The following is a 144,179-nucleotide window of genomic DNA, read 5'->3' as shown; positions in this document are numbered from 1 at the left end:
AACAATCCTTAAAATCGGAGGTTAAAATGATCAGGAAGCAGTCTTAAAGCACTAACAAATCCGGTGCCTATTTTCTGTATGCGTCTCACCTGCTTAACCCGTATGGGCTTAGCAGCAGGCAAGACGCTCTCTGCAGCTGCCCTCCTACATCACACGCTCGAGACTGGAGACCTCCCGATCCCTGGCTCCGGTATGGCACTCATCCCAGTCCCGGAGAACTTGGTTTCCCACAACGGCCAGGTCGCTCACGTTGGGAATTCCTACCACCAAGTCTCCCGACTTCCGCTGCCTTTCTATGGCCTTCATGCGGCCAGTCGCCTTCCCTGGTCACTCCCGCTACCTGCTCGCCAGGGGAGCGACATCAACACAAACACGTGGGTGTCGGCCTAACACCCAGCTTCTACGCAGCTGCCCACGAGCGCTCATTCGCTCGCCCGTCCGCTCGCTCTTCGCGGCTCTCTCTCTCTCTCACCGACCTGCTTCCTCTACTGCTCCCGATAACCTCCGTCCTCTCCTTTCCTTTTTCTCTCCGATCGTTTCCTCCTTTTCTCTGAACGTTTCTTTCTCCCCATAAAACCAACTCGCGCTTCTTTTAAAACGTGAGGGGCCATCACAGCTGTAGCATTAGCCACGGGAGCAATCACGAATGTGGGCAGTTCCTCACCTGTGCACACGGTGAGAAACGCCACATCGACGACTGCCCCGCTGCTCGCAACGCCGCCTCACGGCCCTGGGTGCGGTGGTTATCTATTTAAAATGAATGGCCTTTTGCTCAACGAGCTGTGGACCCATAACACCACAGGCCCCCACAGTCTAATTATGCCCAGGGCCCCCAACATTCTAAGAATGGCCCTGCTTAGGCCTTCCTCTTTTCCTCTTCCCTGGCAGCTCTATCCTTAGCATCCTTCTCCCAATATACCCAGCATCTCTCCTTTGCACATGTCCAAACCAACGCAATCTCGCCTCTCTGACTTTGTCTCCCAACCGTCCAACTTGAGGTGACCCTCTAATGTACTCATTTCTAATCCCATCCATCCTTGTCACAACCAATGCAAATCTTAGCATCTTTAACTCTGCCACCTCCAGCTCTGTCTCCTGCTTTCTGGTCAGTGCCTCCGTCTCCAAACCGTGTAACTTAACTGGTCTCACTACCATCTTGTAGACCTGCCCTTACACTCTTGTATTAACCCGTCTCACATATCACCATGGCTTTTAAAAATGTTCAGAGTTGTTGAGGGGAAAGACGAGACAGACATGGAGAAAACTTCACATATAAGCTTGTGGTCCAGGATTTTAACACAGAAGTTGTGAGGTCAGACAGGAGGCTCCATGGATTATGATGTTCGCGGATGACATTGTGATCTGTAGTGAGAATAGACAATAGGTTGAGATGAACATGGAGAGGCGAAGGTACGCACTGGACCAAAGTGGAATGAAAGTCAGTAGGAGTAAGACGTGCACAAATGAGAGGGAAGGTGGGGGATTTATGCGAGGTGGTGAAGGTAGACAAACTTCAATACGTGGGTTCAACAGTGAAGCAACGGACAGTGCGGCAGATATCAAGAAGTGGGTGCAGGCAAGGTGGACTGGGAAAAGAACAGTGTCAGGAGTGTGGCACAAGAGCGCCTGCAAGAGTGAAATGGAAATGTTTCCTGGCAAGGTGGACTGGGAAGAGAACAGTGGCAGGAGTGTGGCAGAAGAGTGAAATGGAAGGTCTGTAAAACGGTAGCGGGACAAGCTATGTTGTATCGTCTGTAGATAGTAGCACTAACGATAAGACAGGAGGCAAAGCTGGAAGAGACATAGTTGATGATGCCATGGTTTTCGCTCGGAGTAGAGTGGGTAGACAGGATTAGGAATGAGTAGAGGGACAACACAGGTACAACAATTTGGTGAGCAAAGTGACAGAGGCTAGATTGGGATGGTTCGTGCTCGTGCAGAGGAGAGATGAGGGGCACATTGGGAAAACAGGAAGGCCAAAGAGGAGGTCTATGGATGTGGTGAGGGAGGACATGAAGGTTGTTGGTGTGGCAGAAAATGATGTAAAAGACAGGGATAGATGCAAACGGACGATCCACTGTGGGTTAGAGCAGCCGAAAAAAAAGAAGTTGTGAGGGAAGCTGCACTAATCACTGTGCCACCCAAAGAAAAATGAAATCTCTTATGAAGAAGCTCCAGAAATGTTACTATGAAAACATGCTGCATGTGAGCAACACTGATGGCACCTGGAAAATGCTGATGATGAGGACATTTCAATCAGACAGCTCATGTGATTTGATTTTTTTCATTAGGATTAAAAAACTTGATGTGGGTGTGTCAATTTTATAATGTTCAATGAGTTTTTTTATATTTGAAACTTTAAAAGAAGAATAAAACTTTCAGAAGTACACTTTAAAGGAATACTCCACCAACTGTGGTTTGTAGTGATGGCTGATAAAAAATGTTAATCTAATTTTTTCATGGAAAACACGTTTCTAATCAAATGGGCATCTATTGTGGGCAACAGCAAACTTAATTTAAAAAATCACTGAAATCTCGTGTTGCATAAACCACATGTCAAGTCATCCAGTCTATGTTTTTATTTATTTTTGCTAAAATATTGTTAAATAAATACCTCTGCAAAATTAAAGTAGTCCACAAGCTGGAAGGCCATTTACTCAGGATCACGCTTCTGAACTGAGGACCGGAGTCTTTTGACCAGGGAATGAGAGGGAGAGACGCATGTGGTAAGTAACTTAACAAATAACAGTACACCACGTTTGGATTGAGACTTCTTTTAATGATTGCAGGAGGTGGCACAGTGCTTAGCGCAGTGGTGTCACAGGTCCAGAGTGCTGTCTGTGTCAAGAGACTTGTCCCAAAGCCACTCCAGTGTTGCTTTGGCTGGATGCTTCAGGTCATTGTCATGTTACAAAAGTGAACCGTCCGCCCAGGCTGAGGTGGCGAGCTCTCTGGAGGAGGTTCTCTCTTTAAAGAGCTCTCTGTATTCGTCCTTTCTTTACTTTTGTCCAGTCATCAGTGGCATGATGTCACCATCTTGTTTTTGTGTAAGGATGGTAATAGGCAGGTGATAAGTGGCGCCTGGTCTTAGCTAGACATAGTGCTCGGAGTTCTGTCCAAAGAGTTCAGTTTTTGTCTCATCAGACCAGAGAATCGCTTTCCTCATGCTCTGTCAGTACTGTTCGGCAAACTCCACACTGGCTGTCATCTGCCTTTTACTCAGAAGGCTCTTGTCTAGCCACTCAACCGTAAACGTCTGATTAATGGCGTGCTGTTTAGATGTTCGCCCTTCTGATGGGTTCTTTCTTCTTAGCAGAGGACATCTGAAGCTCTATTAGAGTTACCTTTGGGTTTTGAACAAAGGTTTTTTTTGGCTGGTTACTCAGTGTGACTGGACAGAAACCTGGTGGAAACCGAACGTCTTCCATTTCACAATTACTGAGGCCGCTGTGCAACTGGGACCACTTCAAGCTTAAGAAACAGTTTTATATCCTTGCCCTGATCTGTGCCTCAGCACAATTTGATCACAGAGGTCTACAGAGAGTTCCTTGGACTTTACGGCTTGGCCTTTGTCCTAACTGTGAATTGTGGAACCTCATATATACAGATGTGTGCCTTTCTAAACGATGTCCGATCAATTCAGTTTTCCACAGTTGGACTCCAATTAAGTTCTAAAAACACTTTAATGAGAACTGAAGCAAACGGGAGGCACCTGACCACCATCTGGAGTGTCACCTCAAAGGGTCTGAATACATAAATGAATGAGAAATTTATGAGTTTTAATAAATTTGCAAATCTTTCTAAAAGCATGTCATTTTAGGTTATTAAGTCTACAGTAGATTGATGAGCAAAAATGGGAAACGTGTCCATTTAAAATGAATATACAGCATCATAAGGTGTGCAGAAAGTGATGGGGTCTTAATATTTTGTGAATTCACAGTATGAGAGAGGCAGCCTGGATGGAAGCAGGCATCTCAAGAACACCAAGGGCCCTGAGACTAAAAAGCAAGAGAGAGACAGCATTACCCTGAAGGTCACTTCCTTCAACCTGACAGTTTCCCTCACCTCTGCAGTCTACCATTAGATCCTAGGGTGGCTGCTACGATAAGCATTGACTGCCTTTACAGCACAGTGTCCATCACTGCTCGAAACATGGAAGAAGTTCTGTAGGATCTGAACAAGAATGGAGAGTTGTAATGGATTTTCTGTGCTAGTCATGGATTGCCCATAACAAACACCATTGTCACACTGAAGGAGAGTCATAAGTGAACCTAGTACCAGAGCACCTTGGACCAAAGGTCAATGATTGACTTTGTAGTTGTTCATCTGACCTGAGGCCATATGTTTTGGACACTTAGGTGAAAAGAGGGGCAGAACTGTCAACTGACCACCACTTGGGGAATAGGCTGAGCGAGGAAAGTAGGCCAAACCCAGGCAAACAGTTAGGGACTCGTAAGAAGTTCTAGGTGAGGCTTACGTTTGTGATGAACATCTCCCATGTGTAGAGTGAAGCTGGGGCTAACACGATATAACATCCTAAAACCTGCTTAATTCAATGAACAGTCATGGAGTTGCAATCAGTCATGGAGTCAATCCTAGCAGCATCAGGTAGAAGACACAAGCCAGACATGGATGGGGCCCTCAGTCCATCTCTGTGAAGGGAGTTGGGAGCTTTCCATAAAATTAAATACAGAATGATATTTATTTATTGAGTGAAAGTGATTTATGTTACAAAATATAGTCAGGCTCTGACAAGATCAATCTATCAGCGGTCCAATGATCGCTTGTCAGGTTTAGGGAAGACACTAAATTTGAAGTCAATACCACTAAAAGAGTGCTCTTCACAAGATCATTCCTTTAGTTTATGACAAAGTTCGGACTTGATTTTAACGCGACTGTGATGATATTGTGTGTGTTAAGTAGTGCTTGCATCACATGTCAGACCACATGAAGCATCCTAGCAACGTGAATCTCCAAAATAGTGCTGCCTATGAAAAATAAACTCACAGAACAATCATGAGATTCCCTAACAGTAAAATAATAAAAAATAAAACAAAAACAGGCAATTATTTGCATAATCTGGATAATCACTGGGCCCACTTACACACATGTTTAAGAATCCCAGTTCAACAAACATGAATACTATTAAGAAAACCAGAGCATCCCAAAAACCAGCCACGCAAGCACTGGGAGAATGTGCATCCAGCGTGGGATATGAACTCCAGCAGCACAGTAAGGTGTAGTGTTTTGCTTAACGGACAACATGGTGGCTCAATGGTTAGTACTGCTGATGTTAGGGACCTGCCATTATTGTTGTATATCTTTAATTCACATAACTACATTCTTCTTTATCTTCTTCTTTACCCCATATTGTCCTATGGACAGTCAGGGTGGGAGCCTTCCATCTTGACTGGGATCCGTTCTTCCCTTGATCCAAGTGTACTGCACTTTAGCTATTCATTGTTGTCCACCCCTGGATTTCACCCACCCAAGTTCTTTTCTGTCCATTTTCAGCTCTTCTAAGCATTACTGCCTTCACTCAAACTTGTGCCTTTATTTTTCGTTTAATTCTCACTGCTGCACCACCCCTGCCCTTTCACTGTCCCAGCATTAGTCTAACTGACATTCAACACCCCTTCACCTGGTAGACTTCTTTGGTGTTATTCTAAAAGCCATTCTAATGTTAGCGCCTGCTCTGTTGTATTCTTAAAGACGCTGTTTTGTTTTTATTAGTTCGTCCCGAGGGAGCTCAGCTTACAAAAGCTTACTTGTTAAGCAACAGATTCTATAATGCAACCCATAGTGTGCTCAATGACATCTGTTTTTCATGTGCTATCACATTCAGTTCAAAATGGCCACAAATAAAAGAGAGAAAATGCTGTGGGAATTTATCCTGTACAAATGAAAGAGAAGACTGAAAAGCACACAAAACATTTCTGTCATGTTTTATTTTACATGGAAGCTTTACTGGTAAGTCCGACTGTATTGCAGTCAAGTGCAAAAGCAGTAAAGCAATGAACTGAGTTGAGTATTGACGACGTGATTCTGACCCCTTTGAGTTAAATTATTTGTCAGTTTCTCGTAAATTAGTTAAGTTGGTAGTTGGTGCCATGGATGTTGTTGCTGCTGTCTTATTGTTCACATGCCATCCTGGACACTGTCTGGTATGGGTACATGTGCCCTGTAATGGAGTGGACGTCCTGCCTTGAGCCCAATGCTGCTGGAAAGAACCCTGGCCAAGGTGCCGCTGAGCTGGATTAAGCAGATTTAGTAACTGATAAATACAAAATTGCTCAATTGATGTGTCATCATTTACATATCTATGGAAGAATGCATGGCTGTTCTAGTGATGCCTTCCCAAAAATGTATTAAAAAAAAACCAATTTCTACCCATGATGCCTCCTTTGGGACTGTCCTAGCTACTGTAGGCCTTCATTTTGGCTGCACCCTGCTCACCAATAATTCTGAATAAATGCAGAATATCTCTGACTGCACACGTCCTCAGCAGTTGGCAGCATGTCCTAAGGTAGCTCTTCCTTCAAATGTTAGTTGACGTGTTGGTCAGGCAGTTACTACATTAAGCAGGGCACCCACTGGCACTCATACGGCTCAAGTGGCACACAGCAGATTGACGGTAGTCAGGCTTTTTTCATATCGAGCTGGTAGTCTCACAACTATTTAATATGAAAGATAATTACAACAATTTAAAAGTCATAATCAAGCCGAATTACATCTTAATCCAAGGTTTTACTGGGATTAAGAGAGAAAGTCCAATGAACGCTTACAGACGTAATAAATCTAAACATTACACTGAAGGCAGATGCGGTTTAATCCAACATGCTGAAATTTCTTTTGACTGATATTATCTGCAGCCCTGTGTCAAAAAATATGTCTTCCATTTTGGATATTTGCAGCATTATGCACAGATCTACATGTAACCAGCAAGAAGGTTATAGGTGCTGGCATGTCTACAATTAATAATGTGGGGTCTACACTAGGCTCTGAGGCTAGGGATTTGCACTGGCAATCGGAAGGTTGCTGGATCAAATCCCGTAAACACCAAAAGTGACTGTACTTCGTTGGGCCCTTGAGCAAGGCCCTTAACCTGCAGGGAAAAACCAAGGGGTTGGTGGCAGAATTGCCACTCCAGCCACCATAAAACACCTCACACTGTTCCATTCCATCTGAACTAGTGTGGTGCTGAGGTGTCACCCGTTGCATGGCTGCATTTGGGTCCTAATCTGGCATCCTGAGTAGGTTTGTCAGGTGGTGGGTGCGGCAATGCACTGTATCAGTGTGTGCTCCTAACCTCCTCCTACATTAGAATGGAGTCTAATTTCTATTTTTTGCACAAATTAAATGAGTAATTTATTGTAGAAAAGCATGTGATCTGCATTCATGTGTTTACCAAGTAAAAGATAACAAATAAACTGAATAAAAGAACAGCCTTTGCTCAAATGGCATTCTTCTAACCTGCTTATTCTGTTCAGGTTTGCGGGGAGACAATCCACCACAGACATCCACAACTGCTCACACCAAACCAGAATAGCTGGAAGCTGATGGTTCTTGTGAGTTTACCCTGGATTTTCAGTTCTTATTCATATTATGCCATCTCTAATTCATCCAGTATTTGTAAGATTGCCATTGCTGCACTTGCTGTCACAAGTCTTCATCAATAACATTTGAGCATCACCTTCATTTTGTTTCTGAATCGATGTGTCAGTGTTAAGAGTATAAAGGTGGATACAAGCAGGTAAAGCCATGAGGTTGGCAATTAACAGTATTTGGACAAAGAAGGCAAGACTGGCAACTGGGGAGTTTCAGCAAGTACCAATATGAATAAGAGAAGGTAACCAGGAGGCGCTCTGGCCTATTTATCTAAATGGTGCCCGAGGCCAAGAGAAGGTTCTTTATGTTTCGAAAGTTTGCTTTAAATGTAATTACTCCAAAGGCACCAAAATGAGTCATGGAAGGCCAGGAGAACTCAGCCTAAGAAATGGTATAAATCTACCCTCATGGTATAAGTGGAATCCTGCTGCATTCTACAGATGGTAGTCAATCTGAGAGATGCTGCAGTAGCCATGTGTACAATTGGCAGCTTAGGAGTGCAACAACATTTGGGACTATTTGGGGGGAGAACCCGGGTTCACTTCCCGGGTCCTCCCTGCGTGGAGCTTGCATGTTCTCCCTGTGTCTGTGTGGGTTTCCTTCTGGTGCTCCGGTTTCCTCCCACAGTCCAAAGACATGCAGGTTAGGTGCACTGGCGATTCTAAATTGTCCCTAGTGTGTGTGCGTGCCCTGCGGTGGGCTGGCACACTGCCCGGGGTTTGTTTCCTGCCTTGCGCCCTGTGTTGGCTGGGATTGGCTCCAGCAGACCCCTGTGACCCTGTAATTAGGATATAGCGGGTTGGATAATAGATGGAAGGAACTGGAGGGTAGAGAGAGAGAGAGGAAAGAAGAAGTCCAGCATTACGGATCAAGAACCTTTGAAGGGCATTTTCACCCTGGAAAGAGGTTCCAGAAATTATTTTTGATGGGACTGAATGGTGACTTCCTGCCAAAGGTCTACAGAGCTTCGAGTTGGGGCAAGGACCCAACTGGCAGGAAGGCAGTGCAGAGGGAGGGAGAGCTGAGTGGAAAATGTTTAAGTGCTTGATGCACAATGTGTTCAGACTTCAGTCCTTGTGTTGGTTTCTAGCTGGTTTTGTTAGTTTTCCCCTGGCTATTTGGTCGTGATTTGTTTTCATTTGATTTTCTATTTTTAATTTATCCTTAATCTTTGCCTACAATTATGTATTTAAGGACAAGCTCTCCTAATTATAAATTGTACTCAGGTGCTGCGGTATCTGGTGCTGCAATCCCCTGAGTGGACTGCTAGCTGCAATGTGTGTTAGCTTCCATTCTGCGTGTGTACCTGCTCCTTCATTTTAAATTTTTTTTTTTTTTTAAACAAAAGGGTTTTTATGCCTTCAGGTATTGAGATCTATTTGGTATTGTTTTGTTTTTTTTGAATCTTTCATTTTTCTGGATTTGGAATTTTAGCCTCTCTTGGCATTTTATTATTTAATTTCCCCTAAAGAATTAGAAGTTATGATTGTGTTGTTTTCGATTATTAGTAAATTTTCTTGTATTTTCTGGTTTTGTTTATTTAAGATATATTTTTAGATTTTTTTCTTATTGGCGCATGTTTTGCATTTCTTCTCTTTGTTTACTGACTTGTTTTGTTGGCATTTTTGTATTTTTGAAAGCTTTATTTAATGAAATAATTTGAGTTTTTCAGTTGTACAACGTGTTTGGGTGGTTTTGGCCTTCCTTTCTGGGATGAAGCATAACAGTGTTCTGGATGATAGGCAAGTGGGCACACAACCCACTGTGTCATTTTGTTTGGTAGTTTGTAGCCTCCCTTTGGTCATCCCACCCTTGAGTCTGTTTGGTTTAATACGCCTTATTTGTGATGTATCATGACTATTTTGTACTTTTAGGTTTAGTCCCCATTATAATACCAAGGACATTAATAATCACGTGGAATGTTAGAAAAATAGATTTAAAACAGGAAAATGACAGTTTAGGAATGGACAAAGACTTGATCACAGTGAACGACTTTCATATAAAAAATAATACATGAAGAGCACAAATAATTCATCTAAATTCTTGTCATTAAACAAATCCAACTTTCTACTTCATGATCTTGGGTGTTGTGGTCTCTAATTTTCATAAATTTATTATGTCTTTTCTGATTGCATTCCAGGAAATCTATGTATGGGATCTGGGAATTTCATATGGAAGGATTTTGAATATTTGATCAGAAATCGTGTACATTTTGTTATCTTGGTAGGCACCACTTCATTAGAGCCTTTTGTATTTGTCATTTAATTGACAACGTTTTCCAGAATACAATGCAACGTGCTAATCTAGGAGGTCATCAGAGTAACGGATGTAAAGGTCGTCATCAGCAGTGCCAGGGTCTCCGAGTTTGACTGACAAACCTTTGTTTCACTGTGATAAAGAATATTCAGTTTTTGCTCTTGCATTTTTGGTCCTCGTTTTTTGGTTTTGACATACGGTTGTGTTGACTCCTAGTTTTGACTTTTTGCCCATTGCCTGACTTCGATTGTCCAGGTCATTTTTTCTTCTGTCAGTACACTGCGTCTCTTAGAAGGACTGAGTACAAAGCGTGAACCAACCCTGCACAAGTACAAGCCTACTGTATTTAGAAATATCTGCAATAACCACATAACGCTATCAAGTAAACAGGAATCCATGTTTTGAAGAATTTCGGCTGCAGTGGAGAAACAGGGGTGTCCTACCCAGTACTAGAAAGGTATACCTATTAAACTTGACATCAAGAGTATAAAATGTTCACTCATATCAGAGTTTATGTTTAACTCCTTTATAAATTTCTCTTCAAAACTGTTCTTTCCCCAATTTAATTTAATTTACATTGCCATACTCATCTTCATTTCTTATGTTAAAACATTGAATTCTGAATGAAGTCAAAGTCATGATCTGCATTACAGGGCCCTAAAAGTGGAATGACATTACTGACTATCACCTACCGGTGACCTCATGTCTGCATGAGAGTCGTTTATTGTGCTCGATCAATAGAGCGAATAGAAAGGCGTCGCATTTCTAGTTCAGATATCTACTCAGCCGTGTATGGAGTAACACCGCATGGTCTGTAGTGGCCCGTGCTATACACTAGGTGTTTTGACTGTGCTACACAACACACTGGAACATGGAAGAGCTAACCCAGACTTTATGGCAACACTTCCACCTCTAGCAGGTTGACATACTGACTCACACCCAAGGTGCCATTTAGCTTTCTTTATCTTTCCTACCAACTGCAGTTTATAAGGTGAACTTGCCAAGAATGTTAATATCCGTTAGTGTTCAACCACTTCACTTCTAGTGTGTGTGAATCATGACTGGTCTCATGGGAAAAAAAGAAGAAAATCCCCTAATTGCTTTGATGGTTAAACAAAGAAAACAATGGTGGTTTCATACAACTGGTATGGAGGGATTAATCCATGTCCTTATTGTTGAAACAAGTTTTATAAGCTTACTGTAACAACCACGCCCTTCAGTTAAAACCAAATGCATTTTATAAAGAGATATTCCAAGAATTAAAGCAATCATAAAAAACAATATTTTTATATATTATATGCTACCGTGGCTGTTCATTTGTCTGTCCAGGATTTTAAATCACCTGTAGCTCGCAAACCATTTGACCTGTTAACCTGAAATTTGGTACACATATACTACATGACGTCTACTATCCACTTTCGGGGTGATGAATGACCTCCAAAGATATTCCTCTTTTTATTTTTATTTTATTGTAGAATCAACTCTCGGCAGCGGCCAGCAGGGCGGCCATGCGGCACATGTGTACGGGCACCGTTCTCATCCCTACCACCTTCGCCATCACTTCCCCTACCTCTTCATATCTTAAATCATTCGTCAGACAGACTGAAGACTTAAGTGCCAGCTTAAGTGAAAAACTGAAGTACTAAGTAATTGAACACAAACACTGACTTAAATCAGTTTTAACGTGAAAAGATGCTGACGAAAGAAGAGAAGAAGCGGGCCGTTAGGGTGGAGAAAAGAAGGAAGCATCAACCTCTGAGCATGAATGCTAAACGTACAGAGAAAGAGGATGAAAACTAGGAATGCTCAAGTCAAGTGTATTCACTGCACGTTATCGTGCAGTGTGCCATTACTGGTTTTATATATTTAACAAGCCTATAAGTAATTTCAGCTCAACTGTCAGGCTAGTTTATTATTCTTTTGATTAAACAGCACAACAGACATTCAAGATGACGCTCTGATGAGCACCACAAGGAATGCCAATAGACAGGCTCAGTCTTTGAGGGGAACCTGAACATTTTTTTTTCTGCTGCCATGTTGAAGGACGCCATGAACAAAAATGAAGTGCATCAGGAAATAATGAGAAAAGCCCAAGTCAAAAATGTGAGTTCAAAATACAAAAGTTTTAAAATAAACCCAATCACCAAACTTCAAAATCTATCCATTCATCCTCAGTCAAGAGAACAAGTGCACTGTCATGATTTGGAGTTGTTAGAACTAAAGCAAGAGAGGTTGTGAGGCCTTCTAAAGGCTCCACAGGCCAGGCCGGCTACCTGTGCCTGCCAGGAAAAGGCCTTTAGAAGCCCCAGTCTGTTAGAGTTTAAGCCTGAAAAGTAACCTTAAATGTACTAAAATATCTAAATATATTGCAAGGGAAAATCTTTGACTTGCAAAGACCAATCCACAAAGGAATCTTTATAAATGAGATATTTATTCCAAAAATATTGAAAAATACACTAAAAGACTCAATAAAAGCAAAAAAAGGATTTCAATCACTATCAGGAACTAGAATCCAGAGCAGAAAATAGTCAGAAAACAGGAACATTCATAAGCACAAAACCAATACTCACTGTAACTCCAAGCAATTGCCATGCGCCACAGCTAAACTCTCTCGTCTCTGACCCAAACAGCTCAAGGGAGGCTCAGGAGTGGTGATGTCAGCATGGCCCCGCCTCTTGGGGTACCGCCCACAAAATACAAGAACATAATTTTACGCATTTTTTTTTTTAGCAACATCCATAATCTTCAATAGCTGCAACAATGTAATGTTGGCCGAAATATAGTCGCAGCGATGACATCATGCACCACAACTTGTATTTGACACATGCTTGGTAACAAAGAGGCCAAAAATAGAAGCGCCCAAGAAAAACAATAGAAAATAATAATTCAAAAATGGTAACAAGTGTAGATGCCACACGGGCTGTACGGACATCCCGGCTACGAAAGGAAGCAGACCCGGAAGGAAGAAATGGACAGACAACCCCTATAGAAGCAGAGAGATCGCTATAGAACTGTTATTCCCCCAGCATGCTAGATGGCAGCAGTCTCCGATATCTCCACCCAGTGGGAAGCCAGCAGGGCATGCTGGGAAATGTAGGGAGCTTGTTTCCCCGAAACGCCCTCATGTGGAACCCCGTGACTCCAGCAGGGCTGCCCTGCCAGACTACATTTCCCAGCATGCCCTGCTGGCTTCCCACTGGGTGGAGATATCAGAGACTGCTGCCATCTAGCGTGCTGGAGGAATAACAGTTCTCTAGCGATCTCTCTGCTTCTATAGGGCTGTCCGTCCATTTCTTCCTTCTGGGTCTGCTTTCTTTTGTGGCTGGGATGTACGTCCAGTCCGTGTGGCATCTACAGAAGTCTAAAAAGACAACAAACGTATAGTGAAATTTATTTCAGCAATGTTCAGAAACTTATCAATGAATACTGTTGTTTAGTTACAAATTTTATTTGCTCTCATTTATTTTATTGCATTTTCCAGAACTTTGTTTTTATTTTTAAATTTCTAGTGCTTGTGTTTGCTTTTGGACAACAAAGACCAATCTGTTTTCAATTACTTCTGTTGTTGTTGGTGCTGAAATGTTTGCTGTTGTCGTTGTGTATACCGTGAGAAAGAAGATCGACTGATCGGATGAGTTTCTACTGAAGGATGAAAGTTAGAAGTTTTGTGGGATGTTGGCCTTCAAGAGGCACCTAAATATCAGCAGACTGCTTATTGGTAACAAATTCCATGGCTCTGTAGTTTTCGCACACAGTATACAAGCTACCAAGCAAAAGATCCTAGTTGTGCTTCAGCCAGGGGATTGTCCATGGCTACTGTTCACTTGTTGTTTTGGTTATTCTTAAATCATTATTTTACACATTTTATGTCATTTCTGTGGTTTCTTTATAAATTAACATTCCGGTACTGCCACTTTAAATGTACTAACATTCCATGAGCTTTGTGGTTGGCTCCTCAAGAGATGGGACCACCCTGGCATCACTGCCACTGAGAAACTCCCCTCTGGCTTTATTTTCTGCTGGAGCGGCCTCATTAGCGTTTCACAGAATTTATCTTGGGCTTCTTTGTGAGTATTGCCTTTTCTTCATTATTGGTGCTTTAGGTCTCTTTGATTCTGTTTTTGCATTTTGAATTCTGGTTAGTGTTTTGGGACTTTAGGATTTCCTTTTAGGCAACTCGTTTTTGCTCTTTAGAGCACCCTTTTGTTATAAGTAAACATTACTCATTCATAAATGGTCTTCATTGCCTTTTTTGCTTACAAGCAAGAGTCTTTTTTTCTCCAATTGCTTTCCCCATTTTAAAGCATTTTGGAATATTTAGTCTTATTTTGAACTTTTAAAACCAGTTTCCCTGTGTTTGAGCCTAGTCAGGTCAAAGCCCGCTGATAATAGTTGGGAGGACGCTGGACTGATCAGTGTAGCTTCTGACCTGCTTTCATGTTTGTTTTTGACCCTCCAAACCCCCTTTCACGATGTCTGCGACTCCAGACTATAACACCAGGGTTTTGGGAGTGAATAAAGATTGATGAGCTATGTTGAGCTGAGTGGCCTGTCCCTGTCAGAACTTTTATTTTGATCTTATGTAATTAAAATCGAGATTCAGCCAGACATGTCCTCCTACTGTACTTATTGCATCAACGATTCCTACCCTCAGTGATTCCTACCTATAGCCTAAAATAAAAACAGCTACTGTACTGACTGGACATTTGTTTGTTTTTTTGGAGAAAAGATCAGAAGAAAAGACATTGTTCAAGAAACAATGTGTATATCAAAACTGGAAGTCAGAAACACAATCAACAAGAGCCTAAAATGCCAAATCAAAGTCAACAAGGAATACACAAGAAATCAGGTACTAAAAGAAACACGAAGGTTGCATGCGTAAAGTAGAAGTTTTTATCCAATCTCGGATATCGAGGAGCAGCTTGGGTGACCTTCTATACTGGCTGTTATCACTCTCTGTCCCAATGCATTATGGAACTGAAACAGGTGGCGAGAAAACCCTAACATAGCGGTACCCATTGGCAAAAGAAAACAGATTCGAGGCTGATGTTTAAAAAGGACAAACTTTTCAATCTTCTCTGAAGAAGGGGCCTGAGTTGCCTCAAAAGCTTGTATATTGTAATCTTTTTAGTAATCGAGAAACTAATGTCAGAAAAAGATTTGCTTTGAATGAAACCCACAAATAACAAAACAACATTTACAAACACACAGATTGCTGGAATATCCTTTCTCAGCTCTATTCCAATCTATCTTCGTGTTTGATTTTGCTTTTTTGGTATTGAATATTTTCTTTGTAATATTTATATTCCCGATTAGTTCCTTTGCCTATTTTTAGTTATTTGCTTAGTTTTAAGGTCACTGCTCTTGTTAGATTAGTTTAATTTGGAGACCTCCTCAAGTTTATTCTGTTTACCCTTTTTATTGTATTTGCCTCATATTCTTTTATTTTTTCCATTATTTTTGGTAATTTAATCACTGTTTAATAAATCTGTTTCATAGAAATATTGTTTATTTGCTTTCTAAAGTTTTTTTTTTTTTACTGGTTTTCTCTTTTGGGAAATCACTGACAGCGTCTTAATTCCGGACTTTAGTATCATCTGCGCACTACTGCACAGCCCATTATCATTAACTATTGTAAACAGATGCTTTTCTCCAAATTATATTTACTGTTTAATCTTGTTATAAATAAACGACTTGGTAAACATGGCTAATGTTGTTTGCTGGAAAAGGCACGGTCTGTTTCTGAGGGTGTGAAGAGACTGGCAGGGCCTACCAGCCAGCATTCTTATAGCTCTCAGGGGCGTCATTGTGTTGTTTCTTAGTGTATTTTGCTGTTAAGATGGCCTCAATGAGAAACCATCACAAACTTGGGCAGCAGGAACACTTCATGTTCAGAGAAATGATACTCTTACCATGAGGTTAAGGAATATCAACTGACCAATCACACTGCATTTATGACTACATTTCCATATTAGAAGTAAGAGCAAGCTGTATAAATACATTCAAGGTAACAATTTTAGCCATGAAGAAGGAATAGTGGGGCAGTTCTTGGTTCCAGAGCCTTGAGTTTGAATCTCACTCTCTCCACTGTTATTCTCTGACTCCATGAGTGCTCTGATGTTTCACTCGAGTTCCAAAGACGTCTGGGTTAGGCTACCTGTGTGACGATGCGGGTTCAACTCCATGCTCCCATTGCTGTTTGGGAGCCCTTGAACCCAACACCGTCGATAATGTCACCGAGATGAGCTAGACAGTGGAGGCAATAACTGAGCAAGGAGATGGTTCAGAAAGTGCAAAAGTGCTTTTATTAAAATCCAGCAAAAACAAAGTGTTCAATAAAGTGCAGTGATTCAAAGTCTTCATCATTAAATAAATAATCCCATAAGAAAACGTGGAGGTTAAAACAATAGAAAAAACAATCCTTTAAAACGAGGTTAAAACGTTCTTTAGGAAGCAATTTTTTTTTAAACAAATGACAATTCCAAGCTCGGTGCTTCTTTTCGGTTAGCGTCTCACCTGCTTATCCCGCTTGGGCTTAGCAGCAGGCAAGACGCTCTCTGCAGGTTCCCTTTTCTACTCAAACACAGGTCTGGAGACCTCCCAATCCTGGCTTCGGTCTGGCAGTCATCCCAGGCCTGAGACTTGGAATCCTTGATCTCTAGGACGCCCACACCAAGGACTGCAACTCCAAGCCTCGCAACTCCCGCTGCCTTTCCGGTATTCTGCAGCCAGTCGCCCTCTTCTGGTCACTCCTGCTACTTGATCGCTCAGCGGGAGCGACTACAACTCCAACTCCTGGGTGTTGGCCTAACACCCAGACTTCTCGCAGCTGCCCACGCGCGCTCGTTCGCTCCTTATCTCTGTCTCTCTTGCATCGACTTGCTCCCTCGCTCCCTGTAACCTCCGTCCTTTTCTTTTTACTCATTTCTGGTCTTTCTGTTCCCCTTCCAACCGACTCGCGCTTCTTTTATACAGCGAGGGGCCATAGCAGCTGCAGCACCTTAGCCACGGGAACAATCACGGATGTGGGCAGTTCCTCACCTGTGCACTCGGTGAGAAACGCCCACACTGCAGATCACCCCGTGGCTTACTATGCCCACCACGCCCCCTCACTAAGCCGCCACGAGTGCGGTGATTTTTTATTTAAAAAAACGGCCTTTGCTGAGCGAGCTGTGGACCCATAACACCACAACCTGGTGACGATAGTTTGGTCCACTAGGAGCGTATCCAGGGAAGGCTGCCCACCTGCTTCTCCCTGCTTTGTGTTTAATTCTTTGGACTGACTTCATCCTCTATGACTCTGAGCTGGATTAACTTTGTCTGTAAATGGATGGGCTCATGATTATTAGTGTTAATAGGAAGAATTCCAATGTGCTGGCCACTTGAAATATGAACGTGCTATCCTGTGTCAGTGACCAGATTCACACAGTTACGCCCACACGCAGTCTGGCAAAAGCTGTCCTGGCACATCTCCTCTGAATCATCAGTTTCATAGCCCAATGTCTAAACTGCATTCACAGCAAGCATGTGTTTGGATGTCTTGCCATCACACCGAGGACTGTTTGTATTGTTGTAAAGAGCAGCCAACCTGCCTTCCTGTCACACACAGCAGCTACACATATTTAAGGCATTCTGAGTGGCCGGTGACTTTCCACTTCATTCTACTTAAGATCCTTTCAAAGCATTTTTTCTTACTCTGACTTTGAAGAGCCAACCACTCATTTTCTTCTCTGTTTTCCTCTCTTAGTATATTAGTAGGGCAAATGTCATCTTATGCAGTTTAAGGGAAATGTCTCAAAAATAGAAAACAGCTGTGGTGACTGTATTGTGGGCCCCCAGACAAGCACAGCATTGACAAGTCAAACATATGAAGCATCGTGAATCCCTTCACCTAAATAAGGTTTAAGTGTTTAAGCTCGACTATTAGATTGCATTCTGTAAATATAGCAGGGGACAAAAACAAACTTGTTCCTATACCATATATGACAAACATCATCAAATGACATCATTCAGATTTAAATGGAGATTATGATAGTAGTGCTACTTCAAAAAAAGAATCCAGGGCTTCAGAAGAGCGTGATGTCCTACCTGTTATGCCAAGCCAAGGGACAACAAATGGAAGGTTGCTTAAGGATCAAGAAAAGGTTGAGCCAAAATCTGTAGTGAGAAGCATGCATGGTTGAAATCAAAATTATCAGAGTAAACCACACACCAAAACCAGAGTGTTAGCCGAAGGGGCACAAGCTAAATTTGTAAACCAAATCAAAGATCAAAAAACATGCAATGATTTTTATTTCCAAACATCTCTACGCACACTCAGATGTAGAGGAGACTAAAATGCCGTTTTAAATAGTGTTGCAGCAATGACATCATGCTGTATGATCTCTGAACACACACACACACACACACACACACCCAGCTGCCCACTATTCTGCCCAGAGGGCAAGAGAAAATGAGACCAACCGGAAGAACAGACATAGAGAAAAACCATAAACGAAGCAAGGGTCTGAAGCAGGAGAACAAAAACCACCAATTACCAAACCCAAAAACTGATTCAAAAAGGACTGTAGAGCTCAAAATCAGTAAAGAATCAAACATGAAAAGACAACATTAAAACGCAAGAAGGGTCTTGGAATCTGAGTAATCCAATAAGGAAGTGAACCTCGAATGGCTCTTTTATCCTGTTGAGTAATGACTCACAGGGTCATGCCCCCTGAAGCCACGCCCCTGTGGGCAAAACCTGGCAATTTAGCACAGCTGAACCAAAAAAAATGGTGGCGGAAAAAAAGCCCAATCCAAAAATGAAACATTGAATCGAATAACAAACAATTTCATCAGACTCCTTGGTGTCAAAAACCCCAACAAAGCCATGCAGCGCAATACTAGAGCCGAAAAATAACCTGTCAATAATTTACAAAGAGTCCCAGGATCCTGATACCCACATGGCAAGAGCTGCTCAAAGTGACAGCATAAACAACAAGACAAAAAGTAGTCAGGACAACTTTCCAAATAAAATGTTCAAAAAAATTAATTATTCATGATTTAATAATTCAAACAAAAGCCTTACTTAAAGCACAGAAAAGTGTACTGAAGAAAAAATGATATGGTTAATGGATTCCACCCCTTACACTCCGTACTTTTCTTACTTGTTCAGTTATCTATTTCAATAGTACAGTCCGTGAGTGAGTCCTGCAAAGGACTGATGTCTGGTCCGAGGTTAATGATTACCTTACATCCAGCACTGGTAACAGAGCCTCTGGCCGAAGTGCCCCACCGCCGCCAGGACCTGCATTTAAAAAAGGCAGACTGCCATGTTGTACTTTCAAGACTTTTTTTTTAACCTATGCACTCCATTTAAACCTTAAAACTCTAGTCAAGGCACTAATGTAAGACATTTTCTGGTGTCTGTGGCTGCTGTACTTAATCACTCAACAAATATGGAAACTTAAAGTGGCAGTAGTCTCAGCTGAGCAGGAACAGCCAAGAAAAGTTAGAGGTTCCAAATGGCAAATGTTTTGTATTACTGAAAGTACGGCCCCCTTCTGACTGTTATGTATGTATCAGTGTGAAAATATGTGTGTTTCATGTTTGTATTACTATTTTTGTATTATACATATTGTTATAGGCGGCACGGTGGCACAGTGGTAGCGCTGCTGCCTCGCAGTTAGGAGACCCGGGTTCGCTTCCCGGGTCCTCCCTGTGTGGAGTTTGCATGTTCTCCCCGTGTCTGCGTGGGTTTCCTCCCACAATCCAAAGACATGTATGTTAGGTGGACTGGCGATTCTAAATTGGCCCTAGTGGGTGTGTTTGTGTGTGTCCTGCGGTGGATTGGTTCCTGCCTTGTGCCCTGTGTTGGCTGGGATTGGCTCCAGCAGACCCCTGTGTTTGGATTCAGCGGGTTAGAAAATGGATGGATATTGTTATACTAGGGAGTTCCCCACTGCACACTTTGCTCGCTAACCCCACCCTTGCCTGCGCTATGTGCCAGCCACTTTACGTCTCTGCCGCTCGCATCGTGAAGAGAGGAGTTAAACGCACCTCAAGGAGATGCGGTCTCTCCTTCGAAACCCCCTCTTAAATGGTGATACAAGAGGAAACAAATAGTTTTTTTTTTTTTACCTCCTCTTTGCTCGATCAGCTGCTGGCTTGGTTCCGTGCCGTGCCGTCTGCATCTCACACAGCACTTCAAACATTTAAAAAGCCTGTACAGCAGCTGTCCTACTCTTTGTCTTTTATTTCCGGCCCCGGGCATGGTTAAATCTCTTGGCACAAACTCTCGTCTCACGGGATGTGAGTTCTTGATATTTTTTAATGTATAATTTAAAAATAGAATAAGACCCTGAAAATCTAAGAACATCACATTAAAGTTCAATAAATTCTGAAAAGAATGATACCAAACATATATATGATAAAAAAACGCCACATAAAATCGGTGCACTTTTAGGTTTATATATATATATTTTTTTTTTTTCTTATGTTATTTACGTTGATCTTATTATTCATAATTATGTATGATGTCATTAAATGTACATGCACTATGTTCCCTATTCACATAGGGTGGCGGGGCCACCCTGGCATCACCACTCCCGAGTCCTCTCCCTGGCAATTTAAGTCAACAGGAAAGGTTCATGAGTTGGAGAACATTCATTTTTGGTAGAGCACTGTGAGCTTTGTTTACTGTTTGGATTTACTGGATTTCTGATTTTTTTACTGCAATTTTTTTAAGGATTCTGAATACTGAATTTTACTGACAGGTAAAACCTTTTGTATATTTAAGGACATTCCTGTATTTTTTGATTTTTGATAAATAAAACTTTAACTTATAAACACTCTTTGTTTGGCCTTTGTAATACAAGACAAGGGTTTATGGTTATTCCTCCTCTGGGTGTGACTTTTATTTTGTAATATTTTGCTTTTTTTTTTTACCAGCTCTCCATTCTTGGGATCTGCTTTGGCTGAAACCAGCAATTAGTATTTGAGGCCTGGTAGGATTAAGGCATACCTCTTCTGTGCAGGGTGATGAAGATCCTGGCCTGCCTTTTGCAGAGCTTTTAAAGGCCTCAGATCCATTTTGCCTTTGTAGAAGACTCCAAGTTATGGCACTGACATTAGGTTGTACTTCAGTAAATCTCATTCTTGTAGTCACTATCCAGATATTGCAAGTCTAAATACAATACAATGCAATACAGTTTATTTTTGTATAGTTCAAAATCACACAGGAAGTGCCACAATGGGCTTTAACAGGCCCTGCCTCTTGACAGCCCCCCAGCCTTGACTCTCTGAGAAGACAAGGAAAAACTCCCAAAAACCTTGTAGGAAAATGGAAGAAACCTTGGGAAAGGCAGTTCAAAGAGAGACCCCTTTCCAGGTAGGTTGGGCGTACAGTGGGTGTCAAAAGAAGGGGGTCAATACAATACACAGAACTGTACAAATCCTCAATACAGCATAAAAATGAAAATTTTAGAAGTACGGAGCAGAATTTAACAGTAGATGATATCAGATAATAAGATTTGGATATTTTTAGAGTCCTGGAGACCTCATCCATCAAGCTGCCTCCCCCATTTGGCCATTCCACGGCTGAAACAGTGCTGGGCCAGCCAATCCAATGAAAGGACCCCTCTTTTCCATGATTCCTGCGATCCTCCATCAGGGATGACTTTACCATAGGCAGGTAAAACAACTTGGCAGGTGGGCCGTGGCACTAAGTGCCACATTTGAGTACCGAGAAGAGAAACAGAATAGGTGAGGGTTAGTATCAAATTATATCTATCATGTAACTTGTGTTTTAGTGCTAAAGACTAACAACAGAGATGCAGTCTGTACAGTTAATCAGCAGCTCTAGTCAGGATATGCTAAACTGAAGTAGTGAGTCTTCAGCCGGGATTTAAAAGCTGAGACCGAAGGGGCATCTCTTATAGAAGCAGGCAGACCATTCCACAGTTTAGGGGCCCTGTAACTAAAAGCTCGACCTCCCACTGTTATTTTATTAATCCTTGGAATCATAAGCAGACCGGCATCTTGAGATCTTAATGTGCGCTCAGGTTTGTAAATCATGATAAGTTCAGACAAGTAACATTATGTTTCCTAATGAGAAATCCCAGTGGAAGCATGTAAAGTGAAAAAAGTAAAGGTCCCAGTACTGAGCCCTGCAGGACACCATATTGAACTTCTGTGTATAATGATGGAGTCCTGTCAGCACATTTCTGTATATATTGGAATCGATTTGATAAATAAGAACTAAACCAAGTGAGCATGGGGCCTGTAAGCCCAACATCATTTTCTAGCCTGTGCAGTAAAATAGAATGGTCAGTGGTGTCAAATGCTGCACTTAAGTCCAACAACATAATTACAGTGGAGTTTCCTTCATCAGAGGATATCAGAATGTCAGAAATGTGAATGGGGGTGTAGACTCACCCAGCTTTACCTTCACAGTCCAGTATACTATTTACAAAACTGGTTCTACTGCGCCAATGGAATGGTCAAAGTTACAATCACCTCTAGCCTTACTCATGAATAAGATCTGAAATTATTTTAATTGCTCCCATTTAGGCAGCTGCTTACACGTTATTTGAGGTGAACAAGCCACATATTACCAGGAGAGGACCATGACTTTAAATTTCATGGTCCTAATTCTAACCTCAACCATATCACATTCAGCTGCAAACCATTCCAGTGTGCACCGGAGATCACAGTCTGATTAGCAAAAGCAAACAAAATCATTTAGAGAAAAGCAAAGATGCGATCTTTAGGCACACAGACTGGATAATCTCCAAATTTTGATTATGCCTTACAATTCCGTCCAAAAAAATTGTAGAGAGTAAACAAGATGCATCCTGCACTGATAGTGAACTGTGTCGACTTAATTCCAAGTATGTATGCAAACATATGTTACACCACAAATTAGATATCACAGCATATACAGCCATAAGATATTTTCAAAGTTCACAGAATAAATGTGGACAATATAGCCCCCAAATTTATACCCAGGTCCCATCCATCCGTACAGTCCTGCCACTAAGGACAGTTTAAATTGCCATATTGTCCCCTACAACAGAAATGGACCCAACTATTGCAACAATGCTGTTAAAACTACTACTTCTGCTACTAACCAGAGCCAATTTTTCTAACACACTTTGAAGAGCGTGTATGCATGGGGTTTAGTCAGTCCACAAAGTGCTGCTTCCACTTCTCAATGACATCACTATTTCTCTGACCTTGCTGTGAACTCCACGACTGACATTTCCTATTCCCATAACCCCTCAAGTGTCATGTGAAGATTTGTTTCACTCTTCCATAGGCAAGAAAGACCTTGAATTTGAAGTTTAACCATTAGAAGAGTAACCTCTCCAATACTCCAGAAAAGTCTTTTCCAGGATGGCTGACCACAAGACCAGAATTCTGAAGGCTCCTTTAAATACTTTCTTGCAAATTTGTAATCTCACCATCCTGTTTTTGTGACTAAGTAGTGGTATGCAACTCCAAATAGTGGTATGCAACTCCCAGTGTGGCCTCTGTATTTCTAGCCATGAAGTCTTGTGTGGATAGAAGTCTCTTGATACATCACACCTGAAGGAATTTTGTTTCTCATGGTCTGAGAGTCCTTCAGGTGTCTTTTAGCAAACTCCAGGCGGGCTGTCATGTTGCTTCCGTCTGGCCACTCTAGCATACAGGCCTGATTGGTGGATTGCTGCAGAGATGGTTGTCCTTCTGGAAGGTTCTCCTCTCTCCACAGAGGACCTCTGGAGCTCTGACAGAGTGACCATCGGGTTCTTGGTCACCTCCCTGACTAAGGCCCTTCTCCCCCAATTGCTCAGTTTAGATGGCCGGCCAGCTCTAGGAAGAGTCCTGGTGGTTTCGAACTTCTTCCACTTACGGATGATGGAGGCCACTGTGCTCATTGGGACCTTCAAAGCAGCAGAAAGTTTTCTGTAACCTTCCCCAGATTTGTGCCTCGAGACAATCCTGTCTCGGAGGTCTACAGACAATTCCTTTGACTTCATGCTTGGTTTGTGCACTGACATGAACTGTTAACTGTGGGACCTATATAGACAGGTGTGTGCCTTTTCAAATCATGTCCAATCAGCTGAATTTACCAAAGGTGGACTCCAATTAAGCTGCAGAAACATCTCAAGGATGATCATGGGAAACAGGATGCACCTGAGCTCAATTTTGAGCTTCATGGCAAAGGCTGTGAATACTTATGTACATGTGCTTTCTCATTTTTTTTTTATTTTTAATAAATTTGTAAAAACCTCAAGTAAACTTTTTTCACGTTGTCATTATGGGGTGTTGTGTGTAGAATTCTGAGGAAAAAAATGAATTTAATCCATTTTGGAATAAGGCTGTAGCATAAAAAAATGTGGAAAATGTGATACACTGTGAATACTTTCCGGATGCACTGTATACAGTATAAATAAAAAATGTGACGGATGGCAGGGGGACATAACCTGGCCGGGACGCCTCAACAATTGAAGGACTGGGGGAGATAGCTTATCCAGGACGTTATCTCTCCTGGGACGATAGAGGGTAGACCCCATGGCTTGCAGCGGAGCAACAGGTTTGCAGAATGGAAGCACAACCCTGCTAAGGCTCGTGACCACTGCGAGAGGGTGCCTAGATGCTTGCAGAGCCCTTATTTGCAGCACTTCTGCCACACCCGCAAGTGCTGCTGGAAGAACATTGACGAGCACCTGGAACACTTCTGGGTACCTTATAAAAGAAGCCAGCAGCCACTACTCCGAGAGCCAGAGTCGGGTGGAAGAGGATGTAGCGTGCTGGAGGAAGAGTGGTGGTAAGAGAAAGGAAGAGAAAGACAGAAGAAGACTATACTTTGTGCTTGGTGCTTTGTATCGTGCTGTGCCCTGGAGAGTGAGGAAAAATTGCTTCTTAGCATTGAAATGTGTGCTGAACTTGTGTCCCTCTGTTTGTCTGTGTGTGTCGGAGTTGGGGCTGGTCCACAATATATATATATATATTATATAAAAAATCTTGGGTTGAGACGTGATAATCTCGGAGAGACACTTTGAAATCCCGCGAGACTACTTGTACGTCACGCCCTACTTACAAACAATTTCTCGGAGACACTTTAATGTCCCACGAGACCAAGAAGTGAGACTAAAGGACAGCTGCTATACAGGTTTTTAAATGATCGACGTGCAGCGTGACATGCGTAACACGTAGTTTGCCAGCAGCAGCAGCTAGCCAGCAGCTGATCTGTCTGCATCTCCTTAGCGTGTGTTCAGCATCTTCCCCCCCTTCAGAACGTGAGCGGCAGAGACATGAGAGGTGAGCGAAGTGAGTAGGGAGCAAAGTCCCCTAGTCTATATATATATATATATATATATATATATATATATATATATATATATGTATATATATATATATACACACACACACACACACACAAACAGCTTCAGAATGTGGTAAAGAAATGATAAGAGTGAGGATCTGAAAATTCTACAAGAAACAAAGGAACTGACACAAGGGCAGCCCCAAGTGTAGACATTAAGTAGCTGAGTGTGTGTTGCTCAGGCCATGACAAAGATTTTAACTGTGTGTGCCTGACAGAGTCGGTAAAGACACCCCCTGAGGAGGAAAGCTTTAACTTGCATGAAGATGTAACTTGGTTAAAAATAGACGAGCTGTTGTCTCCTTCTAGAGTCAAAACTAGCAGTGAATCTTCCTGTTTACAATCCCCAAAATATGAAACATGCTTATCAAGAGGCCCGACCATCTGTGCAATGTAAATGCCTGGCATTCCAGGAATCTGATGGTACTCACCCCTGACTGGCGCTGGCCCAGCCTTGCTCTGGATTGGAAACTGACAAAAATGCCTACCTCCTTTGAAGATTTATCTGCAAAGATAAGACAAATGTTGTGATAAATTCCACAATCTTGTATCATGACATGGTACCTGAAAGGCATCTATTAGTAATACAAAGGCTTTATTGTAAGCGTTTAAAAAAATGTCTTACGAGAAAGCCTTGTAGGTGGGCCTCCTTTAAACTGGGGGGTTTTCTGTGTTGGTCTTGTTAGCTTCCAATGTCTTTATTTCTTCGGGTATAGTAAAGACTGGCAGGTCTTTGTGTACAGACTGGTGTCTCTTGACAACGTGCTTTCTTTACATGTAAAGACAATGGTAGCACCGTAGCATCCTCAGCTTGTGTCCGAGTACCCAAGTAGATCAGAATTGCTCCCAAAGGTGCTTACAAGTGCTTGTTGTACAATTTATTGCTCACTTGACCAATTATTGAGTGCTGATCAGTGTACAGCATCTCCATATATCTACTATCAAACCATCTTAATCCAGCTTAGGGTCAGCAGGTCACAGCCCATTTTTTTCTTGCTTTACAGTCATTCTGTTGTGTGTTCAGAATGAAGTATGTGTGTGTGTGCATGCGTGTGTGTGTTTTAAACAACTGCGGTAAAAAGTGAAATATACCCCAGGGGACAAATAAAATTCTATCTATCTATTGTGATTGACAGCCGGGTCCCATGCCCGGCCAGGACGCCCCTGCTGTAAATGTTTCGAGGGAGCCACCATGGACAGCTCAATACCTCTCCCGAGGAGCTTGGTGGTAGCCTCCCTGACCGATGTTGATTTCCCAGTTTCCCACGTGGCTCCATGGGACATGGAGTCTTCCACCGCCTGGTTGGGAGCTAGGGTGGCCGCTAGGGGGTGCTGCCGAGAGCCAACAACCCAGTTGGACGAGTTATCAGCCCCACCCGGAGGTGCAATCAGGGCCAGCTGGCCAAGCACCTGGAACACTTCCGGGTGGGCTATAAAACGGGCCAGCCTCCCTTCATTCGAGGCCAGAATCGGGAGGGAGAGGACGAGGTTGCCTGGGAGGAGTGGTGGTGCAAGGTGGAGAGTTGTTGTGGCTATTGTGTGTAAGTGCTTTGGGACTGTGTTGGGCCTGTGGGACACGGGGAAGATGTGCCCCACAGCTGAAGAGAGAATAAAAGCCTGTGTGATTTGTACACGTGCCTCTGCGTCAGTCTGTGCCGGGTCAGGCACTATATAGCGCCTTTATCACACTATCTATCTATCTATCTATCTATCAAAAAAGGAGGAAATTACTTGACAAAAATGATATTACAGCAATTTGACAATAATGGCAGTTCCATCCCAGGGAGTCTAATGGAATTCATTTCTACTGGATCTTAATCATTGGATGATATCCGATGTAATTCAACAACACAAAATGGCATTTTCCAATCTGTTTAATACAACTGAAGCTTGTGGGCAGATGGCACCTGTCTCAGCAGAATTGGACAGCCCAGGATGGGGTACAAGTCTATTCAGGGCCCACCTATCCAGGGGACAAACTGGAATCCCAACCTGTACATCTCTGGGGATGTGGGAGACATGGGAGAATGATCAGACAAAGGATTCAAACTCAGAATTTGTTTTAAACTGTCTTCTTTAAATTTATGATAGGGTGCAGTGCCACGCCAGGTAGGTCTATATGTCAGATTGAACAAGCATGTGAAGAATGGGAAAGATGTTTCATTTCTTTGCTTTCTGATCTCCTAAGAGAATGAAACAGAATGTGGCATCACAGTCATGGTGCAGAATGTTGAACGTATACAGCAGTGGAGGGTGTTCATCTTTTCTTATTCATTTTAAATCATTGCTTTCAAATAAAGTCCTTGTCTTCATGCATTATGCAGTAGTTGCTAGACATAAGGAATGATAAACTAGAGCAGGTAGAAAGAAAAATGAGCAAATAAAGTGATGCCTTCCTAAAAGAATGTGCAGCCTTAATCCATGCAGCTTTTGGTGCCAGTCAGAGCTGCCAAACTTCACCTTCAAGTGGGGTGCGTCTCGTATGAGGCATGTAAAGGCCATCCAGATAATCTGGCGATCCTGTTTGAATTAAAGAAAAGACTGAAACAGTAACAATCTAAAATGGGGGTTTGCTGTACATTTTTATTGTTAGGTTGTTAAATGCTAAAGTAGTGAGTCATGTCAGTCATGTTTACTAGAACGATGTAAGTTATGCAGATGGTGAGGAGTCTTTTTGAAGTATCAGATGCTTTTCAGTATTTATCTTTTGCATATGGTAGTCTGGTAACTGTCTAGCGTTAACACATAGGACTAAACGCTTACATTGTGTTAAAAGATATACAGTTATTCATTATGTTTAAATATTTCATTGTAATCAATTTCTATTAATCATGTTCATTTGAATTATTTAGTGTCATGCCTCAGAATTAAATTTTAAAGCATGTGATCTAGAAATTGAAATAGTGACTCACTCATTTTCCTTCACAGATTCCTTAATTGGAAATAATTGAAATATAACATTTTGAAGCTCATGTAATCTAGTTCATGGTAATAATTATTTAAAAACGTAAATGTCGTAATGCTTAAGTGAATAATGGAAAAAGCACCTATTGTCGTAATCGAGTCTATCTGTCCAACTATCTGTCTGTCTGCATAAAACATCTTGGCTAATAGGAGATCGATTTTGTTTCAGTTTATTACACTTATTCTTCTAGATTTGTGGTGAAACATCAGTTTTCAGTGAGTTAACTCAAATACAGCACGCTGAACACATTTTTAAACCTCAAAAGCATTGGAAAATTTTCAAACTCATCAGTTTTGAAACAGAGCGTAATAAAAAGACAGAGAAAGCATAAAGATTTACAACACCCACAGGCAAACCCCATATAATCAATGAACAAAATAACAAACCGATTAATGCTTGTTTGGAAGAAATGTCTTTCCAGACGTGAGTCTAGCAATCGATTGACCACCGATGGAGGTGGAGCCGATTAAGAGGCCTGTGGAAAGGAAGACGTGGGTCCAGGTAATCGGAGACTGGAAGTGATGTCATGACTCATCTCGCTATCAATCACTGAATCTGCAGATGAAAAAAAGAGGAGAGGCATTAGGCGACAGTGCCAACCCTCGCTCAGGGGTGAAATTACAGTCAAATGAGCCTTCAGGTTGTTTCACCAACTGTACATGTGTGACAAGAGAAATGCTTTGTATAAATTAAATTATAGATTAAATTTACTGTTTTAAATGTTTCTTTAGAAAAGTTGCTTCAATTTTTATAATTCCCTCTTTTACTCATCCAAGACTTGGTTCTGATGGCAAACCAGTGACACGCCTGCAGTGCTGCGTGCATGCGAACCTCAGTCACGCCAGCTCACTTCACCAGTAATTTACTCGTTTCTGTATGATCTTTGTAACATTAAAAGTAAACAAGTGCAGGCTACGTATCTTAGGTAGAGGAGAATGGAAGAGGAAACAAGCTGGCTGAGTTACTTATTATTAAGTGACTTAGTAAGCAATTAGTATTTACACTGTACCAAAAAAACTCATTGCTTCATATAATAATCGAGTATTTCTCTGACACTATAATTTCTTGGCAAAGCATCACAATAGCCTCCATCACGGTCCATTGCAACAAACAATTTTAGCATGAATCTCTTCATTGGGTACTTCTGTTTAAGATATTTGAAATGTAATAAGCCAAAGACCATCTACAACCAAATAACTAATTAAAACTAACAGCAGCACATCCGTCAATGCAATTTTTAATTATAATCATTTGTTTATGAGAGCTATTTTGACCACCTCATACCTTTGAGGGCTTTGTTGTTAACTATCCATCCATCCATTTTCTAACCCGCTGAATCCGAATACAGGGTCACGGGGGTCTGCTGGAGCCAATCCCAGCCAACACAGGGCACAAGGCAGGAACCAATCCTGAGTAGGGTGCCAACCCACCGCAGGACACACACAAACACACCCACACACCAAGCACACACTAGGGCCAATTTAGAATCGCCAATCCACCTAACCTGCATGTCTTTGGATTGTGGGAGGAAACCGGAGCGCCCGGAGGAAACCCACGCAGACACGGGGAGAACATGCAAACTCCACACAGGGAGGACCCGGGAAGCAAACCCGGGTCTCCTAACTGCTGAGGCAGCAGCGCTACCACTGCGCCACCGTGCTGCCCTGTCGTTAACTAATATACATTAAATCATAAAATGCTATTAAAACACGCATATGTTATGTACTCTTCTAACCAATGTAATTATTTTTGTTATCATTTTTAAATATTACTGACTACTATAAAAACATTTAATAAACAAAAATGGGATAACTGACTCTTTGAAGTACTAAAAAAATAAGCGATGCTCCAACGTTCAAAACAGTTATATCAGTCCCCAGACGCACCTGAATGTCACATCGTGCCTACATTTCCTAACTTGTTTAATTATTTAAGACCTTGAGTTCGGTACTTTTTTTTTACCTTGTTTTCCATTAATTCTTTCAATACTGTCTCTAGAAATATCAAGTCAGTTGAAAAACGGTGATGTTCACTCCATTGGAGGTCAGATTTAGGATGGAATGAAGGTCAGGACTCCTTCTGAACCATTCAAAGCAGCTCTGTTCTTCATTTTAGGTTGCTTAGGTTATGTTGTTCTGGCTGCACTCTTTGGATCATCTTCCTGAAAGACAGATATCTTCTCTTGTCTCAGATTTAAGACAGAAGGTCACAGCTATTTATCGAATATGCTTTTTTCCAGTGCAGTGGTGCTCACTCTCGTTCATGGGGACTGCCTGTGGCTGCAGGTTTTTGTTGCCACCAACCTCTGATTTTAACTGGGCTCCTTGTCTAATTAAACAAGCTGTTATTTCCCAGTTTCTATGTTTTGGAGTTATGGCCTTTAGGGGGCATAACGCAGCCCCAAATCCTAGATACCACTTCATCCACACATGTCCCAGTTCAAATAAAAAAATGTATTAAACAGAAAGACCTTCTTACAGATATATTCTTAGTTGTCTTGTAGTTATTCAATTGTCTTCTTTCTTTTCCCTTCTCCTCTGCTTCTCCCCAGGTGAGATTTGTCCTCCTATACTGCCAAGTCAAACTCATTTAGGTGAGACGGAGCAGCTTCTTTTATGCCAGACCCACAAGTACTTCCAGTACCGCAACTCTGCATCCAGGAAACACTTCTGGGTCAGGTGGAACCTCCTTAAATTGGAGACGTCCTCTCTTGGCAGCTCTCGCTGATGGCACCCAAGGAACTGAGCAGGTGCTGCTATCAGAACTATAGGCAGCCCTGCAGCTGTTCACATAGAAGTCCCAGCAGAGGGATGCTGTCAGCGGCCTCTCCATACTGGGGGAGCAAATGGCCTCATAAGGTAGTCTCTCTCTGTCCTTCCATGATGTCTTCCCAACTGGGAATTGAAACACCAACCATTCCAGCCAGGACACCCATCTACCGATATTCTCTATACATTATGAGGTCTTCTCAGTCGGGTAATCAATCATCCATCCCAGCCCATCCTTGACTTCATACATCGTATGGACAATATAGAAATTACAAAACTACTGTACATCTTGTAAATTTGTGTTTTAATTTACCTAACATTTATGTATGCTACATGGGAGATAATTTTGTAGTTCTTAACTTGGTTTTGAGATTTCATCATCGTCATCATCATTTTCTTTCCACATTTCCAAGTGTGCTGGTTACGTAATCCATTATATAGTAATGGGCATGTTAGAGGAGCTGACACTGAAGGAGTTGCATCTTTTCAGGGTTCAGTGCCATTGGACAGGGGGACTGCCTTTCTTGTTGTTAACAATCATTAGGATACAATTAACAGAGTATATACTACAGAAAATAAATACATGCAAATTAATAAGAACACAACAAAAGACAGAGTTAAGCATGTAGAACGATAGAATAAAAAATTTATAAATGTCTTACAAATGTAAAAATCACAGATTTTTCTGTGCATTTCCAAATCCAGAATATGACAGGAAAAAAATAAAACACACCAGCTAATTGAGATCAATGAGTGTGAATCTTGGGGGGGCGGTTGTTACGACAAAAACCTGTAAAGACAGTGGAGCCAAGGACTGAGCATGAGGACCACTGGGCTGGTGTCTGCGATCAAACAGTATACTCACTCAGCATTCAGGCTACAAGGCTGACATTTCAGGCTCATCAGACTGTCCTCCATTGTCACAAACGTGCACATGGGAGACAACTTCTGGGCTCGTCTAATGGTAATTAGCAGGGGTTGCCATTGTCACTTAACGCCTCTTATCTTCCTCCCTCTGCAGAATGGATGATTGATGGACAGAACACCAATGACGTCACTTCCGATTTCTGGACTCCTGAACCTGCCTCTTCCACCTTTCATCCCCGACTTCCACAATTCTTGCACCTTCAGGTGCTCCAACCCTTTACAATCTCTCTCCCTTTACAATCACCATATATCTATGGTGTCCCTGCTTCTCTTTTCACTTATATCCAGTGATACTTTCCATTAGACACATGCAGAGAAGCAATCAGAGTGCCCACCAAGAAAAGAAACACAAAAAAGCATTTTATCTTAAAAGCAAATATGTATGGGTTTCTTACATTTGTCAATATTGGCTATAGCTCCACAAGGTAAACGTATTAATTTATATCCTTTCATGGACGATGAGCACTGGTGTCCCAGCCACAATAAACCCTGTTCCCTTTCCTAGCTGTGAGGATTGTATAATGGATGGACACGGGGAGACATCTAGTTATTACATGCTCCCTCGACTCACTGGAAAGCAGCATTCTCGGGCTGGTATGCCATTCATGCACCCACAGGGCATGCTGGGAGTTGCAGTCCCTTGAGTGGCACCAGAGGGAGCTGCAAGTAAGAGCTCTCCCTACTTTTAGGGGTTCCTGCCTGACTATCTTGCTTCCTCCTTGTGCTATCTGGACACCAGAAGTACTCCTGGGATTGGCATAAAGGAGCCGCCTTTATCTCATTCAGGCAGCCAGAGTCGGGAGGAGGAGGTTGACATTTGCCTGGTAAGTTTGGAGAAAAAAAGGAAAAGAAAAGGAATAGAAATAAATAATAATAAGAGACAGTGGAGAGTTAAGAGTCTGTGTAAAGGTATTCTGTGAATAAGATTTCTCTTGTTTGCACCCACATCTGTTTGGGGCTCAGTGACGCCCCCTGTGGCCACATTCCACATAAAAGCACAATTATTACATACTATCATTACTATTATTTTATCACTAGTGCATAGTGCTGATGCAACACAGTCACTCTGAGAGTGTGATTCCTTTTTTTCTTGACCAATACTTCATATTTGAAAATCAAAACTTAAAAACACCCACGATTAAAAGACATGTTGTTAATGTAGGACTTTATTTTTGTAAGGTTATGCATTTATATCATTTTTTATTAGTCTCTTTAGAATGCAGTTTAGTCTCGGGAGTTAGACGGCATTTTAAACATAGCCTTTCTTCATACAGTTAATGTGGCATATTTGAATTGGGAACCTGCCAACCTAGGGAATGACTGTTAAAGTAGAAAATAACCCACCAAAGTGAGAAATAGGGAGAGATTTATCAAAAAAATCTGGTCCAGAAAATTGATGTACTTAATGATCAACAGTTCAACTAAAGCTAAGCCATTCTTTTATTTCTAGACATTGGTTGCCTCTCACAATGCCTTTTACTTTTATCAGAGGATGGTTTTTTAATGTCATATCTAATCTTTATTTTGTCACCTGATTACTTCCTTGCGGTAATCCACTTTGATCTGTGCATTCTTGAATCCACAGCAGCATTAGGCTTCAGTCATTAAACAGATTGAAATGATTATCAGTTAAGTGCCCCTTTTAAAATCATGTCACTGCTCCATAAACTCTGCATGTAGACTACCCAACAATATCCAGATAGGCAATTAGGTACTAGATGTCTTTGTACAGTTGAAGACCATTACTGCCCAATTAGCAGACCATTACAACATTGTGTCATTAGCACATACTCCTCGAGGTTTCCTGGTAATGAGATATTTTCTTAGTAAGACTTAAATAAGGCACCATTACACATAGTAATGCTCTCAGTAGCTGCATGGTCTGTATGCCCAGAGTGCAACAGGTCCTTCGAGATACAAGACTAAGGGGGATCATCTTACAATACCCATATTGTCAGCAAATTCAAACGGCAGGCTGCAGGCCATATGCAATACAATACAATTTATTTTTGTTTAGCCAAAATCACACAAGTACCACCGCAATGGGCTTTAACAGGCCCTGCCTCTTGACAGCCCCCCAAAGCCTTGACTCTCTAAGAAGACAAGGAAAAACTCCCCCCAAAAAAACCCTAGTTGGGAATAAAATGGAAGAAACCTTGGGAAAGGCAGTTCAAAGAGAGACCCCTTACCAGTAGGTTGGGTGTGCAGTGGGTGTCAAAAAGAAGGGGGTCAAAACAATACAATACACAGAACAGAACACAAGTAATCCTCAATACAGTATACCATTAAAATAAAAATATTGCAAGTACCAAGCAGAATTTAACAGTACCTGATATCACATAATATGATTTGGATTTTATGCAGCCCAGAAACAATCTCTGAATGGCCCAGCCCGTGGTCCTGCCATAAATGTAGAGAAAACCAAGAATAACACATTTCGCGAGTCTTTGGAAATTCCTACATGAACTCCTACAGTACTACAGACCAGGAATGCAACATTCAACCCACAATGCAGCGTGTTGTTGTGTATCTACAAGTGCTGGTAGAAGTCTATAATACAGTGATTTTTTTTTGTGATGATACGTGCAGGGGCCGAAACAGCTGGTTGTGGCATCAACTACATATTAAATGATTCTATAATCAATTGTGTGCCAAGTTTCATAAAGTGAGTGCGAATGTGGGTTTTCAGAAATAATTGTTACTCCAATGAGAGCCTTGTTACTGATGGGCACTGTCTCCACACTTCTCTTCATACAGTTGGTTGGCCCTCCACTCAAATTCTTCGATCCTGCAGATTCATGGCTGTTATACTGAAAGCAAAGAACAAATTAAGACTGTATTTGATGAAAACATGCAAAAATTTTGGAAATTTCTTTAAAACTCAATCAAATTAATTACTGATTGTTTTGCGGCACAACATAACAAATTATTTGTAGAATGTAGAGCTCGTTATTACTCTTCAGTTGATATTCTTAGATTTTTGGAAATTCTGAAATTTATAATTTAAAAATGTAATAATTTATCATTTATTTATAATTTTAAACTATGAAGCACAATAAAGATATTATGTTGTACTGTAAACCTACTCAGGTCGTGCAGTGGTGGCGCTGCTGCCTTGCAGTAAGGAGATCATGGGTTCATGTCCCGGGCCCTCCCTTCACGGAGTTTGCAAAGCGTTTTGAGTAGGGAGTAAAGCGCCATATAAAGGTACAGAATTGTTATTATTATTATAGGTGATGATCGTCAATTTCAAATTTTAAACATTATGTTTTTTCACCAAACAAACAAAACATGTAGCGCTAGGACTCTCATTCTCTATATACCTTCACAGGACTTCGAACTCGATCCAAACACAATGTATGTGAATCGCCACCATTATGTTTACAAAGAAGGCATTGCTAATGACATGTGGTGATTTAAATCCAAGCTGTGTTCCCTCAGTGTGCTGTAGACGGATAGCTTTGTTAGCATTGATCATTCTTTTTTATTCTATTAAATGCACTTTGTAATGTGCCTGGGTCATATAAGACCAAACTATTTATTTTATTTCAAATAGGAAACAAATGTTATTGCTAATTCTGTGCACTATTTTGTTTTTATCCATTTTGAGATGTGCCTGGGTCAGATATGACCAAAATGTTTATTTTTTTTTATTTCAAAAGTAGAAAAAAGTATTGCTACTACCTCATATTCTGTTCAGTTATAGTTTTTGTATTCTTTTTTTATGCATTTTTTGATGTGCTGGTGTCAGATGTGACCAGATTTAAAAAGGAAACAATAAATAAGCATCACTTGTTTTTCAATGCATTCATTTGTGCAGGTTTAAAAATCATCGTTACCTCCAGCTCAAAACGCCTGGCCCAGCTAAATTTCTTGGTTTGAAAATCTGGCCTAACAGAGTGTAACTGAATAGCCCTGCCACATTGCCTTAATTCAGAATAAGAGTGTAAACAGAGAAAGACAAAATGCAGGTTTATATATGTAGGAAATGTGGAAAGGCGAGCTTACTATTTTTCAACTAGCTGGCATTTATTTATTAAGTTACAGGATTTTTGTTGACGATTAGGATCTGGTTACCTTCCAGTTGCTGCACTCCAAGTCCTCAGTTGTTCCCTCGTCTCTGTTCTATTACCTTCAGTTAGGGTCAGTGCTTAACACAAGTGGAGTTCTGCTCTTTTCTCTCTACAGTAGGATGTTTCCTTATTAATCTATGTGATATGAAATAGTTGCAATTATTCATTTCCTGTATTTACTTGATTCAATAAAAACGATTACAATGACAAAGCAGAGCAGCCTTTCTGTCAATGCTGGCCTGTGTTGTTCAACAGAGAAGGGCTTGAAAGCCTAGGAGATGCAAGGTAATGTCTGCCTGGTCGTACACCTGTCTTCAAGAACTGAAAGTATTAAACAGCCTTAAAAATCCCCACCAGGCTTGCTCTAATTATTACTCCACGTTAACAATTTTGATGAGAACGGTAGTTTCGGCCCAACATAACCCATCAACCCCTCTATTCTCTCTAACTTCTGCAAAATATCATCTGCTCAAGTTTTGAAGACCCCTTAAGTACTACACTCTACAGGTGAATAGGTTACTTATTCTGTGTGTCTATGGTTCTGTATGCGAAGAAAACCTTTCTAAATGATAAACCCCTTATCAAGTTTTCATCCATGCTCCTGTGTTCTTGTTAAATAACTCATTTTAAATTAGCAGCTGGGAACCACCATAATAATCCCTTCATAAATTCAAATACTTCAACAATGTCACATATTACTTCTTGCTTGTAAAAACTAAAAAGGTTCAACTTTTCAACCCCTCCTCATTGCTCAGTCCTCTGGAATCAGCCTAATTGCTTTTCTCCGGACTTTCTCTAGTGCTGCTATGTTTTTTTGTAACAAGGAGAAGAAAACTGTACAAAGTACTCCAGATGTGGCCTCACTAGTGAATTATAAAGCTTTGGACTTGTACCATAACAACAACAACAACATTTATTTAAATAGCACATTTTCATACAAAAAATGTAGCTCAAAGTGCTTTACATAATGAAGAATAGAAGAATAAAAGACACAGATAGAAAATAAAATAATCCATCCATCCATCCATCCATCCATCCATCCTCTTCCACTTATCTGAGGTCGGGTCGCGGGGGCAGCAGCTTAAGCAGAGAGGCCCAGACTTCCCTCTCCCGCCACTTCTTCCAGCTCTTCGGGAGAATCCCAAAGGCGTTCCCAGGCCAGCCGGAGACATAGTCCCTCCAGCGTGTCCTGGGTCTTCCTCGGGGCCTCCTCCCGGTTGGGCGTGCCCGGAACACCTCACCAGGGAGGCGTCCAGGATGCATCCTGATCAGATGCCCGAGCCACCTCATCTGACTCCTCTCGATGCGGAGGAGCAGCGGCTCTACTCTGAGCCCCTCCCGGATGACAGAGCCTCTCACCTTATCTTTAAGGGAAAGCCCAGACACCCTGTGGAGAAAACTCATTTCAGCCGCTTGTATTCGCGATCTCGTTCTTTCGGTCACTACCCATAGCTCATGACCATAGGTGAGGGTAGGAGCGTAGATCGACTGGTAAATTGAGAGGTTTGCCTTACGGCTCAGCTCCTTTTTCACCACGACAGACCGATGCAGAGCCCGCATCACTGCGGATGCCGCACCAATCCGCCTGTCGATCTCACGCTCCATTCTTCCCTCACTCGTGAACAAGACCCCGAGATACTTGAACTCCTCCACTTGGGGCAGGATCTCTCCCCCAAACCCTGAGAGGGCACTCCACCCTTTTCCGCTGAGGACCATGCTCTCGGATTTGGAGGTGCTGATTCTCATCCCAGCCGCTTCACACTCAGCTGCGAACCGATCCAGAGTTAGCTGAAGATCACGGCCTGATGAAGCAAACAGGACAACATCATCTGCAAAAGCAGTGACCCAATCCTGAGTCCACCAAACCGGACCCCTTCAACACCCTGGCTGCGCCTAGAAATTCTGTCCATAAAAGTTATGAACAGAATCGGTGACAAAGGGCAGCCCTGGCGGAGTCCAACTCTCACTGGAAGCGGGCTCGACTTACTGCGGCAATGCGGACCAAGCTCTGACACGGTTGTACAGAGACCGAACAGCTCTTATCAGGGGTCCGGTACCCCATACTCCCGAGCACCCCACAGGATTCCCGAGGGACACGGTCGAATGCCTTTTCCAAGTCCACAAAACACATGTAGACCGGTCGGGCAAACTCCCATGCACCCTCCAGGACTCTGCTAAGGGTGAAGAGCTGGTCCACTGTTCGCGACCAGGGCCGAAAACCACACTGTTCCTCCTGAATCCGAGGTTCGACTATCCGGCGGACCCTCCTCTCCAGAACCCCGAATAGACTTTTCCAGGGAGGCTGAGGAGTGTGATCCCTCTATAGTTGGAACACACCCTCCGGTCCCCTTTTAAAGAGGGGACCACCACCCGGTCTGCCAATCCAGAGGCACTGTCCCGATGTCCATGCGATGTTTCAGAGACGTGTCAACCAAGACAGTCCTACAACATCCAGAGCCTTAAGGAACGTATCTCATCCACCCCCCAGAGCCCTGCCACCAAGGAGTTTTTTGACCACCTCGGTGACTTCAGTCCCAGAGATGGGAGAGCCCACCTCAGAGTCCCCAGGCTCTGCTTCCTCATGGAAGGCATGTTAGTGGGATTGAGGAGGTCTTGAAGTACTCCCCCACCGACCCAGCGTCGAGTGAGGTCAGCAGCGCACCATCCCACCATATACGGTGTTGACACTGCACTGCTTCCCTCCTGAGGCGCGGACGGTGGACCAGAATCTCCTCGAAGCCGTCCAAAGTGTTCTCCATGGCCTCTCCAAACTCCTCCCATGCCCGAGTTTTGCCTCAGCAACAACCGAGCCGCTTCCACTTGGCCTGCGGTACCTATCAGCTGCCTCCAGAGACCCACAGGACAAAAAGTCCTATAGGACTCCTTCTTCAGCTTGACGGCATCCCTCACGCGGTGTCCACCAGCGGGTTCGGGATTGCCGCCACGACAGGCACCGACCACCTTGCGGCCACAGCTCCGGTCAGCCGCCTCAACAATAGAGGCACGGAACATGGCCCATTCGGACTCAATGTCCCCACCTCCCTCGGGGCGTGGTTGAAGTTCTGCGGAGGTGGGAGTTGAAGCTACTTCTGACAGGGGACTCTGCCAGCCGTTCCCAGCAGACCCTCACAACACGTTTGGGCCTACCAGGTCTGACCGGCATCTTCCCCACCATCAAGCCAACTCACCACCAGGTGGTGATCAGTTGACAGCTCCGCCCCTCTCTTCACCCGAGTGTCCAAGACATATGGCGCAAGTCCGGCGACACGACCACAAAGTCGATCATCGACCTGAAGCCTAGGGTGTCCTGGTGCCAAGTGCACATATGAACACCCTTATGCTTGAACATGGTGTTCGTTATGGACAATCCGTGACGAGCACAGAAGTCCAATAACAAAACACCGCTCGGGTTCAGATCGGGGGGGCCATTCCTCCCAGTCACGCTCTTCCAGGTCTCACTGTCATTGCCCACGAGCATTGAAGTCTCCCAGCAAAGCGAGGGAATCCCAGAAGGTATGCCCTCTAGCACCCCTCCAGAGACTCCAAAAGGGTGGATACTCCAAACTGCTGTTGGCATACGCACAAACAACAGTCAGGACCCTTCCCCACCCGAAGGCGGAGGGAGGCCACCCTCTCGTCCACTGGGGTAAACCCCAATGCACAGGCTCCGAGTCGGGGGGCAATAAGTATGCCCACACCTGCTCGGCCTCTCACCGGGGCAACTCCAGAGTGGTAGAGAGTCCAGCCCCTCTCAAGGAGATTGGTTCCAGAGTCCAAGCTGTGCGTCGAGGTGAGTCCGACTATATCTAGCTGGAACCTCTCGACCTCGCGCACTAGCTCAGGCTCCTTCCCCTTCAGAGAGGTGACATTCCACGTCCCAAGAGCCAGTTTCTGTAGCCAGGATCAGACCGCCAAGGTCCCCGCCTTCGGCCACCACCCAACTCACACTGCACCCAACCTCCTTGGCCCCTCCCATAGGTGGCGAGTTTTTTTTTTTTTCCTGTCCACCCTGGCCATCGGACCTTACTCTTATTCTATGTTAATTAATGTTGACTTAAAAAACAAAAAAAACTCTAGACGGCTGGAGAAAAAAATAAAATCTGCAGGGGTTCCAGGCCATGAGACCACCCAGTCCCCTCTGGGCAACACCAGGCTGCTATATATCCTGACATTCTGCTAGCCTTCTTAAGAGCAACCACCCCGACTCGGAAACTCAACATTCTACTACATAAATTATCATTATATTAGTCTTCTTAATATCTTCTGCACATTTTCTGGAAGTAGAAAGTAAAGAGTAGACTATAACAAATAGATCCCTCCCATAAGATGTATTTCCCAGTTTCAGACCTCCACTGCATATTTAAATCTAACCTTTATACGTTCTACATGTAATACTTTCACATTTATTTACATTAAATGTCATCTGCCACAAATCTACCCAAGCCTGTATTTTGTCCAGGGCCATCTGTAATAACTCATCTGATTCTAGATTAGCTGCCATTCTGCCTAGTTTAATATAACCAGAATACTTAACCAGCTTTGAATTCTTATCAACATGATGTACCGTATGTATATTAAAAAGAGCAGCGGGCCAGCACTGACCCCGAAGGGAAGCAACGTTCAGCATCGCATACAGTAATTCTGAAGATGTTCCTCATACCAAAGTCATTTGCATCAAGTACTTAAGCCAATTTCACTCCCATCTAAACATTGCACCTTGAATTCCAAAGTTAATTTAATTTGATTACAAGCCTCTCATGTGAGACATTATCAAAATCATTCTGAAAATCAACATGAATAATATTAGGAGCAACTCTCTGGTCAAATGCTTCCATAATGCCTAATAGATAAAATTATAAATAACATTTTTTTCATTTAACCTAGAATAGCCTCTAACCAGACAATAGTGGCACAATCCCACCTAATTAATAAAAATATGATATGATAAAAATATACTTTTAAAATTCTTTAATAATAATCGGTCACCTTTCAGATCCAATCCATGTACCGGATCATCAGATGTCATCCCTATTATATATAGCACTTTATTTGAGATTTTCAACTAAATTGTAAAATGAAACCTACCATCAGGCCTAAAACTCAAACCCTGGAGGGCTGTAGGTTTCATTCCTACCACTATCTTAATTAGTTAAGAATTAACACTCCTGCTTGGCCATTAGCTAACTTACTTGTTAAGGTTTTCAAACCATAATTGTTTCCAGCAATAAGGAAGTGCAAACAGATCACCAGCTAACTTGAGCCCATGTTCACCAATATGTCCAACATACAACAGCTGTCTCAATGAAATATTTGAAAAAGAAAAAAAGTGTAGGCTTGAGAATTACTGATCTGCCCTGGTCTAAAAACACATCTGGACGGTGAGGTCAGAAAAACAAAAATCAACAACTTTGGAAATGCCTGGGGTGCTAAAATGAGAGAACAAACAAGCCATAAACTTTCATTAACAGCAAGACTTAATTTTTAATCAAGGAACTGGTTAGAGCAAAAATGGCACCTCTTTTGGAAATAGAAAGATGGACAGACAGACAGATATAAGTTTATTGGGTGCTGGTTAAAGAAAAAAGAAACAATTAAGAGTCATGAATCTTTAAAAGCAAGTGAGGTAAAATAAGACAAAAGCAATTTTTTCTATTAGCAGTAATTGCTTACTGATTATGATGGTGTTATGAACTAAAAGCAGAAGCCATCCTGGCCCGCCAAGTCTGACAAGCCCTGCTAGGCCCAATTCAAGTCCAGTCCAGTCCAGTGGCTTTATTGTCATACCATCCATACACCGTGCTGCTCCACACAGCGGGGCAAAGTGACTCGCCCCAGGACCGCGGTGCAACATACACATAAACACATTAAGAAGTGCACGACAGGAAAAAAAAAACTATATTATATTGTAATGAATGGAAATAATGAAAAATAAATAATAGGTAAATTAATAGATAGTAATAATATGAAATAGACAGTAATAAATATATAATTAAGGTATAATAACAGTAAAGCAATAATAAAAAATAAAGAGTAGTGACAAGTGTAACAAATGTAGTGCATATAAATCCAATACTAGGGGCAGATCTGGGTAAGGTTTATGGATGTGGTGAGAGAGGACATGCAGGTGATGGGTGTAACAAAACAAGATGCAGAGGACAGGAAGATGATCCGCTGTGGCGACCCCTAACGGGAGCAGCTGAAAGAAGAAGACTAGGGGCAGATCTGGGGGCAGAAGGCTAGCACAGAGTTCACAGTCCAGAGGAGTAAAAGTTGTTGCAGAACTGGTTCAGATGCCACAGTACCTTGTGACAGACAGAAGTGGGACAAAGAGACCATGGGAGGGGTGGGAGTGGCCCTTCACAACACTGTAAGCTCTGCAGATACAACACTCTACAAAGATGTCTCCAAAGGATTCCATTTGGCTTGCTGGATAACTGAATCAATGTGGGCGCTCAGTCCATACTGAACAACAACAACATTTATTTATATAGCACATTTTCATACAAAAAGTAGCTCAAAGTGCTTTACATAATGAAGAATAGAAAAGTAAAAGACACAGTAAGAAATTAAAATAAGTCAACATTAATTAACATAGAATAAGAGTAAGGTCCAATGGCCAGGGTGGACAGAAAAAACAAAAAAAAACTCCAGATGGCTGGAGAAAAAAATAAAATCTGTAGGGATTCCAGACCATGAGACCGCCCTGTCCCCTCTGGGCATTCTACCTAACATAAATGAAACAGTCCTCTTTGGATTTAGGGTTCTCACGGAAGGACTTGATGATAATGGTCACGTAGACTTCTGGCTTTTAATCCATCCCTCATTGTTGGAGCATCATGATGCTTTGAGTAGGTGGTGGTGGCGCAGGCCACCACCACAAAGAAACCGGAAAAAGAAACAGAAAAGAGAGTAGGGGTCAGTACGGATTTTAGAGCCACCATGAATAGTTACAGTGCATCCGGAAAGTATTCACAATGCATCACTTTTTGCACATTTTGTTATGTTACAGCCTTATTCCAAAATGGATTAAATTAATTTTTTTCCTCAGAATTCTACAAACAACACCCCATAATGACAACGTGAAAAATGTTTACTTGAGATTTTTGCAAATTTATTAAAAATAAAAAAATTGAGAAAGCACATGTACACAAGTATTCACAGCCTTTGCCATGAAGCTCCAAATTGAGCTCAGGTGCATCCCGTTTTTCCCTGATCATCCTTGAGATGTTTCTGCAGCTTAATTGGAGTCCACCTGTGGTAAATTCAGTTGATTGGACATGATTTGGAAAGGCACACACCTGTCTATATAAGGTCCCACAGTTGACAGTTCATGTCAGAGCACAAACCAAGCATAAAGTCAAAGGAATTGTCTGTAGACCTCCGAGACAGGATTGTCTCGACGAACAAATCTGGGGAAGGTTACAGAAAAATTTCTGCTCCTTTGAAGGTCCCAATGAGCACAGTGGCCTCCATCATCCATAAGTGGAAGAAGTTTGAAACCACCAGGACTCTTCCTAGAGCTGGCCGGCCATCTAAACTGAGCGATCGGGGGAGAAGGGCCTTAGTCAGGGAGGTGACAAAGAACCCAACGGTCACTCTGTCAGAGCTCCAGAGGTCCTCTGTGGAGAGGGGAGAATCTTCCAGAAGGACAACCATCTCTGCAGCAATCCACCAATCAAGCCTGTATGGTAGAGTAGCAAGACGGAAGCCACTCCTTAGTAAAAGGCACATGGCAGCCCGCCTGGAGTTTGCCAAAATGCACCTGAAGGACTCTCAGACCAAGAGAAACAAAATTCTCTGGTCTGATGAGACAAAGATTGAACTCTTTGATGTGAATGCCAGGCGTCACGTTTGGAGGAAACCAGGCACCACTCATCAGCAGGCCAATACCATCCCTACAGTGAAGCATGGTGGTGGCAGCATCATGCTGTGGGGATGTTTTTCAGTGGCAGGATCTGGGAGACTAGTCAGGATAAAGGGAAAGATGACCACAAGCAATGTACAGAGACATCCTGGATGAAAACCTGCTCCAGAGCACTCTTGACCTCAGACTGGGGCGAATGTTCATCTTTCAGCAGGACAACGACCCTAAGCACAGAGCCAAGATATCAAAGGAGTGGCTTCAGGACAACTCTGTGAATGTCCTTGAGTGGCCCAGCCAGAGCCCAGACTTGAATCTGATTAAACATCTCTGGAGAGATCTTAAAATGGCTGTGCACTGACGCTTCCCATCCAACCAGATGGAGCTTGAGAGGTGCTGCAAAGAGGAATGGGCGAAAGTGGCCAAGGATAGGTGTGCCAAGCTTGTGGCATCATATTCAAAAAGACTTGAGGCTGTAATTTCTGCCAAAGGTGCATCGACAAAGTATTGAGCAAAGGCTGTGAATACTTATGTACATGTGATTTCTCAGTTTTTTCTATTTTTAATAAATTTGCAAAAACCTCAAGTAAACTTTTTTCACATTGTCATTATGGGGTGTTGTGTGTAGAATTCTGAGGAAAAAATGAATTGATTTTGGAATAAGGCTGTAACATAACAAAATGTGGAAAAGGTGATGCACTGTGAATACTTTCCGGATCCACTGTATTATGATGAATTGAACATACAGAGTATCAGTATTAAGTTAAAATGAAGTTATAAAAAGGCCATGTTAAAGTAATATGTATTCAGCAGTGTTTTAAAGTGCTCTACTGTATCAGCCTGGTGAATTCCTATCGGCAGGCTATTCCAGATTTTAGGTGCATAACAGCAGAAGGCCGCCTCACCACTTCTTTTAAGTTTTGTTCTTGGAATTCTAAGGAGACACTCATTTGAGGATCTGAGGTAACGATTTGGAATATAACGTGTCAGACATTACGATATATAAGATGGAGTGAGATTATTTAAGGCTTAATAAACCATAAGCAGAATTTTAAAGTCAATCCTGAATGACACAGGTAACCAGTGTAGTGACATCAAAACTGGAGAAATGTGTTCGGATTTTCTTTTCCTAGTTAGGATTCTAGCAGCTGCATTCTGCACTCGTTGCAAGTGATTTATGTCTTTTTTGAACATCACCTACGCAACATTTTGCTTTGCGCCCTCCCCCACCATAACCTATCGTCTATGGAAGAGGAGAGAAAGCTTTAGATTCGTCAATTTGTCTCTGGTGTTTGGCAGATCTCAACATTTTAGGGTCCCCTGATATCGAAAACATTGATATTTCGATGATGTGTGTATGTCACTTTCTTGAAGATGGTCTAGAGCTAAAACGTCTGGATGGAAAAATACCAAACTTGAAACTTAAGCCTGTTATGAGTTGACGATGTGCTGATTAGTTTATGAGCCAAGTTGTGCAAGAGACTCTAAAGAAACCATAATTCTGCAATTAATTATGAATTCTTCTCATCATTTGTCATCGTAATGACCTATTTTATGATCAGAAAGATTAGCATCAGAGCGTTAAAGAATTACTGAAATGTTATAGAGTGGTTCGGGTAACTTGGTTCCTAGGGTGCAAAGCCTACTGACGCACATGTCCGAATTTTTTCCAGTTAAAATGGCAATATCATAGGATCTCTAAAAATGATAATTAAAGAATCCTTACTAAAGAAACCAGACCTCCATCCATCCATCATCTAACCCGCTATATCCTAAGTACAGGGTCACGGGGGTCCGCTGGAGCCAATCCCAGCCAACACAGGGGGCAAGGCAGGAAACAAACCCCAGGCAGGGCACCAGCCTACTGCAGAGAAACCAAACCTGAATGTTCTTAATGCATATTTATGCAGTTTTATAACACAATTGTAATTTTACAACTTCAATTTTACTTAAGAAGCCCAAAAGCTTTATGCAAGAACTTCACTTTGACTTTTACCTCAAATTTTAACACAGACCTCTAAAGCAGAATTAAAAAAAAAAATAAAAACAGAAAAAGAATCAACAATGAGGCTGCAACAAAGCATAAACAACTTTTCTATTATAAAAACAGTAAATGGAATTTAGGACAAATCATGGATAATGGGGAAAAAAAGCTAAACAATTACTTCAGTCATTTGTTTATGAAAGAAGAAATAAATGTAATGCCTCAGGCAAAAGTAAAAGTGAGACTCGGCATTAAAATAAGAGCCAGCTGTGTTGTGGGCCCTTGTTGTGTTCAATCCTAAAAAAAGCCCCTGGCCTGATGGGGTCTTAGCAGTGTGGCTGACAGAAATTCAAGACTTTATTTAGGACCCTTTACTAAGCATAATGCAGCAAACATGTCAAATGGGAGAAATGGAAAACTGTGAATGTGACACCAAACGCAATCAAAAGGATTCCAGGAACGACCAACCAATAAGCCTTATCTCTGATATTTGTAAAAGTTTAGAAAATAAAAAATAAATGACAAGAGAATTTGCATAAAAATAATATGATAAATAACAGCCAGCATGGGTTTATTATGGAAAGGTCCTGCCAATCCAATCCTTTAGACTTCTTTTTTGAACAGGCAAGTAACAGAAGTAACAGAAAAAAGAGTATATGGGATAAGACTTTTAAAAAGCCTCTAGTACACAAAAGATCTTTTAAATACTAGAAGGTACGAGAAGTAAACTTACCAAACTGGATTTCAGGTTGGTTAACAGGCAGGAGTTGAAGAGTACAGGTATGAAGTAAATGCTCCAGGTGGGGTAAGGCTAGTAGTGGAGTCCCTCGGAGGTCTGCCCTTCATCTACAACTAATTTAGACTTGGATTATACTTCACTTGTCCCCAAAGGGAAATTCAAATTTTACATAAGCTCACAAAAATTATTTTAAAAAATAAATACATATAATAAAAACAAACAACAACCTCCCCCTCAAACATCCATAAGAACTTCGGCTGTGGATAACAGAGAGCTGCTGCTGTCAATACTGTAGCAGGCTTTAGATGAGTTCACACCTGCTCTTATCACAGGATTAAACTTAAATTCTTTAATATTTGGATAGAGCACATCCGGCTTGTGCTGTCCACAAACACACACTTGATTCCTTGTTTGAAGGGTTCTACAAGAACACCATGAATCAATTAAAGGAAATTCTAGGTGAGGAAAAAGGTTTTTGAAATGTACCCATCACAAAAGGATTATTTCTAAGGCTCTGTGACTCTAGTACACCACAGTGAGAGCCAAATACCTCAAAAATGGGGAACGCTTAGAACATCTGGGAAATGTCCCAGGAAAGGCCAGCCGGCCAAAATTATCCCAAGGCATAATGATGACTCACCCAAGAGGTAACAAAAGATCAATGAAGACCACCTGAAAAAACTACAGGCCACTCTAGCCTCAGCTGAGATCTGTGTTCATGACTCTGTAATAAATAACAATAGGATTCATGGGGGAGTACCAAGGCAGAAGTTAGTGTTATCCAAAAGTTACATCAATGTTCATCTTGTATTGGGAAGGAAACGCCTGGAGGATTCTGAAGCCTTTTGAAATAAAGCTCTATGGAGTCAAAAGTAGAACTCTGTGGACACAGAAGGCCCTCTATGTCTGGCTTTCAGCAGTAACAACACTGGACTGGTAGTGTGATGGCGTGGGGATGCTTTGCCGGAAGATTTGCTTTTACTGAAGGAGTTATGAATTCTACATTTTACCAGACTATTCTCAAGAAGAATATCTGGTCATAAGTTCTGAAGATGAAGTACTTACTAAGTTATGCACCAGGACAATGCCCCAAAATACAGAAGAAAGTCTACTACTAAATGTCTCAGATGAACAAAAAAAAAAAAAATCAATAATCATGTACTAACCTGAACCCAACAGAGACATAATGGCAGGACCCAAAATAAGCAGTTCACGCTTGTAAACCTGAAAATGTGCTGAAATTAAAGCCGCGGGTAGAGAAGACAGGGCTACAATTCCTCAACAGAGATGTAAAAGAATGACATTAAATTATAGGAAGCATTTAGTTATGCTTAATGCTGCAAACAAATACTGGAACTTATGAGGACAATTACTTTTCACATGGATAATTTTGTTGCTTAAATAAAGAAATGAATGATTTAAAAACTGTATTGTGTGTTCACTTAGGGCCCCTTTGTCTGATGGGTCTATTCAAGGTGTACAATATGCAAAAAACAGGATATTAGGATGGGGCAAATATCTTTTCACAGCACTTTACCTGCTGTATTTATGACTGCTAAGAGCAAAAAAGCACTTGAACGAAACCCCCTCACTGAGATACTTAATATCGCCGTTCAGATCAAGGAATCACCACGAATTTTAATTTTCTTCATTATGTCATTCAAGTGGAAAAAAAAACATACTGTAATTAAAAAACAGCGTTAAACCACCTACAAGAAACGCCTAAATCAAAAAGGTTTCAACTTATTAAAATTAGAAATGACATCCTCTTTGCTTAGAATTTAGTCCCAGATGAAAAGATTTACATTCATATAGATTTCAATTAATTTGCAAAATGGATTACATGAGGTGCACATATTAAATATTTATTCGCATAAAACCTTCGGAGTTATTCCACAAACTTAAGACACTTAAACATGCCAAGGACTAAGCAGGGGACATACAGGCAGCTCCTGGTGCCCACATAAGGTGAGGTCAGTCCATGACCAGCAGCCACTTGGTCAGAGAGCAAGCGGGTCACCTCTGAGACACACAGCCCTGATGTGAAATGTGGCACTGGGCTGTCAACCCGACTTTTATTGCAGGATGGGGTGACCATCTACCACCAGCTTTGCTCGGTCGCTGTATTGCCTTTATAACTGCTTCATTGTTGCATTTCAGTTAAAGGATGCAAATGAAAATGCACAACTTTGACTGGTAAGCCTCTTATACAGTAATGCAGGGGTCTCCAGCTCCAGTCTTGGACAGCTACTGTGGTTGAATGTTTTCATTCTAACCCTTTTCTTAATTAGTGACCAGTTTCTGCTGCTAATTAACCATTTCACTTTATTTCAATTGACTTTTCTTGAGACTCTGACCGCTGAATTGACTCTTTTTTTCCTTAAACGGTACCTAAACTTAAATTTGATATGAAGTGAGCTAACAGATGACTCCAACCAACTTCACTTCATTCAGTTTCTTAATTTAAAGCCAATTCTCGTTGCTATTTAAACCCGTTATTTAATCCCATGGCGCTCATTCTGCCATGGCAGACATTTCCAAAACTGTTGATTTTCTTTTTTAAGTGCGCTGTCAAAATGTTTTGTGGACCTGAGCAGATCGACATTACTGAGGCCTTCACCTTTCTTTATTTTCAGTTATTGTGTGATGGACACAGGTTGTTGTTTATGTGTTGGTTCATTTTGTCTCTTAATATTGTTTGGTTGCTAATTATGGAAAAAAAAAATAATTAAGGGGCCTGAGTCTTAAGACGTGCATCAATTAAAATTAAGGCAAAGAGTTAATTAGCAGCAAAAGCTGGTCACTACTTAAGAAAACGGTTAGAATGAAAACCTGCAGCCACAGTAGCTCTCCAAGACTGGAGTCGGAGTCCCCTGCAGTAAAGACTACTAGAATGGCATATACACTGGTTAGCTTTCATGTTTGTTACTTTCACTCATTTCTCTCTTCTGTCAAAGTCAGAGGAAAAAAAAAATCTGAGATCTGAAGTAAAGAGCTACGTGGAGAGACATGATGGTCGTCCAATTGTCATGCAGGAATCCTACACTCAGTACCTGAGAATTCTGACAAATGAGAAAAAGGGGAAATCTGTAGGCATCAAGGATCCTGGGAGCACACAAGTCAGGGCTGTGGTCAGTGAAAAAGCACGTAGGAATGTTGAGAGAAACTGGAGTCTGATGGCCACCTTAATAACAGGGTAATTATACGGAACTGGCAGCAGTCATTCCAAACAGCTGAAAGAAAATTACAGACTTGCACTGTGAGTTGCAATCAAGTCAGACCTCCATCTTGACTTGCAGATTACCTTTGAATACCAATGACTAATCGGCCCAAATCATTCAAGATCAACAATGAAATGCAAAAGAGAGAACATAATAAATACTTGTATAACTTCTCTAACTTGCTTAATTCAGTTCAGGGTTGAAGGGGGCTGGAGCTGTGGACAGGTTGCCCATTCATCATAAGGCCCACTCCCACACTTTATGCACAGTTTATTGTACTGTAGATTTAATTTTAAATGAATAAATTTAAGATATATAAAAGCCAAATAGCACTGACTCACTCATCACGAAATCTCCCGAACCATGAGGACTTGATATTTGGAATGTTGGTTACCCTTGACCCATATGTGCTTGCTAAGAAACAGCTTTAAAAATTTCATGGCCCAAGTGCGAAATTTCTTATAGTTTTTTTGACCTGTTTTGCATGTCTGTCCACTTTTCATGAGAGAACTACTTAACGGATTTAGATTGGGTTTTTTTCTAAAATTTGCTTGAACATTCCGTTGATTTTGAGAATTTCTCATCGCACTATGCATCATAGTTTGCTTGCGGTACCGATTTATTAGAGCGAATCCGAGAGAGACTCATCGGGCTGTGGGACACTCCTCACTCACACGTCTGCCTCGGGGCGTAACCTTAACTCCGCTGAGTTAGTAAACGAGAGAATGACTTAATGAATTTAGATCTTTTTGTTTCTATAGTTTGCTTGAACACTCTGGTTGATTTTGCAGGGAGGGGGAAGAGTGACATCAGGAGTAGAGAGCCAGACGGGGCCCTCTTCACTGTCCTGTTTCACTACTACGCGGGCAAAGCCACGGGGGATGGCTAGTAACCTATAATGTCAAGGTGAAAACATTTACAAAAAGGTTTTGCAAATTTTTAAAAATCAAAAACTGCAAGTATTCAGACCCTTTTAAGAACCCCCTTTGGCAGAAAACACAGCTTGGAGTCTTTGTGGATAAGCCTCTATAAGCTTTGTACACATGGATTTAGGCAGATCCTCTCAAACTTTATTAGACTGGATAGGAAGTGTTTGTAAATTTACATCTTCATGCCTCTCCACACATGTTCTGTGTGTCTTGGTAAACTCAAGGAGAGCCAGACTTGTCCTAAAGCCACTCCAGCGTCGTCTTGGCTGTATGCTTCAGGTCATTGTCATTTTGAAAACTGAACCGTTGCCCCAGTATGAGGTTGTGTGCACCTTGGAGGAGGTTTTCTTCTCTCTGTATTTGGCTGCATTCGTCTTTACCTCAATTCTGACCAGTCTCCCTGTTCTTGTTGCTGAGAAGCATCCCATTGTGTGATGCTGCCACCGCCATGCTTCACTGTAGGAATGGCATTAGGCAGGTGATGAGCAGTTTTTGTCTCCTCAGACTAGATAATCTTTTTCCTAGTGCTCTTTAAATCTATCATATGCCTTTTTCTCAAGGGTGCTTTCAGCCACGCTACCATAAATACTTGATTGATGTGGCCCTGTTGAGATGGTTGTCCTCCCAACTATCTGTGTAGACGATTTTTGAAGCTCTGTTAGAGTGCCCATTGAGTTCTTGGTCACCTCCCTGATCAAGTCACTTCTTGCCCAGTTATTGAGTTTGGCCAGACTGTCAACTCTGGGCAAAATTCTAGTAGTTCCAAGCTTTACTGAGGCCACTGTCATTCTGGGAATACTCAAAAAGCTTTAGGAATTGTTTTATCCTCTTGCTCTGATCTGTGCCTAACCACAATTTGATCACAGATGTCTACAGGGAGTTCCCTGGACTTCATGCAGTGAGAATTATAGGTCCTTTCTAAACAATGTCCAATGTGTACAGCTTGCCAAAGGTGGACTCCGACCAAGTTCCAGACACAATTCAAGGATAATTAAACCAAACGGGATGTACCTAAACACAATTTGGATACCACAGCAAAGGGTCTGAATACTTTATTGACATAAATGAGAAATTTCAGTTTTTGATTTTTAATAAATTTGCATGTCTTTAACATAATGGGCTGTTTAGTGTAGACCGAAGGGCAAAAATGGCAAATGTATCAATTTAAAATTCAATCTACAACACAGTTTATTTGGCAGAAAGTGAAAGGGTCTGAATACTTTCTGAATCCACGGTTTATACACCTTCAATGGCACTCGGACCAATTTGGAATCTAATCTGCCCATTTCTGAGGATAAGGAAGGAACAGCCACACAGATATGAAGAAAACAAAGGACAAAAAGAACAAAGTCTGGCTGCCCATAATGCTGGATTCAAGGGGAGGCAGTGCTGCCCACTGCACCACAATTCTGCCCTCATCTAATAAATAGTTAAACCATTTTTATATGTGTTATGGTAATCATTCCCACATCCTCTTTGAACACAGTCTCAGCCTCACAAGACTAAAACTAAAGTCTGACCTAGCCAATGTGACCAAAACTGGCAGCAAACCAATAATCAGTGGTTACTGTCCTTCAGTTCAATTTCAGTCTTGAAAAAAATCTTCTCAAAGAGTCCCCTCGTGGCCCAATAAAATTAAAATCACTTACCATTGAGTTAAACAGGACAATTCTGAATAATAATAATTTCTTCACATTTATATATCACTTTTCTCACTACTCAAAATGCTTTTCTCAGTGAGAGGGTAGCCACTTCAACCATCAAGTGGATGAGGTGATGGCAGCCATTTCTGCACCAGTACGCTCACCATGCATTAGCTATTAGGGGGTGACGTGATGAGAGAGAGATAGCCAATTAGAGATAGGGGATGATTAGGGGGCCAGAATGACCAGACCATGGAGGGCAATTTATTGGAATTGGGAGACATGCTATTATCTATGAAGAATTTCTCTTATTAGCACAGAGAGTCAGGACATCGGTTTTACGTCTCATCTGAAGGATTGTGCCATTTTTACAGCACGGTGCACCAGTCACTGCACTGGAGCATTGGGATCCACACAGGCCAAAGTGTAGGAGCGCACCCTGCTGGCTTCATCAACACCTCTGCCAGAACCAACCCAAGCTTTTCCTAGATAGTCTCTCACACAAGTAGTGGCCAGGTCCAAACATGCTTCACTTCATGTGGATGACCTCTTCTGAAGTGCATGTGGGATGGTAGCTACAAGGCAGGGAACTTCAGTTTCATTAAGCAGTGATAAGAAAGCATTTTAGGACACACTTGTATGTAGACTGTGATGGACAGCCGGGTCCCATGCCTGGTCGGGATGCCTCTGGTGCATACGTCCCGGGGGAGCCATCATGGACATTGCAGTACCTTCCCCGGGGCGCTTGGGGGCAGTCTCCCTGGCCGTGGATCCCTCCTCAATCTCCCCCGTGGCTCCATGGGACATGAAGTCCACCACAGCAGCCCGGTTGGGAGATGGGGTGGCCGCTAGGGGGTGCTGCAGAGAACCAGCCACCACACTGGACGGTTTATCAGCCCCACCCGGAGGTGCAATTAAGACCAGCTGGTCAGGCACCTGGAACACTTCCGGGTGGGGTATAAAAGGGCCTGCCTCCCAGCAATCAGGGCCAGAATCGGGATGAAGAGGACGAGGTTGCCTGGGAGGAGTGGTGGAGCAGGAAAGTGTTGGTTTGGTGTGGGTTTTGTGCTTGGGACTGTGTTGGGCCGGTGGGACACGGGGAAGACGTGTACCCACGGCTGAAGAGCAAAAAAATAAAAGTCTTGAGTGTGAACACGTGCCTCTGCGTAGTCTGTGCCGGGTCGGGCGCTATATAGCGCCTTTATCACAAGACCCAAACAGATACAAGAAACGGTTAATACAACTCAGCTACTAATGGACCCAGATTGCTCACTCAGTTTCACCTCATGCACTTTTGAGCTCTTCAGCTTGTTTGAAAGTATCAAAAAGTAAGCAAGGTTCAACTTGGCCAAGAGTCAGGGGTTAAACTACAATTGAAACTGTGACAGAACCTGTAATGTTTAAATGTAAAAGTAGATGTGACAAAGCAGGAAAAGTTGCTGACTGAATTCCTGGGAGAAGGGGAGAGGAGTTTGGGCCACATCTTCAATATTACCTGGCACAGAGAGCAGGGTCTTATCTAGCGGGGGCAAGAACACACTTTCCCAAATATAACAGATCAAGCTAGAAAGCACAACTAGCAGCATTATAGGTCTTCAATTAGCAGAGGACCCCACAAGAGCCTAGAGACAACTCTGAGAACACAAACAAGGAGGATTAGCCTGTCCGCTAGGAGACCAAAGCATCAGCCACAGTGCCAGTGACCCATACGGACTTGAAAGGACTTTTGCTGCAACTTGAAAAATCTCATTGACATCCTCTGTGCATTAGCATGTATACTTATAAGTTTGCAGAATAGAAAGCAGAATTAAAATAATAAGACTGGAGGCAAGAATAAAATTAACAGCTATTTTATTAAGAAAACCTTAACTCTGGCTCCTGGGTGCACCATGGCAGCTAGTGTTCCCCTTCTTAGTCAGATGTTAATCATGCTTTTTGCTCATATGACATGAATTGCTCAAGATTACTTCTCTGGAATTACCTCCCTGTAAAGAATTATAGCTTTTCAAGTTACTCTTGCTTTTGTTGGCTTTATTATTGTTTATTGACTGTCACGGTTATAAATCATCTTATGGTTTAACCATTAATAACAGTGCTTGGCTCTATTTTGATGAATTGTGTAGTCTTAAACATGATGAGAGGGGTATATGTGGCCTACAAAAAGTACCACACAACAGACCAGGAACTTCACTGACCTGCCCAGAGTAGCCTCACCCAAAACCAGCAAGCACCAACTACTACAAGCAGGCTTTGGTTGGTCTAGACCCAAAAATGGGGAAAACTGGTAGTTTAAAATTTACTTAGTGTTCCAAGATGTCTCACAAGAGGAAGATACCAAGCAAAACTCCAGCTTGTAATCAAAAAGGGCAACAATGATCCTTTAAAAATGAAAGATAATTATGTATCGAAAAAATGAGTGCTCAAAAAAGCAATATGGAGTTGCCTAAAAGGCAATTCAAAGCAGAAAACTCTGCAAACATCATTCAATACTCAAAATCCAGAGAATAACCGAAATAAACCGAAAAACCCAAGCAAAAACAGTAATATTTACGAAAATCCCAAAACACTACTTCAGGCTTCTTCCCAGACAGAACAAATAGCCAGGGCGGTAGGGTCCACAGGAGTGACATCAGGGTGGCCTACCTCTGGAGGAACTCCCAAAAAGAAAATGGAATGGAGATTTTTTTGTCATGGTGGAGTCCAAAGATGTAGCCCATGACTGAATACCCCACACTCTTATTATACTGTCAGGATTGACTGCTGTTGTACTTCAAAACTTTCGTTTCCTTTACATCTGTAACCCCAGGCAACTAGACAGAGTGCCAGAAGCGGCAGGACAGAAAGTCACACATTTATTCGTGTATTATAGATAATTTGCCCACAATAGCAGAGTACCATGAGTGTTGGCAACAAATAGGCTACCAGGTGGCTCTCTTCTGCCTTATTATGTTGATTGATCTCTGGTTCTGTGTGGTCTGGCATGGCCTTTGGATGGAATGTCAGAAAAAGACAGCATTAGCCTGACTGAAAATGGCTGCCGGGAGAGATGGTCTCCTCAGGTTGAAAACTTTGCAAATAGACCAGCCTGCCTTGGCAGGCTTCATTTATACAATTGTAAGGTTTCTTGACATGCCTCTTACACTAGTGGAAGTGTGCGCTTCCCAGTGTCTCAGCTCAAGCAGATTCAGCCTCCATTCCATTCCAGTCCAGTTCAGTTCATGTCCTTTCATCTTAGCCATGTGTATTCCCCCAGGCTAGCTAGCTAGTCAGTTTGAATCAGTTCAAAGCAAAGGCTTCAATCCACCAGTTCAGCTCCTTACAAAAGTGTTTATCAGATCTAGCAGAGTCACAAATGTGTCTGAACAACAACAGGCTTACCAGCTTCCCTAAATTTTAAAATTAGATATTGTTAGACATTAAGGAAGCAGGACCTCAGGAGTGGGGAGCCGGACGGGGCCATCCTCCCTCACACACCAGCCTTTTTTTTCAGTCGGTCTACCTCTCACCACATGTTGGAGTGTACCTTGCTTCTGCTTAGCTAGAGATAGCTGTTCGTTCAGCAGTCATTACCATCTAGAGAACGTTAAGGACTAACATTTGACGTTTTTGAGAGAGAGATCAGAGCTACATGTGTTTTATAGTGTAGCTGCTGATTGTCAGAGATATCACGGCTACGTGCTTTTCTCCCCACGCGGGGGACGCTCTCCCATTAGAGATGAACACAATCACATACAGTGCCAACGTTTGACATTGACGTGTACCTACCATCCGCCTGGCCAGAGATATCTTGCCAACCTTTTACATTTTTGGCAAAGAGATCACAGCTACATCTATACCTATTGACTTATCAAGAAAAAAAATATGCCCCGACGTCAACTTTTTACAATTGGATGTTCCACTGCTGACGCAAACCTCACAAGAGAGAACTGCTCGCCTCACAACAGATCAACAATGGCATGCACCTTAGTGAAAGTACAAGTCAACTGAAGAGCGTGCATCGAGAGAGGAATGCTTCTCAGAGAGAATGATAAAGAAAATGTACATACATATTTTGCTCATAATAGATATTACCAACTTTTTCTTTCCACTACAAAGGCACATTTAAATACAGACACAATAACAAATATAACAAAAATACACGTTATTATGAAAAAAAAATAATCATTCAAAAAAAAACAAAGACAATAAAATAATAAAATAAATAAACTCAAGCCGAAACACATCTGTACTTGAATGAGGTCACCATCCAGTAGGTGCTTGATTCAAGGAATAGGAGAAAAAAAACCACAAAAAAACTGTATCCTGAGGTTTACAAATGCATCTTAGTTCATCAATATTTTCTTGATATTTTCATACAGGAAGCTTTGACACTGCAGAATGGGAGAGGGCACAAGCTGTCTAAATAAATGACACATTCTATTGAAAGCACAAATGGCACTCTAATAAAGGCCTTACTTGGAAGGAAATCTAGCAGCCAGTCTGCATTCCCAAGATGTTGGTTAAAGACCACTGCCTGACCTGAACAATACAATCCTGACAAAGTCTGGGGTTAAACTTAACAAAGACACAAAACCAAAGATAAAATAAGAACATTATGCACAACAAAGCTCACCAGTCCTATCCACTTAATTTGTCCAAAACAACATCAAGTTGAGCTTTGAAGGTCCTCAAAGTCCTACTGTCTACCACACTACTTGGCAACCTATTCCATGTGTCTATGGTTCTCTGTGTGAAACAAAAAAAAACTTCCTAATGTTTGTGCAAAATTTACCCTTAACAAGTTTCCAACTGTGTCCCTGTGTTCTTGTTGAACTCATTTTAAAGTAGCAGTCTTGATCCACTGTACTAATTCCCTTGAAAACTAAATCAGGTCTCCTCTTAATCTCCTTATACTTATCAGCTCTTTTAATCTTTCTTCATAATTCATCCCCTGTAGCCTCATAATCAGCCTAGTTGCTCTTCTCTGCATTTTGTTTGGCACTGATATGTCCTTTTTGTAGCCTGCAGACCAAACCTGCACACAGTACTCCAGATGAGGCCTCACCAGTGCATTATAAAGTTTGAGCGTGACCTCTTTGGAATTGTACTCTACACATCAGGGTGCTAAATAACCTAACATTCTGTTTGCCTTCTTAATTGCTTCTGAACATTGTCTTGCAGTTAATAGTGATGAGTCCATGGCGACTCCTAAATCTTTCTCATAAGGTGAGATTCAATTTTCAGACCGCCCATTGTGTACATGTAATACTTTGTTTGCTTACATTAAACTTCATCTGCCATAAATTTGCCCAATCCTGTATGCTGTCCAAGTCCCCCTGTAGTGACTCAACAGCTTCCAGATTATCTGCCAATCCACCTGGCTTGGTACCATCTGCAAACTTAACCAGCTTGTTATTTATTTTCCTATCCAAATCATCAGTATATGTGTTAAAAATATCAGCACTGAAATCTGAGAAACACATAAGGCAATTCTGATATGGTTCCTCATACCATTACCCTCTGTTTCCTCTGTCTGAGTCAATTCCACACCCATCCACACACCACATCCTGAACTCCCACTTCTTTGTTTGATGCCCATTCTCTCATGTGGCACCTTATGCTTTTTGAAAGTCAAGATAAAGTTTTGTTGCTTGCTCATAGAATTCCAGCATGTTAGTAAAATACGAATTTCCTCTTCTGAATCCACGCTGACTGTTGAGTAAAACCGCTGTTCTTGCCATGTGTTGCTCAATCTTATCCTTAATAATGCCTTCCATTAATTTACAGGTCAAGTACGTTCAACTTACTGGCTTATAGTTACTTGGATCAGCCTGATCTCCATTTTTATGTAACGGGATAAAATTGACCACTTCCCCGTCTTTCATAATTTCCCCAATGCGCAGTGAATTTCTAAAGGGTTTATAGTCAGGGGTGGTCAACTCCAGTCCAGGAGAGCCACTGTGGTTGCAGGTTTTTGTTCCAAGCCAGTTGCTTAATTAGAAGCCAATCTTCAGCAATAACAGATCTTATTTAATTTCAGGTCTTGTTCGTGTTCTAACTCTACCAATGTCAGTTCATTCTTAAATCATTGATTTATTTTCCTTTCCCATGATACCTGTATCATCCTAATGATTTGTAGCCTAAAACGGAGGAGTAATTTTTTAGTTCTTCACTTTCTCTTCGGGTTTCTTCTAATTACTTAATTAAACCAAAGAGTGCATGATGCATATATATGGGTGAAAATGAGGACAAGCTAGACATAGAACTGCTGGCTCTTTTGTCATTTGCATCTTACTGCTAATAAGAAGCAGTTAAAACAATGAATACAGCTTTTTAAGAGTCCATCCATCCATCCTCTTCCGCTTATCTGGGGTCGGGTCGTGGGGGCAGCAGCTTAAGCAGAGAGGCCCAGAATTCCCTCTCCCGGCCACTTCTTCCAGCTCTTCCGGGAGAATCCCAAGGCATTCCCAGGCCAGCCGGGAGACATAGTCCCTCCAGCGTGTCCTGGGTCTTCCCCGGGGCCTCCTCCCGTTGGGCGTGCCGAACACCTCACCAGGGAGGCGTCCAGGAGGCATCCTGATCAGATGCCCGAGCCACCTCATCTGACTCCTCTCGATGCGGAGGAGCAGCGGCTCTACTCTGAGCCCCTCCTGGATGACTGAGCTTCTCACCTTATCTTTAAGGGAAAGCCCAGACACCCTGCGGAGGAAACTCATTTCAGCCACTTGCATTCGCGATCTTGTTCTTTCGGTCACTACCCATAGCTCATGACCATAGGTGAGGGTAGGAACATAGATCGACTGGTAAATTGAGAGCTTTGCCTTACGGCTCAACTCCTTTTTCACCACGACAGACCGATGCAGAGCCCGCATCACTGCGGATGCCACACCGATCCGCCTGTCGATCTCACGGTCCATTCTTCCCTCACTCGTGAACAAGACCCCGAGATACTTGAACTCCTCCACTTGGGGCAGGATCTCTTCCCTAACCCTGAGAGGGCACTCCACCCTTTTCTGGCTGAGGATCATAGTCTTAGATTTGGAGGTGCTGATTCTCATCCCAGCCGCTTCACACTCAGCTGCGAACCGATCCAGAGAGAGCTGAACATCTCGGCCTGATGAAGCAAACAGGACAACATCATCTGCAAAAAGCTTTTTAAGAGTAAAATGAGCAATTAAGGGTTCAAAATCACAAAAAGAGAGACAACTAAAATAAAGGCGAAAAATGTCACTTGAGCAGTAAGTGCTTTATCAGCAATGAATGATTTCTCGCGAAGCAATTGGGTTGGAACAAAATGCTGAAGTCACTGCAGCCCTCCAGGAATGACATTGATGAGCTCTGATGAAAAGGGTCTGAATCTTAAAATAGTAAATAAATTAAATGAAGTTAATTAGTAGCAAAATGTATTTACTAATTAAGAAAATAGAATGAAATCTTTGAGCCACTGTGGGTCTCCAGGATCAGAGTTGGCCACCCCTGGTTTATATACTGTCTGTACTCACTAACCTCTTTTAAGTACTTGAGAATAAACATTATCTGGTCCTGGTAACTTGTTTGATTTTGGCCTATTTAATCTGAGCAGTAATTCTCCCTCTACAATTTCTAAATCAGTCAACCTTCTTAGTAGTCCTTGTTACCCCTGGTAGGTTATCCACTTCCTCACATGTGAAGAATTGGGAAGTTTAGAGTATCTGCTATCTCACTGTCTGTATTTTTTAATTCCCCTTTACTATACCTAATGTAATTCACCTCTTCCTTGACGGTTCTTTTACTACTAAAATGCTTTGGGCCATCTTTTACCTTATCTGTAATACTCCTCTCTAACTACCTTCTAACTTTTCTAATACCCTTCTGAACTGTTGCCCTAAGGTCCTGTTGTGATGTAAGATTTTGCATATAACTTGATAAAAGTTTTGTATGCCTTTATTTGTAAATTAGGCAATGTAATTTAGTGTTACTTTCGTGAGAGGCATTCATGTTTGCCCCCCCGTTTACGACTACGTTTCTTAGCATATGGTCCTTGGGGTGTTTGTGGCAGGTGTTAAGATGTACTGTTTCCCCCATTGGTCTGAGGTATGGCTGTTTGGAATTGGCTTGTCTCAGAGGCCTTTAAGTACCATGATGTCCTATTGGCTGTAGGGGTTGGACAGAACATCTATAAATGTACGTGCTTAACCTCACATTTAGGGAATCCATTTCGGGACGGGTTTATCCGTCCCGGGAAATCGGGAACCCCGCATTTCATTCCCGGGAAACCCGGGCACCCGGGATGACACAGTGCACGGGCATCTCACATGTGAACGGTTTTAGAACAACACTTATTTTTAAGAAAACTACTGCAATATGTTGACACAAATAACAGACTAACCTTAAAAGCAGTTCATGCTGTCATACAAGTACATGTATCTTTAGTTGCGGTAATAACTGCGTAGAAAGCACAACGTGTCCAGTGTGCGGTCGTCCAAGCGAGAGCGAACCGTCATGCAGAGTATGCCAGCCGCTGAGAAAGCACGCTCTGCCTCCACTGAAGTAGGCGGCACAGTCATCAGATACTGGTAGACTTGTTCTAAACAACGGCCGCGCTTGCCGTTACATTGAAACACCGCCATTTCAGCTTTTACTGATGCATCCAGATTCTTGTCATCATTCTGTGATGGCAAGTTTCTTGGCACAGATAATGCGGATGCAACAGACTGACGCATTGCAAATTCAAGTTGCTGTTCAAAGCTGTTGTCTGATGAAGTGCAAGCTGCAGCAATGGTGCCACCTTCTTCCAGTTTTATGGATGTTGCAGCCGCTGCCGAACTACTGCTGTCAGTTTGTTCAAGTCGTGTTACCAGACGACAAACGAATTTTCAGATGACGTCATTAGATCGTACCGAGAACATGTCTGTAGTAGCCGTCTTTCATGCAGAAGCTGTATGCAGATACTGGAGAACAGCTGCATGTAATCCTCGTCTGTTGTTTATTCTAGACTCAAGAACATCTGCCAGAGTCTTTGCAAGTTCTGAGCTCTGCTTCTGTAGCTGGAAAATGCAAAACTTCAGAGCCGCTTCTGCACTGATCAGATTTGTTTCACGCCTGCACAGTGCATTAACTACAAGCTTTAACGGTTCTAAACAGGACACCATTTCACTGATAACTGTGAAGTTTGCGTCAGTTAAGTGTAAGTGTTGCCCCAGATCAATCAATGCCTTCTTTATTGGACCCCGTAATTGCAGAAATCTGCTCAACATATCAACCAGACTGTTCCACCTTGTCCTGCAGTCTAGCAGATCGATCGATTTCTTTGCCGAATTCACTCTTGACATACGGCTGAAGTATGCTGTCATTCTTAGTTGGTGATCGTCTAAAAATCTTGACGATTTTACGAACCTTGTTAACAACATTGTCATATAATTCATCTGACAATTCCACAAGAACATTGTAGTCTTTAACAACTTCTAGACCTTGTTCACCATCATGACTCTCAAGTATATCATCCTCATCTTCGTCGCTGTTGTCAGTGTTGCAATGAGACGGCTCGGGCCCGGCTGTAGCACTAGTAGCAGGCGCAGCACGACCTCTGCGGCGATACAGCACATCTAGCACTGCCAGCTGGATACAGTGCGCATAACATAATTGATGCTCAATTTCCAGTAGTCTTCCGACCTTTGTCATGACACTGGCACCGTCTGTACAGATGCCTACTATGTCACTGGTAAGACTGAGTTCAATTTCTGCCAGTTTACTCTGCAGTAAGTCAATGCACTTCTTCGCCGGCATCGAGCATCGAGCCATGGACTCTGATTAATCCAAGGTTCCAATACTTTGGACCTTGTTCATGGACATTTACATTCATATATCGTCGATTTCTAGTGGAAGTCCATTCATCAAACGTTATACTAAAGCGCTGACCCTGCTTCTTCTTGTTAGCCATCTCTTCTGTTACCAGCAATCGGATCATTTGACTGTGATCCATTACCAGACGCTTCACTGTTTCAGCAGAATTTGGCAAATTTCCGAAACCAAGTGCGGACAGTGCTTTGCGTAAATCAGCTGATGAAACGAATATTCGAAACGGAAGTCCATCTCGAGCCGTCATTCTTGCTAATACTGCCTGCAATGTACTTTCGTTCTTGTTCTGCAGATATTTCGTCATTGGCCCCACTACTATGCGCTTGGACGTTGTTGGTGTATCATCATCATCATCTGGTTTTCGTTTCATAACAGTTATTTGATGAACTCTTCTCAGATGCTCATGTAATCCCTTTGTTGAGCCACCAGCTGTTTTCAAAATAGTTTTACACAGTTTACACTCAGCCGACTGGCCTAGCTTTTCGTGCAAAAAATGCTGCCAAACTCCATTGTTTTTAAACTCGACAAACTTGGCCATTTCTATGAGGCTTTCAACACAAACAATTGATGTTCCGACTGCCGACTGGACCCGAGTTCTGCTCCAGTTGGAAAGTTGACTCCAGCCTGTACAGTCAACAGCACGTGCCACAGACGGCGATGAAGTCTGCCCCGTAACGGCATTCGTGAGCTGCAGAGTGCGGAGCAGAGTCCTCCCAGTCCACCGTGCTCAGTCAACCGGGAGACTGACTGCTGCTGGTCTGTTGTTGAATGAATTAATGAGCAATACACTACACCGTGGGCCAAAAAACCGTGCCACTTAATTATTTTCAACTATAACTCTGTTATTTCTTGATCGAATTTTACACTTTCACACGCTATATATGCAAGCTTGGCCGTTCCTGTTTTCCCGGGAACGCGGGAATGAAAAATATCCAGGAATCCCGGGCTCCCATTTACCTACTCACATTCTCTCTCTTGCTAACCTGTGATGATGTAGAAGTATCTTTCTCTTGCTAACAACTGAAGAAGACCATCACACCATGAACTGAAGACAACACAATGGAGAGCACAGCTTCAGCCATTTTGAACAGACATGTGGCTAAAAGCTGAGCACCAATGATGCCTTAACTAGAGACATTAAGTAACTACAAATCTGTGTGCCACGTGAATTACACATCATCATTTTATCAGGTTGTATGGTTGCCAATATTCAAATGTACTTTGCATTTTGTTATTATTTATGAATATTATCAGTAATACATTATTTTATGTGTAACTTAACTCCTGCTTGTCTTTTTACTACATCTAATTGCCTGAGGTTATAGATATAGAAGGGAAGGTGGGGTTAAGTTATATACAATAATACCTTATAAACAGTGGTAAGTCTGTGAGATTAGGCATTCTAAGGCTGCATATTAATAATACAATAGGGGACAGTAGAGCAATATATATTACTCTACCAAGATAAAACAGTATGTATGTATGCCATACATTTTGCAATGGAGTTATTAGTCTTATATGCCATATACAGCTGCTTTTTCTTCTCATTATTAATCCATTGCAGAGTTTTTTTTTTAATTTCTACTTATTTCCAATTATGAGATGTGTAAAACTTTTTAAACCTGTTCCACTGCTCTGTGACTGTCTCCACGCTTAAAAAGCTTATCCCTTTAAGACTTTGCAGCATCTGCTCAAAATTTGCCCTACCAAAGTTAAACTTAACAGCTTTAGTCTTTGCATTTACACTTCTTCATGAGAGCTAATTAAAATTATGATCACGTGTGTTCGATTTCAGCCAGAGTTTCTCGCCTGGCTGGGGTCAAATTCTTCTTTCATGTCTATTTTTTGTTCATTTTTGAGTCTTTGATTTATGTTAACGTTACTTTTGTTTACTATTTGCTGCATTCCCGATGTTTGTATTTTATGAGTTGTTTTTACGGGTGGTTCTCCATGAGGTGGGGCCACCTGCTCATCACTGCAAGGGCCTACGGATGCAACTCACAAAACCTTGTGGCTCATTTGAATACGCTTGGAAGTTGGTGAATGTTTGAGATGCTGTCTGGCCTTTTCTGATTTATTGGATTTGTTTGACCATTTTTGTTCTGTTCTTAACCACTCTTTGGATTACATATTGGGACTTTCTCAAGCACTTCATTTTTTCCTTTTGTGCTCCACAGAGCTGCATGTTTTTATGGATTCTGTGCTTGCCCCTTCTCACTAACTAGGTTGGGTGGTTGTTCAATCACCTCCATTTCCAAAATTCTATCTTGGGTATTACAAAATACTAAATCTAGGCAGGCTTACCCCATGTTGGTACTTTAAACATATGGTGTTAACAAAACAGTAATTGATTATGTCTACTGTATAAACCCCTGCTCTTGTACTCCACTATCTTTAAGGGTAGATCAGTTCATGTTCTGGTAGTTCAAGTCCCCCCATGACAATAAAATCCACCTTGCCCTTTTAATATTATTATAAAGATGCACACTGAAATTACTATCTGCATTGGAGAGTCAATAACACAATCCTAAAGCGAGTCATCTGTCCCTAATGCTTTCTAGCTAATCCAAACTGTGACATCTGCGTAGGGGTGAACACTGTATGGTAAAACAGGACTTGGTTATACAAAACCACGTGGGTGAGGCTCTCTGTAAACAGACAAGTGTTACCAAACGCTCTCTCCATTCACTGCAGCCAAACAGAATTGCAGCTTCAGGTGAACCACTGTTTATGATGTTTAATTGATTAGCTTCGGTTTACCAAAATACTTACAGCCGATGACTCAGTCAACACAGTCACTCACTTAATTTCTACTGTTAATATCAGAATGTGGTCAGCAAACACACAAAGGAAATTTCTCTGAATGAAAAGAGGCATCATTTAAGAGTACAAAGTGCAGATTTTCCCAAAGGAGTTTTACAAAGGCCAAAACTTTTCCTGTCATCTGTGTTTTGGACAAAAGAGGAAATGTGCTCTTTGTAGCCTTTCGGATGCTACAGACTTGTAAAAGTCACAGCATACTCAATGGTGTTATCTGTTACTAGGACACAAATACACGGCCGACTCCTTCAACATCAGGGAACAGAACACATAAAAGATAAAACTGTTTTAAATCTCATTCATGTTTACCTTATTCATGTGTCTTTTTACACCTTTAATGCTGCACAAATGTCTTAATGAAGCGGAAAACATGAAAACAATTTCACAAAAGTTAATTAAAAGCATTTTCAAGTTAACCACCATGTAAATCTTATACTACAGCAGTTTGCTGAAATAACACATCTAAAATATAGCGTCAAAAATGTACAACTCACTAATGAAGCATCATATGAAGATGGTGCTGTAAAGGAGCCATCACATTTTTTTAAATCTTGCAAATGCTTTATTTTTGACCCATGGGCAAAGCTACAGGATGACCTGGGGGTTCATTTAGAAGCAAAACCCCTCCATAATGTAATCTTAAGGGGGGATTTAGGGGACTTTACCTTTGATGGTCATGAAATCGATGGACTCAAAACTTCAAAAGGAATGACCAATGAACGGCTTATTGCTTGCCCACTGAACTGTTCCCAGACTTTGCATTTTCTGGATTTGTCACTGATGTGTCCCTTTATGTTACATCTGGCACATGTCAGATCTGTCATGACACGGCAATGGGTACAACTCTCAACCTGCAAAATCAGGGGGGAAAAAACAGTTTGGTGACTACAACTTGTTCATATGAGAGTTACTGAGAAATTATTTTTTTTAAATATTCAGTTCTTTTTGAGTCATTATGTATTACGAATAAAAATATTAATCATTATATCTGAGATAGCAGCATTTAAAAGAAAACGAGTGAGTGCAAAACTAAATTATATTTTAAAATGATCACAATTTGTTCTTAAATAAAAATGTTGCCTACTCAAATCATGAATCCGATCGAATGGAGTCACCACACAATGTGGGCTGACTAATGCACACCAGGAAACCAGTGGCCCGATGACCACTTATGGTGATTTGTTTTCCTACTCACATTACGAAGAAACTGAAAATTTCTGTGTTCACTTATTACACTCTTGTGGCCAAGCTGAGAACTGCAACTCAGACTTTTCTTGTCATCTGTGTTTTGGACAAAAGAGGAAATGTGCTCTTTGTAGCCTTTCGGATGCTACAGACTTGTAAAAGTCACAGCATACTCAATGATGTTATCTGTTACTAGGACACAAATACACAAGCTGCATACCGGTCCCAGAAAGAAAAAGAAGCTTGATATCAAAAGTATAAAGTAGTAAATGTAATATAGTTACTGCAAAAGAAAAGCATATTCTAAAAATGAACGTCCTTTACTTTAATATCCTAAATTTTTGGACAATAATTAATCCTACAGACACACACAAATTTGTTGGTACTTTTACAGCAGTTTTTCAATAAGCTGTCTGCCTCCTGAATAGTTCTTAAATGAAGAGCAATTGTCCCATGTGTACCTACTTGCATTTGACATATTACTGAGTAAAGCAAAGCAAGTGTTGACGGTGGTAAATCATTGTTTATTCTATTAAGATATTCTAAAATGGCCTGGACACATTTGTTGGTACCCCTAGAAAAGATCATAACTGGATTCGATTGATTTTACAAACTAGCCGCTCTCTAATTCACATCACACACGTCTCAGTTGTTCTATCAGCCTATTTAAATGGAGAAAAGTAATCAGTCTGTGGTTCGGTATTATCATGTGTCCCACATTGAACGTGGAAGGAACAGAGAAAGCAAAGCTTAGAGTCATCGGAGGAGAACGGCTAAGAACAAAACATTGGACTATTGTGAAGTGGCCTTCTATGAACCCGGCTTTGATTTCTATCAAACATCTATGGAAAGAACTGAAGCCTGCAGTCTGTAGAAGACCCCCTTCAAACCTGACGCAGCTGGAGCAGTTTGCTTAGGAAGAGTGGACCGTGGGCTGAAGTACCTGTTGACGGGTGCAGAAGTCTCACTGAGAGCTCCAGGAATTGCTTGTTTGTGGTGATGGCCTTTCTAAAGATTGTGCAACAAAACATTAAGGGTCCCATCATTTTTGCCCATGTCATTTTCATTTGTGTTGTCATTCTGTGAAATATTCTGTTGAATCAAAACTCTAAAGCAAGGTCTGAGTTAAATATCGAACAAAAAAGGGTGCCAGTATCATGTTATTTGAGAGACATTTCTAGGTTTTTCTTTTTTTGTGGAGGTGTACTAAGAAGTTTGTGAACATCTGATACAGCGACTCAAATTACTTCGACCCCTTCACTTTACTGTGTCGTAGACTTCATTTTAATGGATACATTTGTGATCTGTGCCCATCAAATTACATACACATAATGGCAAAGTCAAAACAATTTTTCAGAAATGCTAGCGATTTCTCATTCATTGAAGTATTCAGACCCTTAATTCAGTATTTTGAAAAAGCCACTTTGGCAGCAACTACAGCTTCAAGTCCTCTTGGGTAAGACTCTTCAAGCTTTCTACTCCTGGATTTCAGCGGTTTATTACATTCTTTATAGAAGTCATCAGACCATTTGCACTCCAAATTGTGGTCAGGTTGCATTCGGTTTGCCTTAAATTTTTCTTGAGATGAGTCTATAGCTTGACTGGCATCCACCTGATTGGACATTGTTGAGAAAGGCACAAACCTGTGTATGTACAGTCCAGCAATTCTCACTGCAAGTGGGGACAAAACCAAGCCATGAAGTCCAAAGAATTCTCTGTAGCAATGGAGCTTCTTCCTGAATGTGCCATAAACAGATCTGAAACTTCAAACAACAGTGACATCTGGTGGTTTACAGAAATCATAGCAGCCATGAACTTGAGCCCTTGTTGTGGATAGCCTAGTTTCAATTGGACGGGTGTTGTAAAAGCAGTTCATTTTGATCATATGATAATCTTGCTGTTAGTAAAATGCTGCAACAAATGTACGTTAGTACAGACAAAAATTTATAATAAAATGATGTTTAAATGTGTTGCTCTAAAGATGTAATTTGTTGCGATTATGAATATTGTAACACCGCACAAGTGCTCACCTGCACCAAGTGTTAATGGACTCTTCCCTCTTCGCTCTTTTTGGTAGTCCGCTATTCTCAGGACGGCTCACTGTTGCCACACCAGTTGGAATTCATATGCAACTTTGACAGGCTTTCCATTTGTACAGGCAATTGATGCCCAGGCTGATGCAACTTGTCAGTGCCATTACAATAGCGAGTGGCACTCAAAACTGGTGAGACAGTACAATAAACCACCACTGATTTAGAATTATGTCCCATCTTTTTCATGTCAGAAGAATTTTTTGCTGTGAAACAATGTGAAAGATTACTATTTTTCTATTGGTGATTGGGGTAAAGACAATAATAGCGGGGTTTAGGGAATGTGCTTGTAGTGCTGGGTAGAGATGAGGGAGCTTAGAGAACGTTAATACAGTGGGCTAGACAAGAGCGTTAACACCACATTATAGGTTCTGGTACAGATTAACAACATAACATTTTGATTTACTTTATTGTCAGATAAGTTCCACGCTTCTGAACTCTGTATTTAATTACTTTAATATGTTAAAATATGACTGGTAGTTTCACATCCCATTTCATGAGGCAACACAAATCTCTGAAGCTCCATGACATCCAAATGTAAGTCTTGAGGCCAGCGGTATAGCTACTGAGCTTGTGTCGCCCGGGGCGCTCTTTGAGTCTGCGATCCCCTCACTTACAAAATAAACAATAAAAAAAAAAATTGTGCTTTTCATTTTAACTACATTTTTAATTATTAATTAAACTGAGGTATTTACATAACACTCCCATTGTTTTATAATACTTTATCCCAAAAGCAGGACCAGAGTTGTCTTTTGTTCACGTCATCTTGAGATTGAGAGAATAGTAAAATATTAATAATGAGATTGAAAGGCCCCTTTCAGTGGGAATAAGTCAAAAAACAGCATTCAGTCAGAGTAAATTTGTGAGATGGTCAAGACTGGCATTTGTAAAATGCATTTATATTAACGTATGTATTTCAAACAGTTTTTAAACATTAAAAAATATGTAATTTTGACATAGACGACACACATTAGCTGTCAATGCCCTATCAAACAAAACTGTCAAAAAAGTCAAAAAAGTCTAGTACTAAAGTTTATTTAACAAGGGCCAACTGGGGTGAACAACTCACCCTGTGCCCCCAGTGCTTGGAAAAGTTCCAAATTTCATACCCGCGTGTCTTTTTAGTAAAATACAAGTGGTGGTAGTGGTTACAAAGTGTAATTTTTGGCCATCAATAAAATGGAGTTTGATGCCCTTTGCCCTGTTCAAGTTTGTAAGAAAAACAATTTGGAAAATAAAAATCCACTTGCATCGTTTATTTTGTTTAACCCAATTAACACCCAACACTAATAGAATTACTAATAAACACACATTAATCAACCTTCCTAAAAACTTTCTGAAGTCTATTAATCTTTCTAAAAGATTTTTTGAGTAATAGTGCGCACATTAAATAATGTTGTGATATTTTTGGTTCTGTTTTTACCTGTTATTAAAGGATACTTTTGGTATTTCTCAAGTTAAACTTACTTTCTTCACAATCTTGGTACATCTTTAGTTCTACAGTGAATCGCTTTTTTAATATATATTTTTAAATACCTTGTCTGTTTTTGCAGCTTACAATAGGACTTAAGGTAACTTGGGTCCAAACATGAACAGCCTAACTTACCAACAACGTCCAATTTGAAGAAGCAAAGATTTTGATTTAAGAAAGTGTGCCTTCTGTGTTTATGAAGCATCCTTCTAATAAAGAAAAGAAAAATTATTCTATCACTGATTCTTGAAAGTACATTCCCGGAGATAAAAATACAATTCCTGTTCCTTCATGAATTCATTGTGGGTGCAGTTTAGACTTAAATAAGGATGTTGATCAGCACTTGTCTGAAACTGCTTAGAGTAATTTTGCATTTCGTGAAAATATGATAGAAAGAGATTTGCAGAAGATTTGCAAAAATCTCAAACTTTTTTCACGTTGTCATTATGGGGTGTTGTGTGTAGAATTCTGAGGAAAAAAATTAATTTAATCCATTTTGGAATAAGGCTGTAACATAACAAAATGTGGAAAAAGTGATGCGCTGTGAATACTTTCCGGATGCACTGTAATTGTGGAAAGCGAAAAAATGTCTCCAGAACTCCATGATTAATGATAGCTGAAAAGTTTGTTCTTATTCGTGCACATACTGCAGCCTTGTACGTGTAAAAGGTGTACATATTGTGTAACAAAGTGGGCCATCCCCGATACGTCAGAGTTTGACAGCAATGGAAACAGTACATCCCCCTCTTCCCGAGTGGCCATAACTTCACATTTTTTCCACATGTACACCACCAATTGCCACTTTCCTGTTGTAGATTTTGCTCTGTCTCTCCAATTCTGCTCTCTGCTCAAATCTTTCCTCTTCAATATGTTGGATCTCCTGCTCAGTATGTTCTAGCTTATATAAGTACATTTTGGTGATAAAGCTAAATGTATCATCATCTTCAGTGTCAGATATTTGTCTAAATCCTGAAAGAAAACACAAAACTAGTGGATTTCTCAAAATGAAAATGGGAGTGTGCAGCATTCACAACACAGGTTAGAGGAGACCACACTCCTTGGCAGTGAAACGTTATGACAGCGGGAGACAAATGTACCAAGATGAGGTACAAAGCCAGTTTTTCTTTTATTTAAAATGACCAATTCTCACTAATAGTTTGTCTACTTTTTAAATTCCTTTCTAAAGTGTAATTGTGGATACATCATTTAAAATAATCTGTACAATCTCGAGATCAAGATTTATACCTGATAACATTCTTGCCTAAAATGATGAATTTGGTTAAGTGTAAGCCTTTTTTAATGTTTGAAGCCAGGTTACCTGGAGCTCTATTGTAAGCTGCAAGCTTAGACCAGGCACTTTTTAAAATTTATAAAAAATAAATGCTTCACTTTATTACTCCATTTTATGTCGCAATTAAATAAATTGAAAAATACTGAATTTATCCTTTAACATGCATTCTTTTAGCAGGGTATTAATTCAGCGGGATTATATTTACAACTAGCATTAAACAGCATCCCCCATTATCAGCATGTCTCCTTCCCCATGCAAAATTTGAATCCATTCCCACTTGTGTGGTTTACACTTGTGTTCAATGTGCTCAGCTAGGTGTTTTTGACCATCATGGACTTTGGCCCAAGTGATTCAATCATAAGAACATTTGTATACCTAGTTCTGAATGAGGTCAAGTGCTATCCAACCATGATAAGACCTCTGAAAGCACCAGTTAAGGCCAGGTGTACATTCACACACAATAACTGTGCACACAAAAGACACAACAAGCAGGCTGCCAAAGGTAATGCAACAAATCCCTATTGATGTAAAAAGGGAAAAGAATACTCCTAAGCCACAATGGTATCAAAATATTTATTTGTTATGACAATTGTGAAAAAGAGCACAGTCTGTAAAAATTCAGAATACAAACATTGTAATGGACTGTATTATAGGAAAAAATATATATTGTTTGTTCAAAGCCACACCCCATAATCAACATGACATATGCAGTACTTACATCATTCCTTCAAAAAAAAAAAAAACAATCACATTTTAAGCTACACAACAAAACCCAACAGCCCTTTAACTTGTCCTGCATCTTGACACATGCCATTACATTGTACAATGGGGACACAGCTGGGAAGTGAGGTCTATGCATTCATTTCTACATCTTACCAATATTAGACAGGAGTTAAAATTTACAGTGATGAGAATTTAGAAGAACACCATCAAAAGATCAGAAGAGCAGTATTCAAATAAACTATTGGCTATGTGTAGGGTATTTAACTGCTCACAATGCACATTTGTTCCCCCGATTACAAAACATCAGTAAAGATGAAGTGATTTTACCACAGCAATAACTTTAGAAGAATAGAAAAAAAAACATAGTAAACAAAAAAATGGTGATTTATAAAATACGTTTATAGAGTCTGCAACAGTGTAACCTTAGTTATCATTTGGGTACATCTACAGGAAATGAACTTTACAAAGAACACTTATTCTCTATTTACAAGGTCCTAGTAAGTTTTAATTTTTGAACAGAATATATTAATACTCTATGCTCATTTGAGATTATAAAAAGAGACTAATCCTTTGGTAAGTGCTCACCTTTCTGTTATCAGGAGACAGACACTACAAAATCAAAGATGGTTTGCGAAACTGTGGAAAAATAGCTGAATCTTACAGCTTGTGCAAACGCTGTATTGTATAATTGACTACTTTGGTGATCTATTAGAAGGGAAGTGCACGTTCTGCTAATTTGTGTAGGTACTGAGGTAATAGAAATAAAAGTTGGGATTTCATATTAGGAAATAAAATAAACAAGTACCATGCTCAGTGTCGGTTTTGAATTTAAATCTAAATCAGGGTCATGTTTTTTGAATTGGGGGGGATCGCTTGACCCACTCACGTCTACACAAGGCCAATTCAGAGTCACCAGCTAGTCTAGCCTCACCTGAATGACTTTCAAAGCCCACATACAACTACATACACATGGTGAGAACATGCAAACTCCACCCAGGTACAGGATCTAAACCCACGACACCGAACCTTGAGGCAGCAGGGCAATCCACTGTGCCTTCCAATACTTTTCAACATGCATTAACAATTGTGTAGCTAAAAAATTTAATTAAAACACACAGATTCCGTTTCATGCATTAACCAGTCACTCACGCCAGCCCAACAAAAATTTTATTTAAGCAAGCTTTGCTTGAACACTCATAAAACTTTCTTGATGTTACCTGAAAAAGTAGTATTTTCTATAACTCTTCCTCTTTTTATTCTAAGTTAAGCCAAATTTAATTGCATGCTTGCTGACATTATCTTCTATTCCTTTCTGTGCAATATATAACATGCAAAAGGGTGCTCCTAATTCTGACCTACTTATTTAGTATCAGTGAAAACAGTCAAGAGGTAAGTGTCTTCAAGAACCTGTGTGTTGCTTAAATTATGTGCAATGTATATTAGATTGAAATTCAGTTTGACAGTTTCATTACCACATTTTTCTTTTCTATAATTATGAGTGGAGTATTGTTTTCATGCACAGAATTAATACACTAATCCTGTACATTTATAATATATGGCCTGGATTTTATTCCTACATATACATGTAAACTCCACCAGACATGTAATAGTTATTTTTGCACTATCATTTGTACAGACTTTTAGCCATTTTCTCCATACCTCTTCTGAGCAAGACATCATAGTCAATGAGCTTTACTAACTGTGTAGCCATCTAAATATACACACCCCTGTCAGTGAAACAGATCATGAGCATGCCAGCCCAAACGCCATGTCAAACTGTTACAAAGTAACACATTTTCCTCACTGATATCGAAAGAGTTGGTGTGCTAATCAAGTCTGCTCAAGCACTGGCCCTGTAGTTCAACCTACCCTGTGTTACAACTCTGTTTCTTACAGAGCCATAAATGGTGCTCATGTTGAAAGCTTCTAAAGGGACACCATGCATCTTAAATACAAGTGACAAGACAGTCTCCTGCTGCATTGTGCCACCCATGTGCATCTCTCCAGGAAATTCTTTGAACTTTTTTTTAGTTTTATTCACTGCCATTGATTTCCAAGTAACTTTTAGAACACTTCATTAAACTTCAAAACACTTGCTGTAAAGATTTATTATCAGCTAAACTAAAGGAATTAATTTTAAAGTTTATGGTGTGCTTTAATTATAGGTTTAAGAAACTAAACAACTGAAGAATCACACTTCAGGTTATTATTAGCCATGACAGAAATTTAAAAAATGTGTTGGCCTGTTTGGCTGTGGGGTGCGTACCTGACCCATAAAAGAAAACCTTCACATTATTATCATCTTTCAAACTGCACGCACACAACTTTCATCTTGACATTGCGTATTGGACAGGCCATGCAATCAACACCACTATTCTATATGTTTATACCTTATCGAGAAGAGTTAATGTTTTGTGATGCAAACTGTAATAATGATTATTGTGAAAAGTGCCATAAAAAATGTGTTTAATCTTACCAGGATCACACAGATTTAAAAAAGCACAATATAAAATTATTATTAATTGAAATTCAAGTTCTTGTCTAGACTGCAGCAGTTTCCTGTCACTGTACAATGATAAACTGTTGACATGTATACGTGTGGTCTGTGATAAAGTACATTTTCATCATGTCTACAAGCCCCTTGCAGCTAAGGTTCTTCATATGTCCCTGAACTTTGACTTTTGCGGAAACAGATGTGATTTCAGTGATCCACCACCTATCGCGGAAGTTAAGTTCCAGACCGGTCAGCGATACGTGAAAATCTGTGATATAGAAAGACCATACAAATAAACATATTTTTTGGGTTTAAGCGTTTAGATACACGTCGCACACGCTTTATAAACACATGTAAACTTGTAATGGTGAGCGATGTCCGTGTAATGCTTTCCTTCCCGAAGCATATCCAGGAGTTTTACCTTCTCCTGAATAGTCAAGGTCTTCTAGCGCTTAGGCTCACTACTACCAGAAGGCTTAGAAGATGCAGGACACTTGGGAGTCATCGTAGGGCTTAAAACAAAACAAAAAGTTCACAAAAAGTTTGCTCACAGCAATCGGACCACAAGCAAGGTACACGATACGCAGAGAACTGAGATGCGTCGAGGACCCACACTTGCTGTTCTTGCGAGATTATACCACATTAGCAGCAGCCAATCAGAGCCCAAGAGAATGAAAATCCCACTCTGATTGGCTGAGTCTCCTCTTTCAGCCAATAACGGGCCTTGTAAGAAATCATCTGGGTACTCCAATGTGAAACTCTTTGTCTACCGTAGTGTACAATGCACGCATATTTAATGATTTACTGTATTGCTTAATGTTTATTAGTTTATATATTGACTTTTTACTGCATTTTATTCAATATTTACAGTTATGTTATAGTTATTATAAATTATAATAGGTATTGTTCTAACAAACTCTTGTCTAACACGTGTAGTGACAAATGAAAAGTGTATGTACATTTCGTTATGAATTGCAGTTTTATAATTTACTAGTGTATCGCTTAAATGTTACGTATACGCTGGTTAATATAAATTATAATATTGTTCTAACAAACATTTGTCTAGCACAGATAGTGACTGCTGAAAACCGTAAGCTTTGTTATGAATTGGCTGCAAAGTACACTACAGGTTGAATTTTTCCACGCTATAGCGGGGGCGCAATAGCTGAACCGCGATATAACAGGGAATCGCTGTACTCATAGAATTAAAATTGTAAATACAGAGAAGTACTGTATTAAATCAAGAATGAAATAAAACTTGTTAACATAAGCTATAAATCACAAAATGGCTTGTGCTCAAAAATGTCATCCCACTATAACCTGAACAAATTAAATTTTATTATGTCATCAAATATTAGTTATACAAATATGGTTTACATTTCAACATACATACATACACAAGATAGGAGCTTTACAAGTCACACTTGCACTTGAAGTTAAGGGCTTCTTCATTATGTGATACAGTAATTGGAAAAACTGATTAATAAGTACTCTAATTAAGAAGAAAACTGTTAAATCCCTAGCTTTGGAACACAGTATACTAATCTTCACCTCTTATAAATTGACTACTAGTTTTGTAGCCTATGACTGACAGAAGAGATAAAATACTGAAAACACTATTCTATACAACCTTCATCTTAGTAACTGCATAGATTAATTCAATAAAATCAGTTGCAAGTCTGTAATAATCATACTCTTCATCTGTGCTAAGACAACCTCTTCAGAGGATTTCCTTGCATTTCTTCAGTGATGCAGAATGCCAGGTTCTTAAGAAGGATACATTGCCCATGGCGTCTTATTGATAGACTACACATTTGTTTACCTTGGGATACTGAATAACAACTTCCCAAGTAATGACATTTCAAAGTGATCTAAAAATGTTCACATTTATGTGGAGGTACCATGTACATAAAACCAAGCATCCTTTATCACTCAACACATTTGTTTTCCTAATTCAAATAATAAAAACTAAACATTTTATTTACATAGCACCTTTCCCATGCTCAAACTGCATCATAGAAACTCAAAATAAGCAATATAAAAATCAAAAATGTGCATATAAGTGGAAAACATGATATGAACAGAGTCAGTGCTACATTGTATTCATCAAACCTAAAACACAACCTCATTGGCCCAATCCATATGTTAGACATGCCAATCAGGTGCCCTTTTACTGGCAGAGGATTGCTTCAGAAATGGCAACACTGCTACTCTGGGTGAAGCATTTGCTTATCTTACTTGTAATCTAATATCTTACGAATTAAAACAATTAATTAGGCAATCAATAAATTATCAGAGCTTTTCAGAGTAAGAAGCGGCAAAATTGTAACTGTTTTTAAATTGGAGGAAGTGTTTTAAACACTACAATTAAAAGATGAAAGATAAATAGAAAATTCTACACAGACTCGCTGAGCACTGACAATGCACAGCAGTGCAAGACTGTCTTATTAGCTCCAAATTCTTTAAAGCACTGGATTTAAAACGAGTACAGTATCCCTTTAAGGTATGAAATTTAACACATATCGTAGAAGAGAGACAATGATTTTGTTCCTTGTTTGTAAAATGAAATTTTGAAATCTCAGGAATCTTTCTGATGATTATGTGATTTTACAAAACTACATAATGAGATGTAAACAAAACATGAAGTAGACACACATGTAAAAGTAACACATATGTTAATGACAACAAAAAATCTTATAAACAGCAATGGCCTTTCAGAAGTAAATCCCCTTTCCTTCTCGAGGGTAGTAACTGTAATCTACTAGGTCAACATGGGGCATTCCAGGAATTTACTGCTAGTTAAAGGGCATATGACAACATAAGAAATTTGACAAAAGAGAGAAGACGATTCAGCCCACTAGGTTCGTTTGTTTAGCTAATAGCTAAGCTGTCCTAATATCTCATTCAGACACTTCATAATGGTTCTAAGAACATATCTCAACTTACCATGCCGACATGGTATAATTTTCAGAAACTTACCAGCTCTACTTATATGTGAACAAAATATTAAAAATTGCTGGGCAAAGCACTGAAAATTTCAAAATGGACTTACATATGATGCTCTGATGTTGAGACAAGTAAATACACTTATGGATACCAATGACCAAATCTTAAGTAATTGATTTGTTTGCTTTAGTAGTATTTTCAATAAAGAAAAAAAAAAAAAAAGTTAATCAGGCTACTCTCTGTCCACATGGAGAAGAATATGGTTCCATTTTACATTCCCTTCCATTCTATTAAATGAAATAACTTCCTATGACTAACTGGGATGTGGTAGTGAAACATTTGTGAAATCAATGGCAGCATTTCTTCATGCCACCTTGAGAAAAATGTAAAATTGCCATTAATTTCAATAAATGCCAGGATTTACTAAAGCAAAATTATGACTAAATTTGTACTGAAAACATGTGAAATGCTTTAAAGAGGACTTCACCCTTTAAAAAGCATTGCTAAATATCTGGCTTTGTCCTATGTCATATGCCAAGGCAGCACAAGAACAGCTCCATAGATGCTCAGCTACATCTGGTAAACAGTAAACTAAGGGCAAAGCAATTGGTTGTCCACTGCAGAATCGGGCTTACTGCGTAAGGTGCTTATAGCAACATGTTTAGAACATTTAACACCAGACTTTGACCTGCTCTTCCTCAAACTCTCCTTGTCTGCCACAGCAGAGATTCCAAGCTGCTGGTGGTTCTTCTGAAGATGGGAGCAAAAGCAGGAAGGTTGCCCATGTGTCACGGCTATTATGAACTTGACTACTGAAGTAACATCTCCTATTTTGAATGAAGTCTTGAGACTATACCTGCCTTCTCTATATTCCTTGGAAACCTAGACTCCCCTTCCTCTCTCTCGTGCAAGTCAGTGACCCAAAATTGACAATACCTATATAAAAAAAGTGATTCTTAAACAGCGGAAAATATTTTATTTGAAAATGAGATGTTAGATGTAACTTTTTTTAATACAGAAATACAGGTATGAATACAGAATGAAAATGAGACTTTTTTTTCCCAGTGTAAACTGACACTATTTCACGCTTTTTTGTTCATCGCAAAGAAAAGTTGAGAAGCGCTATGAAGCTTGAACAGTACAGTATCCACACGACACAACTATCATGCAGACGCTCAGTGGAGCACTGACTTAGAATTCAACTATACCTGTATGATGTTACGTCTGTCTACACTCACCCCGAGCCTTGCTGATATTGCTTGAGACCGGAAATTTTGCAACAAATTGTCACTTTCGTTTGGTCTAACAAGAAAGACAAGCCTGTTGCAGGGTTTCCCCAAGACTTGGCGAAAGTATAGACACAACATTAAGCATTTTTTGCACTGCATTATTACCTTCTGTGGCAATTTTTAGTCAAAAAAACACCCATTATACTGAATTTACATTTACCTAAAATGAAATCTGTTAAACATGAGGTTGTATGAATGTTTAACCAGGCAAACAAAAAGTATTTGTTATTCTGAAAATATTGTTAAATCGGAATTCGCTTTAACAGGATATACAGTATGTATTATTTGTGAGTAAACATAGCCACGTATAAATCATTAGCTTAGTACTATATTTTGCTTATGTTTAAATGGTGTTTTGTCATTCAAGTACCTTGTACTAAAAATGTAATCTGTATAGAAAGCAAATTCAGTTTTTGACCAATGGTGATCATAGCTAAATTTTGCCTAAATAAACCAACAGTGACGCTGGTTTAATGGAAGCTTCTTTCCGGCTTTCAGGATTCTTTTCTACTTGCACAGGAGTGTCATCCTGGTAAGTGAGATGGACTGTCAGTTCCTTTAGATGGTTAAACTGGAAATTTCCTTAAATACACACATGGAGGAAACTCAGTTTTAGCACAATTGCATTACAGTTTATAGTTTGGTCAAGACAAGGAAAATATGTTAGGATTTATAATCTAAAGAACTACAGTAATTACATCCAAAGTGCAAATAAAGATAGCCACATCTAAAACCAATGTCACATACATGACTTCTAGTTGGTGGGTTAGTCAGAGTAGACTTGCCTGCACAGTCGTGCTCATGCCTTTTACTGATAACCAATAGCATGCTAGCTGATGGAGCCGGTGCTGTATGAATATTTTTTATTTTTTCCTATTTTGTTATGGTATGTAAAACATGAGACATAAAACATACTAGCTTGCTACTCTTTTGTTTCTGAGGTTGAAAACACCAGTATTCCTTATTCCCCATTGCTGTATTATATACATGATATTTCACTGGTTGTCAGCACACATGCACTCAGATCCTGACCTTATGATTACTATGACTAAACACAAAATCAAACCTGTTTGATTATGTTGGGGCAAGTCACGGACTTTATGTCAAACTATATGACACGGGAGTGGGCCACTTATTGCCTCAGACTCACTAACATTATATATATCAAGGCTAAAGCTGAAATAAAATCACAAGAAAATTCACCTAATGTGACATGGGCCTTAAGACAAAGCCTGTTAATTAAAAGGGTTTATGGTTCTAAAAAGTAAACAAATCATTTTAACTCACTTTTTCAGGAGAAGAAAAGTAAGTTGAAGAAATTACTGTAGAAGAAATGATTTCAAAATAACTTTGTGAACACAGTTATAGCTGCCTATATGCAGCGCATTCTGTATTGTCCGAAGCTTTTGTTGGCATTCTCATGACTCATTTTTGCTTTAGTATTTAGTAATCACTTACTGATTTTTTCATATTGTTTTCTCCCTAGTGAGCATTTATGAAAAGAAATTCAGTTATGTCAGATGCAGAGTCTGAACCCAATGAAATCATCTTATTATGTATTAGTCATGTTAAAACTTGCTTCCTTATTTTTGATAAATATTTTATATCTAAAATAAATGGTCAATAGTCCTTCAAAGAAAAATACCCTTCTTATGAATATCTAACAAAGTACATTTGATTTCCAGTTACAAGAAAAATATTCAATTAAAAATGCCTTTAATTCTTGTGATGCACCATTGTTTGAGCTTTATAAGCATAATACAGTTCATATTTAGCAATGTAATTTTTTCACAGTTTGAATGCAAATCGTCATTTATCACTACAATACAATTTATTGCTTTCATTAAATAAATGTCAAAAAGATGATCCAATTCCTTACTATGGAAAATACTAATTTATGTGTGCTAATTTTCTTAAGCAGAGAAGACATTTTCTACTGTCCTCAAACAGAAAAATCAGAGAAACCATAGTGGTTAATTGTTAACACATTAAAATTAACATTTAGCTGGTTTTGACATTTTCAAACTTAAACTAATATATGCTACCTTAGGAAGACTTAAAACAACATCCAAGTATAATTAAAATTTATTTTCTTCAACAGATATTTAATAAATGCACATTAGGACTGAGCGGTGTGGCCAAAAACCTGAATCACAGTTCAATAAAAAACTGACTGTTTCAGTAGGTACCAGTGTAATGTATTTGTTTATACTTTTAGATTGAAACATATATTTTGAACAATTAGTGTACTACAGTAATTGTACAAACTAATCAGGTATAATGTATATGTACACACCAAAATGTATTTTTAATAAATCTATTATTGTAACTATGCATGTTTGTATGACAACTCTTACCAATCGAAACTCTTAGTACCACTCTGCTACTCAAACTGAGAACAGTACTGACTCCCCTCTCTCTGCCAAATATGGTACAAGAAAGAAAAGGCTTCTTCCTTCCTGTTTGCATTGACTTACCAATCAAGTGGAGCTGCACAGAACTCTGGGTTATATTCTTTAAGGGGTTGGCACATAGTTCACATAAAAGTAATTTATCTTCACAACATTTATACACCAACATAAAATCATATTTCCCTGTTCCTGCTTAAATGTGTTTAAAGGTTTTTCAGTAATTTTTAGCATACTGGTAAAACAGCTGTTATGAAATTTATACCAGAAGAAAAATTTAATCTAATATACCAGATCAACCAAAATCGATACAGTAAAACCTTGGATCGCGACTGTTTTGCAAGACGAGCAAAAATTCGTAATAAATTTTAACTTGATAATGAGCGAGGTCTTGCAATACGAGTAGTACCTATACGCTTTGACTGCCGAGAGTCATGTGATCACAGCTGAGCTGATGGCAGTTCTCTTTCTACGGGATTGTGGGTAATTGTTTCCTATGTTGGGTCTCAGTCGGCGTGCCTTACTCATAGTCAACATTCGTACAAGCAGATACTGTTTACTATAGTATTGTGGCCGTGTGTGTGCGTAAAGAATTTTTTTATTTTGTGTGCGAGCGATGAATCTGTTTAACGACAATGCAATGTCACATTTCCATGAAATCCTCAAAAGGAGGCAAAAGCAACTGTCACTGGATAGCCAAAGAAGAAAAAGATTCCAGTGAGTCAATAGACAGCAGTGATTTTGTTAGTTATAGTGAAAGTTGTCCTACACAATAACCCTCCTCCTCTTCTCTCTCATCTCCTTCACATTAACCACAATTCTTTTCAAAGGTAAAGTGCCCGTTAATTTGTTTTATGTACTTTTACTTTATATTTTGTATTAATCATTTGTATATGAATATTTTTGGGTTGTGGAACGGATCATCTGAGTTTCCATTATTTCTTAGAGGGAAATTCGCTATGATATACGACTGCTTTGGAATACAAGCACGTTTCCGGAAGTAATTATGCTTGCAAACCAAGGCACCACTATATAATTCTTTAAAATGAGATGCCACTGCAAAATTTAATCATTTGAACAAAATTCAATAAATTAAAAAATTGCAGCAAAGGTTAATCCTGTTAGTATTAAGTGAATATTTATTTCTAATTTTACATTATTTAAACATTTTTACCTTAATAATGTAAAAAAGTTATCCTTTTAACAATTTATTTACAAGGCAACAATTTTTTTATTCTTTAGACCTCATGTTGGCAGTCATAGAGGCAAGATCTAAAAATGGGTTAAATGCCAACATAATTAAAGATTCACAAACAACTACTCACAGGGCACCTTTCGTACAATATAACTCAAAATTCACTGTAAACATTCAGCTTTTTTAAAATCAAAAAGGACAGTCACCCACCTTTAATAAAAAAAATAGCATGCCAGAAAATATATTATGCACCATTTCTTAGTCAGAGAGTTAGTATAATCAAAAAGCATCTGCTGCTCCATCCATCACTTCCTTTTTCTTTGTTTTTCTGAGAGATTCCTGGATATCTGTAAATGTAGAGTCCTCCTGTTTTGGTGTCTTCTTCACTTGAAATGCACCACCGTCCACAAACATGTCCGGGATGTTGTTTCCAAAATAGATTTTACTATTAGCAGCAATTGATTGAAATTTAATCAGTTCTAGGTATTCAGGAGTTAATTTCATCTGGGGGGAAAAAAAATTATGATGCTTTATAACCTGTATATTTTAAGATGCTCAACAGTATTGCTATATGTTTATTAATGGATGAAAAACTAATTGATTACTGAAACATATATTTTGTCAATCATATTGAAAATGTTTGGGAATTAAGGAGTTCAAGTATCTAATTAGACATTCATATTAGATACCAAATTATTTCTACGAAATTACTAGCAGTAATGCTTTAGACTGTGATTTTGTAAACTCTTTGTAAATTTTTTTTAATTAATCAAACTGGCTTAATCTAATTAGGAAACATTGGTATCAGAGCCTATTGCAGCAGCATCAAACACAAGGCAGCATCCAAAATTGGAGCCATGAATCAGCACTGTTAACCACTGTACCAAAATATCACAACAGCTGAAATAAAAAAATCAAATTATGGGTAATTTAAGTAATTTAGTTAACAATTGCTGCTTTCTGATAATGACGGTTATCAAAGACAGTAACTAGTCATGAAAAGAAAGCCATCCACCCACAGCTCCATTAGCAAATGAGTTTCTGAAGTAAAAATTTATGAACATGAAATAAAACATGTATAAAATGCAATTCTGAACACTGTAATACTATTTTCTATCATCTTATGGTCCATTATAGCACAGAGTGATTGACTCAGTCTTGGCTGCTGATTAGTTACAATCATTAAAAAGTCCATGCGCACCTGCTGGAATTCCAGAATAAGGTACACTTGAGAAACTTACACTAAACAAAATGACCCTATGAGCAAAACTTGCATGTAATGCATGGCAAATTGTATTTTCCAAACAGAAAAAGTTTAGACCACCACTTTAATCTGTTTAGTGCTGTTCCATTTCAGAATAAGAAGTGCATTAGAAATGAATTACCTACTCACTTTCAACACTTTCGATCACTGCTAACATGTCACAGCATACTGCCATAAAATATCACTTCATAATAAACACATTTTCAAATCTGTCTTTGAACATCCCATAATAACTTCTTCTTTTAATTATTCAACTTCCATTTTATGAAAACAAAAAAATATATATTTCTCCTGTAAAATAGAATTAACTTTTGACTTGTAAATTTAGTTACTCAAAGAAAAAGGCTGCGCTGCAACCAAAATTTCAGGCTAGCAATAACAAAATTTCAGTAAGACAGATTTGCATAATGTAACACATCACATCAGGTTAAAATAATATATTATGCCTCTTATTTGTGTAAACTATTCAAGATTATGTCAAGACAAGGCTACAGACGCTTCCTGCTCCACCTGACTAAAAGACTGGGGGTGCAGACTGGGAGCAGTCAAGAAACTTGCTTCTGCTCTTCACGGGTAGGACAAGAGGTGGCTTCAATTATTCTTGATCACAATATATACTAGTGATAAACAGTGATGATCACAGTGGGTCAGCACCAGAGAAATAGATGATCTTAACCCTGAATGTGTGACACAGGAAACGCAAGAGCTATTCAAAGCACATAACTGTTAAAGGAAATATATTTTCTTAATTATATTTTACCCTATTTGCTTCTGCCATCTTCTCTGCAGTGTAGTATTCTGCATCTGCTCTTGCTTTTTGTCTTGCTAAAAATGCTGCATCTATACAAAGAAAAAAAGGGAAATTGTAAACATAATTTCAAATAAAGTTACTATTACTAATCAAGAGGTTAAGAGTTAAGAATTCAATAATCCTAAAGCATTACTTAAGAGAATTCCTAAATATTATTACATGTAAAGTCTTACTAGTTAAAAACGCTCAACATTTTGTAAAACATAATGGTCCCAAGTGATTATACAAGGTGTTACTAAAGATGTTCACACTCTTAAGATACATTTAAATGGTGCACGTGTAAAGACTTCATAACTCTAAAAAATATATATATATTTTTTTAAACTTAATTATACAGATTTACTACGGCCTGGTGCACATTTATTAGATCATTTCTCCTACATTTTTAAAAAGAATATTTAATAACAAGTTGTACTTAATACAGTAAACATATGACTTTAATTTGAAGACTACCACATTTAAACTGTATACAACCCTCATCTTCCCGGCAAAAGGGATAAAGACCAGTGCCTAATTTTTTACTTTTACTGGATTTACCTACCTACTCTACAGTGCCCTTGCCATAATTAAAAAAAAAAGAAACTTCTTACTTTGAGTGATGGCATCATTAACAAAATGCTAGTTTCCAGAGTCAGTTATATTACAGCTCTTCTTAAAACATACAAAATTATCACCTTATTGAATGTTAAAAACTGCAGTTATAAAAGAACTCTGCCAATGGACATTTTTAATTATGTTTGTATATAGATATACATATATGAAATAAATCAAACTACTTCATAAAAAAAACAGAACAATTTAGTGGAATGTTTAAAATTTATTTAAGGGTTTTAGACGTTGCTCCCTAAAAATCAAGTGGTTACTGGCTTTATTCTATACCAGGTGAGTAAGACTCACATTACAGTAGCTAACTATTAGTTTGGTGGATTACTATTGATTTAAATAACAACAACATAATTATCTTAAATATTTAAATAATTGTTTATAAATTAATTTTATGTTATACATGTATTCTGTACAAATAGATTAGATTTCCGTACTTTTGGGCAAGTTGTTCCCAACAATCTACATTGTTTTTAGCCTACTATATTTTGTTTCACAACATTTGAAATGACTTTCATTGTTAATAATATGGCTACTAATAAATGTCAATATTTCATAAAACAAAAGCATATTTCTGTCCAAGGTTTTCTTTCTGTTTCTTTTGTGGATAAACACTGGGGAATTCCATAGTGCAAATTAATTGCTCTTATAACCATTCTTTATTTGATCATATTAAGCTAAGCAAATTACGCAGTCTAAGCAGTTTAAGAGTCCTCAGCTAATGTTAACTACAGCTTTAATGGGCAACATGTTCTAATCTAATGTCTTTCTAAATAATGTGTTGCTTATCCATCCTGCAAGCATATTCACAAATTATGCTTTTTATGTATTTACTTCAGGCAACAGTATTTTGTATTCCATAGTTGGGTAAAGCGATTAGCTTAATTTACATTATGATCAATTCAATAGAGAGTTTAATATTACTAATTACAAATAAAGCACTTCTTAAAAAATATGAACCATAAATTATTTTCTGATGTTTAACTACTGTTAATATAGAACAACCTTCTATTTCAGAAATCTTCTTTTCAGTCTCTTTTTCCATAACCTTCTGCTTGAATTGAATCTCAGCAACCTGAGCAACCTTTTGCGCTTCTGCATTAGAAAATAAATACCAAGTGTGAATATCACAAAATGTAAAATATTAAAACAATTTCAAAATTATTTAAATATTGGATTTTTGGACAAAATATTTAAATCAAATAATTATTCACTTTACTCTACATGAAGCAAAACAAATATCATACATTGTCAAACATAAAACACAGATCATACAACTGACTAAGTACTTGTATATACTGTACAATGTATACAATGTAATGAAACCTCCTTGACATTACCCGCCAAAGACAAAGTTCTAGAATCCAAATAACCATTTTTGCCATGTTTCACTGCAGCCTATAAAGACATACCCAGCATATACTTTTTCTGATAAATTTAAAGATACATCAATGAATACCATATAGTATAATAGATCACAAATTATATCAGTTAAAGCTAGCACTTTTCAAATATTCATGTATTAAATGTAAATCAAAACTGGCAGTGCTATGAACTTGGATAAACACTGATGTAGCAGTTCAGCAATGTCCATCATTAATTTACCTTTTGGCCTATTTAGTCATAAATGTGTTATGTGCTTTAGAAACATAGACATCTGTGTGCTAACAAATGAAAGGAAGTCATCATCAGAAATCTTGATCTATAAACCATTATATGCCAGGAAATAAGAGAAATATCAAACAACAAATAGATCTTTTTAGGTTAATGTGGCATCCTGACAGACTGTTATTCTGCCAGTGGACTTTTTTTACCTATATGTGAATACTGAATAATGTACTCATCTATTTTCTGTACCCATGCATTCAGTTCCAGGTCACTAGGCTAGGTCATATTTTAGCATCACTGGACACAATGCAGGAACTAAACACCAATCTACTGCATTACTGCAAGATAAAACAATTAGCCACAACACTGAAATCACTGGCAGGTGAAGTAACACTGATTATCTTGTCACAATGGCACCTGTCAAGGGGTAGAATATATTAGGCAACAAGTAAACAGTCAGTTCTTGAATTCGATGTATTAGAAGCCAGAAAAATTAGCAAGCATAAAGATCTGAGCAACTCTGACAGGGGCTAAATTATGATGGCTAGACGACTGGGTCAGAGAATCACAAAATGGCAGGTCTGGTGGGGTTTTTCAGTATGCACTGGTTAGTACCTACCAAAGTGGCTCATGGAAGGACAACTGGTAAAAAGGTAACAGGGTAATGGGTGCTCAAGACTCACCAATATGCGTAGGGAGTAAATGCTAGCTCATCTGGTCCGATCTCACAGAGCAGATACTTTAGCACATACTGTTGAAAAACTTAATGCTGGCTATGAGAGAAAGGTGTCAGAACATACAGTGCAATGCAGCTTGCTGCATAGCCGCAAACAAGTCAGAGTGCCTATGGTGACACCTTTCCACCACTGAAAGCACCTATAATCAGCATTTGAGTGTCAGAACTGGACCATGAAGCAATAGTGGAAAGTGGCTTCTTCTGATGGATCACATTTTCTTTTCAATCATGTGGGTAGCCATGGGCTTATGTGTCACTTACTTTGGGAAGAGATGGCAGTAGGATACACTATGGAAAGAAGGCAAGCTGGCAGAGGCAGTGTGATGCTCTGGGCAATGTTCTGATGGGAAACCATGGATCCTGGCATTCATGTGGATGTTACTTTGACACGTATCATTTACCTAATGATTACTGCAGACTACATGCACCCCTTCATTGCAACAGGATTCCCTAATGGCTGTGGCCTCTTTCAGCAAGATAATGTTCCCTGCCACAATGCAAAAATTGCTCAGGAATGGTTTGAGGAATATGACAAAGAATTAATGGTTTTAACTTGGTCTCCAAATTCCCGAGATCTCAATCCGATCAGGCATCTTTGGGGTATTCTTGAAAAACAAGAGCAATCCATGGAGGCCCAACCTCACAGCTTACAGGACTTACAGGATCTGCCGCTTTGAAGATGAAGTTTTTCTGTGAAAATCTTCCTAATTGCTGATGGTTTTAACATTAGGTTCTTTTTGTAGTGTAAGTAAAGTTAATTAGCCTTGTGCTTTGTTTACTGTAAAGAGCTTTTTCACTTGTTTTTTTTTTTTCCCCCCAATGTCTGTAACCCAGTCTTGTAACTTATTTTAAAACAGACCCCTAACTGCCTTTTTTCTCAGATATGTTGACTTCATTTGTAAGTTGCTATGGCTAAAAGTGCATGCTAAATGAATAAATGTAAATGCAACTCTTAACATAACACATAGCAAAAAAAAAATCAAGACCACAGGCTAAAGAGAATTTACAGCGATATTGCTGTAAATAATTTGTATAGTAAGGTTATAACATAATAAACCAGCCTGGTCAAAATCAATATTATGAAAGTAATTGAAAGGCCACTTTTATAATTTAATTCTGTATAGAGTTTTGTAACATAGCACAGCATCAACAGAACCATAGAAGATAATATATTTTAAGGAACATAATTCTTCTACAAGTACAGTAAAATGCATATGAATTAGTAGCAGCACCAATACAAAGTTTTAAGAACTCTTCATGAGTAATAAAACATGACCATGTAATATAATAACAACAAGAGATTTAACACTGCGGCTGGCTTTGGCAATTTCTAGAACATAATATTACCCTATTGTTTTTCTATTGTCAGAAACATTTTGGTCACCTATAAATTAAATTAATGCATGACTGTTATCAATTCTAGAACTTTTCTTGTGTAAAATCAACCACTCCTAATGTAATTATTCCTAGATTTCCTATTTAATATTAACTTTTAAAATTTCCCCTTTGCTGATACTGAAAGTCAAAACACCGGGATTTACTTTACTTGTGTATTTAATAATAAATAATACAATTAATCTGATTAAGTGTTGTGGACTATGTAAACATACCGATTACAAATTCTGCATATGCATTAGAATACATCCCCCAGGGTACTTGATAAGATGTAAAAACATACTTACTATGAAACCTGACCATTGATAACATGTAATTTTCTTACCTATAATTGCTTTCTTCCTTTCAGTTTCAGCTTCCTTTTCTACAACTTTTTGTGTCTGAGCAGTGATCAGTAACCTTGTCTTTTCAGCTTCCCTAAACAAACATAAATATAGCTGCAGTATTTCAAAAGTTAAAGTTTCTAAAATTGCAATCAAGTAATTTTTTCAAATTAGATCAACAGTTGATATGTTTCAAAGTATACTGTGTTGGTTATAACATACTTACATTAGTTCAAAGTTTCTTCTAATAGCCTCAGGTATTTTTGGCTTTGTCACACGTACAGCCTTAAATCAAACACACCAAAAATAATTAAATCTAGAATACGTTTTACTTTTCATTTCAGGAAAGGTGCAGTAATATTTAAAACTTTTTAATAGGGGTCGTAGAAAACCTGTTATTTTTTTTCTAGGATAGAATATACCAGGAAATAACCTTCTGCTTTACAGCAATACAATTTGTTTAAATACTACACTAAATTCTGTATACAGTAAAACACCGATTATCCGCGTCACCATTTACCAAGGTTCTGCATTAACCGAGGCACACCTATAAGTGCAATACTCTTTTTCTTAAAATTCATAAAAGCTTTCCCATGAATACTGTTCATTCAGAGTGTGTGAAATACAAAACATTTAACCTTAATTGCACCGAGTGAGCAGTCTTGGTGCTGGTGACTCACTCACTCCTTCTCAACTGTACTACTCAGCTATCGCAAACTGTGTTGCCAGCAGTGGCCATGTACACAATCTCTAATGTTTCATTCACTTAAGATTTTTGTGTTTATACATTTCAAACAGCTATGGTGAATTGCCAGTGGGAACTGCAAATCTGCTTTCTCTGGCGAATACTTTGCAATGCAAGATAAACAGAGAGCTCCATCTGTCAGCAGTGCAGAGACCGTCTCTGACCTCTTTTGAGTGGTGTGCTAACCCTGGTGATGTCAGCCGATTTCTGTGTCAGCCCCCACCTTCTCTGCACAGCGTTACCAGTACACAACACATTTTCAAAGTGCAAATCTCTGCCTTAATGCCAATTGAACTGCTGTGACCTCACACCATGAGACATCTCAGTGTGAGGATTTGCGCTGTAGTTAACTTCCAGTGCTGTGCCAAAAACTCTCTATTCTCTGGTTCAGCGGTGAGAGTTCTGCTGTATGAACTAAAGTGGGCCCACCATCTGTCAACCATGCAGAGCCCGTCTCAGACTACTGTGAACAGTGAGTTTCTCTTATGTAATCGGCTAATTTCTCTCTGTGTTAACCCCCACCTGTTCTGCACAGCGTCATCACTTCAGCAGCCACTCGTTTTATCCGAGTTTTCAGCTGTCTGAGGTAGCATGAATTCATGTCTTGGATAATCAGTATTGTACTGTATTTTTAATTGTAGCCACAGTACATTCAAATTCAATACAATTTTATAAGAGGACTGGTACTAACTACAGTTTTATTATAGAAGAAAATAGTAAAGCTTATTTACCACAGAATAAATTCTGTTTGCTTTTAAGTATCTTTAATGCCTTATTTAGGTAGAATGACATTATAAAATTGTGGATATATACAGTAGTTATATTATAAAATAAGAGGTATATCAAAATCTCAAAGTAGACTTTAGACTGTCATGTCCTTTAATAAGCATCTTTTTCTCTTAGAACATTACCTGAACTGTGAGACCAGGAGCCATGACATTCAAATCTTTCTGTAAAGCGAGTTTTAAATTTTCATCAATTATATCTATAATAAAAAGTAAAAATACAGTAGGTAAATTTAGTATGTAAGAACTACCAGTATGCAAAATAACTCTACTATATATTCTACTATACTCTAAACATCTTTATTAGAATAGAATAACTAATTTGTGAACAAGTCTAAAAGATATGTATAAAATTAGTAAGAAGATGAACAGGACAAAATTAACTATGATCTACTGTTCAATTGTATTCATTAACTGCAACTGATTCTGCTAAATGTAATGCACTCACAAAGTAATGAATCTGAAATAATAAATAAAAAAAACAATTTCATAAATCTTAATGGAAAAAAAACCAAATGTAGCTACAGAACATAAAATGACATGTGTGTATTTTACACATTTAAGTGATGAATCAATTTGAAAGCTGTTACTGTTACTCTTATTTTTTTTCATCTTCTAAAATTTAATGAAAAGCACTCTGTATTTAGCATCAATCTCAGTTTTAAAAGGCATTTTTGTGCAACAAACGTATTTGATATTTTTACATTTAATTGTACTGGTCAAGTACTTCTGCATTTCAACTACAGACATGAAATTTAAATAATTACATTTTGTAAAGCAGTCTAACAAACCATTTCAATTAAGTTGCTGTTGACACAGTGGATAAAAGCTTTGTTTTATATTCATATGGTAATGGGTTCAAATCTAGATATTTTTCCCCTCTCTTCACAGTTCAGTTATTTTTTTTTAAGTTACAATTAAAATTTGATATTTAACTTAGTAAAACGAAAATAACCGTATTACCACATACAAAGCACTGCACTGCTCCTAAAGTACTCACATTATGCAACTTCTACTTATGGGGTATGTCAGATTTTCCAACTGCTTTAGAACATTAGAACACTCTAGACGAGAACAGGTCATTCAGCACAACAAAGCTCACCAGTCCTATCCACTTATTTCCTCCAAGAAAACATCAAGTCAAGTTTTGAAAGTCCCTAACGTCTTACTGTCTACCACACTACTTGGTCACTTATTCCAAACGTCTATCATTCTTTGTGTAAAGAAAAACTTCCTAATGTCTGAGCGAAATTTACCCTTAACAAATTTTCCAACTGTGTCCCTGTGTTCTTGATGAACTCATTTTAAAATACAAGTCTTGATCCACTGTACTAATTCCCTTCATAATTTTAAACACTTCAATCATGTCACCTCTTAATCTTCTTTTGCTTAAACTGTAAAGGCTCAGCTCTTTTAATCTTTCCTCATAATTCAACCCCTGTAGCCCTGGAATCAGCCTAGTCGCTCTTCTCTGGACCTTTTCTAGCATTGCTATGTCCTTTTGTAGCCTGGAGACCAAAACTGCACACAGTACTCAAGATGAGGCCTCACCAGTGCATTATAAAGGTTGAGCATAACCTCCTTGGACTTGTACTCCACATATCGTGCTATATAACCTAACATTCTGTTAGCCTTCTTAATGGCTTCTGAACACTGTTGGGAAGTTGATAGCTTAGAGTCCACTATGACTCCTAAATCCTTCTCATAAGGTGTACTCTCGATTTTCCGACCACCCATTGTGTATTCAAACCTAATATTTTTACTTCCTATGTGTAATACTTTACATTTACTGACATTAAATTTCATCTGCCACAAATCTGCCCAAGCCTGTATGCTATCCAAGTCCTTCTGTAATGATATAACGGATTCCAAATTATCTGCTAATCCACCTATCTTGGTATCATCTGCAAACTTAACCAGCTTGTTACTTATATTCCTATCTAAATCATTTATATATATTAAAAATAGCAGCGGCCCTAGCACTGACCCCTGTGGAACACCACTCTTAACATCGGCCAGTTCTGATGAGGTTCCTCGCACCATCACCCTCTGCTTCCTGTGTCTGAGCCAATTCTGCACCCATCTAAAAACATCACCCTGAACTCCCACTTCTTTTAACTTGATGCCCAACCTCTCATGTGGCACCTTATCAAATGCTTTCTGAAAGTCCAGATAAATAATATCATAAGCTCCACTTTGATCGTATCCTTTTGTTGCCTCCTCATAGAATTCCAACATGTTAGTAAAACACAACCTCCCTCTTCTGAACCCATGCTGACTGTTCAGAATAACTCCTGTCCTTGCCATGTGTTGCTCAATCTTATCCTTAATAATTCCTTCCATTAATTTTCCTGTGATGCATGTTAAGCTTACTGGCCTATAGTTGCTTGGATCTGCCCTGTCACCCTTTTTATATAATGGGATGATATTTGCCATTTTCCAGTACTCCAGTGCGCAGTGACTTCCTAAAAATTTGTCAAGGGTTTATATAGGTCCTCACTAGCGTCCTTAAGAACACGAGGATAAATATTATCTGGTCATGGTGATTTGTTTGATTTCATCTTATTTAATCTGAGCAGCACTTCTCCTCTACAATTTCCAAATCCCTCAGTACCTCCTTAGTAGTCGCATTTAGCTCTGGCAGGTTATCCACTTGTAAACACCTCAGAAAAAAGTAAGTTTAGGGCATCTGCTATTTCACTGTTTGTATCTTTTAATTCCCTTTACTATTCCTGATGCACTAGACCTCGTTCTTGACTGTTCTTTTACTACTAAAATACTGAAAGAATTAATATTCCTCTCCAACTGTCTTTTAGCCTCCCTGATATCCTTCTTAATGGTTGCCCTCATGTTTTCATACGCTCTATGATTCACTTTGCAGTCATTAGTCTTATATGCCTTATACAGCAGTTTTTTCCTTTGCAACTTCTTTTTTAAATCTTTATTAATCCATCGTGGAGTTTTTTAGTTTCCTATTAATTCCAAATTTAGGTATGTATCTGTCCTGCATTACATGTAAAACATTTTAAACCTGTTCCATTGCTCCTCGACTGTCTCCACATTTAAAAGCTTATCCCAGTGTATCCTACTTAGACTTTGTCGGATCTACTCAAAATTAGCCCTACCAAAGTTCAACTTAACAATTTTAGTCTTTGCATCTGCACTCTTACAAAACACTGAGAATTGTATTACATTATGGTCACTTGACCCTAGTGGTTCAATCACCTCTACACCCTCAATTCTATCCTGATTATTACAGAATACTAAATCAAGACAGGCTTCACCCGTGTTGGTGCTTTAACATGCTGTGTTAAAAAACAGTCACTGATAACTTCTAAAAACTCCTGCTCTTGTGCTCCTCCATCTGCAAGGTTATCCCAGTTAATATTTGGATAATTACCGTCCCCCATGAATATAATATCTCCCTGTAAACTTGCCTTTTTGATATTACTAAAAAGATGTGTGATAAAATTGTCTGAATTGGGTGGTCTATAACACACTCCTAAAATAACACCTGTTTCCCTAATATTTTCCAGGCAAAGCCACATGTCCTCACTAAGATGGGGCTCATCATCCAACTGAAGATGACTTACATTTAAACCCTGTTTGGCATAAACAGCAACCCCACCTCCTTTTCTGTTCTATCTATCCTTCCTAAAAAATGTGTATCCCTCTATGTTACACTCATCCCCATCTTTGTTATTTAGCCAGGTGTCCGTTACTGCTCTAATATCATAATTATGCTCTGCTACATTGAACTCCAACTAACTTACTTTATTTTTGATACTTCTAGCATTAAGGCAAGCTATTTTTAATGTGTTACTCCTTCTACATTTAAATGTTGGCTTAAAAAAAATAGTAATTTAAATTCTATTTCTACACCATTGTTTGTTTTTCCATGTATAGGTATAAACCTGGCCTGTCCTAAACTCCCTGCCCCCACATTCCCTAGTTTAAACAATCCTCGACTAGCCTACACATACGCCTCCCCAATACACTGGTGCCCCTCCAGTTCAGATGTAACCCGTCACGGCGGAACAGGTCCCATCTGTTCCAAAAGGAGTCCCAATGTCCCATAAACCTATACTCTTTTACCCTGCACCAAGACTTGAGCCACGAGTTAAGTCTTCTAATCTCCTCAAACTTACCTGGACTGGCGCGTGGCACAGGTAGAACTTCGGAGAAGACTACCTTGTCAGTTCTGCTCCTCAGCTTGGCACCTACAGTGCATCCTGAAAGTATTCACAGCACATCACTTTTTCCACATTTTGTTATGTTACAGCCTTATTCCAAAATGGATTAAATTCATTTTTTTCCTCAGAATTCTACACACAACACTCCATAATGACAACGTGAAAAAGTTTACTTGAGATTTTTGCAAATTTATTAAAAATAAAAAAACTGAGAAATCACATGTACATAAGTATTCACAGCCTTTGCTCAATACTTTGTCAATACACCTTTGGCAGCAATTACAGCCTCAAGTCTTTTTGAATATGATGCCACAAGCTTGGCACACCTATCCTTGGCCAGTTTCGCCCATTCCTCTTTGCAGCACCTCTCAAGCTCCAACAAGTTGGATGGGAAGCGTCAGTGCACAGCTGTTTTAAGATCTCTCTAGAGATGTTCAATCAGATTCAAGTCTGGGCTCTGGCTGGGCCACTCAAGGACATTCAGAGTTGTCCTGAAGCCACTCCTTTGACATCTTGGCTGTGTGCTTAGGGTTGTTGTCCTGCTGAAAAATGAACCGTCACCCCCATCTGAGGTCAAAAGTACTCTAGAGCAGGTTTTCATCCAGGATTCTCTGTACATTGCTGTAGTCATCTTTCCCTTTATCCTGACTAGTCTTCCAGTTCCTGTCGCTGAAAAACATTCCCACAGCATGATGCTGCCACCACCATGCTTCACTGTAGGGATGGTATTGGCCTGGTCATGAGCGCTGCCTGGTTTCCTCCAAACGTGATGCCTGGCATTCACACCAAAGAGTTCAATCTTTGTCTCATCAGACCAGAGAATTTTGTTTCTCATGGTCTGAGAGTCCTTCAGGTGCCTCAAACTCCAGGAGTCTGCCATGTGCCTTTTACTAAGGAGTGGCTTCTGTCTGGCCACTCTACCATACAGGCCTGATTGGTGTATTGCTGCAGAGATGGTTGTTCTTCTGGAAAGTTCTCCCCTCTCTACAGAGGTCCTCCGACAGAGTGACCATCAGGTTCTTGGTCACCTCCCTGACTAAGGCCCTTCTCCCCTGATCGCTCAGTTTAGATGGACGGCCAGCTCTACGAAGAGTCCTGGTGGTTTCGAACTTCTTCCACTTACGGATGATGGAGGCCACTGTGCTCATTGGGACCTTCAAAGCAGCAGAAATTTTTCTGTAACCTTCTCCAGATTTGTGCCTCGAGACAATCTTGTCTCGGAGGTCTACAGACAATTCCTTTGACTTCATGCTTGGTTTGTGCTCTGACATGAACTGTCAACTGTGGGACCTTATATAGACAGGTGTGTGCCTTTCCAAATCATGTCCAATCAACTGAATTTACCACAGGTGGACTCCAATTAAGCTGCAGAAACATCTCAAGGATGATCAGGGGAAACAGGATGCAGCTGAGCTCAATTTTGAGCTTAATGGCAAAGGATGTGAATACTTATGTACATGTGCTTTCTCAGTTTTTTTATTTTTAATAAATTTGCAAAAAACTCAAGTAAACTTTTTTCACGTTGTCATTATGGAGTGTTGTGTGTAGAATTCTGAGGAAAAAAATGAATTTAATCCATATTGGAATAAGGCTTTAACATAACAAAATGGGAAAAAGTGTTGCGCTGTGAATACTTTCCGGATGCACTGTAACTCTTTGAATTTGGATCGCAGAACTGACAGAGTACCCTTATGTATGTCATTTGTTCCAACATGGACAATGATGACTGGATTCACCCCTGCTCTGGTCAAGAGCCTATCCACTCTTCCAGGGAGGTCTCCCACCTGTGCTCCCGGAAGGCAACACATTGTGCGAAACTCTCTTTCTCTCTGGAGCACATCTGCGCTTCAATCCCCCTAATGACCGAGTCCCCAACTATCACTAACTCTCTCTTTTTGGGAACAGAATGAAAATTGCTGCCCTTGTCACATTTACAGATTGGGTGCCGACTTTCCAGCACAGCCTGTACATGCATTTTTATCTGCTATGTTTTTAGCAATACCTAAATATAAAAATTACATGAAAATTGTTTTGTTGATTAATAAAATAGGACATTTTAAAATAGACTCCGTCCAAATCAGAGACACAGGGGTTAATGTTGGGACCATCAGACATATGGCACAAGCTAATCATAACAGGGCACCAGTTCATCATAGGCCTACTCGTGCACATAACCACATAGTGCCAATTTAAAGTTGAAAATCAACCTAATAAAAAAAATCATGCTTGGTATGTGGAAGAAAAACTTAATTACTGTAACAGATGCAGACAAAGGGAGAACATGCAAAATCCATAAAGGCAATGAACAATGGAACCCAAGATGGGTTAGAACCATTTTAACATCCCACAAAAAGATGTTTGGTTTAACTGCCTAAATAAAAACTACCTACATCCTTTATTTAAACATGCTTACCAAATAATTCAATGTAGACTTCTTGAAGTGTATGGATACTGCAGAACTGGTTCAGCTCATGATGTATTTTGTTAAAGATTAAAGTTTTATCATAATCAGCAGTATAATTCCTTACAATTTCCACCACTAGAATTAAGAAAAAAGAAATAAATGTTTAAAACTATAAACATTTAAATATATCAAATTAGGGTAAATCAAAATTAAATATTGCATATTTATGATATAATTATTAATAATGACACTTAATATGATCTTTCTGTAATTGTCTAAAAGAAGATATATTGCAAATGATAGCAGAAATGTAACAGCTTATATTTGCTTTTTAAAAGGTACTTTAAAATCTAAATAAACAGGCAGATGTCAAATAAAATAAGTGAAATATTTTCTAAAATTATAAAAAAATAATTACTTGGACATAATTAGTAAAGCTAATAATAAATTTATGAATAATGACTCCGGAAAGCTGAAAATTAACTGGGTTAAGATAGAAGATGTGTTTTATTTCTCAATACAGTAGACCCTTGCAAAATCGCAGTTCAGAGTTTGTGGCCTCAGTCAATCGCGGATTTTTCCTTAGAACCTAACTAATTATTGTTAGCGGAAACCGCAAATATCCTCTGCAATTTCTATGGCTTTTTTCGTGTCAATACTGTACTGTAGAGAAAAAATTGCCACTTGGGATGGTGAAAGTAGCCAATAGAATTTGAAACTGCAACTGCCAGCAGTCCCTGCAGTGGCTCTGATTGGTCTTCTGCTGAGGGTGCTGGGGCTGTTGAGGTCAAAGGATGTCAGAGCGGCTTTTAAAAAGGGGGCCGGTGACCAAAAGCCAAAAAAAAAAAAAAAAAATTTTTGTAGTTTGTGTTTCAAGTTCCTGTCTGTCTGCCTTCCATTGGGTTACCTGTACTTATTCATTTTGTCCTGGATCGTTTCATGCGTCTGGATTGTCTGCCATCTGCCTGTGTACATGAGGACTGTAAGTGGATTCATGGCCATCCTCTAAAGAAAGGAGCGCTCCTGAACCCGTCCACCCGTCTTCACTATTTCAGGAACGACCGGTAGGACTATCTGTACATTCCCATTCAATGTGCAGATCTCTGGACTATCTATTTTTATCATTACATTTCATCCGTTGCCGTTTTTCATTAACTTTTTCATGATTTACTGTGTGTGTTTTGTTTGTGCTTTGTTGTATTTAATGTGTAATCGCCGTAAGGGGAACAGGGGTGGTATTGTTGTTTTCTTATTTCATTTGTTTTCATTACATTCTTTATTTGCTGTTTGATTACTGGTTTGCTTTGTTTTTGTCTCTGTTTGCGAGTGCGAACGGGTCAGGTCAAGGCTGGCTGCGTCCCTGGAATCACCACCATAAAAATAAATAAATCACCGTCTCCTCGATTGTGGCTTCTTACGTTAAAAGCCTGAACAGTACCTGTCCTTTTTGGCTATAAGTAACTGCATACTGAGCTCCTTTTACTTATGAAAGAGACATGTTTGTTTAAAGTTTTTGAATAAAGTTCCTGTCTTTACAATCTCCTGTGTTTCTGTGCAATTCTGGGACCCAAGCATGACACCCTGCAGCACTGCAGCCTCACCCTGGGATTGAGCCACTGCACTAAGACTAGCCTGCAAGCATCAGCACTTACCTCTGTGTGCTTTGCACTTTGTACAGTAGATATTTTTCCAGTAGTTTTTTTTAAACAGTTTTTACAGTTCATTAGCAGTGTGTAAATTGATCAGTGTTACAGTAATTGAGATTATCTTTCCATGAAAAAAAAATGTGTTCCATTAAAGTTACACTTTTTCTTTATTAATTGTGATGTTTACTTAAAGTGCAGCAAAACGTATTTGGCGTCCAGGGATGCATTAACCCCCAAGTTTGTGGCGGTTTAAGAGTTAAAGCCCCAAGATGCCGCCGAAACAAGCTGCACCGTCTAAGGCTTCTGGCAATGAAAACGCACTTGCATAAATTACAGTACATATAGCGGTAACATTGGTATTTTACATTCTAGCTCTGCAGAAGACATACCAGTACAGTATACAGGTTTACCTTTACATTCTTTGTTTTTAGGTAATGTATTAAGATGAGTTTGAAATTAAAGTGTTTGGGGGCATATTTAGGGTTTAAAAACATTTTTTTTTTTAAACCACATCCAAAATTTGTGTTTTTTCACAATTTGCGGGTGCTCCAGGAATGTAACACCCGCAAGTTTTGGGGGTGTACTGTATTTGTTTTGCAAAACTGCACAGGGTAAAAGCATTAAGTCACCAGACTGAGTGAAAGGTGTCTTACATTATAGCTTCGGAGGGGGTGCATCAAGGGTTTATTACTTTGTGAGAATGCTTTTTGCTGATTTCCACTAAATAGTTACTGCCAAAGCAACCACAGAAAAAAGCTTACAAATAAGAGACTTACCTGCACTTGGTGCTAAAATATTGACCACCTCTATTCTATCAAAGTAGATCATTACTCCACCACTGTTAGAAAGGGAAAAATAAGAAATAAACAAGTATTTACTAGCATTAAAATTAAAAAATATAATTAAACAAGTATTTTATCCATCAAATGTTACTGACTATCATATCCTTTTGAAACAGTTGTCTTTAAATGATAAGCAAAATCTTGCAAAAGCAAAACTGAAAAAAACGTTTCAACAAATTCACATATCTGCTTGGATATGTGAAAGATAAATTAATATGTTTAAGGCACACTGAATAATTTGGATTGAAATATGTTTTGCCTCCTTCTGTCTGTCAAAAATGATCAAAAATATATCTATACTAATAAAAGGCAAAGCCCTCACTGACTGACTCACTGATCACTAATTCTCCAACTTCCCGTGTAGGTAGAAGGCTGAAATTTGGCAAGCTCATTCCTTACAGCTTACTTACAAAAGTAATTCTACGCGCAACGGTCATAACTGGAACCTACTTACGTATATAAATACAGCCATAGCCTGCAGCTCGGTTGCCATGTGAGGCGGAGTTGCGTCCCTCATCATCACGCCTCCCACGTAATTGAGTGCCTGCCCATATAAGGTCGTCCATCAGCAGCAATCCAATAGACACGCTGCTGCTAAATATTCGCAGGTGAAGGACTGTGCTTATGCAAACGAAGATGTGATGGTCAGGGATAGACTAGTTTTTGGTACAAACTCAGTGAAAGTGCAAGAGAAACTTAAGTGCCGGTTCTTAGCTAACATTAAATAAAGCCGTGGACATCGCAAGATCGCACAAGATAGCACAAGCACAGCTGAGAACCTTCGATGCATGTACTCAGAGCGGCTCACGTGAACTGACTGTGAACGCAGTACGCAGAGAACAAGCAAGAGCTCCAAAGAGCGCTGAACAAAAAATGCATTACACAATTGAGAAGGCAGCAAAAGAATATGAAGCAAGTGACGCATACAAGCATATTCATAAGTGCAGCTACTGCGGAAACGAAGCACGGTGTAAACCTTAAGTTTAAATTAAGTTCATAGACACGCTGCCGTTGGCGTTTGTCAAGCCTACGACGAATACGATATTCACGAGATACAAGTTTAATGAGAAGATACAGGGTATAAACGAGACTTTTGATCACTTTGTAATGGAGTTAAAATTGCTGGTGAAGGACTGTGCTTATGCAAACGAAGATGAGATGGTCAGGGATAGAATAGTGTTTGGCACAAACTCAGCAAAAGTGAAAGAGAAACTTTTTTACGTTCATAGACACGCTGCCGCTAAATATTCGCAGGCAAATCCACAACTTAATACCGGGAATGCCTGTTCACAAGTACCGATTTGGGTAGTGATCACTTCGATGAATGAAACCTGTTATCTTTACAACGGTTGACAACGAAGATGAGATGGTCAGGGATAGACTAGACAAACATGGAATGTAACTTTAACACATCTTCCAAATACGAACCTGATTGATACATATAATGATAATCAAATCCTTGATGACAGCAACACTCATAACAGTCACAAAACAATTACATTGACAATCATGTTACATTATTTTTAAAATGTTTCCTTTTCTTTTTCATAACTTCTTTAACACACTACTTCTCTGCTGTGAAGCGCGGGTATTTTGCTAGTACAGTAATAAAAAGCATACACATATCCTAGGTGTCATGCATGTACGTGTGTTGTGCACGTGCGTTCTTCCTGCTCTGGCAAGGCAAGGGGCGCCCCAGACATTTAGCGTTCACCTTCCGCTCCAAGATGGCCCCTCCCATTCCAGTCAAGGCACAATAAAAATGGGTCACCCAGCCCCTCATTCTGGGAGTACATTTTTGTTTAACTCCATTACTTTGAATGCCTGTGAATCAAGAAGTGCTGGAACACTTTCATTTTTTTTTTCTGCCAGCAACGATAATTAAACAGGGTAGACCAGCTAATGCTTCAAATATTCCTACTAGTTTTCTCTTGCAGTCTGTCCACCGGTCACACATGGATACACAGAAATTTACACTACATAGCTCACTTCCCAATTATACCTAAACACTTACCTTGTTCCACAAGGCACATTTTTTATTTCATCTGTTTGCAGTGTTGTCTAAATAAAATAAAATAAATAAATATATAGTTTTGCCCTGCTAAAATGTTTAATACTATATACAAGTTAAGAATGATATCAATGATAAAACATCACAGCCTAGTATTTCTTCAAATCAATATTTAAAGTTTATAAAAAAGAAAGAGGTACAGAGACAAAAACCTAAAATTTAACAAATGCTGACATAAATATGATAGCACAAAATAGCAAAACAATTTACATTACAAGTCAGAAACATAAGAAAATCAACAACATTATATAACCAGCACTAATCAAAGAACTGAAGCATGTAGTTAAGGAAGAAAATAACTAACTGCAAGGGTTTATTTTAATTATACCAGTTAAATGTTCTTAAGATGCTCTACATTAATTTTGCTGTCAAATACTATGAGTTGAGGTAGTTACAAACAAATGTGGTAATAAAAAACAACAGAAAAAAGAACAAGTATTTAAACATTTTACAAGAACAAATCAGGGAAAGAAAAAAAACTTCATACATTGGGATTCTACCAGGGAATTAACATATTACACAAATAGCCAATGTTTAATCATTTTGAAAACTTTTAAATTAATAGAATTGGATACCATATACATCTTGAAACCCGAGAAATCAATCATAAAATCAGACCCAGACTTGTACACCCGTTCAAAAATGTGACACTATTTTTTTTTTAACTTCATCCTGCTTCCTCCAATCTCGCACCAGTTTCTCAGACACATCGAATTTTGTTGCAGCAGCACAGTTACCAATTTCTTTTTCCACTTAAATGACTTTTAATTTAAAACCAGCTTCATATTTTCTTCTGATCGTATGATCCATCGTAGATAAGGGATACTCTTACGATGACACAAAATAGTGCTAACATCACCTCGAAATACTTTGGGTATTACCGTGTGGTAACATAGGCAAAGAGATAGGAAAAAAAAAGCAGTGTGATCCATGGTTTCTCTATCAGGTGGGCGTTAGCATATCATAATCTCTTGGACCAATAGCGAGAGTTTTCCGCATTCAACTTATTCAACCAACATTATAAAATACCGGAAATTATACTGTAAAATCAAGCCCCTACTTATCTGAGAGAGAACTTAAACGCAAGTATATATGGTAGATATTTGTTGTTTAGCATTTCTTTACATAATTGTTTAGAAATATTAAGCTGGAAAATGACCAGTTAGATTTCTGTAACAAAACTAAGTATCATTTTAGTAGCTTAATATTTTTAAATAAAAACATATTTCTCTCACTTTACTTTAAGTAAACAAAGAACCAAAATTATATTACCTGCACTGATCTGTATGTAGTAATGAATGGTAACATTATGTGAAATCCAGGACCATTTGGAGTAGTCAGCAAAGCACCGCCTCTGAAATCAATTAATAAGAAGTTGTCAGGTTTATTGTCTTGTTTCAATACAAAATAGTACACTAGAAACAAAACCTTTTTGTGGATTCAACAGCAAAATAAATCAGTCTAGTGCCATTCTAAAACACAATAGACAACATACATATAATAAACTGCAACCATGACAATAATCAGTTACAAAAGCCAAAAACCATACTAAAGTATAAACAGACACATAAAATCCTAAATATTTACAACTACAACTCTTGGGCAAAATTTTGGGCACACTTGCTTAAAATGTCTGTGACACATTTCTTAAATATTTTAAGCATTTCCATCATATTTTCGCCCATTCATCCTTGCAAAAGGCTTCTAATTCTGCAAGATTCTTGGTTCATCTTGCATGCACTGCTCTTTTGATTTTCAATGATGTTTAGGTTGGGGGAATGTGAGGGCCACGGCAAAACTGTCAGCTTGTGTCTCTTCAGGTATTTTTCATTGTAGATTTTGAGGTGTGTTTCAAGATCATTATCTTGTTTTTGGACCCATCTTCTTTTGTGATGTTTACTTCCAGAATTTGCTGGTATTTATTTTAATCCATTCTTCCTTCTACCAATGACATGTTCTCTGAGCCACTAGCTACAACACAAGCACAAAGCAGGACTGATCAACCCCAATGTTAAATAGCTGAAGAGGTGTTTTTCGTAGAATTCTATACTCTTCACCCAAACATACCTTTGCACACTGTGGCTAAAAAATCCTATTTTGAACTTGTTTCCAAAATGCATCATGCTTATTTAGATGTTCATTTGCAAACTTCAGACACTAAATTTTGTGGTAGAAAAGTTTTTCATCTGCGGACACTACCATGAAGGTCATATTTGTTCAGATGTCACTACACAGTAGTACAGTGCGCCACTACTCCAGAATCTGCTAAATCTTGAAGGTTTTTTGTAGAGTTTTTTGCAGTCAAACATGGGTTTTTATTTGCCTTCCTACTAATCCAACGAGCAGTTCTTTCATAAAGATTTTGCGGTCTTCCAGACCTCAATTTGACCTCAACCGTTCCGGTTAACTGCAAACTGAGGAAACAGCCACCTGTTAATGCTTTGCTATCTTCTTGTAGCCTTTTCCTGCTTTGTGAGCATCAGTTTTTTTTTTATTTTTCAGAGGAGTCCATGGCTGCTATTTGTCGAGAAAAGGTTTGAGGAGTCAGAGAATTTTCTACAGTATTGTAATTTGAATCACCTGGAGTTTACCAACGATGACTGACTGAACAAGCCACAGCCTTAACAAGGTAATTAAGGTCTGATACCTTTGTAAAAGTTATCTGAGACCTCAAATATTTTGGGGTGTCCAAACTTTTGCTTGGTGCTCTCTTCCTTTTTTCACTATTCAATTGTACAAAACAAAATCAATACACTAATTTTGCATAAAATACTATAAAGAATTTGTGATCTTTAACTTTATGCCTTTTGGTGATGAGTTTATCTTCTGTTCACTCAACTATTCACATTTTAACACTAGAATACCTGAAGCCTATGAAAAAAGTCACAAGGCCAGGCCACCTTAAATTCCTTTGCACCTCTTCATCAGCGTCTTTGTTTTGCAAATGTGTCAATTAGTACAAGCAGCCATGTTATAGTAAAAATTAGCTGTCTCTCACAGCTCTGCCCACATAGTAGTGAGACAGGACAAACTTTAAAAATCAATGTATCTGATCGTGTTCAGCTCTGACGGGAGAGTCCCCCCCGTGTGGGGAGAAAAGCCTTTGGCCATGATATCTGTGCCAATCGGCAGCTACACATGTAGCTGTGATCTCTCTCTCTCTTAAAAATGTCAAATGTAACAATCCACATATGAGTGAGGAGGGCCCCATCCGGCTCCCCACTCCTGAGGTCCCGCTTTTCCCGCTGCTCGGTCTGCAGCCTCTCTCTCAGATTTGCATGAATAAATCGCTGCCGCAAGCGAAGTAGGATACTTACCTCGATGACAGAAGTCGAAAAATCAACCATAATTTTCAAGCAAATTATAGAAAAATTCCAATCTATATCCATTGAGTAGTTCTCTCATGAAAAGCAGACAGACATAAGCAAGTGTGCCTAAATGTTTGCATGCCAGTGTATAGTTGCATTCACTAACTGTTAAGCAGTCTTACAGCAAGAGGGGGAAAAACCACTGCTATCCTTAGCTGTGTTGTTCTGAATACTGCAGAACCATTTGATGGCTAAAAGGTGACCTAACAGTCTCTGGAAAGGTCTTTAAGAATGCTCTGGGCCCTGCTTTTGTACTTCCTCCAGCAAATGTCCTGAATGGGAAGCAGTGCCAAGTCAGTGCTGTATTAACTACCCAATGCAGAGTCTTCCTGTCTGATGAAGGCAATTTCCGCATTAAAGCTGGTCAGGATGTTCTCTATTGTACAGTTACAGAAGCTTCTAAGAATTCTCAGTTTTGTATTCCTTAAGAAATGAAGGTGCTGCTTTGTCTACTTGACTGGGGCTATAATATTGATAACCCAGGTCAGGTCCACAGAAATATGAACACCCTGAAACTTAAAGTGGTCAACCATCACAGTTGAAGTCCCACCCAATGTGTATAAAAGCACATTTAGTATGTGTCTCCTGAATTCAACAATCGCCTCCTATGCTTTAATGACATTCACAGAGAGAGATTGACTTACTAGTATTTCAGCTACTGTTTAGGTCTGTTCTTTTTAAGTGCAAAAGCCCAATTTTTAAACAGCAGTAAAAGTAATTACAACAATTCCTTCTTAAATGGTCTGACCAAAATTACTTCAAAGACTTTTCTTTTTTCGAGTACCATACTCAAAATTTTTAATTTGTTGATATGAAAACAGCAGATCATCTCCCTCTTCTTCACATACGAGGTGTGGCAGAAAAGTAATGAGACTGGCAACACTGCAAGTGATCTGGCAACGCTGCGCTGTTGTCCTTGATAGAGCATGTGTATTAGTACCCTCCCATAGCTCAGTGTGAGTTTCAACTCCTTCCGTTAACTACGTGATTTTTGTGACTGCTATTAGCGAAGTTGTGTTTTGGTTGTGCGTCACGCAAAATGGAACAGCGGAATTTGGAGCAACGTTGTGCCATTAAATTTTGTGTTAAGCTTGGAGAATTTTTATAAAGGCGTCCTTGAAAGGCTTAAAAAAAGGGTCATTTGTGTGAGACCAGACATTGCAGACAAATGGATGCTCCATCATGACAATGCCCCATGTCACACTGCCCTCTCCATTAAAGAATTTTTGACCTCAAAAGACCTTCCTGTGGTTCCCCAGCCCCCTTATTCACCTGACCTCAGTCAGTGTGACTTTTTCCTTTTTCCTAAACTGAAAAATGTCCTCAAAGGACGTCATTTCGGGACTTTAGAAAACATCCAAAAGAGTGTAACGGACATGCTGAAGACCATACCGGTTGAAGACTTCCAGCGCTGCTACCAACAGTGGGAACAACGTCTCCATCGGTGTGTAGCTGCCCAAGGTAACTACTTTGAAGGGGATAACATTGATGTTTGAAAAAAATAAAAACTTTGGTAAATAAAAAATCAGTCTCATTACTTTTCTGCCACACCTCGTAGATGTACAGATGTAATACAGAAACTGGAGTACCCTATGTTTATATACAAACACTAGGACAAGAAACAACATTGGTAAATCTTTAAATGAAAAATCTTAAATGTAAAAAATGAACAGATTCATTCAGGCTAAGATTAATTTAACAAGAGAGAGAAGAACAATGTATGGTCAAGATCTTTGGATAAGATAACTGCCCAACAAAGTCCTTTGAAGTTTGTGATGAGTTTTTCAAAACAATACAGGTTATCTGTGTCAGTATGAGAGATGCAAAAAGTCCTCATACCTGGCATGTGGCAGAACAGATATTCCTGTAGCGGCCCACTTCAACAGTCATGGACACTGTGAAAGGGACTTTAAAGTCACAGTGCTTATGGGCAACATCAAAACACAGCAAGAGAGAAAAGAATGGGAAGTTAAACTCATGTTAAAATTTAATACATTACAACAAGACTTGCTGCGGTGGGTTGGCACCCTGCCCAGGATTGGTTCCTGCCTTGCGCCCTGTGTTGGCTGGGATTGGCTCCAGCAGACCCCCGTGACCCAGTGTTCGGATTCAGCGAGTTGGAAAATGGATGGATGGATGGACAACATGGCTTGAATAGACACAAGAGTTTTATGGCCAGGTATGAGGACTGTTTGCATCTCTCAGACTGACATAGATAACGTTTTATAAATATTTATAAATATCGTTATTTGGAACACTTGCATCTCATGTGTGTTCCGTGTCTACATAGATCTATGTACATACATTGTTAAAAAAGAAACTTTTTCATGTTTTAGTCATAATTGACAAAATGTAGACATGAAGTTCATAATATGTGAAGCCTGAAGTTCAAATATTAAAGAAACAGTTTCATAAAAAGTACAAATCTAATAGAACAAGTGCGCTTTTATTCAAAAATATAACTACAGAAAAACAACCCGCGTTAGAGTGCGATATTGACGCGCATTTGCTAAGAGCGCTGTGGTGGCGCAACGTTATCAGATCCTGACTGGTAGTCTGAACTGCACAGGTTCGATTCCAGGTGGGACTTCGTTTTGAAAAGTGAGCTGCACGTATTCTTACTATTTTAAAATAAAAACATACATTTGATTCCAGTCTGTAACTGCCGGTGTAATTTATGATACTTAACTTTTTTTTTTTTTTTTTAATTCTGTTATTCTCTCAGCCGCGTTCACGATCCCAACTCATCCCCAACCCCCGCATTTGACACTGCTGTTTTCACAGACGTGCTATAACAGTCATCCCCAACCCCCGCATTTGACACTGCTGTTTTCACAGACGTGCTATAACAGAGGCAAACTCAAATCACGATGACTGTTCTACATCGGATCAAGAATGCACTTTTGCCATCTCTGTACTTTGTATATGTACATGGAAAGCTCTGCACTCATGACTTTACGCTGTAGGAAGTTAAGTAAATAAATAATATCTATATAGTAATAAAATAAATTTTATTATTATATAGAAGCTTCCCTGTCTACTTATCATATAGTGCCTTTCCTTCCTATCTATCTATATATCTATCCCCTTAGCTGTTTTTTATATATCTATTATAAAGTGCCCTATGGGGTGGCAAACAGGCAATTACAATGATTTTTGGAATATATAAAGTCATTCCTGAATATATAAAGTTGTCATCAGAATATATAAAGTCATTACGGAATATACAAAGTCAGCGTCGGAATATATAACCTCATTCTTGAATATATAAATAGAAAATGTGAGATTATATTGATATTGATTGAAACGACTCTGGCACATTTTAGTAAACTCAACGAGTTCCTACTACAACGTAATGAACTAAGTTAACAAAAACATCTTCAGAAAAATATATATATAAAAAAAAAAAAACACTGTTCAATTATTTCATTCAAAATGATGTATGTGCCCGGCATTTTGAACACTACATTTATGTATTCTTTTTGTATGGGCGCATTTTTGGACGAGCCTCACAAGCCTGATCGACTCTGAGTGGCTTCTGTCAAAGTTTACCTTTCACTAGTACGAGTGAAATGACAAGCACGGAAATTTTATATATTCGGGAATGAGTTTATATATTCAGACGATGACTTTATATAATCAGGCTTTGACGTATATATAATCGGGAATGATTATATATATTCTAACGCTGACTTTATATATTCAAGTTTTGACTTTAAATATAGATAGATAGGAGGATGTATAGATAGGAGATATAGATAGAAAGGAAAGGCACTATATGATAGGCAGACAGGGAAGTTGCTATATAATAATAAAATTAGTGTTATTACTATATAGATAGACAGGGAGTTCAGGCAGGCAGAACAGCGAAGGTTTTAAAAAAAAATATATATATTCTCCCCAGCGGGGAATCAAACTCGGGTCTCTGAGGTACGGAAAGTGTACTGCGCTCTGAGTGACGAAATCTTACCGGTACACCACAGAAGCTGTTGTATTGTTCTTGAACTTTTTGAGAAAGTGTTTATTTGATCTTTGGCCTTCACGCTTCACATATTTTATAGTTTATGCCTATACTAGCAAAATACCTGCGCTTCGCAGCGGCGAAGTACTGCCTTAAAATTTTTATTAAGAAGAAAATTAAACCTTTTTAAACTGAGGGAAAATATACCAATAATTATTTGTTAAGGATCTCTTTGTATGCCACATTGTCAGTTCGGCCCTCCGGCTGTAATATGACCAAGCTGTGCGCTGAGCTTACTCTTGAGCATGCAACATACAGTTGGCCATATGAAAAGTAATCTTGTTTCAAATCTCACAGCTTGGATTGCTGCTGTCATAATCGGTTTGAGTTTCATGGTTTATTTCAGTTATGACAGTATTTGCAGGACTTGTGTTGAAGAGACATTCGGCATCTGTCAAGCGTTGTAAACATACAACCGGTTTCATCGATAACTTCACATCCAGCTTTTGAGAGTTTAAACATTCATAAACATCAAAGTGTCCACTACTGAAATCGTCACCTGTCAATCTAAGATGTTTAAGAGGCATTGGCGGTTGTCGAAAGGTGTAAAATATTTGGCCATTTCGGTACACTTGAAAGCGACAACCGAACAATTCAGCAGCAGCTATCAACTCACAGGCAGATGCATAGGTGAAGGGCTTAAGCATTTCACTCTTATAGTGCTCCTGTGTAGTATAATTATCTCCTGTACCGTCATCAGTCCACACCTTGAACCTGTCCCAGTCATTCAATACATAAGACACAATGTTCCTCCGGATATCAAGAGTGAGCCTGATATGGCCGTGCAATATGTATCAAAGAGAATGGAAAAGGTAGGTGCCATCTCCGGGCATGGAAACCACTTGGTAAGTAACAGTTTTTTGAATGTGATCACCTCGATAGACACGTTAATGGGCGTACGGTTGGAATGATAAAGGAAATGGGTACCTGAACAATGTAAAGTAAGTCTAAAATACCCACACAATAACGATAATCGTAATAAATGAACAATAAAACACAGGAGAAGCCGTGGATTAAATAAAAAGGCTGTAGTTATCAGCAGGGAGACATGAATCCCGTGGCGAAGCAAGGAAAGGAATGTAGAGACTGGAGCGACGGACAGCCTTATATAGGCAGGCAGCCAACAATGTGGGAGGCATTGGGATGGGGGACCCAACACCGCCTCACACGGTGACCGAGCTGCAGGCTATGGATGTATATATGTATGTAAGTAGGATTCAGTTAGCGTTGGGAACCCGCGTACCAAATTTCTTGAAGATGGGCCCATAAGTAACAAAGACCGTTGAAAAGTTTAATATGGCGGCCGACAGTGGCATCATACCACCGAAATAAGTATGTACATTGGTTTCGGTTAGCGCAGGGAAGCCGCCTACCAAATTTCGTGAAGATGGGGCCATGAATAAGACAGTTCAACATGGCGGATGTTGTCGACCGTTATGACCGTTACGCGTAGAACTTCAAAATGAAACCTGCTTAACTTTTGTAAGTACTCTGTAAGAGATTGAGCCTGCCAAATTTCAGCCTTCTACCTACACGGGAAGTTGGAAAATTAGTGACATTGGAAACTTCAAAATGGCGGCCGACAGTGGCATCATACCACTGAAATAAGTACGTACATCGGTTTTGGTTAGCGCAGGGAAGCCACCTACCAAATTTCGTGAAGATGGAGCCCTGAATAAGAAAGTTCAACATGGCGGACGTTGTTGACCGTTATGACCATTATGCGTAGAATTTCAAAATGAAACCTGCTTAACTTTTGTATGTAAGCTGTAAGGAATGAGCCTGCCAAATTTCAGCCTTCTACCTACACTGGAAGTTGGAGAATTTGTGACGTTGGAAAGTTCAATATGGCGGCCGACAGTGGCGTCATACCATCAAAATAAGTACGTACATCGGTTTCGGTTAGCGCAGGGAAGCCGCCTACCAAATTTCTTGAAGATGGGGCCATAAATAAGAAAGTTAAACATGGCGGCCGTTGTCGACCGTTACGTGTAGAATTTCGAAATGAAACCTGCTTAACTTTTGTAAGTAAGCTGTAAGGAATAAGCCTGCCAAATTTCAGCCTTCTACCTAAATGGGAAGTTGGAGAATTAGTGATGAGTGAGTGAATAACATTTATTACTAAAATATGAAAAAGTTTCTGTTTTAACAATGTGTTAACACAGATTACTGTAGAAACGGAACACACATGAAATGGGCATGTTCCGAATAACGATCTATTTTTTTCCACTCTAAAACTCCACTTCACTCCCAGATAATCAAGGCGTGAGCTGGGAGAAGTTCATGCACGTTCTAAGTTGGTGGAGGTGATGGAATAGCCGGCTGCTTGCAGCTTGTGTTTATCAGCACATTTAGATGACAAAAGACGCTGGCGGAGAGGTGAGAATGGTTTTAAGAAGCGATTTAAGGTGGGACAGATCTACGAGTTTTTTCGTAGGCTCTGGTAATTCTAGTGTTAAAGATTTACCAGTGTTGTTCCTTGTCCTAGTGTGTGTATATAAACATAGGGTACTCCAGTTTCTGTATTACATCTTGCTTGAAGAAGAGGCCTGAGTTGCCTCGAAAGCTTGCATATTGTAATCTTTTTAGTTAGCCAATAAAAGGTGTAATTTTGCTTGGCTTTTCTCTACATTCATAATGGCTAACACAATAAAACACGTAGGTAGGTAATTGGATGGATGGATGGATGGATGGATAGATAGATAAACCCTAACCATATTTATTTTAAAGCAAAAAAAATCTCAAAAAGAATTATAGTAACTTAGAGGAAACAGTCATTCATTTTTTTATTATACATTGTCTTGTAAAATGTACTTAATTCTTTGACCAATTCTCTATTTTTACTGCAACAAATGCCTACACTGTGATATTTTTATTTGAAAGCAAAGAAACTCAATTACTTGTTACCATAACACTGGTTTATATTATGAAATATATAAAAAAATGTATTTAATTGTTATATTATGAAAGCTCTAAGAGTAGAACAGTAAAAAAACAATTGACTGTGGAGAAAACCAGTCTCCACTAGTGAATCATTGAATAACTTCCATATAGCTTGGATAACATCTCCATAACCTGTGAAAATGGAGACTAAATCACATTCCAATGAAGTTAGATTAAAATAATAAAAATGCATTAATGAGGAAAAAGGCACAAAACACTTAGCAGGCATTGTTGGTTGAACTATCAGGAAGCAGAAGTTATGTTGTTACCTCACTCAAATTATCAGTATGCTACATTATACAGACTGACAATCACTTTCAAAGAGCTACAGAGTTCATTAGCTGAGACTGGAGTAAAAGTACATCAACCAACCATATGAAGAGTTTGGTGTAACACTAGTTTGTGGCAAAAAAAAAAGTGAAAGTACATCCGAAGAATAACCCAGGTATGAGATGCAAGAAAAAGAGGTTTTGTGGTCAGATGAGATCGAGATAGGGCTTCCTGGCTAATGTTAAAAAGAGATGTGTGGCACAAATGTAACACTTTCTACACCACTAAAAAAAAACATACCAACCACAAAGTATGGTAGCAACTGCATTTTGCTGTGGAGCAGCTTTTTATCAGCAGGCCAGGGACTACGCATCAAGGTAAAATTGAAAAATAAAAAAAATAAAAATATGATAAAATTAAAACTATCATTTCCTTTTACCCTAACATAAAACACATTAAAAATCTGTTTTTCTAGTGTTTTAAAATACAAATGTGACATAAGAACAACATTTTTATGTAGAATTTACTTTAAAAACTTGGAAAATTGGCCAAGAAACCAATATGATTGAAAGGCAGCATATTTGTATCTATACTGTATTTCGGTAGTTAAAGATCTTACAAAGGCTGGCTAAGTTGTGCCGTTCCTTCTACTCAATTTCATCTCCTTGTGACAGACTTTTGGGAGTGACTTAACTTAAAAATTTCACCGCTACTGCCTAAGGGGAGCAGTGTTGTTCCCCCACCTACTGAAATCTAGACAAAACATAGTACAAATAGGCATTCATAATTTCAGATATGAAAGCACCATTTTTCTGTGTTTACTGATTTAATGCTCCTGCTAGTAATGACCACTGTATTCTTGAATATTTTGAACACACATATTTCAAAGTTACATTCCTTGATTTATTTTACTGAGAAGCAGATGTATAAACATTTAATGCACATTTGAAACACAAAAATTTATCCTTAGTTATTAAAGTGTCAAATTATATGTTTAACAGATTTATTTTTCTATTTTAATATGGTTTTGAAGAGATATTAAAACTACTAACTGGTTGTGCACTGAAGCAGTTCAAAATTAATTTTAAAGCATCCTTATTAATTGCATGTGTACTTTCCAGCCCAAAGCACTAATTACAAATACAACAGAGTTAACTAAAATGGCAACAAAATACTAATGATGTTGACACAAAGCCCTACATTGCAGTAATACACCATTAACTACAATATACTGGTATTGTAAAAACATACATACATATAGCAACAACTCAGGGCTCTCTTTTTTCTTAAATCCTTGTGTTGCAACAGACAGACATCATCAGTTTATTTGCTGTTACTCAGTATATTAAGGATTGAGTAGCATGAAATACAAATCAGTGTAATGTAAGTATGCTTGAGAGTGTTCTATGACAGACTAGCACTCCTATCTTATATGTTATCTTTCAAAACAAAAAAAAAATACAAATATATTTTATATATGTGTATATAATGCAAAGCTGACTGACTCATTCACTCATCAACAAAAACACTATATACCACTTAGTTAAAAAGCTGAAATTTAATTTGACAGAATGGAATATCTGTATCAGTAGGAGTCCACTAAAAAAGGAGATTTTGATATATCAGTAATTAGGAGTAGCAATAGAAAAAACTAAATACTCTACAAATCTCAACAATCCTTTGACAAATTTGATTGAAATTTGGGGATGTTGTAAAAAAAGAAAATTAGATGACACTTTGTCTATATTTATTAAAACCATGCTACCTTACATGCTTTTCACTGCACTGACAACATGCTTTATACAAATCAAAGACACAGAAGAGACTGATAGGCCACACAAATACCACCAGTACCAAATAGGGAGGATTGACAACTAAAGACAGAATAGTGTAAAAGACGTATTATTCCTTTTTTAAAAAAAAAAAAAGTTTAAATTTTTTTTTATTTAGTTACATTGTACTGCTGATGCATCTGATTAACCAAGAGCAGTATAACTGAGGCCCACTGTCTTACGAAATCTCCCAGGTGAAACCAGGCAACACAGTTACTTTATACAACTGGATCTTGTTTGTGCGGGTTCACGCTGTACAACATCCACAAGATAAGACCTTATCTGACAGAGTATGCAGCACAATGTCTGTTCCAGGTCCTGGTCTTGTTGAGTCTGGGCTACTGCAACTTGTTCTGGCAGGAGTACCTGCATGTTCAATCAAGCCACTGCAAATGATCCAGTATTCAGCGGCCCATCTTGTATTTAACCAGCCAAGACGGGCACACATCACTTCCTTTTCAGGTTGCTACACTGGCTTCATGTAGCAGCATGCATTAAGTTCAAATCCCTGATGTTTGCCTGTGGAATAGTCAGTGGTCAGCACCTGTGTATATGAGACAATGGTGAGGTGCTATGCTCCTTCTAGCCCACTGACGTCTGCCAGTGAACACCATCTGGTGATGCCACCTCCGTGTGGCATCAAGTCTCAATCCAGTCTCTTTTCCTGTGTAGTTCCAAGTTGGTGGAACGGGCTACCCACTTCCATTCATTTAATTGATTGAAAGAAAAAAAAACAAAAAAAACTCCATGATCTGTATATTGTTGGTTAATTTGTTGTTTTAAGTTTAACTGCTTTACCGATTATAATCTACAATTGTAAATTATTAATTATTGCATCTTTTCAATTTTGGCCATCAACTTTGTTACTTATACTACTGCACTTGCTGAACAGACTAACCTAATGTCACTTGATTGTTTACCTCTGTTCTAAGTCGCTTTGGATAAAAGCATCTGCCAAGCAAATAAATGTACTGTAAATGGATCTAATGTAATTTACTGTGATGAAAGTGTGTTCTGGGATTGCGATCACTGTAAAAATAAGTTAAAATTAAAATGTACATTACAATCACACAAAATAAACCCTATTCCTAATATTCAGCAAAAATATATAGACTGATGTGAAAAGTAAATGAAATATAAATTGTTCTGCAAATGGTTAGGCATCTGTTACAATATGAAACTGACCGTATAAAGCCACAGATGTCATGAATGTGTTTACACCTGCAGTATGCCACACAGATGGTTCCATTCCAAGAATGGCAGTAAATGAAATCTATGGACTACAGTTTGTTTCTACCACCTGCCAATTCACCAATGTTTTTACATTAACACCGAGAATACAAAGACTCTCTACATGACGCACTAAATTGGGCTTTCAAATCAGTACTGGACAATGGGTTATTCAATTCTATTCATACAGATATAAGTGTCAGCATCACCATCATTAACACAAATTACTGTCTCTGTATCATTCAAATCAAAATCAGAATCTAACAATTTTGTTCCCCTCTGCTCGAGTAGAAATAAATTGCTGCTACTTGTGAGATACCTTTCCATGTCGGGGCATCACTGAAAATGAATGTAAGCTTGTATTTTTTTCTCCCACTAGATGGCCTGCAGCTCTGCTACAGTGCCCTCCACTCATATTGGCACCCTTTGTAAACACTGTAAAAGCAAAATGGGCTCTGAAAAAAATGCTTTGTTTACTGTCTTGATCTTTAATTCAAAATATAACAACTGCAAACTTAAACTGAAGCAAAATAATTGAAAACAAAAAAGTCTTACCATAAAACAAGTATTTTCTCAAATACATTTGTGATGCAATTATTGGCATCTCTAGAAAGTCATAGGAGTAAAATCTAACTGAAGTATATACTCATTCATGTACAGTATTACCTTTTTTAGGTTCAAATGAGTAAATAAAACACTTGAACAATAAACCATGGGTGCCTGCTTCACTGGAGTATACATATGACATGAAACAGAAGCCAACAACAGCAAAATGATGTTAAACTGCACAAATTTAGAAATAGCTATAACAAAATAGCAAAACAATTGAAAATTCACTTTCCCACTATCAGAGAAATAAAAAGTTTAAATCAACTGGAAATGTTGTTCACCTGGAATATGTGCTTTTATGCACAATGAGGAGTATGGTTTGAGTGGCCAAAGAATCTCCAAAGGACATTAGCTAGGTCTTAAGAGTCAGAAAATCTGTAAAACTACAATCATACAACAAATACTTCATCATATGGGACTAACTTTCTGCCAGTTATCCTGAATTGTTTGTTTGGATACATGGCATCATTGAATCCAAAAACTATCAGCAGAAATTAAATCTAAACTTGACTATCTCTGCCAAGAACCTTAAATTAAGACCTTGAAATGAACACAAAGATGGTTCAGAGACTACAAACCAAAGTTTGTCTTGGCCAGGGGTGGGTGGTGGGTGTAATTTATATCATAATTAAAAATGATCATAGTTACTATAAACAAACTTTTCAGATTGAATCCAGTTTAAGTGCGTCTATTGGCCTAATTTCCCACGTTAAATAAGTATTGAATGTGTCCAGATTTTTTTCAGTAAATATTTCCTTTTTTACAGAGAAAGTCAGAGTAAGACTTTAAGAGTAGAAAAGAGTAAAGAGAATCCTTCCACACCCCCCCCCAACCCAAGTATAAATGCTTAATTTAAAATTTTGTTGATTAGATCCTGCCCGGTCTTAAAGAAGTTTTGAATAGATCCTCTACAAAAACAATTTTTTTTTTTTTTTTAAAGTGGCTGGGTGGAATTCTTCCAGTTGAGCAAGTCTACATGCTAGCAGTGAAGTAAAGGCAATTACAGTTTGTTTGTCCTTCTCCACTTTAAGCCCATATGGGAATACACCAAACACAGCTGTAAATGGATTAGGAGTGATTGTGACACCAAAGCCATCTCTGATAGTCATTTAAAGATTTTGGTCCACAATGATGTTAATTTGGTGCATGCCCAAAACATGTGGCCCAGTGAGGCTGGTGCTCAATTGCAACGTTCATAAGTTGGATCTTGCACTGGAAACATTTTGAACAATTTTAAACAAGATAGATGTGCTTGATAAAAGATTTTAAGCTGAATAAGACATATGGAGGTAAACTGAATTTCTTTCTACTCCTTTTTGGAAATTCTGCACTGTATTCAGGGATCTTTGAAAGGAAGGGACTTTAAAATGTTTTGACATATTAAGGAAATGCTGTCTGAGTGTTCAAGACTGAACAATTTTTCTTCTAGAATAGAAATAGGTAGGAGGTGAGGAAAATTGGGCAAATTTCATTTAGCAAAGTTTTTAATTTGGAAATAGTGGAAAAATTGTGTTGATGGGGAGCTAAATTTGGAGTGTAAATTGTCAGTAAACATATTTCCAATGAGGTTATTCACATTAAATTCTCACCAGACATTGGCATTAACTCAAGAAACATCACAAAATTAATGGCCTCAATGTTGTTTACTGGAGTATTCAGAAGTTTTGAAATACATCTGTATCTAGTTCCATTGATATGGTTTGGAACAACACTTTCCAGTGAGGTGGAACATGTCCCTGACAGGGGAGCCTGTTTCAAGCAGTTCTCTCTAGAGGCACTGGAGGAACCAAACAGGGCTGAACTATAACTCTCATGCAGCCTTGTGCATGTCCAAATAGGAATCCTACTAGAGTACCGAGTGAACATATATATGGCCCTGGGGGGAGGTCTCCAGGAAAATGATCACAAACCAAATCAGCCAGGATGCCTGTCTATTCACTTCCTTCCATTATATGGGTGTTACAGCCAAGTAAGGAACCTATAGCATAATATTTAATTGGCATTTCATTCTAAAGCAAACAATTCACAATGTGTAGTAATGTCAACTTTCACCTTTACTATCTGTGTTTAAAAGTGGAAATCCTGTAAACATATAAAGATTTACCTATAGTAAACTGCTAAATGTCCTTCTTCAATCTTGTGAATAGAAGAGTGAAGGAGAATGGCCATTACTCCAGTTACTGCAGCCACTACTGCTCCCACATGGGCCATTTTCAGCCTTGTCTTCTATCTGTTAAGGAAATAAATGGCATCAACTTCACATCAAATAAGCATTTAATCTGTATGAGAAATTAAATACTTTAACAAAAAAGATAAATGCTTTGTGTTATAAAATTATCATAAACAAAGATGTAATTACTGTAAAAATAAAGAGAGACTAATAAGAGCTTGATTATTTTGTGACTACTGTTAAATACAATACTTAGTTTTTCTCCTTATAGTACCCCAAGGGTGCACTCTCAATATGTGCCTTGTTCCATGCTACCCCCATCAACCCTCCCAGACACACCCCCGCTGGCTTGCACTCACATCGTGCTTTTAAGTTCTCGGACCAGGCATGCTTTCATCATGATCATAAGAGTTTGTGTAAAGACAAAAAATCCAAACACAGAGTGACAGCATGCATGTCAAAATGATTCTACTACTTTTTTTTTCCACGTAGAGCAGGATAATGCTCTACCCTCTTACAGATTTATTGAGTATGCAGCTCAATAAATGAGTATGCTGTTAATTGTGCTCCACGTACAAGAAGATTTTTACGGAGACAAATGATGTTAAGGGAGGAATTTGCAGCTTTTCTTGCCAACTACAATTCACATTCATGTGTACAGTGAGAATAAAACCTTATTTTTTACTCAAATGCTATTGAATAAAATGAGAATTGTAATATCTGACTTGACGACATTCCTGTTTTCTGTGCTCAGGCTCATTTAGAGATCACACTGTTCCAGAATGCTACTGAACCATGCTCTGGCCCACCTCTTCCAAACAGGTCAGGGCACGGTACGGTTGGCCCGACACAGAACAATCACACCAGTCAAATGAAGTAGACTTTGCGGGGTTACATGCAGACAAACATGCTCAAGCATGGAACAAAGTGTGAGTACACCCTAAAATAAAACAGTATATTACTGGAACATTACATTGCAGGTCGGTTGGACATGAAAGTACCAATTTCACTGTACTCCATACACTTAAATTTTCTGCTTCTCTATAGATCTGAGTGTTTTTCTGTTAATAAGTGTCAAAAAGGCCAAATCAAAGTCACAGTTATTCAATGTTGTATTACAATAAAATGTAAAAACTTCCAAAAAATGTATACTTTTTATGGGCACTGCATGCTACAATCAGAATGTAGAGAGAGAAAACAAAAACTCCAGCTGACGAGGATGCTGAAGAAAATAAAATTCTAGGGGCCTATTGTATTTAAAAAAAACATATAATATCTACATAAAGAAGAATTTAAAATATGAATACTCAGTTCTAAGATTTTGTGAACACAACTCATGTGGTAGTGCAAACCTGCTTCACATTGAAGCACAACTGGAAAGCTTTTGAAAGCTACCTGAAGAGCAGTTGCATTAAGAAAATAAATTGGAAACATAAGAAAATAAATTGGAAACAATCTGATGAACTGACACCACATCTTAGTCTGGCTCCTGATCACGTGGTTCTGATGGGGGATTTTAATGTACACATCGATGTGGAAACTGACACTTTTAGCAAATGTTTTACTTATTTGTTAAATTCAGTAGGATTTTGTCAGATTGTCAAAGGTCCAACTCATAATCATAACCATACATTAGATTTAATTATAACTTACAAAGTTGAAATTCAAAATTTAAATATTACTCCATTAAATGTAGTTATTTCCGATCACTTCTTAATTACGTTTGATTTAGTTCTGCCCATGCCAGCGCACTCGCAGATTAAAACAAAGACAGTGCGACATCTAGATTGTAATTCTGCTTCAAAATTTATAGATACCTTGAGTAAGTCGAGTGTAATTGTGGAAAACCATTTAGATCAGTTAACATCAAATGTAAACGTGGAAAACAATTTAGATCAGCTAACATCACATTATAATGTGACCTTGAGAGATGCTCTGGACACAGTGGCTCCCCTAAAAACAAAAGTAATCAAAGCACATAGAAACTCTCCCTGGTTTAATGAAAACACTCGAGCTCTTAAATTAGAGTGTCGAAAACTGGAGCGCAGATGGAGAACAACAAAGCTACATGTCTTTCAAATTGCATGGACAGAGAGTGTTAATAAATATAAAAAGGCCCTCTTTAAAGCTCGCTCAGAATACTATTCTACATTAATAGATAGCAATAATAAAAATCCTAGGGTACTTTTTAGAGCAGTGGCTAAATTAACAAATGGGAATTCAGATCAACAGTGCAAAATACCAACAGATATTAGCAGTACAGACTTTATGAACTTCTTCAATGAGAAAATTAAAAATATAAGATCCCAGATCTCAGCATCACAGTACAAACCAAATACTAGCTTAGCAGACCCTGTCTCACATTGCATTCAGCACTTTAATAATTTTAATCCTGTAACTGAGCAGGAAGTCTTAACTTTAATTTAAAATGAAGCCCACTACTTGTTCCCTAGATCCAGTGCCAACAAAACTAGTAAAAAGTGCAATGGATGTTCTTGTAGCACCAATTCTAAACATTATCAATAGTTCATTATTGCATGGCACAGTACCTGATGCACTAAAAGTGTCAGTCATTAAACCTTTACTTAAAAAGTCAGACCTAGACCCACACATACTAAATAACTATAGGCCTATTTCAAATTTACCATTTCTCTCTAAAATACTAGAGAAAGTAGTCGCCAGTCAGCTTCAGTCACACCTTACGCATTACAATTTATTTGAGAAATTCCAGTCTGGCTTTCGCACTGGTCATAGTACAGAAACGGCACTAACACGGGTTGTAAATGACATTCTGATATCCTCTGATGAAGGAAATTCCACTGTAATTATGTTGTTGGACTTAAGTGCAGCGTTTGACACCATTGACCATTCTATTTTACTGCACAGGCTAGAAAACGATGTTGGGCTTACAGGCCCCGTGCTCGCTTGGTTCAGTTCTTATTTATCAAATCGATTCCAGTATGTACAGAAATGTGCTGACAGTACTCCATCATTATACACAGAAGTTGAATATGGTGTCCGCAGGGCTCAGTACTGGGACCTTTACTGTTTTCACTTTACATGCTTCCACTGGGATCTCTCATTAGGAAACATAATGTTAATTTTCACTCGTATGCAGATGACACCCAGTTATACCTTTCATTTAAATCAAATGAAGTTTCTCCGATGTTGTCTTTAATTAGTTGTGTTAGTGAATTAAAGGAATGGATGAATGAGAACTACTTGTCTTTAAATACAGATAAAACAGAGATGTTAATTGTTGGAGGGAATGACGCTGATCACAGCAATATTTTGTCGTCATTTAACTCAGTTGGAATCCCAATTAATTTTACTGAATCAGCCCGCAATCTAGGAGTTATCTTTGACTCTAGCATGTCATTTAAAGCATATTACAAAGTCGTCCAAAACCTGTTTTTCCATCTTAAAAATATTAGGAAATTAAGGCGCTTTCTAAATAAACAGGATTGTGAGAAATTAATTCATGCATTTATCTCTAGTAGGATTGACTACTGCAATGCGGTGTTCACTGGCTGTTCAAACTGTTCTCTATACAGCCTCCAGTTAATCCAAAATGCGCTGCAAGAATTATTACAAGAACAAGAAAATATGAACACATAACCCCAGTTCTTAAATCTTTACACTGGCTCCCAGTTAAATTTAGGGCAGATTTCAAAATCCTCCTTTTAACATATAAAGCATTAAATGGCCAAGGTCCGCTTACTTGTCTGAACTTATCATGACTTACAAACCTGAGCACATTAAGATCTCAAGATGCCGGTCTGCTTAGGATTCCAAGGATTAATAAAATAACAGTGGGAGGTCGAGCTTTTAGTTACAGGGCCCCTAAACTGTGGAATGGTCTTCCTGCTTCCATAAGAGATGCCCCTCGGTCTCAGCCTTTAAATCCCGGCTGAAGACTCACTACTTCAGTTTAGCATATCCTGACTAGAGCTGCTGATTAACTGTACATACTGCATCTCTGTTGTTAGTCATTAGCACTATAACATAAGTAACATGATAATTATATTTGAATACTAACCCTCACCTATTCTGTTTCTTTTCTCGGTACCCAAATGTGGCCATTGGTGCCACGGCCCACCTGCCAAGTTGTTTGCCTGCCTATGGTAAAGTCATCCCTGATGGAGGATCACAGGAATCATGGGAAAGAGGGGTCCTTTCATCGGAGCAATGTTTCAGCCGTGGCATGGCCAAATGGAGATGCAGCTAGATGGATGAGGTCTCCAGGACTCTAAAAATATCCAAACCTAATTATGTCATATCATCTACTGTTAAACCGTAATTCTAAAATTTTTATTATGCTGTCTTAAGGAATTGTTCTGTTGTGTATATTGTATTGTATTGACCCCCTACTTTTGACACCTACTGCACGCCCAACCTACCTGGAAAGGGGTCTCTCTTTGAACTGCCTTTCCGAGGTTTCTTCCATTTTCCCTACAAGGTTTTTATTGGGAGTTTTTCCTTGTCTTCTCAGAGAGTCAAGGCTGGGGGGCTGTCAAAGAGCAGGGCCTGTTAAAGCCCATTGCGGCACTTGCTGTGTGATTTTGGGCTATACAAAAATAAACTGTATTGTATTGTATTGTATGTGGCCGAAGCTTGCTGGGTAGGCTTTGACCCCTGCTACCCAAAATTTAAATAAGCCAGTTTAAGAATTTTTCCCTAATTTCAGCACATGCGGGGAGAATGATACTTAATTCTCAATATGAAACAATATGAAAATAATGAGCAGGCATTTATATTGGATAGAAATATATTAAAATATAATTTGAATGTATTTTTAAAAGTCTAATTTGAAGGCAAAAACTGACATGCAAATTTGAATGCATGACTGCTTGCTTTCTCTCTCTCCAAACATACTATGCAATATTTTTCAGATCTTTTTGCACATTACTTGCTTTATTATGTTAATTTGTACCTTTAAATTGTTGGTTTGCAATGTCATTAGTAATACAGACAGCATTGTTAAACACAACCTTCACAATGTATTTTTGGACAAATTTATTTTTCTCTTTGCAGTGCTTCTTGATCTACAGCTGTACTAACTCCGGCACTCTGAAAGTATTATTCCGCTTTTGATCTAATTCTGATTAATACTTAAACCAAAGAATCCCAGAATTACTGATGCTTCATGCCAGAACTGTAAAGAACAGGTTCCTGATAATCACTCATTAAAATAATTTTTACAGAATTTCTGTAATTTGCAGTGAATAAAAACAATGATTAAATAATTACAATTTGAAAAAAACACTTAAAAATTATTATGGTGCAACTTTTAGTATGGGACAAATAAGTACTTTCAAATAAGCAGTCAACTAAAGAATTATTATAGCTGTCATAAGTAGCTAACTTAAACCTTGAAAACAGTGAAAAGCATAGCAGGCAAAAAAAACATTAATGGCTGCATTTAGCAGCCCGGGACGGCATCGCGTCTAGGGAGGCCACGCCGAGGACGTCTCATCGTTTAGACGGGACCCGGGAGGTGAGTTCCCTGCCTATTGGCAGCCGGCCCCCAACGTGTTTTCTGTTTTCCAGGCAGGGACTTCCCGGATCCGCGTCAGTGGCGGGTGCATGCCGGTCTGCGGGGCTTCGACAGCGTGGTGGCAGCTGCAGGAGCTGCGGAGAAGGACACGCTGCAGCTCGAGAGGTGCTGGCAAAAGCAAGGCTGCCGGCAAGCACGTTGCTGCCGCAAGAGAGGAGCCAAAATGGCCGCAGACCAGAAGTCCCTCCCCCTGACAAGCACGCGATTGGATGGTGTGTCTTACGTGCCCGCCGATGACTAGAGAGAGGCGGGACGAAGGAAAGTTCATTACGTGCCGGGGGGAGACCCGATTGGGCCGAAGGAAGAGGCCCACAGGAAGTTGCCGGTGTTTGGGGCTGACAGATAGGTCGGCTCTGCATCGGTTAACTTCCTGTCTTTGCCGGCTGCTCTGTCGGAGCTGGAGGCATGCCTTCAGCCCGCACAGCAGTGTGTGTCGCAGGTGCTACATGCCCTCCGGGCAGAGTTGCGGGTACTGGAGATGAAGGCGGTCGCGTCTATGGAGGTATAGAGATATGCTAACGGCGATCAGAAGCCGGAGGTGTACGGTAGGGAAGGGGAGTTCAGCCGTCCCCGTACAGCATGAAGGAGGGTCTGCTGAAAACGGCTGTGAAGCTAACGATCAGTTTCAAGTAAGCAGTCCTCCGACAGTGGATGCAGCGCAGGGGGCTGTGCACGCGGTGAGGGGAGAGACAGCGAGGGGACTGGCAGGACACAGGCTGTTGAGTGCCCCAGGTCACAGGGCCGGACCTCGGTGGCCCAGAAGTAGGACCCGCTTCGGGGGTAAGCTGCCCTTGCGGGACGTGTCGCTCCTCCCGAGTGGTCTTTGCTGGCTGTGGGGCACTGTCAGGGATGCCAGGGGCAACAACCCAGCCGGGATGCCTTGAGGGACCGGAAGAGGGTCAATGCCCACCCTGGATCACGTGGGGGCTGCCTTCCTGGTTGCTTTGGGGCCCATGGGTAGAGGGCTTGGAAGCCCAACCCTGTAGGGACCCGTGGTAACTGCCAGGGGGCGCCCCAATGCCTTGGGGACCCTGGACCTCAGCACTCCCGCCACACCAGGAAGTGCTGGGGGGAAGAAGAGAAGGGACACCCGAAGAGCTTCCGGGAGAACAGCCGGCATTTCCGCCACACTGGGGCGTGTCCAGGGAGGAATGCTGGGACACACCTGGAGCTCATCTGGGATGATATAAAAGGGGCCGTCTCCCTTCATTCGAGGCTGGAGTCGGGTGGAGGCAGGACAAGGCAGGAGAAGAGAGAGTGGAGGCGGTCCGAAGAGAAGGCATTGTGTGGCCAGGACTGTGTTGGGGTTCGTGTGTGCACTTTGACTTTGTAAATAAACGTGTGGTGGTGGAAAACAACATGTCCGCCTGTCTGTGTCCGGGCTACGTTCACAATGCGTACAGATTAGCAATGAGGAATACATTTAGTATTTTGCACTCCAGAGGTAAACTATTCCAACAGTATGTTGTAGATGCGTATGTTAAAACAGAGGGCGCGTGTCTCAACTATTTCAGATTAGATCAACAAGATCTGCGCGTGGAACAATACAAAGAACTGTCAGACACTGCAAGCAAACACTGAAAATAACAATGTACGTGTAGGCAAAATTATCATATTATCGTCTACATTTCCAGGAAGTCCAAGATACATGCAACAAAACTAGCAGGATGCCATGGCCATAGTACGTAAATTCGGACAGCCTCATTTATCAATCACTTTTACATGTAATCCTGCTTGGCCGGAAATTCTACAGGCACTGTCAGATACCCAAAGACCGGAGCACAGACCTGATATTGTAGTACGAGTCTTTTGGATTAAGCTGAAGGAATTACTTAGAGACATTCTACAACAACATCTTTTTGAGGTTGTTATTGATTATATTTATGTTATCGAATTTCAGAAGTGCGGCCTTCCTCATACCCACATGCTGTTTACTCTTCACAATAATTCTAACAACCAGTCTTCAGCCATTGTCAGTTGTACGTGGCTTTTTCTAGGGTTAGATCTATTGACTCATTATCTGTCGTCACCACCATCACCTATTCACAACTGCGTTTTTCAAGAAGTATTTATTTCTTCATGATTTCTGAATTCCTTCTCACCATTTTCCGTTCCTATTCTTACATCTTTCGGCTAGTACAAAGTATTTTCATCTAATAAAAAATTACACTTCAAATTTAACTTCAGGCTACACATTTTTTCCTATACAGTACATCCCCAAAATTCACGTGGGTTACATTCCTTGAGCACCCGCGAATTGTGAAAAACCGCAACTGTTGGATGTGGTTAAACAATGCCTTTTAAATGCCTATGTTTAAACCCTAAATACAGTATGCCCCCAAAGCACTTTAATTTTGTTGCAAACTCAGCTTAATACATTAATATATTACCTAAAAAATAATTTCATTTAATTGATGATGATGAAGTAACTGTGCAGTACGATGCAGAGGACTTAAAACTCCTTGGGTGGCGCCTCTTCTTCATGCGCTTCAGGAGCAGTCGTATCTTTGGACAGGTCTTCTTCTGGAGTGGTTTCGTGCTGGCTTTTCTTTATAGGTTTCAGGAACATTTTGATGGGAAGTTGCTGTCGTTTTTTCTTCATGGTGGCAAGGAGCATTTTATATGTCTGAATGGCAGCATCGATTCCATTATTAACTGTGAGATCCTGAACCATATTGGGATCCCATGCTTCAATCATCCCTTGTAACTCCTTCGATGTCCGAATAATCTGGGACAGACGGTCCAATGTCAGGCTCTGCTCCTCCTCCTCTTGCACTGGATCTGTCTCTTCCACCTCCTCTTCGCTGGCAGACTTTGTTAACTCCAACAAATCCTCGTCCATCGGGGTTTAGAGTGGGCATCGATAAGGTTGTTATGGATGTTGTCTAAACCTTCGCCTGCCAGTTCTACAGCCTTGTCGACAGCGTTGTGCTGAATTTTTCCGGGTGATAAGCCCTTGTTGTCATGGACACACTCTGGCCACAGCTTCTTCCAGCAGGTGTTGAGGGTTTCCTTTTTTATCTCCTTAAGAGCAGCTTGGATGACTGACAGGCACGTCGCGATTGTAAAGTTATGCAAGTAACCCTTCAATGTAAAATTCTCGTCCGTGTCCATTGCATCCACAAGGTATTGGAGAGAAATCCCAGTATAAAGAGCCTGAAGGCACGGATTATACCTTGATGCATAGGTTGGGTGAGGGAGATGGTGTTGGCAGGGAGGAACTCAGTCTGAACTCCCTCGTAATACAAATCCAAAGGGTGGCCGCCAGCATTATCCATAATAAGCACCTTGAAGTCCATGCCAAAGGTGTGGAGGTATTCCTTGGCTTGAAGGATGAAACACTAGTGAAAGCAGTTTGAAGCAAGGATTTTGGTAATCCAGGCTTTAGGGTTGTGCATCCAGAAGACAGGCAGCAGTTTTATATTTATATTTTTAAGGGCCCAAATAGTGCTGGGCGGGATGACCAAAATTCTATATCACGGTATTTTTCAAAATTATACCGGTTTCACGGTGTTGGACGATATTTTTTCCCCATGCACAAATGGATATTAAACAAATTTCCACTGCAATTACTCGCTAAGAATTACCTATTCCACTGTCATGAGAATTGTACATTGTACAAAATCATCGGATAGTCGAACCTCGGATTCAGGAGGAACAGTGTGGTTTTCATCCTGGTCGCGGAACAGTGGACCAGCTCTACACCCTTAGCAGAATCCTGGAGGGTGCATGGGAGTTTGCCAAACCAGTCTACATGTGTTTTGTGGACTTGGAAAAGGCGTTCGACCGTGTCCCTTTTGGGAATCATGTGAGGGGTGCTCCGGGAGTATGGGGTACCGGACCCCCTGATAAGAGCTGTTCGGTCCCTGTACAACCGGTGCCAGAGCTTGGTCCGCATTGCCGGCAGTAAGTTGAGCCCGTTTCCAGTGAGAGTTGTACTCCGGCAAGGCTGCCCTTTGTCACCGATTGTGTTCATAACTTTTATGGACAGAATTTCTAGGCGCAGCCAGGGTGTTGAAGGGGTCCAGTTTGGTGCTCAGGATTGGGTCACTGCTTTTTGCAGATGATGTTGTCCTGTTTGCTTCATCAGGCCGTGATCTCTCTCTGGAACGGTTCGCAGCCGAGTGTGAAGTGGCTGGGATGAGAATTAGCACCTCCAAATCCGAGACCATGGTCCTCAGCCGGAAAAGGGTGGAGTGCCCTCTCAGGGTTGAGGGAGAGATCCTGCCCCAAGTGGAGGAGTTCAAGTATCTCGGGGTCTTGTTCACGAGTGAGGGAAGAATGGACCGTGAGATCGACAGGCAGATCGGTGCGGCATCCGCATTGATGCGGGCTCTGCATCGGTCTGTCGTGGTGAAAAAAGAGCTGAACCGTAAGGCAAAGCTCTCAATTTACCAGTCAATCTACATTCCTACCCTCACCTATGGTCATGAGCTATGGGTAGTGATCGAAAGAACGAGATCGCGAATACAAGCAGCTGAAATGAGTTTCCTCCGCAGGGTGTCTGGGCTTTCCCTTAAAGATAGGGTGAGAAGCTCAGCCATCCGGGAGGGGCTCAGAGTAGAGCCGCTACTCCTCCGCATCGAGAGGAGTCAGATGAGGTGGCTCGGGCATCTGATCAGGATGCCTCCTGGGCGCCTCCCTGGTGAGGTGTTCCGGGCACGTCCAACCGGGAGGAGGCCCCAGGGAAGACCCAGGACACGCTGGAGGGACTATGTCTCCCAGCTGGCCTGGGAATGCCTTGGGATTCTCCCCGGGAGAGTTGGAAGAAGTGGCTGGGGAGAGGGAAGTCTAGGCCTCTCTGCTTAAGCTGCTGCCCCCGCAACCCAACCCCGGATAAGCGGAAGAGGATGGATGGATGGACAAAAAAACATTTTAAATGTGCACACAAGTACTAATACAGGTTTGCATGGCCCCATAAACTGATAGTTTTCAAGGGGGTGGCACTAATCAAGAGAAGGAATCACATTGCATGACAGATGCAATCAAAATATAGAGCCTTTTTATTGAACAATATTTGCAAACAACTTACTCTATAATTTTGACAACATATTTTCAACCAAAGAGGCATTTAGACTTAGTAAAATATCCAGAGGTGCTTGTCAAAAGTTGTATTGCACTGAACAATGTCTTAGAAAAGGAATAAATAGTGATTTGTTAAAGTAGAATGTCGTAAACTAAACTTCATCCTAAAATCAATGTTTAATTCACTAGATTTTCTCAAACCCCGTCATAAGTTATGTAGCACATTAAATGCTTTGTTAAGTGTTCCCCGACCCAGTTGTTAATCGCTACGCTCTTCTTAAACTGACTTCCTCTTGCAGTAAGAGGCAGCAATCAGCGCACAAAATACATTCACTTCATGATATTCCTGCTCTCTGGAAATGTAGAATGCTAAGATAATTTTACATGATGAAATGCATTAAAACAGGTATTAAACATGCATGGTAGTATGGCGGTAGTGCTGCTCCCTCGCAGTACGAGGTCCCCAGGTGTACGTTAAGTGTAGAGAACTTTATGGCAGATGTGACGAAGTTCCAAAAAACTGGATGTATGAATGGGTATCGCACAGTTTAACTTAAATATTGTGTAAACGTTGGGCTCGTGATCTGGTGGTCGAAGACATGAACACAGACTTCAATGGATGTTCTTCTGAGCGGGCTTTCTTTATTGCATGCGTGCTGCCTCTTTCTGACGTATTAAACCCCAGTTCCTATCCTTCCTTTTTCTTTTTCTCCACATAACCAATCGGCAAACGATAAACGTCCTTGTGAAATTAAAACTAGTTATAAATTTAGACCACGGAGTGTTCAGAACTTAAAAAAAAAAAAAAATCTTCCTTATACATGTTTAATTATGCCGTCCATTCAGGGTTGCGCCCATCCCAGCAAGCATTGTGTGCAAGGCCGGAGGAAATCCTGAACATGGCACCAGCACATTGCAGGGTGAATACGAGCAATACATACACTAGCAGGGTTAATATAACATAACAAAACCCGCCATTCTACATGACTTTGAAAGGAAAATGAAGCACGCTGAAGAAACTTACCAGAAAAGCATGCAAATTCAAAGCAGGGAACACCTGGGACCCCATTGCTGCGAGGCAGCAGTGCAACCTCCACGCTACCGTGCCCCCACATGATTAATACATACTTTAATGCATTTCATCATGAAGATTATATCAAGTATTTATCTTAGCATTCTAAATGTTCAGGGAGCAGGGATATCCTGAAATTAATGTATTATGTGTGCTGTCTGCACCTCCTCTTATTGCAAGAGGAAGTCAGTTTAAGAAGCACGTAGCGATTAACATAGCTCCAGGAACACAACACAAAGCAGTTAATGTGCTACATAATTTATGGCGGGGTTTAAGAAAATCTAGTAAATTAACTATTCATTTTAAGATGTAGTTTAGTTTATGATGTTCTACTTTAATAACAAATTATGAGAAAAAAGTCAACATGTCGACTTTAATCTCGACAAACGGCGAGAATAAAGAAGAAATGTAGACCTTATTCTCGTCATAAGTGTCGAGATTAAAATGGAAACGTCGAGAATAAAGTCAACATGTTGTCGTCACTCTATTACACAGTACCCAGGTACATTACACAGTATTGAAAAAAATACAACTTGGCTTGCAGTATTATCCAGTAGTATATAAACAGCATTCACACATTTAAACATAATGGTCCACATTCGACCTCTTAAATCCAAAGTATCTCCAGACAACAGACGTGACTCCTTTTCCCAGCAAGTTCTTCTGTGTAATCATGTTCAACTTTATCGTCTGCTACAGCTTCAGTTTCAGAATGTTTTCTGTCTATTTTCACCGCGCAATACCTCTGCTAATGCATGTACTCCGTTGTATGCTTGATTACCAGTGTAGCAGTGAAAAAGAGCCCCCGTCCAACACCTCTGTGGCATGTGTTTGGCAGTGTAGCAGTGAAAGATGTCCTCCTTAAACAGGTTACTGCTGCGTCACGTTCCGAACATTGTTTAGGCAATTTAAACAGGTGTTGCGGTATAAGGAAAATTCATATCATAACAAAAATAAAAAACAGTTTTCAGTATGAACTGCCCAGCACTAGGCCCTAGGGTTCGCCGATTTGTAGATGAGGCCAGGTTTCATCATGTAACCAGCAGCATTGCCATAAATAATAAGTGTCACTCTGTTCTTCTGTGCCTTAAACCCTGGAGCTTTGGCTTCGTCCTTTATGAGTTAAGTTCTGGACGGCATCTTCTTCCACAACAAGCCAGTCTCATCCATGTTAAAAACTTGTTCGGGCTTGTATCCGTTCTCCCCTATGATGTGCCTAAATGTCTCGGGGTACTTCTCCGTGGCTTCTTTGTCAGCAGACACTGCCTCTCCTTGTAGAGAGATGTTTTTAATATTAAATCGCTTCTGAAAACGATCAAAACATCCTTTACTGGCTTGAAAATCTTCAGGCTCTGGTGCTGTTGATGGTCCTGGTTGTGGTTCTTCTGTACCTTCTACATTGTCTCCTGCAGCAAACTGCTGGTACAATTTCCGTGCTTTCTCACGGATGATGTTACCGTCCAAGGGGATGTTTTTCTTCCTGCAGTTGGTGACCCACAATGCCAAGGCAGATTCCATCCCGATGAAATTGTTATTCCTTACGGTCGTTAACTTTTCTCGGCACTATCACAGAAACTTACAGATATGTTACTCCGGATCACTGCCTCATTCTTCTTTATGTAGCTTGCAGTGCTTTCATTAATGCCATAGTGGCACGCTACTGCAGCATAACTTTTTAGTTCCCGGAGCTAATCCAGTAGTTCAACCTTCTCCTGGAGTGTTTTAAACTTTTTCTGGTGCTTAGGCTCAGTGCCAGAAGCCTTAGAAGGTGCAGGGTGTTTCAGCGACATCTTGTGCGTTTAAGAATAACAAAACAATAACAAAATGGAAAACAAGAGGAGACGTATCACAGGGCAGCAGTCAATCAGCAGCAGAGAGAAATGAATAACGCTCTCAGATTGGCTACTTTCACCATCCCAAACTCCATTTCCCACAGCAGTGGTAAACCCACTCACCTGGAGAAACGTTGCAGGGCAGCAGTCAATCAGCAGCAAGGAGAAATGAATAACGCTCTCGGATTGGCTACTTTCACCATCCCAAACCGTGTTTCCCTCAGTGGTTGCTTCCTGTTCTCTCTACAGCACAGTAATGCTACGAAAAAGTCATAACAAATTGTGGAGGATATTTGCGCTTTCCGCTAACTTAAGGAAAAATCCGAGAACGACTGAGCCCGTGAACCCTGAACCGCGACTTTGCAGGGGTCTACTGTATACGAATTAGCAATTTTGTTCAAAAAATGTACCCACCTTTCCAAATCTAGCACCCACATCTATCCCAAAGGCGTGAGTAGTCAGAATTTTAACAATATATAAAATATTTCAAAGAATCTACACTTCAGTGATCCTAGGGAATAGTGGGAAAGGAACCTTTCAATTGGCATCTCAAAAAAGGAGTGGGACCATACCATCCATAAAAATACACTAGTTCTACAGGTATATGCACCAAGCATTCCATAACAGAACTAAAAGTCTTTCTCATCGATCACATTTATTTTGTTTAAAATAAAATGTACCCAAGGCAAGACCCAACAAGCAAGCAATGTCATATAGCTCCAGCTTCACTAGGCCATATGATCTGAGAATGCACTAAATTAACATCATTTTGGACAACATACTTCTCAGACAGACTTGGTGTTACAATCACTCATTCACATTGTAATCCATGTGTTTATGGTTCCTTGCAGGACAAAAAAACGTTTTAACGTTTGTGTGAAATCTGCCTTAACAAGTTTCTACCCATGTCCCATTGTTCTTGTTGAAGAATTTATTTTAAAGTAACAGCTGATTGCCAATGTCCAAATTCCTTTCATAATTTTAAAAGCTTCAATCATGTACCCACTTAATTTCTGTTTGTATAAAATAAAAACTATAAACAACTCCTTCAACCTTAACTTAACAGTTTATACACTGCAGTGCCAGAATTAACTTCTCTAGACATTCTCACTGTTACATCTCTTTTGTAATATAAGCACCAAATCTTTACAGTGTTCTTGACAAGGTCTCACTAGTGCATTATAAAGTTTAAATCTAACTTACATCATCGTGTACTTGTCACATCATGATATATATCCCAACATCCTATTAGTGTGGCATTACCATTGGTTGCAAAAATTACATCAGGTGAACTTTTACCTAGCGAGGTTCAAGTGGAACAATGCCTGACTATGTCATCTTTCAAAAGGCCTTAATTTAAAGCTTTGGTTAGAGTAATACTCAGTAAATAATACAGCAGTTTTCTCTGCATTCCGTAATGATTCAGATATCACCAGAAGCAAGACAGAAGACCACCAGTCTGCTGAAGGTAGGCATGTCATGTGCCGGCATTGCCAGACACTAAAGACCACCAGTCTGCTGAAGGTAGGCATGTCATGTGCCGGCATTGCCAGACACTATGAATTATGCTGCTTCACTGTGTCATGGCCATAAGCAAGGTTTTAGCAGACAATACAAGATCTAGTCGCCATGATGTGTCAAAACAAGGAAGGACCAACAAACACATTGCACAGTTCCATTTGAGAGATAGTTTAGGATTTACAGCAATGTTGCTACCAAAACAGATGTAAGGCACAATTCTCACATCACTGCGGGACAGACTCCATGTTGCTGGCCTTAGAGCAAGGTGACCTGTTGGGAAGCACTCTGCTCACACCTCCTACACAATCTTCCACTAAAGCAGGACATTGCCAGGTCACACACATTTGTCCTAATGAATGCTGCCTGCCTTCTCTCCTGACCTTAACCACATAGTCCACCCTTGGGATATCCTAAACCACAACATCAGAGATATGACACTCTAACTGCTAATGGCCATCAATTTTGTCAGGTCCTTTTGCAGTAACAGAAAAATCTCTTATAACTGTAGATTCAGAGATTCATTGTATGTATACACGGAAAGGTCAATCAGTAGTTGTTTCAAAACTGACAAAATATTCAACAACTTCAAAATGACTTCTGTGAATACTCACAGTTGTGATTGTCTTCCTGTTGCTGTTCCTGCTATTCTAATATATCTGCAGTTATTTCATCAATGAAAATTGAAATTTTAGACCAACAAGTGTTGCGTTTCTTTTTTCATCAGTACATTTATAAAGGTGACACAATGTATCAGTGAATGTTCCCTATTTCTAAAACTTATAATGTGCTGCCACGTCAAAAAGGTCAGTAATTAGCCAAGAGGTTTACGTCAAACCTCTCAGTTGCCACAGTGCAATATCTCAACAGGAAACAGAGTGTTAGACCCTCAGGAGAAACAATCTCCCTGGTTAATCTTGCTATAGCACATTCCAAGACATTCTACAAAAATACTAGACGTTTCCAGCTGTATTCTTTTCTTTTATATAACCACTAAATATGAGTGGATATATTCCAGAAAAAATGCATTTATTTATCATATATTTTGACAAAAACTGAATTGTGTTTATTGGTAATTAATGTTAAAATACTTAAACATTTGCAAAAAGATTATGAATACAACAGGACATTTGCAAAAAGATTATGAATACAACGGGAAGTGTTTATTTTATGTAAAGTGATCTTTCCCTTCTTTCGGCTACTCTCATTAGGGGTTGCCACAGTGGATCATTTGTTTCCGTATCTTCCTGTCCTCTACATCTTGCTCGGTTACACCCACCATCTGCATGTTCTCTCTCACCACATCCATAAACCTTTGCTTAGGCCTTCCTCTTTTTCTCTTGCCTGGCAGCTCTATCTTTAACATCCTTTTCCCAATATACCCAGCATATCTCCTCTGCAATCTCGCCTCTCTGACTTTGTCTCCCAACCGATCAACCTCAGCTGACCCTGTAATGTACTCATTTCTAATCCTGTCCATTCTCGTCACACCCAAATCCAAATTGTAACATCTTTTAACTCTGCCACCTCCAGCTCTGTCTCCTGTTTTCTGGTCAGTGCCACCGTCTCCAACCCATATAACATAGCTGGTCTCATTAGTGTCCTGTAAACCATGCCCATTTACTCTTGCTGATAACCTTCTGTCACAAATTACTCCTGAAACTCTTCTCCACCCTGCCTGCACTCTTTTTCACCTCTCTTCCACAATCCCTGTTACTCTGTCCTGTTGATCCAAATTATTGAAACTCGTCCAACTTCGCCAAGTCTACTTCCTGAATCGTCACCAATCCACTGACCTCCCTCTCATTTACACACATGTATTCTGTCTTGTTCCCACTTAAGTAAGAATAACAGCCAAAGTGTACATAGGATTATTAGGGGGCCAAAATGACTAGGCTGTTGCAGGCAGTTTAGCCTGGGTATCGGGATACATCTCATTTTTTATGAAGGATGCCCAGAGATCTCTTATGACTACACACACACACACACACACACACACACACACAGAGAATCCGAACCTCAGTTTCACGTCTATATCTACACAGCATATGTGCCCCCTACAGGCCTCTCCGACACCGACCCAGGCATTTCCAATCCAAGTACTGGCTAGGCCAGAACATCTTTAGCTTCAGGTGAATTACAAGTTCTGAAGTGCATGTGCTATAGATGTTAGAAGAAGAGGCCTCACAAGAGGTTTTATAGAGAATATAGTAATAAAGTACAAGCCAGTACAAGACCATCTAAAAGCAAAATAAAGGACAGTAAAACAATAAGAGTCAAAAGATGCCCTAGCATATAATCATGAAACAAATATTTAAATATGCATTTGTGTAACAGATAAGGACTGCTATTATTTATAATATTAACCAGCCATTTAAAGGAGACCAAAGATGTGTCATAATTTGATTTAATCTGTATACTAAGAATTACAGGCAATAAAGCAGTGCTACTTTACCTTATGATGTCCTTGGTGCTATATTGATATATACTGGAAGAGCCAAAATCCAAAGTACAGCAAAACATTTATAAAACAAAAATAACACTGACTACAATTAAAATAAACAATCTACGCATTACGAAAGTTCTGCTCAGTTATACATAAGCTCCAATAGTGCAGTGGTGTTAAATAGAAAAGCTGAATAATAAACAACGACTAAGAGCAAGTGAGACAGAGCTCAGAGAGCCTCCGGTCACAACTGCCATAAACTAAACGCTCCAACTGCGCGAGACCAGCGCCCGTCAATTCAAAAGAGTTCAACTTTTAAAACCATCTGGTAAATTTTGTGAACTGAGTCTTTGTGTTAGCTTTTGAAATGAATAACAATGAAACTGAAATTATTAGGAAAAGCATTTCCTTTCCGGCTTTATTTTTACGGGTCTCAATCCTCTTTTGGGCTGAGAGAAGCTACAGCGCTAGAATTCACTGGGGACGTGCAAAGTTTCCTTATCACAAACCGTCGAAATGGTCGGCGGAGAAAAAATGTAACCTCCACAAGTGAAGCGCCGCATTTATTGCACGAAATGTACTGCGTGCTCCAAAACATTTTTTCTCATCTACCCATCGATACAAAGGTCAGCTGGCTTGCAGCTAAAAGCGATTGTCTGAATAAGCAGGTGTGCAGCAAATCTAAGCTTTTCATACTCGAGTCTCTTAATGCAATCAGCACTTTTCCTAGTAGCTAATTTAGTAAATCTTACCAAATGTATATGATGTACTTTCTGATTCCTCTAACAAGACACATGAAACCCCTCTCATCCATGCCACTCGACCACAGCCGCCTTCTCGTGTTACACGGCTAGTCAGTCTGCGGCTTCTCTTCCGGGTGAAACGTGCAACACCCCCAAAGGGGCGTGGCTTTTATATTTAACTCTTTGGTCACGCCAAGGTCTGTAGTAGTAGGATGTTGTAATAGGGATGTTCCTGTAGGAGTTCACTTCAGCAGCCATGGACACTGTGAAAAGAACTTTTATAGTCACGTTGCGTATGGGCAACTTCAAAACACAGCAAGAGAGAAAGGAATTCAAAAGACTGTGTTGGACAGTCATCAAAAGATCTTGACTATATATCGTTCTCCTATCCTGCGAAATGAATCTTAGCCTAGAGATGTCTATTAATTTAGAATTTTAACCACTTAAAGGTTTTCCAATGTTGTATCTGTCCTGGTGCCTCTATAAACACGGGGAATTCCACTTTCTGTATTACAGCCTGCCTGAAGAAGGGTCCTGAGCTGCCTCAAAAGCTTGCATATTACAATAAAAGGTTTCATTTTGCTTGACTTCTCTTTGTCACCCTAATGGAAAGAAGCTTTCAGCATCTCTGGTGAACAACACCTCCTATTACACAGACGACATACTAATCACAAAAGTATGGGAGATGATTCCAGCTGCTCAAAAATGTAGTTGCATTTTTTTTCAATTATGATTGCATTATATTGCAAAAGTGGGTTATTTTGCAAAGATACTGCCCATTTGCCCGTCTTATTGCATATGCACGTACCTTTATTTTCTGTTGGCAGTCAGAGTAAGAGAGGGAGAGATTTAGGACCAGCATAGTGTTCTGCCAAGTGAAACAAGTCAAGCTGGTGTTATACGTTTCACTTTCAGTCTAAATCAGGTTAAGGTTATGGTCTTAATTGAGAAGAGTGGTGACACAGAACTAGCATTCCTGCTTCACAATGCCAGGGGCTCATGTTTGTATGGATGGAGTCTGCGTGTTCACTTCAACTAAGTTGACTGATGGATATCAGTTGTGTGTCACTATGGAATATTACCTGTTTTATTAACTGTCCATTACCAAAATATCTTGCACTGAGACCATTAACATACAATCTATATAGTACCTTAAAGTGACTACCTTGCAAGCAAATGCATTTAATGTTAATATAAGGTAACTTAAAAGATTTTGCTGCCCCCATATATACAACTGTACTCACTCTCAGTGGACCACTGAATGGGACAGCCCACATGACCAAGACAAGAATGATCACATGAGCCTTGGTAAACTGTGTGGCAGTTACCAGATTCTAATTTTGTTGTATTTCTAAGATTAATACTGTATATATCATTAACCTTTATTATTACTCATTTATTATTTTGATTATTGTATATATTGTACCGACAGATGACGCTTACATCCCAGGAGGCTTTGTCGCTCTGCAACTAAAATTAGTCTTTTAGATTTGATTCCTTTCATGATGGGTTTCAAACAGTTGTGTTTAATTTTGGCTTGTAGCTTTGGCAATGTGAGTGTTTTATTTACTTAGCACCACAAACCAATACTGCCCGACGTATGTGTCCCAGTATCTGGACTAAAGGTGGGAGATTTAATTTGAATATTGCCTTTTGTAGTGGTTCTTTGCATTACTTGAATGTACAACACTACCAGTATTAAGAAAAGAGTAAAGAAAAAGTGTTTTTCTTGATAAATCGAGTGTGTCTGTTTGACAAAATATATGTCTGTAATTTTTTCATTTAATGCGGGAGCCCCTTTCTGGTTCAGCTGCACCATTTGCAGTTTTGTACCATATGGTCCTTGGTAAGGCGGCAAGGTGGTGCAGTGGTTGTTCTCCCCGTGTCTGAGTGGGTTTCCTCCGGGCACTCCGGTTTCCTCCCACAGTCCAAAGACACGCCGGTTAGGTGGATTGGCGAGTCTAAATTGGCCCTAGTGTGTGCTTGGTGTGTGGGTGTGTTTGTGTGTGTCCTGCGGTGGGTTGGCACCCTGCCCAGGATTGGTTCTTGCCTTGTGCCCTGTGTTGGCTGGGATTGGCTCCAGCAGACCCCCATGACCCTGTGTTTGGATTCAGCAGGTTGGAAAATGGATGGATGGTCCTTGGTAAATCTGGAATTGGAAAATCCCCCCAAGTTTCCCTTGATGCCCTAAGCACATACTTATTTTACTTAATGATTAATCCAGCTGTGCTGGTGCTTGTTACTTCTGTAGATTTTTAGGGTGGTTAAGCAACCAGTCCCTTCCTGTTACTGGCTGTGATAGTGAAGGTCCTGCTCCCTCTTCCAGTTTTGTGAGCCTCTTGAACCCATTACCGTCGATAACATAACCGAATGAGCTGGCAGATGAGGACAAATCACACTTGGAGTAAGGTGATGGTGTAAAAGTGTTCAGTGCTTTTATTAAAAATGTGTCCAAATAGTAAAGTGTTCCAAAAGTCATCCATAAATAATCCAAAAAAGCAGGTGAAAAATAGGGGTTAAAATCCAAAAACAAATCCTTTAAAACAAGGTTAAAACCATGGCAGGAAGTTGTCTTTTAAGAAAAAAAAGCCAGTTCCTTCTCCCTTTTAACTGGCGGCTCCCCTTCTTATCCCATACGGGCCTTGCAGCAGGGGAGTCTCCCTATCAGCAGGTGCAGCTGGCCTTCACCTGGTCCAGTTGCCTTCTGTCCCCTGGCTAAATACAGTTTCCTTGCCAGACCGAGACTCGGGTTGCCAGCGACCAGAGCGCTTATGCTGGGGCTCTCCCTCCCAAGCCTCCTCAACTCCCGCTGCCTTCCGTGGCCTTATGTGGCGAGCCATTCAACCACTTGGTCGCTCCTGCTCCTCGGAACTGCTCAAAAGGAGTGACTGTTTCCAACTGCCCTGAGTGTCAGCCATACACTCTTTCTGGGGCTCTTGTCCCAGCTGCCTGCCTTTGCTCATACGAGCCTGGTGTCGTCAGTCAGTCACCTGCACTCTCCATCCATCCATCCATTTTCTAACCCGCTGAATCCGAATACAGGGTCACAGGGGTCTGCTGGAGCCAATCCCAGCCAACACAGGGCACAAGGCAGGAACCAATCCTGGGCAGGGTGCGCAGGACACACACAAACACCAAGCACACACTAGGGCCAATTTAGAATCGCCAATCCACCTAACCTGCATGTCTTTGGATTGTGGGAGGAAACCGAGCGCCTGGGAAACCCACGCAGACACGGGAGAACATGCAAACTCCACGCAGGGAGGACCCGGGAAGTGAACCCGGGTCTCCTAACTGCGAGGCAGCAGCGCTACCACTGCGCCACCGTGCTGCCCTACCTGCACTCTCTCTTTCTTCTAACCTCTGTCTTCATTTTTTTCTCATTCTTTATTCCTCTCTCTCCCACTCGCGCTTCTCCTTTTTATATGGGGATATGGCACAGGTGTGGCGATAAGCAGCTCCCTTCATCAATTATGGCCACAGTGACTTCGCACCTGTGCATTTAAGTGTGGAAATGCCCACACCGCATCACACCCTGGAACCACTCCAGCCACGCAACCATGCCTCCTCCTTAAAGCCATGAGTGCGCCGATTATTTATTTAAAATGGCAATCAGCCGCAGATCTCACTTTACCACGCTGACATTATGGAAGGGGCAGAAGTAACAGGAATGCATTGCCACATTTGATGTATAATTTCTTGTTCCTAGGTTATGATAAGTGTATCCTGAGATTTTTCAGATGAAGAAGACATTAGTTACAAGGTGAGGTTGTTATACTCATTTTTCATATTTCCGGAGAGTGCTGATGTGTTGCACATTAATTAACACATGCAAGTAAAAATTTTTCTATAAACCAAAAATATTCATGTCCGGCCAGCATGTTTATGTAAGCTTTGCCTGACTAACAGTAAAATATTTTCTTGTACAGTATATTCTGTGCATTACTTTTTCTTTCTCTCTTTGTGAATTTTATATACTCTGCGTGACGTCCATCCAGGATTAGTTCCAGCTTTGCACCTGATGCTGCTAGGTTAGGTTGTTCCACCTTGATGGCTCCATACTTAAATTAAGCAGAGTTAGTGATTTCATAGATTGATGTATTTCTATGTCATTGTTGGTTTCTTTATAATGTAGTTTGTAATGACATTCACAGTGAAAGGTGCTATAATGAATTAAATGAGAGAGGTTGATGAGATTCCTTTACAGTTTTACTTTTACATTCGTAAAACAATTTCAACTGAGTTACTGACATCTTCATTTCACAGTATTTTTAATATTTGTATTCCCCTATCCACCAGCTTCAAATGTATAGATTGCAAAATCATCTAGTTGAATTAGGGCGGCTTCATGTGCTGTCCTTCAGAGTGCCCATTCAGAAGAGTCATTTCTAAATATGCAAAAGCTGTGGATCTGTGGAGCTGGAAGTTCCGTAAACTTTCCTTTTGAAATACAGGCTGTTTGTTTTTCAGTATTCAGCATTCAGAGCCTGAAAGAATGTAGCCTTCATCCCTTTGGCTGCAAAGCTGGTGTTCTTCAAAGTCAATTCTAGCCCTTTAACTGCGAAGCTGGAGTTTTTCACAACAACATTGGAAGCTACCCAGTGGTAAAGTTAAAGGCCTTCAGGACAAACAGTTCTTTGGAAATGATGTGGGGGGTTGCGTATAAGCAAACAGTATCTAGTAGTTTTAAACATTCAAAAGCTTGCCCGTGGCTGACACTGCTGGTGACATAAGAAATGGCAGACTTTCCAAAATGTCTGATATGACCCATGAAACTAATTCTGTTATGTGGTTTTCCTCAAAAGCTGCATGAAGGTCTTTGGCCTCCTGGTTTGATTGCTGGCTGCAGATTATTCTGCAGAAAAACAATAAAACAATCTAATCGTCTTGTGAAACTATGATTTTTATGCATGCATTAAATACAAATGGGATGTAATGACAGAGTATAAGAGCCTCAGCATACTATAAGGACATCAGTTCATCCTTTTTCTAACCTGTGATCTCCAATATGAAGTCACAGAGAACTGGACAGGGGAATTATAGAAAAGAAGTGACATTTCTGGATGATTCTTTGCATGAGTTAGGTTGATTTGCAATCCATGGTAGAAACAGAAGGCATTCTTGGTGCTAGATTTAGTGCAGTAGTTAGCACTCCTTCCTCACAACTCCATATATGTAGGATGTGTATTGAAAATGGATGGATAGATATTTATAATGACAACCATTACCCAATAAGAAAAATACACAGGATTGGAACTATGTTTATTTCTGAAAACACATTGCAGCAATGTAACTGTGACAAAAGACTCTCCCTTCCACCCACCCAATTCCCACATCAGGAAATTCAGGAGTCAAAATGAGCAAAACATTATGGTAGCTGAGAAAGGGCATGACGTGATCTGACATGACCAGGGCCCTCATGCATAACGGCATGCGAACAATTCACACTATAACATATAACATATAACATGGCGTAGGGACATAAGCGTAAATGTGCTTACGCACAAAAAAATCCAGATGCATAAATCTGTGCTTTTGCCAACTTCCACGTTCTTCCGCTACATAAATCCCGGTCAGCATGAAAAGTAACGCACGTGCACGCACCTGCTGTCCTGCCCTGTCTCCACCCAGAATTACGCCTCTTTGAATATGCAAATCAATATATATAGCCCTTAAGATCAGTGTTCTGTGAAAAGGCAATGGAAAAAGCATGGGGGAAATAGAATTTCAGTGAATACCAAGTGGAGGCAAGGAAAAACATACTATTTGTTGGTTTAAACAGTGGTATAAACTACAAAAGGAAGTTCATCGAGTGACATAGAGTGTTGGAGAAACTCAAAAGCTCAAGTTCACAAAGTTGCACAGTGCCCGAAATAAAAAAGAAGTTGTCAGATATCAAAGTCACCATGAAAAGGCGAGTCGTGGCCCACTGTCTGAGTGTCATATGAAAGCTTATTAGGGTACAGAGAAAAAGAAATATGCACACAATGGGAAAAAAGTACGAAATGTCAACTTTAATCTGTAAATTTCCACTTTAATCAGTTAGTTTATTTTGTCATTAAAGTAGAACATCATAAACTTCATCTTAAAATCATTTAATTTACTAGTTTCTCAAATCCCATCGTAACTAAAGTAGCACGTTAAATGCTTTGTTTTGTGTTTGATCTTCTATGTGTTCTATGTGTGTGAACCACTATGTGCTTCCGGGCTTTCTCTTTCTCCGACAGGAAAACAAAATCCATTACATTCGTGATATTACAGCTCTCTGAATAATTAAAATACTGAGATGTATACTTGATGTCATTTTCATGATGATAGGAGTTAAAGCATGTTATTAAACATGAGAACACGGTGACGTAGTGATTGCTCCTGCCTAATGCAAGATGCTTGCTGCGCCGTGTGCTACCTTCGATGAAATAATTTATTGCAGCAGTACTGTCTCTTTCAAACGTACTAACCTTCAATTCCTGTCCTTCCTTTTCTTTCTCCAAGTAACCAATCGCCACACAATTAGCTCCTTAATAGAGGTTAAGCAATCTGTAAGCTTAGAATGCCAAATCTTCAAAACCTTTAAGGAACATTGAAATATCTTCATAGTACATGTTTATTTATTATATCCATCTATCCTTCCAGTGTCGCGCCAGCCCCAGCAAGAATACAGCGCGAGGCAGGATCAATCTGTGAACGGAGCACCAGCTCTTTGCTGGCGCTGCGGCACCATGTCCTCACATGTTTAATTATTAACAATATAGATTATTTAAATTAAGTTCAAGTTTTCTCTGTATAATATAATAAGCATATTTTGCTGCATTTCATCTTAAAAATGATATCGTCATCATATGTAAATACGGGCTTTATAAAGTGGCTCAGGTTGTGCAATATTATAACTGTACTCCAAGTTTACAGTGAGGTGATTGTACTAATAAGTACATAGCATTCTACAAGGAGCAATTGATGGACTGATTGAGTGCATTTATAGTATAGTGCCGCCAGTTTGCAAAACTGAGCAGAGAACTTGCATACGCCAGGGTTGGAACTACCGTGAAAATGTGCTTGGCTTTATGCCAAGTTTAGGTTTTTATAATTCATGATTTGAACGTGGAAATGTTTGTACGCAATATTTTTGTGCGTACACACCGTTTTTACATGAGGCCCCAGACCTTATTTTGAAATATAGCACTAACAGAGGAGGTACTCCACATTTTTGTTGCACGTCTGCAGTCTCAGGTCTAGCAGTTATCCCCGTTTCCAGGTGTCAAGGACCTAAATGGTGGACATACCTTTGTCTAATTGCCTTTATCTCTTGTGGAAGAAATTAATTGTAAATATATTAAAGAATTACATTTTTGTCCTCAACTAGAACCTCTTTGAATATAAAATAATCAATCCCAAAGAATTAGGCAGAATGAAGCTTGTTTATGGGTCATGAAGATGGAGCACCCCATCACAGCAGTCTCCTGAGGGATGGGCCCTGAGCAGAGGTTACCTCAGAATGGTCACAGAGCAAAGACAGAGAGTCATACTCAGTCATTCTCCAACCCGCTATATCCTAACACAGGGTCACGGTGGTCATACTTCTAGACAATAACTGAGTTTGCATAGCTGAACTGAATTAATGCTTACAGAATATTTGACATTTACTCTGATTGGTTCATTAGCTTACAACCGATATACGTACCCAAAATAAAAGTCTAATTTCACTACATTCTTGTGAATTATAATGCTTTCTAATACTTCTTAAGTTCCACTCTTTTTCTTTTATGGAATTTCTGTGTAAGTGACAACTGTCGGGACTTACTGGGTACATGACAGTAAGCCACTACTTCAAAACATCACCTAGAACATTCTTGTTCCGTTTTCACTTGACCTTTATCTGGTTTCCTGATATGCTTAACAAGCTTTGACTATATTTATTAACCCTTAATACTACTTCTAAAATAGATGTTATATTTTTAAAATGGAAAGCATACCTGAACATTTTAAGTGCAATAACTGCATTACTTCTGAATGATTATGTAACCCCTTGATCTAATTTTTCTTCCACATTCTCTGATAAGCTTTGTGGA

General features: G+C 39.7%; 1 protein-coding gene across 1 annotated transcript; it reads right to left on the bottom strand.

Moving 5' to 3' along the window:
* Window positions 1–71,554: 71,554 nt before the first annotated feature.
* Window positions 71,555–136,230, bottom strand: erlin1 (ER lipid raft associated 1). Its single transcript, XM_039773628.1, has 12 exons — window positions 136,123–136,230; window positions 117,855–117,980; window positions 102,750–102,831; window positions 101,421–101,467; window positions 99,341–99,402; window positions 96,928–97,053; window positions 90,448–90,521; window positions 89,018–89,076; window positions 88,794–88,885; window positions 85,735–85,824; window positions 84,076–84,155; window positions 71,555–82,555 (listed from the first exon to the last, which is right to left on the bottom strand). Exons 2-12 carry the CDS (start codon window positions 117,959–117,961, stop codon window positions 82,331–82,333), a joined length of 1,044 nt encoding a protein of 347 aa, XP_039629562.1. The 5' UTR covers window positions 117,962–117,980; window positions 136,123–136,230; the 3' UTR covers window positions 71,555–82,330.
* Between the last annotated feature and the right edge of the window lie 7,949 nt (window positions 136,231–144,179).

Source organism: Polypterus senegalus, chromosome 1 (genome assembly GCF_016835505.1).
Source record: "Polypterus senegalus isolate Bchr_013 chromosome 1, ASM1683550v1, whole genome shotgun sequence".
In the NCBI taxonomy this organism is placed as follows: Eukaryota; Metazoa; Chordata; class Cladistia; order Polypteriformes; family Polypteridae; genus Polypterus; species Polypterus senegalus.
Note: the sequence above shows the minus strand (reverse complement) of the source record. Positions and strands in the feature narration are given on the sequence as shown.

Excerpts from the sequence above, each read along its gene's own strand:
- erlin1 (XM_039773628.1), bottom strand. The coding sequence starts at position 117,961 with ATGGCCCATGTGGGAGCAGTAGTGGCTGCAGTAACTGGAGTAATGGCC. Across the intron at positions 90,522-96,927 it reads AGTCTACATTGAATTATTTG|ATATAATTGATGAAAATTTA; the intron begins GTAAGCATGTTT and ends TTTTTATTATAG. Across the intron at positions 84,156-85,734 it reads GAAGATTTCTGAAATAGAAG|ATGCAGCATTTTTAGCAAGA; the intron begins GTTGTTCTATAT and ends TTCTTTGTATAG.